This window comes from Papio anubis, chromosome 4, assembly GCF_008728515.1.
Source record: "Papio anubis isolate 15944 chromosome 4, Panubis1.0, whole genome shotgun sequence".
NCBI classification, from domain to species: domain Eukaryota; kingdom Metazoa; phylum Chordata; class Mammalia; order Primates; family Cercopithecidae; genus Papio; species Papio anubis.
In genome coordinates this window covers 179,220,453-179,364,023 of record NC_044979.1, presented here as the reverse complement: position 1 = coordinate 179,364,023, position 143,571 = coordinate 179,220,453, and the positions used below count along the sequence as shown (strand labels likewise).

General features: G+C 52.3%; 1 protein-coding gene, 2 long non-coding RNA genes and 2 other non-coding genes across 6 annotated transcripts; 3 read left to right on the top strand and 2 right to left on the bottom strand.

Moving 5' to 3' along the window:
- The first annotated feature begins 16,103 nt into the window (after positions 1-16,103).
- On the top strand, positions 16,104-16,208 carry LOC116274693. The gene has a single exon (XR_004183477.1). It is a non-coding gene; the product is annotated as a U6 spliceosomal RNA (small nuclear RNA).
- A 7,081-nt stretch (positions 16,209-23,289) lies between these two features.
- AGPAT3 (1-acylglycerol-3-phosphate O-acyltransferase 3) lies at positions 23,290-51,842 on the bottom strand. The gene is given in 9 exon segments (XM_031665786.1): positions 23,290-28,129; positions 29,232-29,430; positions 32,538-32,613; positions 39,356-39,458; positions 40,094-40,247; positions 41,577-41,762; positions 42,991-43,066; positions 43,068-43,140; positions 51,710-51,842. Coding segments are annotated over 8 exon segments (948 nt in total). The 5' UTR covers positions 43,133-43,140; positions 51,710-51,842; the 3' UTR covers positions 23,290-28,040.
- A 13,146-nt stretch (positions 51,843-64,988) lies between these two features.
- LOC103882555 lies at positions 64,989-66,539 on the top strand. The gene is made up of 3 exons (XR_644421.4): positions 64,989-65,028; positions 65,578-65,663; positions 66,153-66,539. It is a non-coding gene; the product is annotated as an uncharacterized LOC103882555 (long non-coding RNA).
- A 15,405-nt stretch (positions 66,540-81,944) lies between these two features.
- Positions 81,945-141,281, bottom strand: LOC103882557. 2 transcript variants are annotated; one of them, XR_004183393.1, is made up of 4 exons: positions 141,096-141,281; positions 108,050-108,112; positions 84,833-85,429; positions 81,945-82,403 (listed from the first exon to the last, which is right to left on the bottom strand). It is a non-coding gene; the product is annotated as an uncharacterized LOC103882557 (long non-coding RNA). The 2 variants fall into 2 exon arrangements; XR_004183392.1 differs by lacking the exon at positions 81,945-82,403 and having other exon boundaries at positions 83,841-85,429; positions 141,096-141,276.
- Positions 94,427-94,529, top strand: LOC116274734. Its single transcript, XR_004183515.1, has one exon. It is a non-coding gene; the product is annotated as a U6 spliceosomal RNA (small nuclear RNA).
- Positions 141,282-143,571: the final 2,290 nt, after the last annotated feature.

Sequence of the window (143,571 nt, the reverse complement as noted above, 5' to 3'; positions counted from 1 at the left end):
GGAAGCCAGGGGCACATCATGAGGCATTAGATTCTCATAAGGAGCGTGCAACCTAGATCCTCCAATGTGCAGTTCACGATGGGATTCACCCTCCTAGGAGAATCCAGTGCTGCTGCTGACCTGACAGGAGGCAGAGCTCAGGCGGTAATGCGAGCGATGGGGAGCGGCTGTTAATACAGATGAAGCTTTGCTCACTGGCCCGAGTCTCACCTCCTGCTTGTGTGGCCTGACCAGTAGCTGTCTGTGGCCCTAGGGGTTGGAGAACCCTAATTTACAGAACAAGAACAATGGGGAAGACAATTCCGCTCAAGAACAAGGAGGAAGAGCATGAAACTGTAATCGAAGAAGCAGAATTGCAAACTTGCTACTGACTCAGTCTCCAGGGCTTAACTTCACCCTTGGCATCATAAGTTTAGAGAGTCCTGAAGTTTTTTTTAACAAAATGTATATATGAGATAGTTTGAGTGTGAACACAGCTGCTAAATGCGTGAACATAGTGTAGTGTGGTGTGCTGTAATGGTGTGAGAGGCAAGAGACCAGACTTCCGGGCAGCTAAAGTGGCAGGCCAGCAAAGCAGGGCACTGGAGGGGAAGAAACAGCAGAAGTGGGGAGCCAGAAGTCAGTGTAGGGTTCCCTGAAAGTCCTTGGCCTAGGCTGGACTACACGTGTGGGACGACTCCATGGGGTTTACCAGGAAGCAGCTATTACAGAGTTGAGGACGGCACAAAGACTGGAAGTCCAGCAGTGCTGCAGGAAAGGCCTTTCTGTTTTGTTTTATTTTCAGTCTTGCTCTGTCACCCAGGCTGGGGTGCAGTGGTTTGATCATATCTCAGTGCAGCCTAGAATTCCTGGGCTCAAGTGATCCTCCCACCTCAGCCTCCCAAGTAGTTGAGACCACAGGTGAGTGCCACCACGCCCGGCTAATTTTTCCTTTTTTTGTAGAGAGAGGGACCCACTCTGTTGCTGGTAAGGTAAGGACAGGATGAAGGATGGGTGGAGAGAGGTCATCCACTGATAAGCTCTGCACACTGGTGAAGTGTGGAACTCCAGGTGTGAGGTGCAAGATGCGAAGGGTTATGTATGAAGAGGGAAGACTGAAGTGATACAATACTGACCCTACATTGAATTTGGTGTGTGAGGCATACATAGTCAGTGCCCTAGAGAAAAAGCACTAGGGAAAAAATGAACAAAAGAGGTTTGGCTAAGAAGCCAACAAAGAAAAGAGAATGAAATAATAGAAAATATCTGACTAATCCAAAAGAAGGCGGGGAAAGAACAACAGAAGAATCAAAGACAGAAAGCACCAGTTATGTCAGGAAAAGACACTCAGCGCTCATTAGACATCAGGGAAATGCAAGTTAAAATGAAAATGAGATGCCACTTCACGTGTACTCAAATCGCTAAAATTGAAGTTTATAATTAAAAACCCTGACGAGGCCAGGCGCGGTGGCTCATGCCTGTAATCCCAGTGCTTTGGGAAGCCGAGGTGGGCGGATCACGAGGTCAGGAGTTCGAGACCAGCCTGGCCAACATGGTAAAAACCCTGTCTCTACTAAAAACACAAAAAATTAGCCAGGCGTGGTGGTGTGCACCTGTAATCCCAGCTACTCGGGAGGCTGAAGCAGGAGAATCGCTTGAACCTGGAAGGCGGAGGTTGCAGTGAACCGAGATTGCCCCACTGCGCTCCAGCCTGGGGAACAGAGCAAGACTCTGTCTCAAAAAATAAAAAAATAAAAACCCGGACAATACCAAGTGTAGACTCCAAGCCAAGGAATACCTATGTCTTTGTTCTGTTCTCACAGAGAACTGGGTCCTGCTGCTCTGAGAAGACGGACACTAGCCCTTCCCCTTCCCGAAGACATGGACACGGTGTTGTGCGGCTGGACGGGCCCCCACATTAGGGAGTGTTCTTTCTGGAGGGAGGAAGGCAAAGGCAGAGTCCCCGCCTCCAACCCCACCGGCTCTGGTCCAGGCAGCCCTTGGTGCGTGGGCAGTAAGTGGACTGCTAGGCTGTTTTCCCTCTGAGCAGACCTATAAGAGATTTTTTTTTTTTTTTTCCACTTGGGAATTTAGAAAATGCTTGAATTCAGCACAAACACTGGTTTGGCACTTTCTTTTAATGAATCATGGTGAAATGATGCTATTCCTGTGAATCGATGTTCATTCTTTTTTTTTAGTAGCCTTTTTCATGAGACAGCATTTGGGGTGTTTTTTGTTTTGTTTCGTTATTTTTGAAAAGTTGCTGGAACTTGAACTCAAATGGTTTTTCCTGGTAACCCATTACATCGTCTCCAGGCTGCAAAGAGCCTGTTAAATTATGTATTGGGACATTGTGTCTGCCTTATCTAACCAGAGGGACTACTCGGGCCCTCTGCACAGAAGGCAAAAGGAAGGGCCAGTCAGTGAATGTTCACAGCAAGCTGCCCAGAACTGGACACAATCCAGACGTCCCTCAACCCCTGAATTGTCAAACAGTGTGGTCCATCCACACCCAGAATACTACTCAGCAGCGGAAAGGAACAAACGGTCCCCTCAAAGGCCTGGAGGAACCTCCAGAGAAAGGTGCTGAGTGAAAACCTTCCAGGCTAGGCGCGGGGGCTTATGCTTGGAATCCCAGCACTGTGGGAGGCTGAGGCAGGAGGGTCGCTTGAACCCGGAGTTCAAGAACAGCCTGAGCAACATAGGGAGATCCTCGTCTCTACAAAAAATACAAAAACTAGCTGGGCCTGGTGGCGTGTGCCTGTAGTCCCAACTACTTGGGAGGCTGAGGTGGGAGGATTGTTTGAGCCAGGTTGGCTGAGGTTGCAGTGAGCTGTGATTGGGCCACTGCACTCCAGCCTGGGCAACAGAGAGAGACCTTGTCTCAAAAACAAACAAAAGAAAAGCCCCTTCAATCCCAAAAGGTTACACGCCATGCAGTTGCATTTATACAACATTCTTGAAATAACAAAATTATAGAAATGGAGAACAGACAAGTGTTTGCCAGGGGACACCGGGGCGTGGGGTAAGGAGGGAGGGGGGTGTGGCTAGAAAAGAGCAACAGGCCGGGCGCAGTGGCTCACGCCTGTAATCCCAGCACTTTGGGAAGTGGAGGCCGGCAGATCACAAGGTCAGGAGATCGAGACCATCCTGGCTAACATGGTGAAACCCCGTCTCTACTAAAAATACAAAAAATTAGCCGGGCGTGGTGGCAGGCCCCTGTAGTCCCAGCTACTCGGGAGGCTGAGGCAGGGGAATGGCATGAACCCGGGAGGCGGAGCTTGCGGTGAGCCGAGATCGCGCCACTGCACTCCAGCCTGGGCGACAGAGCGAGACTCTATCTCAGAAAAAGAAAAGGACAACAGAACAGCTCCTGCGTAAACAGAATGTTCTGGATCTGGACTGTGTCCATGTCAATACCTGGCTGTGACACTGTGATCCAGTGTTACGAAACATCACCACTGGGGAAACTCAGTAAAGGTGCCCAGGACCTCCCTGGATTATTTCTTACACTGCATGTCAATCCATTATCATCTCAAAATTTTTCTTTTTTGAGACACAGTCTCTCGCCCTGCTGCCCAGGCTGGAGTGCAGTGGCATGATCTCGGCTCACTGCAACCTCCACCTCCTGGGTTCAAGCAATTCTCCTGCCTCACCCTCCTGAGTAGCTGGGATTACAGGTGCCCACCACCATGCCCGGATTTTTTGTATTTTTAGTAGAGATGGGGTTTCACCATGTTCGCTAGGCTAGTCTTGAACTCCTGACCTCAGGTGATCTGCCCGCCTCGGCCTCCCAAAGTGCAGAGATTACAGGCATGAGCCACTACGCCTAGCCTCACATTTTTAATAGAAAGCCAAGTGACTTCAAAGTAATCACATGTGAGTTTTCACATTGTGTGTGGCTTTCAGTGTTTCACAGAGCACTTCCTCCTCTTGCACTCACCACGTATTCTAGAAGCCGCTCCAGGTGCAGGGAGAGCCAGGCCTGAACCTGGTACAGTTTTTGGTTTTTGGTTTTTTTTTGAGACAGGGTCTCACTGTTGCCCAGGCTGAACTGCAGTGGCACGGTCTCAGCTCACTGCAACCTCTGCTTCCTGGGTTCAAGAGACTCTCCTACCTCATCCTCCTGAGTAGCTGGGATTACAGGCACAACAACCACACTCGGCTAATTTTTGTATTTTTTTGTAGAGATGGGGTATCACCATGTTGCCCAGGCTGGTCTTGAACTCCTGAGCTCAAGCAGTCCTCGCACCTCAGCCCAAAGTGCTAGGATGACAGGTGTGAGCCCAACACCTTGGTGCGGGTATTTTTTGATGTGCATTTTCATCCATCCATTTAACCAATCTCTCCATAAATAATATCCCGGGTGAGCAAATAGTCCGAAAAAGGGAAAATACTGCCTCTGGGGCTTGGTGGGAGATTCTCTAAGATGCCACCTTTGTTTGTTTGTTTGTTTTTGAGACGGAGTCTCCCTCTGTCGCCAGGCTGGACTGCAGTGGCATGATCTCTGCTCGCTGCACCCTCCGCCTCCCGGGTTGAAGCGATTCTCCTGCCTCAGCCTCCCAAGTAGCTGGGATTACAGGCACCCACCACCACACCTGGCTAATTTTTGTATTTTCAGTAGACAGGGATTCCCCATGTCGGCCAGGCTGGTCTCGAACTCCTGGTCTGAAGTGATCTGCCTGCCTCGGCCTTTCAGAGTGCTGGGATTACAGGCGTGAACCACTGCTCCCGGCCAGGCATCGGTTTTTTAAAAAGCAGTTCCAACCTTTCATCCTTTGAGCCAGCAGTTCTACATCTAGAGCTCTTTGAAGAAGCAGAATCTCTCCCAAACCTTTATGGATAAAAACACACGTTGCAGCATTGCAACAACTGGACACAACCTGCATGTCGACAACTGTTAGCTGGGACCACAGGCGCGGTCTGTGTCACATAAACCAGGCTTCGTCCATTTGATGAGCTGTCGTGTCACTGTCAACACGGTGTTTAGAACGGGCTTCTGAATGTTTTTAGAATTGCTTGTTGAGCACGATGTTCGCTACGTGGGTGACAGGTGCACTAGAAGCCCAGACCTCAGCACTACACAGTATATCCACGTAACAGAACTGCACTTGGACCCTCTCCATCTATAAACACTTTTTTTTTTTTTTTTTTTTTGAGACGGAGTCTCGCTCTGTCGCCCAGGCTGGAGTGCAGTGGCCGGATCTCAGCTCACTGCAAGCTCTGCCTCCCGGGTTTACGCCATTCTCCTGCCTCAGCCTCCCGAGTAGCTGGGACTACAGGCGCCCGCCACCTCGCCCAGCTAGTTTTTTTGTATTTTTTTCTTAGTAGAGATGGGGTTTCACCGTGTTAGCCAGGATGGTCTCAATCTCCTGACCTCGTGATCCGCCCGTCTCGGCCTCCCAAAGTGCTGGGATTACAGGCTTGAGCCACCGCACCCGGCCTATAAACACTTTTTAAAGGGGCTTACAATAATCTGGGAAATACTTAAAACGTGAATTAATAAAAATCTTGAAAGTGAAGGCCAGGCCTGGTAGCTCACACCTGTATTCCCAGCACTTTGGGAGGCCAAGGTGGGAGGATCACTTGAGCCCAGGAGTTTGAGACCAGCCTGGGCTACATAGCAAGACCCTGTCTCTACAAAAAATACAAAAATTAGCCGGGTGTGGTGGCTACAGCTGTGGTCCCAGCTACTCGGGAGGCTGAGGTGGGAGGATCCTGAGCCTGGAAGGTAGAGGCTGCAGTGAGCCTAGATTGTACCAATGAACTCCATCCTGGGCAACAGAGCAAGACCCTGTCTCAAAAAAAAAAAAAAGTGATGTGATATAATAACAGCTACATAAAAGCAAAAATCTCCACCCCATTATCATTACAAAAGAGACTGGAGGGAAATTCATCAAAACAGTGTCAGTGACAGTGTCTGGGTCACAGACTCAGCAGCTCCTTCCCCCTTTTACCACACATCTGCATTTTCCACTGTTTTTTGTTTTGTTTTGTTTTCGTTTTGTTTTGTTCTGTTTTTAGACAGAGTTGCTCTGTCACCGACTCTGGAGTGCAGTGGTGCATTCATAGCTCGCTGCAGCCTCCATCTCCTGGGCTCAAGTGATCCTCCCGCCTTGGCCTCCCACAGTGCTGGGATAACAGGCGCATGCCACCACACCCAGCCCACTCGGTCCATAAGGAGCTTACCTGTTTGCAAAAAGTGAGGCCGCACTGTGGTTACGCAGCAGATCCTGGCACAGGGCCGCATGGATTCTCAGTTACTCTTCATGTCTCCTGCGTCTGTTATCTCATCTGAAAGCAGGGATTATGATAGAATTCCCCCCCTTTAAAACATGTATTCTATGCAATCAACACACCTGGGTTTGTTTTTTTTTTTTGAGACAGAGTCTGGCTCTGTCGCCCAGGCTGGAGTGCAATGGTGCAATCTCAGCTCACTGCAACCTCTGCCTCCCGGGTCCAAGCAATTTCCATGCCTCAGCCTCCCAAGTAGCTGGGATTACAGGCGCCCGCCATCAATGCCTGGCTAATTTCTGTATTTTTAGTAGAGTTGGGGTTTCAGCATGTTGACCAGGCTGGTCTCGAACTCCTGATCTCAGGTGATCCTCCCGCCTCAGCCTCCCAAAATGCTGGGATTACAGGCGTGAGCCACCATCACCCAGCCTTGGATTATTTTAATGCCTACAAAAAGCCTGGGAGGAGGTATCCTAGCTCCATGTCACAGATGAGAGGAGAGACAGACAGAGGCCCAGGGCTTGCCTCATAGCTGTTTAGGGATCAGGCCCACTGGGGCTTGGCGACGCCCAGAACACAGTTGCCAGGACTGCAGCTATCAAGCCATTTTATACAAGAGGAAATGGCAGGTTCCCGGCACGGTGAGGGTGTGCCCAGCGTTCAGCCTAGCCCCTCTCCTCTTGCTGAGTCTCAGTCTTGTGTGTGGCACACTGTCAACTGCTGCCATCACTGTGTGGTGTCTTCAGAAAGAACCTGCTCCCACGTGAGCTTGTGCAGAAACAATACGCTCTTCCCAGGTTTTAGGCTGCATAGTGTGATGTAAATAAGTAGCGCTGATGGAATCAAGCCTGGCGCTGTGGACGGCTGCTCCAAACACTCTGCCTCGTGCTCCTGTTTTTAACTCAGTTGCATCTTTCTTGGCTTCCTGACAGCCTGGATTCTCATGCTCCCTCTCCAAGCAGAGGTCACTCCCCAAGAGGCCTGTGTGTGCCTTGGCCTCATGTCCCCCAATTGTGTGCCTACACGGTGGGGTTCGGGACTGGGGTAGGAGCAGCCACTCTGCTGGAGGCCCTCGTCTGTGCCCCACCTTTTCCTTGATGTTCTCAGGGATCAGGGAGCCGCCCTCTGCCCAGGTGGCAAAAGCCAATGCCTCTCATGCCAACCCCTGGCACACCTAACATCGAGTAACATGCACAGAAGAAGGTGGCAAGAGCTAGTTGAGGGCTGAGCTGCCAGTAAGCCAACCTCCAAAACATCACTCGAATAACTTGGAAGGTGGTGTCAGCTAGCCCAATGTCTACATCTCTTCCTACATAACTGGTACAATGGGAAATTGTCCAACCACAGTGGCCTGAGTGGTGACAAGAGAACTGCCCTCCCTGGTGCACTCAGATCCTAACAGATGCATCAGGTGCCCCAGGCTACATGCCTTCAGCTCACTCCGATTTCAGCTGCAGCTGGGTGGCACCAGACACTGTTAGGGTCCCTCCTCCGAGACTAGTTGGGGGCCCTACTTTTCTGCCCCAGGCCTAGAACCTCCGTGGGCTCAGAAACAGGCTCAGCCAGGAAGTGTTGGAAAATGGACACCAGCAGGCCCTCTCTCCACGATGGCCACCCTGGGGTAGGTGGGTGGTCATGCAAACCTCCCTCTGCTCAGAGGAGCTTCGTTCACAGCCCTGGCCAGGTCAAACCCGTGGCAGGAACCAGCTCAGTGACAGTCCCTGTCTCACCCCCTGTCCTCTCCACCCCACCATCCCCACTCCCTTCCCCCTCTCTCTAGGCCCAAATAAACCACCTGCACCCCAGTCCATGCACACTCTCTGCCTCGAAGGCAGACTGCTCTGTGATGGACGCGTCTCTCCTGCACCCCTGTCGTCCAGCCCCCAGCCCTTAGAGGGGTCCCGACCACTGCTGGAATTCTAGGAGAGATGCACCCACGGCCTGGTACTGAAATCAAGAGTTCATCTCATTACCTAAAGGTTACATGTTTAATACACTGGCTGGAAGCTTAGCTGGCTCAGAAAATTGCAAGTAATAAGTGTTCTGTTTTGAACATGAAGAGTACTTAATTGTTATTAATAGAAAACCAGCTCCTCCCTGCATCCTTTAAATAAATGTGGAAACAAGTCTGAGGACGAAGGGTCTGCAGGGGATCCCATGGCCTCAGCCCAGCTTTGTTGGGAACTAAAGGCCTCCCTCCAGGCAGTCTTCCAACTGTCCCTGGCAGGATGGGCTGTGAGCTACAGACCTAAGGTGGCTGACTGCTGTTGGGTGAGGCTAGCGTGGTGTCCGTGGGAGGCTTGCCAAGGCCCATCTGTCCTGTCCTGACCCAGGCTGGTGGAGGGACAGCAGTGGGTTTTCTGAGTAAAGGGACTTGCTTTTTTCCACATGGCTCTTGCCACTGCCTGGCCCCAAGGGAGGCTCCCCAGGGCCCAGCTCCCACCTCTGCCCCGGGCTCAGTCCCGGCCTCCCTGCCCTCCTCCCTTTGCAGAGATCACTACAGAGGTTTGCACAGACACATTCAACCAGAGGCCGTGGGGAGGGGCAATCTGCAGAAGGCAGGGGAGAGGAAGAGGTGCTGATCTCCTGGCAACTTCAGCCGGAGCGTTTCGGCCCTTTTCAGGCATGGGAGAAAGAGGTAGGTCTTTATTTAAGATGCATTCTCATGTCAGGAGAGGGAGAGGCCAACACCTGCTAGTAATAGGAGGTTTTTCCTTCTCTTAGTCCAACCCAGCATGAGCAGAAAAAGTAAACCCTTCAAGACGCCAACAGCATCAGCAATAAGGTAGATGAGGGACGCGCTCCTGACCCAGCAACGGCGGTGCAGCGCCACATGGCAGTGGAACATTTCTAAACACTGACATACACTAAGATGCCAAGGAAGCTTCCAGAGAGCCACTCAGCCAAGCATGTCCAGTTTTTGAAAAGAAAGAATAAGGCCAGGTGCAGTGGCTCACACCTGTAGTCTCAGCACTTTAGGAGGCCGAGGCAGAAGGATCATTTGAGGCCAGGAGTTTGAGACCAGCCTGGACAACATAGAGGGACCCCATGTCTACCAAAAAATAAGTTAACCAGTGTGGTGGCACACATCTGTGATCCCAGTCACTGGGGAGGCTGAGATGGGAGGACTGCTTGAGCCCAAGTTGAGGCTGCAGTGAGCAAAGGTTGACCACTGCACTTCAGCCTGGGCAACAGAGTAAGACCCTTTCTCAGAAAAAAAAAAACATTACTGGAAACATACACTAATACAAATATTTATCTACAAGCAGGGGTAAGACTTACAATACTTGCTGGCCAGTATAGCACAGCAATTGACCAACTGAGACAGACCGCCTGCCACTCAGAGTAGGCATCGTGGGCACTGCACCAGCCAAGCTACAGGGAGGAGGGGGTGGAGGACACAGGCAGACAGGGCTGGGGGAGACTGAGGCCTCTCCTTGTGCACTGGACTGGGTGGCTGCAATGTCTGAATGATGGGAGTGTGTTCACTACTCAGGAAAAGAACAGTATCTCTAACAGTTAGTGCCAGGGAACCTGGATATCCACATGCAGAATGAAATTGGACCCTTATCTCATACCATATACAAAATTCAACTCAAAATGGATTAAAGCCTCAACACAAGACCCGAACATGTGAAACCACTAGAAGAAAACACAGGGAAAGACTCCATGACAGTGTTCTGGACAATGATTTATTTTTGGATATGACCCAAAAGCATAGGAAACAAAAGCAAAAATAGACAAATGGGATTACATCAAACTAAAAGGCTTCTGCACAGCAAAGGAGACAATCGATAGAGTGAAGAGAAAACCTGCAAAATAGGAGAAAATATTTGCAAACCATGCATCCGATAAGGAGTTAATATCCAAAATATATAAGAGGCCGGGTACAGTGGCTCACGCCTATAGTCCCAGCACTTTGGGAGGCCAAGGCAGGTGGATCACCTGAGGTCAGGAGTTCAAGACCAGCCTGGCCAACATAGTGAAACCCTGTCTCTACCAAAAATACAAAAAAATTAGCCTGGCATGGTGACAGGCACCTGTAGTCCCAGCTACTTGGGAGTCTGAGGCAGGAGAATCGCTTGAACCCGGGAGGCGGAGGTTGCAGTGAGCCGAGATGGTGTTGCTGGCCTCCAGCCTGGGTGACAGAGTGAGGCTCTGTCTCAAAAATATATATATATATATTATTTATATATTCATATATATTATATGTGTATATGTGTATATATGTATAAATATGTTATATACATATATACATATATTTATTTATTTATATGGAACTAAAAGAACTCAACAGCAAGGAGCCAGGCACGGTGGCTCACACCTGTAATCCCAGCACTTTGGGAGGCCGAGGCAGGCAGATCACAAGGTCAGGAGATCAAGACCATCCTGGCTAACACGGTGAAACCCCATCTTTACTAAAAAAATTAGCCGGGCATGGTGGCCGGTGCCTGTAGTCCCAGCTACTCGGGAGGCTGAGGCAGGAGAATGATGTGAACCCAGGAGGCAGAGCTTATGGTGAGCCGAGATCGTGCCACTGCACTGCAGCCTGGGCGACAGAGTGAGAGTCCGTCTCACAAAAAAAAAAAAAAAAAAAGAACTCAACAGCAAGAAAACAACCCAATCTTACAAATGGGCAAAAGGAATAGCCATTTCTCAAAAGAAGACATGCAGATGACCAACAGGTATATAAAAAAACACTCAACACCAAGCATCACTAATTATTTGCATTGCAGGAAAATTCAAATTAAAACCACAGAGCATAATGTCATCAAGGTGGCTGACTAGAGACCCCTGGCACTTGTCCTCCACAAGGAAGGACCAAGACAACAAATAAATAGCTGAGATTTGACTGGAGTGTCAGAAGGAGAGTGCTGTAGTGCAGCAGGGAGAAGAGACACACCTTTGGTGATTGGAAGCCCATCAAATTGGAGGGCAGTGTTGAGGCACCTGGCCCTGCAGCCCCATCTCCTCCACCTAGATTGAATCTGCTGGGAGTCAGGAGGGCACCCCCTTGTGGGGCAAAGTTAAGCAGAAGATCCTCATCAGCCCCCATTGCCACCGCCAACACCTACAGTCCTTACAACAGGAGAATCCCACGGTCCTTGCAAGCCCCGAGCTCAGCTTGGAGAGCTGCCGGGAAGTCACACAGCAGCACTGCCCTGGTCTAGGAACACAAGGTGCACACTTCCCACCTCCCACCCACGCCCCCCCACACACACACCCCGTGAGCTAAACTGCTGCAGCTCAGAGCCATGTGAGACTGGAGCCGCCTCTGCAGTGCACCTGCTCTGTGTGCCAGAAGCCACTGCCCCTCTCCAGCCCTGGGGCTCCATCTCCATTCCACCATGCCTGCACCGGGGGCTGAATGTCACAATCCCAGCTCTGTGGAGCCCAGGCCAAGGCTCGGTGGTGACTCTGCTCCTACACAGAAGAGAAACCAGCTCCTGGCCGGGCGTGGTGGCTCACACCTGTAATCCCAGCACTTTGGGAGGCTGAGGCGGACAGATCACAAGGTCAGAAGATCGAGACCATCCTGGCTAACATGGTGAAACCCCGTCTCTACTAAAAATACAAAAAACTAGCCCGGCGAGGTGGCGGCACCTGTAGTCCCAGCTACTCGGGAGGCTGAGGCAGGAGAATGGCGGGAACCCGGGAGGCGGAGCTTGCAGTGAGCTGAGATCGCGCCCCTGCACTCCAGACTGGACGACAGAGCAAGACTCCGTCTCAAAAAAAAAAAAAAAGAGAAACCAGCTCCCATCGCCCTCTCTTCCAGCTGGAGGAACAATCTGGCAAACCCACCCAGGACGAACCCACCCTTGGGCCAGCCAGACTGCTGCATGCCCTCCCTCAAGCAGGAGAGGCCCCTGAGCTTCTGAGCAGCCTGACACACTCCTGGGCCAGTGGAGAGGCCATGTGCCCTGGCCCAAGTCCTGGGTGCCCCCGCCCCTACAGATAAGCCCCTGGCCTGCCCAACAGCTCTGTGCCCACAACAAGGGCCTGAGAAACAGCTGAGGGCCGCCCCTGGCAGACATATCCCCAGGTTGACTGAGGAGCTGCGCGCCCATATCCCAGGCCAAGAAACAGCCCCATGGGCTGCCCCCAGCAGACATGTCCCTAGACCAGCCAAATAGCGTTGTCCTCTCATCCCAGGCCTGAGAAGCAGCCGCGTGGGCCACCCCCAGAAGACACACACTAGTGCCAGCCAAGAAGCTCTGCAGTGACATCCTAGGCCTGAGAAACAGCCCCGTGAGTGGCCCCCAGAAGACACACACCTAGGCCAGGCCACTGAGAAGCTGTGTAACCACATCCTGGACCTAAGAACCAGCCCCATGGTTCCCCTCTGGCAAATGCACCCCCTCCCCCAGGCTGGCCAGACAGCTGTGTGCCTGAGTCCTGGGCCTGGGAAACAGCCCCACCAACCACTGCTGGCAGGCACGCCCCCAGGCCAGCTGAGCAACTGTGTGCACAGGCTCCCAGCCAGAGTAACAGTCCCGCAGCCCCTACCCCAGCCCCAAGTTGGTTGACGCCTGATGCACACACATACCCAAGACCTGAGAAATCGTCCAGCAATGGCAAAGCCATGACACTGCCTCCACCACGTCTCTTAGCCTAGGCCACTGAGACACTCACAAGTGTCATTAGCCTGGATTACAGCTGAAGAAACTACGTGGAGACTACATTGTGTCCACCTAGAACCAAGGCGAATGTACCCCTACCATAGTGACACCCCAAAACCCATTCATAGAAATTAGTCTTTCCCTATGAAACCTACTCCATAAAACCGGAAAAGGCAAGTTTTTCACCAGATGCGTAGAAATCAATGCAGGGACACATCAAACATGAAAAAGAAAGAAAAAATTAGCCCAGCTAATTTTTTTAGTAGAGACAGGGTTTCACCGTGTTAGCCAGGATGTTCTCGATATCCTGACCTTGTGATCCGCCTGCCTCAGCCTCCCAAAGTGCTGGGATTACAGGTGTGAGCCACCATGCCCGGCTCCTTGCTGTTGAGTTCTTTTAGTTCCATATAAATAAATATATAAATAAATATATATGTGTGTGTGTGTGTGTGTGTGTGTGTGTGTGTGTGTGTATATATATATATATATATATATATTTTTTTTTTTTTTTTTTTTTTGAGACATAGCCTCACTCTGTCACCCGGGCTGGAGGGCAGGAACACCCTCTCAGCTCACTGCAACCTCCGCCTCCCAGGTTCAAAGGAACACAGGTAATTCTCCAGTATCAGAGTCCAATCATAAAGAAATATTTGAAGTGCTGGAAAAAGAATTCAAAATAATAAGCTTAAGGAAACTCTGCAAGACACAAGAGAATACACATAGGCAATTCAATAAAATATGGAAAATAGTTCATGCTCTGAATGAGAAATGCAATGAAGATATAGATATCACAAAAAAGAACCAAACAGAAATCTTACAGCTGAAGAATTCAATGAATGATATTTGAAAAGCAATTGAGAGCTCTGACAATAGGCTAGAACAAGCAAAAGAAAGAATTTCTGATCTTGAAGATAGATCATTTGAAATAACACAGGCAGATAAAAAAACAAAATAAACCCTACGGAGTTTATGGGACACCATTAAATGAACAAATATTTGCATTATGGGCATTCTAAAAGGTGAAGAGAAGGGAAACTATTTAGAAAACATATTTAATGAAATAAAGTTGAAAACTCCCCAAGTCTTGGGAGAGAGATGGACATTCAGGTCCAAGAAGCTGGAAAAAAAAAAAAAAAATCCCAAATAGATTAAACTAAAACACATTCTTTCTGAGGCACATTACAGTGAGAGTGTCAAAAGTCAAAGACAAAGAATTTATAAGAGCAGCAAGAGAAAAGCAGCAAGTCACATATAAGGGGACTCCCCCTTAAACTAACAACACATTTCTTAGCAGAAACCTTACAGGCCAGGAAAGAATGGGATGATATGCTCAAAGTACTAAAAGAAAAAAAAAAAACTGTCAGCTAAGAAAATATACTCAGCAAAATAATTCTTCAGAAATGAAGGAGAAATCAACTATTTCACAGACAAGCACAAACTAAGAAAATTCATCACCACTAGACCAGCCTTACAAGAAATGCTCCAGATCTTACATCTGGAAGTGAAAAAAATGACAACTGTTGGGAAAACGTGAAACTATTAAAGTCACTGGTAGAAAGGATAAAGAAAAAGGAGTAGAAACTTATCTCTACAGAAAACCAGCCAATCACAAAGATAAACAAAAAGAGAGGAAGTAAAGAATAAAGGATGTAGAAAATAATCCAAAAATATCAAAAACATGATAGGAGTAAATCCTTACCTATCAATAACAACCCTAAATGTAAATGGATTAAATTCCCCCATTTGAAAGATATAGACTGGCTGAATATATTTATTCATTTATTCATTCATTCATTCCTTCATTCATTCAAGATAGGATCTCACTCTTTCACCCAGGCTGGAGTGCAATGGCATGATCACAGCTCACTGCACCCTCAACCTCCCAGGCCCAAGTGATGCTCCCTCTTCAGCCTCCCAATTAGCTGTGATCACAGGCGTGCACCACCACACCTAGCTAATTTCTTAAGTGTTTTTGTGGAGATGGGGTCTCCCTACGTTGTCCAGGCTGGTCTTGAACTCCTGAGCTCAAGCAATCATCCCTCCTCAGCCCCCCAAAGTGCTGGAATTATAGGCATGAACCACTGCACCTGGCATGAATGGATTTTTAAAAAGACCCAACTATACACTGCCTACAAGAAACTCACCTCGCATATAAAGAAACACAGAGGCTAAAAGTGAAGGGATGGAAAAAGTATTCCACAAAAACGGAAACCAAAAGTGAGCAGGAGTAACGGTACTTATATTAGACAAAACAGACTTCAAGTAAAAAGCTGTAAAAAGAGACAAAGACTCTGTATAATAATAAGGGGGTTAATTTGGCAAGGGAATATAACACTTATATATGCACCCAACACCAGGGTACCCAGATATATAAAGCAAATATTATTAATAGATCTAAAGGGAGAGATAGACCCCAATAGAATAATAGTTGGACTTTAACACCCCTCTTTCAGCATTAACAGAAGATTAACAAAGAAACACTGGAATGAAACTACACCGTAGACGAAATGGACCTGACAGACCTTTACAGAACATTTCACTCAGCTGAAAAATACATTCTTTTCATCAGCACATGGAACATTCTCCAGGATTGACAATATGTTAAGACACAAAACGTGTCTCTACAATGTTTTAAAAATCAAAATCATACCAGGTATCTTATCTGACCACAGTGCAACAAAACTAGAAAGTAATAACAAGAGGAACATTTGAAACTCTACAAATACATGGAAATTAACATGCTCCTAAATGACCAGTGGATGAAGGAAGAGATTAAGAATGAAAATTTAAAATTCCATACTCACTTTGGCAACACAGATGCTGTTGCAGGCCGAAAGAGTGAGGGTCGTGATCAACTCAGTATACCACTGGAGGCTATGTGAGTAGACAGCAAACTGTTTTCATAAAAGCAGAATGTTGGCAAACTGGTAAACTGACAAACTGCTTCTGCCACCCCCAAGGAATACTGAGGGGCGTCACGATCCAGGCACAAGTGTTTCTTGTGATTATCTACAGGACACATCTGAAGCCAGTTAGTAATAATATGAACCTGTGATCAATTAAGCAGCTGACCAATCGTTACTTCCTCCTCCCTGCTCATTCTACTCGATAACTAAGAAGGGCTGTGGAAGCTCGGGGGCTGCCCTTGCTCACCAGAAGCTGGGAGTGCTCATCTTCTTCCCCGGCCCCTTCCTTTCAAATAGTTACTTTTGTTTTAAGTTTTCATTTCTGCATGTTGGTCCCCTTCGTTCAGTCCAGTCCCTTAGTAACTGTGGCAAACAGCGGCAATATACTAAAGTTGAAATGATACAGAGAAGATTAGCATGACCCCTGCACAAGGGTGATGTGCAAACTCATGAAGTGATCCATATTTTTAAAAATGAAAAAAGTTTTAAAAATGTTAAATTCCTTGAAACAAATGAAAATAGAAACATAATGTGCCAAAACCTATGGGACACAGTAGAAGCATTAAGAGGTAAATTAGGGCTGGGTGCAGTGGCTCACGCCTGTAATCCCAGCACTTTGGGAGGTCAAGGTGGGCGGATCACAAGGTCAGGAGATTGAGACCATCCTGGTTAACATGGTGTAAACCCCGTCTCTACTAAAATTACAAAAAATTACCCGGGCATGGTGGCGGGTGCCTGTAATCCCAGCTACTCAGGAGGCTGAGGCAGGAGAATGGTGTGAACCCAGGAGCCGGAGCTTGCAGTGAGCCGAGATTGCACCACTGCACTCTAGCCTGGGTGACAAAGGGAGACTCCGTCTCAAAAAAAAAAAAAAAAAGGTAAGTTAATAAACGCCTACATTGGCCGGGCGCGGTGGCTGGCGCCTGTAGTCCCAGCTACTCGGGAGGCTGAGGCAGGAGAATGGTGGGAACCCGGGAGGCGGAGCTTGCAGTGAGCTGAGATCCGGCCACTGCACTCCAGCCTGGGCAACAGAGCGAGACTCCGTCTCAAAAAAAAAAAAAAAAAAAAAAAGAAAAGATAAACGCCTACATCAAAAAACTGGAAACCTGCTGAGTGTGGTGGCTCTCGCCTGTAATCCCAACATTTTAGAAGGCAGAGGCGAGTGGATCACTTGAGGTCAGGAGGGAGCACTTACAGGGTTCTGAGGATGGCACATGAGGGTGGCACGCCCAGCTCACTGTCTCCACACCTTAACTTGGGCTGGGGGCTGCTCCTTGCTGCCCAGGGGTCTCTACCCACGTGAATCCTGTGGCCTACGTGACAATCCCCTTTTACCCCAGGCACTCACATTCCTTCCATCCATCAAAGTCAAGATCAAGTTCTGAGCTCAGCCGCAAAGCCCTGTGAACGAACGGCAGTTCCCAAAGCACCCAGCTGTCCCACACCAGGATCTGGTGCCACTGGGATGTGGCTCTCTGTGCTCCCGCCCTGGTTATTTCCACTTGACTCTGAACTAGCTGGACGGCTTGTGCATGGTCAGTGTCGTGGGTCTGGTCCCCGGCTTCCTCATCGTGTAGCCTGTGGGCTGCTGTTGGGAGTTTCGAAGATCACTCACAGTTATGTACGTAGTCCTGGGACGCGGCAGTCAGAGAGCACCGTGTGGCTTTGTCTCTGTTCCTTTTTATCATTGTTGTTCTTATTTTAAGACAGAGTCTCACTCCATTGTCTGGGCTGGGGTGCAGTGGCACATTTGTGGCTCACTGCAGCCTTGAACTCCTGGGCTCAAGCAATCCTCCCACTTCATCCTCCCGAGTAGCTGGGACTACAGGTATGCACAACCATGCCAGGCTTTTTGTTGGTTTTTTTTTTTTGAGATGGAGTTTCGCTCTTGTTGCCCAGGCTGAAGTGCAGTGGTACGATCTTGGCTCACCGCAACCTCCGCCTCCCGGGTTGAAGCGATTCTTCTGCCTCAGCCTGCCGAGTAGCTGGAATTACAGGCATGTGCCACCATGCCCAGCTAATTTTGTATTTTTAGTAGAGACAGGGTTTCTCCATGTTGGTCAGGCTGGTCTTGAACTCCCAACCTCAGGTGATCCACCCGCCACGGCCTCCCAAAGTGCTGGGATTACAGGCATGAGACACCACGCCCAGCCAATTTTTAAATTTTTATTTATTTATTTTTTTAATTATTTTTTTTTGAGACGGGGTCTCGCTCTGTCGCCCAGGCTGGAGTGCAGTGGCTGGATCTCAGCTCACTGCAAGCTCCGCCTCCCAGGTTTACACCATTCTCCTGCCTCAGCCTCCCAAGTAGCTGGGACTACCGGCGCCCACCACCTCGCCCGGCTAGTTTTTTGTATTTTTTAGTACAGACGGAGTTTCACCATGTTAGCCAGGATGGTCTCGATCTCCTGACCTCGTGATCCACCCATCTCGGCCTCCCAAAGTGCTGGGATTACAGGCTTGAGCCACCGTGCCCGACCTAATTTTTTTATTTTTGTAGAGACAGGGTTTCACCATGTTGCCCAGGCTGGTCTTGAACTCCTGGCCTCAGGAGATCCTCCTGCCTCAGCCTCCAGAAGTGCTAGGATTACAGGTGTGAGCCACTGTGCCCAGTCCCTCTGCTCCTTTCTTAGTGGTTGCTGCAGAAAGGGAGGGACAAGCTCCCGTCCAAGGTCTCCTCGTGAACCGCTGCCCAGGCCTTCGTTCCCCGGGCCCCCACTGCAGGCTTCCGGCCCAGGTACCCTGGAGACCCCCAGGGCAAGGCAGTGGCTTTTCCCCACACCCCAGGTTGTGCTTATGGCCCAGTGAGCTGTCGGATGGGAGCCCGGCTCCTTTCCCTCAGCCTCCTGGGGAGCTCTTAGTTTGCGTTTCATTTTCTGATGAGGAGGCTGAGAAATGACTTCGGAGTCAGGACTTTCCCCCAGGTCTGACTCTGCAGCCTGCAGGTCCCATCTGCACGGGTGGGAGAGATGGAAGAGCCACCTCAGGGGGGTGTGGACGGGCCCACCCTGAAGAGGGAAAAGGCCTTGGACCAGAAGATGGAGTGAGATTGCTTCCTTCCCCCACTGAGGCAAAGCCTCTGATGGATATCCCTTCCTGCTCCTTTTGTGTGCTGGTGGGCAGGGGAGGCGCCACGGCAAGGCTCTGTGGCCTGACAGGTGCTGGGCACACAGGACCAGAAACCGCTGGTCACCTCCCCACGCCCCCCTTCCCACAGCCCCAGGGAGCCCAGCTGTCTTGGAGGGGATGGGAGGCCTGACTCTGCCAGCTGTGACCGTTCTCTGAAGAAGGCGCTGCCTTTGACCTCAGACCAGTCTCCAGCGCCGGCTGGGTCTGGGAGGGGACATGCAGGAGGAATGACCCAGGCGGCTCACAGCAGGTTCCCTCCTTCCTCTCAGGAATCTCCTGGGGGGACCTTCAGGACGACCTATTTCTACATGATTGCGCCCTGAGGACAGAGTCCTCTCATGCCAAGGACAAGGGAAGGGTTATTTCAGGGCAAGTTGCCCCAAATTCTAAGCAGAAACAGAGTTTAGGATAATAACAGTGAGTTTCTGTCACTGAGGGCAGGGAATGTGAAGGGCCACCCCCCAACCCTACCCTGGGTCGTGCTCACTGGGGTGCAGCTTCACCGTCAGCAGACCTTAGAGGCACCAGGAATCCACACTGTGGGGCCAGGAAGGCACGCTTCTTCTCCATGCATGGTCACCGCTGAGACCCCATGCAAACCTGCCCGGGAACACCTCAGGCTTTGTTCTCCGACCGGTCACTGCCCAGGCCTCTGCGGCCATCTGCTGACCTAGCATCACTGTGGCCACTTCTGCTCCGGGGAGCATTCCTCCCTTGCTCCGAGGACGCTGGAGATGTTCACGGGTGTCCTGGAGAAAGCGGCCAGCGGGGGCGAGGCAGGTACAGACCCCACACACTCAGAGGCAGGGCGTGGCAGGGCCGCTGGTGACACAGCAGGGACAATGAAGTCCAAAGGGGGTGGCATGCCCCAGAGAGATGGGCACCAGCATCATCATGCCCGCCCCCCTGGCCCCCAGAGACCCCACGCCTCCCCTCCAGATCTTTCACTGGCAAAGGAGGGGTGCAGGCTGTCTCCACCCTTATTTTCTGGTTGGGAGCAGCAGAAAAGGGTTTGAGCAGGAGACATGGCGTAGACCGTTCACAGCTGCCCTGTTCTCTTCAGCCACCCAAGGCTGCATCCTGCGATTGCACAAGTTCTGCCGTGAAGCCACTGGAGGTGTCAGCCACCTCCCTGTTTGTTCTGGGGAGAGGGCAGATCCAATGGCTTTGGGCCAGCCTGAGGGGGTCAGGTTTCTTACAAAGTCCTGGGCAGGTGGAACTGACCATGTAATCACAGCTGTGTGAGTTGGAATTTTTGGGGGCGGAAAGTGATGCATTTAAAAGCTGCTTGAGCCAGGCATGGTGACCACGCCTGTAATCCCAACACTTTGGGAGGCCAAGGCAGGTGGATCACCTGAGGGGTCAGGAGTTCGAGACCAGCCTGGCCAACATGGTGAAACCCTGTCTCCACTAAAAATAAAAAAACTACCTGGGCATGGTGGTGAGTGCCTGTAATCTAGCCACTTGGGAGGCTGAAGCAGAAGAATCGCTTGAACCCAAGAGGTGGAGGTTGCAGGGAGCCGAGATCATGGCACTGCACTCCAGCCTGGGAGACAGAGTGAGACTCTGTCTCCAAAAAACAAACAACTGCTTGAGGGGAAATTATGCTCTAGAATTCCTTCTGGTCCTGATGGGCGACTGAGAATTGCAGAGAAGCTGAAGGGAAGCCATGGGGACAGGTGTATAGCCCCTTCCCAGATACACTGTGGGCAAGGCCCACCCAGCTCTGCAGGCACCCAGGACAGACAAGATGTGGGTCCTTCTAGGTCCTCTGACCTCTGATATCGGTCAGGGCTTCAAGTCCCTCCATGACAAGTGGCTCATGGGAGCCGAACCCCACGCTCATAATGCCTGTCCCCTGGATGTCCTTAGATCTTGCAGGGGTTTTGCAAACAGGCTGGACATGCCTGTCTAGAGCCGACTCTCCCCTGCCCTATCTCCAATCCCAGTTTCAGATCATTTAGCATTTGCTTGTCTCCAAGGGCCTCCCTTGCCGCAGCGCACACTCCCTGGCTCCAAGCGCCCGGGAAGCTCCACCAGCCCTCGCTCTGCACGCCACAAGCCGAGCCTGGCCAGGGCCTGTGGGCGTCCCAGGCATCCCAGGTGCAGAATCTACTGCCTGCTGCGTGGGCAGGGGAGCACAAGCTGGCACAGCCCTGGGGCTTGCTCCCCTGGCACAGAGCAGCTCGTCTGCTTACGCACCCTGCCCTGCATGACGATCCTTCCGGAAGGCAGCTCGAGGTCTTTGTGGGCCCCACACATGAAAACCAGGCTGGGTCCCGGGTCCCTCCCACCACACGCGGACTCTCCTGGGGAGAGCTCTGCAGCTGCCATGTTCCCAGCCTCCTGCCTCTCCAGCCAGCTCTGAACACCTTGGACTTGTCCGCCTTTGCTCATCTGCTTTTCCGGCAACACGGTCCCATCCCACTTCCTGGAGACACGTGCTGCTCCTGTGGGTCTAATGACCTCCCACTGGTCTGAGGAGCTGCAGCCAGAGGCTTTGGGTGTGTTGCTCTGGTGGGCACAGTCCTGCTGAGGTCAGTCAGGAGCCCACCCTCCTTGTGTGCCCTGACAGAGGGGGATGACGTCGATTCACATGCCCTGTGCTATCAACTTTGCACAAAAGCAGCATTATCACAGCAGTGTGGAGGGACACGGGGGCGGCGTACGCACCTCAGAGGTGCTAAGGGATGAACTGCACCACACCTGCAAGGGAGGCCCAGTCCAGCAAGAACGAGTGTTTTTGTGTTTTTTTGAGAGAGAATTTCACTGTGTTGCCCAGGCTGGAGTGCAGTGGCACAATCATGGCTCACTGCAGCCTCAGCCTTCTGGGCTCAAGTGATCCTCCCATCTCAGCCTCTCAAGTAGATGGGACTACAGGTGCACGCCACCACACCTGGCTGATTTTTTGTTTTTGAGACAGGATCTTGCTCTGTCACCCAGGTTGAAGTGCAGTGGCACAATCTTGGCTCACTGCAAATTCCGCCCCCTGGGTTCAAGTAATCCTCCCACCTCAGTCTCCCAAGTAGCTGGGACCATAAGCGTGCACCATTATGCCCGGCTATTTTATATATATATAATATTTAATTTTAATTTTTTTATTTTTGAGATGGTGTATCATTCTGAGGTCCAGGCTGGAGTGCAGTAGCACAATCTCAACTCACTGCAACCTCCACCTCCCAGGTTCAAGTGATTCTCCTGCCTCAGCCTCCCAAAGTAGCTGGAATTACAGGCTCCCGCCACCATGCCTGGCTAATTTTTGTACTTTGAGTAGAGATGGGGGTCTCACCATGTTGCCCGAGTTGGTCTCGAACTCCTGAGCTCGAGTGATCCTCCCACCAACCGCCTCCCAAAATGCTAGGATTACAGGCGTGAGCCACTGTGCCCCACCAAAATATATATATTTTTTTAATTGGCTGGGCACCATGGCTCATGCCTGTAATCCCAGCACTTTGGGAGGCCGAGGTGGGCAGATCACGGGGTCAGGAGATCGAGACCATCCTGGCTAACACGGTGAAACCCCGTCTCTACTAAAAACACAAAAAACTAGCCAGGTGTGGTGGCGGGCGCCTGTAGTCCCAGCTACTCGGAGGCTGAGGCAGGAGAATGGCGTGAACCTGGGAGGCGGAGCTTGCAGTGAGCCGAGATCGCGCCACTGCACTCCAGCCTGGGTGACACAGCGTGAGACTCCGTCTCAAAAAAAAAAAAAATAAAAAATAAAAAATAAAAAAATAAATGGCATCTGGACGCGGGACTTTGAGCCAGGCCTTCCCAGCTTCTCAGGAACTGGGCTAAGCACTAGCACGGACCGGTCACCCTCACCGATGCCATCGGGGAAGGAGGCAGCCCCGGAGAAGACAGCATGTCACCAAGGTTGCCAGGGCCGTTCCCAGGAGCACGTGGACACCCAGACTCTTCAGCTTAGCTTATTTTTAGAAGACACGAAACGAGAACCTGGAATATCTTTTGGTTCTAACGAGAGGTTTTGTTTTGCTTTTTAATAAAGAAGAGAAAGAGGTTCCTTGGTTTTCTCCACAGACGAATCTGTTTTTACAAAAAAAAAAAAAAAAAAAGGTTGTTTTGGATGTGTGTGCCACTTAGGAAAACCTTTTGTCCTTGATGGCTTCTAAAGCCCTTTTTTGGACATCATCGGATCATTTCGCGTGTGGACTGCCTGACTTTCCCCTGTGTTTTTGCCAGGTGACCTCTCTCCTTTTCAATTTTCCCTTCCAGAAAGCAACTCGTAGGGAATGGAGGGCCTTGAAAAGTGCCATCGGCAGGATGGCCTCCAAGGAAACAGAGCCCGTGGGAATGGGCTGTGCAGGTGGGTGGGCCCATGGGACGGGAGTGCCTGGTGGTCCTGGTTTCCCCTTGGAGACATCTATGCAGACTGGAAACAAAGAAACAGAAGGAGGCACGGAGTCGCTTTCTCTTATATTGTGGTTTTTTATCCCTCTCTTTCACAGCAGCAAATTTAATAAACAGATGCCTGCAGCATTTCACCAGTACACAAGAGCTACTCGCGCTTGGGCAGGCGCACACCTGCCTGTGTACACAGATCCTCGCACAGCACGGCAAACGCAGCCAGGCCTTCGGGACACAGGCCTTCGAAGAGTAAGTTAGCAGCCCTCACCCCAACAAGCTTCTAAAGACCAAAAATACCTCTATCCTCCACTACATAAAGCTTGTGAGTAGCAAAACTTGTAAAAATGAAGCGTACAAAAGGAAACATCCATATAGTACATTTGCACCCTGTATACAATGGGTCCCTTTGAAACTGGCCAACAGTCAGCGATGGCAGATTTTCAATTATAGAAAAAGAAGCCAGTGGCTGTCATGTGCACTCAGGTCAATGGTTTGTGTGAGTTTTCCAGAGAGATTTTCATTTACAGTTACAGTACTTGCTGGCGATCTTGGTGATTAAGAAGCCAGTTGAATTTCCTGGCATTTAGGCAAGTAACATTTGATTGTCACAACGTACAATTCTGAGACAATAAATACAAGTAGATCAGATGCATTTCTTCATTGTATCAAGTAACTCCAGTTTAATTTAATACAATTTAGTGCATTTCAGTATCTCATTCACAGTTCGACTTCTGTCCAAATACTTGTGCAACAAAAAGTTAAGAAATGGAAAAGAACTCCAGCTGACATTGTCATTACACAGCTTCAAATTCTAAGACAACTCAATGATCTTTGAAAAGCGTATGCTGTTGTTGCCTAGGCCGACTGACACCAGTGTCTCTGGTAACTTCCTGGGCTCCCTAAAAGCGTTCCTGTCATTCTATTTCCCGAGCACTTTGTAAGAATGCCACCATTATCCCTGAATTAACAAGCAGCGAGTGTTCATGATAAAACTTAATTCATGTGTCCACCCCACTCGAGCAGATCAGTGTGACATCTTTTACGCAAAAATTGTTTTTGCATCCTGGCCCCGAAAGGCAGGAATACGGAGCTGGATGTCTGCATCCCCCGGGTCGGCCCCACGGCAGGGGTATGGGGCAGAGCCAGGACGGAGTCAGGGGTGTGGCCGGCCCCATCCCCCCAGGCCCGAGAGGGCTTGCCTTTGGTTTGGGGACTAGTTCAGTAGAGAAAGGGGCAGGCACACGGCCGGGACGTGCTGTTTCCAGAAAGAAGGCAGGTAGGCGTTTCGGGCTGGCCGTTGGAACCCTGAGCCTAGGTGCAGTGCAGAAGGGCTAGAAGCACATCGCGCTGTGGGGCACTAGTGTTGTACGCCAGGGGCTACATGCAGTGAGCCTCAGGCCAGAGGCCTGCAGCGGGAGTCTACGCGTGGGGTTAACAAGTCAGGTGAAAATCTGCAGGGCTGGAGAGATTATACTCAGCTTGTTGTATAAGTGTCTCAGAGAGAGACAAAGCATGCAGAAAGTTACTTATTCTTCACCCCAAATCTGACCCCAATCGGTAGTCACAACAGGCGTGGACAGCCCGGCAACGGCTACTGAATCGCACGTGAGTGCCACACACGGCTGGGTCCAACCACTGCTTTTCCTTGAGGTCAGTGTCAATGCTCAGCAATACCTTAACAGCGTGAGGAAAGATTCTCATGCCGTGGTGCACGAAAGGGAGTCAGGGGACAGACGAGGCAGAGAGACTCAAAATTGATCGACAGGACCTTTTTTTTTTTTTTTTTTTTTAAATAAGAAAGTGCTGCTTACATTGTTGTTTTGTGTATTTAGTGATTTATTCAGCACTCATCTCTTCCACCGGACTCTGCGCTTCCTGAGGACAGGGACCTGAAAGCACCTCACATAGGGTGTGCGTCTGGCACGCTGTCACCAAGTACCGGACAACCAGTGTCTCACACGGGGGAAGATGATGAAGACAGCAATGGCATCCTTGGGAAGACGGGCAGGAGACCCCCTGACACCTGGGCCTAAGCTGAGAGTCAGGCCAGCGGCGTCCCCAGGAGACCACGGCCCGGGCTGGGAGCTTGGCCTGCCAGACGCCCATGGGTGGGCCTGGGTCCTCTCGGCTGGGAGCCTCCAGTGGGGAGCCTGGCTCCGGGTGGGCAACAGGAGCTACAGGCCAGCAACGCCCTTCCTGTCCTCAGCCTGACTCGAGGACCAGGTGTGGAGGGCATCAGCGACGCCAGGCCCAGCAGCTGCCTCACCCCGACAGCGGCCAGCACGGACTGTGGGCTACAGAGTTGCTTCAGCCTGAACATTCAGCCTGAATTTGGACATAACATTAACTGAATTCAGCTCAGAAGTAGAGTGTAAAGGAAAAAGAAAAAAAAAGACTACTCTGGGATTTATGAATTTAATTTAAAAATGTAAAGGAGCTCTCCTCCCCTTTTCCTTCTGAAGTGGATGAAAAGCAAAATCCACCCTCCTCCAAAAAAAAAAAAAAAAAACCCCAAACATTCACGGTGTAGTTTTTATTGCTCTTAAAGGCTTGGTGTTGAGAAGCACAAGCTAAGCTGTGAGATGGGAAGGAAACCAGATGAGGTGTGACCCCTGGGCCTGGGCCTCCATCTCCACTCTAACCGAGGGGCTGCCCCGCTCCGCCACGACTCAGTGCAGAATTTATACATTATATATTACTTTCAAAGGGAGGGAACTTCTATGGGAAACAATAACTATTAATTAAATCATAAAAGATCTAAATTTGCATTTTCCAGGTCACATATGTGCATGGTCGTGCCCTTCAGCTTTCCTCCTTTAAGATTCTGCGGGTGTTAGTGAGTCAGTGAATGGCGTGGATCTAAACACACACGGAGACGGATGAGCAGTGTGCAGCGTGAGGAAGGTGCAGGAGAATCTCCGGGGTGCTCAGCCAGGGGAGTGCACGCCCTGCTCACAGCACAGCTGCCCGAGTGGGCAGGTGGATGGATGAGATTTCAGATGGAGGGAAGCACATTTCCAAAACAACAGTGTCTGCAAGCGTGTCTCGTCTGGTTTCCTTGGTCTCGTCTGGTTTCGTTGGTCTGCCCCTTCACCCCCGTGAGGAGCCGTGCTCTGAGCAGGTGTGCGCAGCTGGCATCCCGCACACGCCCCGAGAGCACAGCCCCCACAGACCCGGGGCCCGGCAGTGCCTCTGTCATGCAGAACGCTGCCATCCCCATCCAATCTCCCCAGGACACTTAGGCCTGATGCCTAATTATGTTCTCGGTTTACTTTTCTTCATGCCTCTTTTCTCCATTTGTTTTCCCCTACAAAACTCAACCTACCTCTGTTCAGAATGCTGGTTACAATATATCAGAGATAACACCCATTTTTGTTTCTTCCCTTGCTAAAAAGATGAGGGGGGTGTGACTTAGAACAAGCAAGATGAAAGCCAAATGCAGGTGGGCTGATGGTACCGCAACCGAGTTGAGCTTTCTACCACTGCCACTGCTCCAGGGGCTCCACCCGGCCGCGCTGGGGGAGTGGACATGCTGTAGGGAGAAGCATCCCTCGCTTGGCGTGGGCCAGGGGCTCGCTGCGAGGCCGAGGGAGCCAGCATGTCCAGCCGAGCGCTGCCCTCAGCTCTGCCTGGACTCTCAGAGGCGTCCAGGAGGCAGGGAGCTGGGCGCTCAGGGGTGGCCGGGCCACAGTGACACCAGCCAGGATGGGGGCAGGTCCTCCCCAAGGACACAGTGTGAGGCTGGGGGGTGGGGGCCCCACCTCTAGTTTCCAGCAGTAAGTTAAAAACTACCAAGAGATCAACCAGTAAAAATAAAATCTCTAGAAGCCAATGAGCTCAGTGTTAACAGTCTCCAACTACCTTTAAAAAACAGAGGGTTGACGGTGCCCTCGCTTCTTCTGAAGCACCCTAGAGTCCCACAGGCCGCCCCGTCCTCCCTCCTTGGCTCCTGATCTGTGGGATGGGCGGGCGCGCAGTAGCCCCCAGGGTCCTCCCTCCCCAGCACCCAGTGTGGAGGGACCAGGGTCTGACAGCCATGAGAGGGACAGAGGAGCTTTAGGTGCATGGAGAACTCTGCATTTCACTGAGTTCTCAGGGGTCCCTCCACTTTAAAAACAGATGTACGTATTTACACACAGGGTCAAATAGGAGCTAGGGCAGACAGGGCTCTGGAAAGTAAGGTGGGGCGTTCGCCCTCAGCCAGCCCCAGGACAGGGCAGAGTGAGGGCTCCGACTTGGAGGAATCGACCTGATGTTCGTGCCGGTGTGCTTATCGCTACGGGCGCTCTCCACGGGGCCCCCACTGGGAGCCAAGGTGCTGAGCCAGGTGAGCTCCCCGGGGGACGGGATCCGGCCGTCCGCTCCCAGGAGGACAGCAGAAATTCATTATGAGACAGTTTCTGGGGGGGCGGGAGGTGCAGAAGAGGTGAAGGGCCAGGTTAAGTTCCCAAAATAACTGATTAAAAAACAAAACATTTGATCTAAGTTTAAGGAGAGAAAGCAGCCAAAGGCTCCCTCTTGGAAGCGGAGTTCTGGAGAGAGGCGTCCGGAGGCCTCTCCGCCGGGACCCACCTCCCACGGGTGCGCTCGGAGACGCCGGGACCCTGCGCTGCGGGAGGCTGAAGACTTCATCTGGCAGGCCTTCTGAATTCTTGACTCTTGGCTCAAGTTTTGTTAATATTAGTCACCAGTTAATAAGAAAAATAGTTTCTAACTGTCTTTTCCTCCACTCTGTGTGTTGCTCTGGGTTTAATTGAGTTAACTGGATACCACCGTCAGGCCACATGTGTTCAGTCACAGCCATTAATTATTCCTTTTTCTTAAACTCTTGGTTTCCGTAGCTGGAGCCTTTTTCTATCTCAGTTACTCCTATCAGTCTGCGAACTCCAAAGGAAGCTTTCGAGACAGGAGAGAGAGAGAAGAGGTGAGTCAGATGACTTTGCCTTTTTGCTGTAAAACGTGTTACGGGGGCTTCCTTCCTCTGCCCCAGACCCTCTCCCTCTGCCCCACACCCGGTGGCGTCTGCTGTCAGAGAGTAGGTGTGGCCTGCGGGGAGAGAGCCCTCAGGCCATGGCCTGCTCAGGCAGGGGTGACGGGCACATCTTCTGACCGGCTGGGTCCGAGGCAGGTGGACACGTGGACCTCACCCTGCCTGCCCCTCTGGGTCTTTGGCTGGTGGGAGTAGAAGGGTTTCAGGGCATTCTAACAGCTCGGCCTTGCAAACCCAACAGGTGGCAGAAGTGGACGAGCAGGACCCTCAGATGTAACCAGGTCACATCCTGTCCTCTGTGGGTGACCTCAAGTCATCATGTAGTCCAATGGGAGAGGCTGATGGCAGTCACTAACTCTGGGGATCCCTCCCCCCAAGGCCCCTGGCAGGGGGCAAAGGCAGGAGCAGGGGAGGAGCTGACCCGGGGCCGGGCCTGGGGAGTCGGCTCACGGGGCGATGCACACGGACTGCGTCTCCGTGGACAGAGACCCCTCGATTACAGGGAGTGGGTGGGCTCCCGAGTTCACTACAGAGACAGGCTGGGTGTGTGTTCGGCCCCAGGCCAGCTGACAGGTTGTGGTGGGCGCAGCATCATGCTTGGGGTGGGCACGCAGTGGGGAAGTCGCTGGGGTCAACGGGGAGGAGCTGAATGCTGATGTCCTGCTTAAACCTCCTGAATGGCCGTCCCAGCCTGACCCCCTAAGAGCCCAAAAGCAGACAGGGGGACTGGGGACCCTCTCGTCAGCATCCTCAAGGGCACCAGCCAGTGGGGCTGCAGTGGGGATGGTGCCAGGGTGGCGGCCGTTTGGCTCTCTGAGGCGACCCCCAGCTCGGTGCAAGAATTCAGGCTCTGAGGCCTGCAGGCTGTGGGGGATCCTGGGTCCAGGGTCCATAACAGCCAGGCCCCCGCCTCCCATGGCCACTGTGATGAGTCACCGGGTCCCGGACCCCGTGGCCAATACTGTGAGGCCCGCCAGAGTGTGAGCCGTTAGCGACAGTGTCCATTACCTGCTCCCACAAACCCTAAGAACGTCAGGATGAGGAGAGGTGATCCGCTGGCAAAGACACCCAAGACGAAACTGAAGAGGGGAGACAGGAGAATGGTGGCCCAGGACAGGAAGTTCAGGAGGGTCCACGGCCTCCGGGCAGGCTTGAACTGCTCCCCTGGAAACACACCCTTCTGATTGTACATCTCCTGGAGCGCGTCCTGGAAGAGCCAACAGAGAAAAAGGAGGCGTGAGGCTTCTTTACAAGCTATTATTTCAGTGCAGGAGAAAATTATTGGCAACGAAAAACGACTCCACCTAAAAAAAGTGCCACATCAATTAAGAGGACAAATCACAGAAGCTGCGGGTGGGAGGCGAAGCTGGCTTTACGTTTTTGGAGAATCTGATAGCGTGCATCAAGAGCTCGCAAGTGTATCAACCCTTTGATTGAGGAAGTCTCCCAGGAGAATAGTCGGTCAAGAAAGCAACGTTGTGAATAGCAGGGGCTGCCTGCCCGGCACAGCCCAGGCCACCCACCACATCCCACACCTCGCATGAGGCAGAGTCCGTGGGGATGGCAGGTGTGGCCTGTGTGTCCTGCGGCCTGGACGCAAATCCCTGCATCCCGCAATCTCAGCTGCACGGCCCACAGAAAGTTCCTTAACCTCCCGTAACTCGGTTTCCTGGCCTGGCGAAGGAGGCTAATGAAGAGCTGGGAGGAGAGAGGAGCCTGGCCAGGGCCACCTGCAGAAGGTTCTGGCCCTGGTGGAAATCACCACGCCTGATAGAGCAGACACTGCAGCCACTGCCATGGGCGGGGCAGCCTGTGGGATTCTAGGATGCTTGGGAAGTAGGGAAGGGGACCATCGACCCTCTCTTTTTTCTTTTTTTTTGAGACGGAGTCTCACTCTGTTGCCCAGGCTGGAGTGTAGTGGTGTGATCTCGGCTCCCTGCAACCTCTGCCTCCCAGGTTCAAGTGATTCTCCTGCCTCAGCCTCCTGAGTAGCTGGGATTACAGGTGCCCACTACCACGCCCGGCTAATTTTTGTATTTTTAGTGGAGACAGGGTTTCACCATGTTGGCCAGGCTTGTCTCAAACTCCTGACCTCGTGATCCACCCACTTCGGCCTCCCAAAGTGCTGGGATTACAGGCTTGAGCCACCGCACCTGGCCGACCCTCTCTCTTTTAAAGGTGGTTGGAGACTGTTTAACGCTGAGCTCACTGGCTTCAAGAGATTTTATTTTTACTAGTTGATCTCTTCATGGTTCTCAGCTTCCTGCTGGAAACTGGGGTTGGGGTGCCCCCTGGCAGCCACACACTGTGTCTGTGCGGAGGCAGGTGTCATCGTGTCCTGGCCACCCCTGAGCACCCAGCTCCCTGCCTCTGGAATGTGTCCGAGTGTCCTGGCACACACATTCTGGCTGTGTGCTTCCTGAACTATGTTGTTTGTATAAATTCAAACCTCAAGCCTGCTGGAGGGCAGGCCTGTAATTATGAATTCTCAGGGCAGACTTTCTTGAGCCCAAGAGGAGAAAGGCAAGTTTCAAGGCCACTTCTCTGTGCTGGGAGGTAATTTTCCTTTTCAGTTTAACCTTTCTGAGGGCCTGATTCTCAGAGCGTCCCAGCATAATGTGGGGTTTTCGGTTCTAACGTCCTGCCTTGAACGAGGGGAAATCTTTATCTTCTGTTTCCATGTAGGCATCACAGCTCGAGACTTCAGGGGATGGGGCAGGCAGAAAGCACTAGCCGGACATGGCGCTGCTGGCCCCCAGGCCCAGGGCCCTGTTTCAGCCCCACATCCCTTTTCAGTCCCAGGAGATTTCCCTTATTTTCTTTTTCCTTTTTTTTTGAGACAGAGTCTCGCACTGTTGACTAGGCTGGAGTGCAATGGGGCGATCCTGCCTCCTGCAACCTCCGCCTCCCAGGTTCAAGCGATTCTCCTGTCTCAGCCTCTCAAGTAACTGGGATTAGAGGCACGTGCCTCCATGCCTGGCTAATTTGGTGTTTTTAGTGGAGACGGGGTTTCACCATGTTGGTCAGACTGGTCTTGAACTCCTGACCTCAGGTGATCTGCCTGCCTCGGCCTCCCAAAGTGCTGTGATTACAGGCGTGAGCTATAGCGCCCGGCTGATTTCCCTTACTTTGAGAGCCCATCAATGCATTTACAGTATTTTTTACATCCTGGGAGGATTTCCTGGTTATCTCCTCTCCCACAGGGCCAACAGTGGAAAGCGAATGCCCCACGCATTTGTGTGTATAAAACAAAGGGAAAGTTGGGCTGAGAAGCCGTGGGGGAAAGAAATAAGGACTGAGTGTGGTTTTCAAAATAATCTTCTAACATCCCTAATTTGTTTCTATTACACAAGGAGTCTAGTGACCATCTATGTTTGTTACATACCTGTAATTTCTTTTATATAAGAAAATGAGGCCGGGCGCGGTGGCTCAAGCCTGTAATCCCAGCACTTTGGGAGGCCGAGACGGGCGGATCACGAGGTCAGGAGATCGAGACCATCCTGGCTAACCCGGTGAAACCCCGTCTCTACTAAAAAAATACAAAAAACTAGCCGGGCGAGGTGGTGGGCGCCTGTAGTCCCAGCTACTCAGGAGGCTGAGGCAGGAGAATGGCGTGAACCCGGGAGGCGGAGCTTGCAGTGAGCTGAGATCCAGCCACTGCACTCCAGCCCGGGCGACAGAGCGAGACTCCGTCTCAAAAAAAAAAAAAAAAAGAAAATGAAACAAATGTGACCAAATGTCACCAGCCCTAGTTATACAGGCATCATGTTACCCTTCATACTTGTCTGTAGTTTGTTAATTTCTCAAACATTAAGAAAAGGGGCCCAGGTGTGGTGGCTCATGCCTGTAACCCAGTACTTTGGGAGGCTGAGGCGGAAAGATTGCTTGAGCCCAGGAGTTCGGTACCAACCTGGAAACATAGCGGGACCTCATTTCTACAAAAAGAAATTGTTTGAATCATTCGCTGAACATGGTGGCTCGCACCTGTAGCTCCAGCTACCCAGGAGGCTGAGGCAAGAGAATTGCTTGAGCCCAGGAGGTCTAGGCAGCAGTGAGCCAGGATCACACCACTGCACTCCAGCCTGGGTGACAAAGTGAGACCCTGTCTCAGGAAAAAAAACAAAAACAAAACAAAACAAAACAAAAAAAAAACCAGAAAGAAGAAGAAATGAAAGAAGGATCAGGAGTATTTGGGACCTGGGTGTCACTCCTGTCTCCCAAGGAGTTCCCACGTATCACCTGCCTGCTCGCCAGCGCCCCTTCCACAGCCTCTTCAGGAGACCAGGACGCTGAGCGGGAGCAGAGCCTGCTTACCTTCTCCTGGTACAGTTTATGAAGCCACTGAGCTGCCTCCTTTTCATCCAGCGGGATCTCTTCCAGAGGAAATCTCCTGTTTTATGAAGAAGATTCAAGGTAGGGTGAATCATCACGAGTTCACACTAAAAAGAGGGCACAGGGGAACATGGCGTGCGCCAGGGTGGCCTGTGGGCCCCACTCGTTCTATCACATCTCACTCTCAATTTCTTTCTTTTTTTTTTTTTTTTGATGAAGTCTCACTCTGTCGCCAGGCTGGAGTGCAGTGGCGCTCTCTGCTCACTGCAACCTCTGCCTCCCGGGTTCAAGTGACTCTCCTGCCTCAGCCTCCCGAGCAGCTGGGACTACAGGCGCGTGCCACCATGCCCAGCTAATTTTTTTTTTTAATATATATTTTTTAGTAGAGACGGGGTTTCACCATGTTGACCAGGATGGTCTCGATCTCTTGACCTCGTGATCCGCCCACCTCGGCCTTCCAAAGTGTTGGGATTACAGGCGTGAGCCACCGCGCCCGCCCTCACATTCTCAATTTCCAAAAACAGACATCAAATGAGCCTCTCTTCAGGCATTCGCCCTGAGTACACGGTCGGCCTGGCATGGCGGCGAGGCGCCACAAAGTGGCCTTCTGTGCAGGGATGGTGGCAGCGTTAACCCCAGGGTGCCTATGAGTGATTTAACCGGGCAGGCCCCGCCTCTGGTCCCATGAGAAGGGCGGTCATGTGTGAGCTTCTGAGAGTTCTGGTCCTTCGTAGCATGTTCAGTCTTTGGAGTCAGTCATGACTCAGAGTGTCTTTCATAAGGCAAAGAAGATTATTTCACAAATGAAATCCACTTGCTTCAAATATGAAAAGTATTAAAAATGTAGACATTTTAATCTCAATAAAGAAAGAGCTGATTTCAGTTTGGACGCTAATTTATTTACCTACCTAATCTACCAAGTGGATTAGCAGCCCACAAGTTGACATGTCTACTTGGTAAGATAAGCAGGGTCATTACCTGACAAATCTAATTGGAAAATTTTAAATAAGTAACATGTCACGGCTCTTATTTTGAAAGTCAGTTGGAATTTGAGTAAGTAGATGGGGTAAGCCACTCACATATGATATATTAAAATCTTTTAAAATTGAATAAGAACACCAAGTTCGCCAGCTAGGATTACAGCAGTGATTCTTTTTTTTTTTTTTTTTTGAGACGGAGTCTCGCTCTGTTGCCCAGGCTGGAGTGCAGTGGCCAGATCTCAGCTCACTGCAAGCTCCGCCTCCCAGGTTCACGCCATTCTCCTGCCTCAGCCTCCCGAGTAGCTGGGACTACAGGCACCCGCCACCTCGCCCAGCTAGTTTTTTGTATTTTTTAGTAGAGACGGGGTTTCACCGTGTTAGCCAGGATGGTCTCGATCTCCTGACCTCATTATACGCCCGTCTTGGCCTCCCAAAGTGCTGGGATTACAGGCGTGAGCCACTGCGCCGGCCTACAGCAGTGATGCTAAGGAAACAGCAATACTGTATGTATGGGAGCCGGGACTCAGGGGCTGCCACGTCCACGGCACCCGTCACTGAGCCACACAGCAAGACTTTAGGTAGGCGTGACCTGTTTTCACTGGTGCCCAGTTCTCCCTTCCCTCTGAGCAGTTAAGAAAAACACACATCCGAACAAGTTGGCTACCATTCAAAACAGGCTATTCAGGCTATTAATTTATATAAACAGGCTGTTTATATAAATTAAGCAATAAAATTTAAGACACACTGATATGAGAACACAATTTGGCTCACGTGTCTGAAGAGTCGAGTTTTCTTAGAACATGAATGTACTCTTTCATTCAAAACAATTATGAAAGTTATAAGAAATTCAGAAAATCTTGCCTTATAGTCAAACTGATTAAAATTAAATTCATTTTCGGCCGGGCGCGGTGGCTCACTCCTGTAATCCCAGCACTTTGGGAGGCCGAGGCAGGCAGATAACAAGGTCAGGAATTCGAGACCAGCCTGACCAACATGGTGAAACCCCATCTCTACTAAGACTACAAAAAGTAGTCAGAGGTGGTGGAATGCGCCTGTAATCCCAGCTCCTTGAGCAGCTGAGGCAGGAGAATTGCTTGGACCAGGAGGCGGAGGTTGCAGTAGACAAAATTGTACCACTGCACTCCAGCCTGGGTGACAGAGCAAGACTCCATCTCAAAAAAAAAAAAAAAAAAATCATTTTCTATATAAAATTTTATTGAAAATTAACTTTAACATTAACAAAAATAAAATGTGGTTTTCTCTTAAAAAAAAAAAAAAAAAGGAAAAGAAAAACACATATCCCTGCTCCCACAAGTCGCTTGCGTAAGGGAGCATCTTAGCGGGTGCCCAACGCTGCCTCTTCCCTGCGGCGGCTGCCAGAGTCACCTTGTTAAGCAAGGGCGGCCCGACGCCACCACGCAGGGACAGCAGGGCTGCCCTGAGCACGATCTGGGCTTATCGTGGACCTTTATGAGGGAGAAGCAAATCGCTGCGTTGTAAGCCAAATAAATAAATAAATAAAAATAAATAAAAATAAAAAGACAAACAGGCAGGAACCTGCCGTCCACAGGCAACCGCAGTGCCTCCCAGCGCCCAGGAGGGGGCGACGGCGCGCCTCAGAACGGCAAAGACGCGGCTCCAGCTGCGGGGCCCACCCGCGAGGGTTCCACAGCCAGGCAGGTCTCCACGCTCGAGGGTCACGCGCCTCACACTTCAGTCTAGAAACCGAGGAACCCGAAGCTTCGGTGTCTGGGGATTCCACCTATGGATCCTCAGCCCATCAGAAGTGAAAGCTGAGTCTCGTTACAACACAAGCACACGCCAGCACCCGCCACACGCCAGCACCCGCCACACGCCAGCACCCGCCACACACTACCCCTCAACACACACCACCCCTCAACACACACCACCTGCCAGCACACACTACACACCAGTGCACACACTGGCACACACCGGCACATGCCAGCACATACCCCACATGCCACATGCGAGCACACACCACACACCACCCCTCAACACACACCACCTGCCAGCACACACTACACACCGGTGCACACACCGGCACATGCCAGCACATGCCAGCACATACCACACACACCACATGCGAGCACACACCACACGCATCAGCAAACGCCAGTATACAACAGCACACACTACACACCGGTGCACACACCAGCACATGCCAGCACATACCCCACACACCGTATGCGAGCACACACCACACGCATCAGCAAACGCCAGTATACAACAGCACACAGCACACACCAGCACACATGCAGGGTTCACAAGGCTCGGCTGCCCACTGGTGAGCAGATGGCCGTGAAGACAACATCACGTCCCGGTGAACCAAAACAGCTTAACGTTGGCCCCACGTTCAACTGGCGTGGGGAGGATTTGCCACAGATGCCATTTCAGGAACAACCGAGGCGCAGAGGCTCCTCTGTCTACAGTGAGGGGAGGGGCCTGCCCAGAGGCCCACGCTGGCTGACTGGTCCCTGACACACACAGTCCCACGTCATACACACCACACCACACACATCAAACGTATCTAATTTATACACACCACACCACACACACACACACCACCCCCCACATATGATTCATATACACACACCACACACACACGCACATTTGTAATTTATGCACACCACCCCCACATATATGATTCATATACACGTACCACACACCACACATCTTTACATACATGATTTATATACACACACCACACATATATACTTTATACACACATATAATTTATACATGTGTATAAATGACACATTATACCACATACCCCACACCAAACCCACATTTTGCACACACATGCATTTATAATTTATACACACATACCACACACATAGTTCAACACACACACCACACACACATAATTTACACACACCATACCCCACACACCACACACATTTATGCACACCACACACATCACACACTATGCCATACACATATGTAATTTATACACACACCACGCTATACACACACTCCCACACACACTACCCCACATGAATATACAAATTTTTACACACATACTACACACATATAATTTATACACACTTATATTATATACACACTATACTGCACGTACCACACCCACACACAACACACACAACACATAATTTACACATAATGCACACACATACACCACACATGCACACATAACACACCATGTGCACATCACATGTACCACATACATAATACACACCACACATACACACCCCACATGAACACACACACACATACCCCACATACGGGTTTTATTATATGTCTGTTATATACATTATGAAATATATAAACATAAGAATTAAAAATGATAAGATAAAAAGTAAAGATAAATAAAAATTCTACTTTTTTCTGCACCCCAGGGTGTCACCCTGAGCATCTGCCTCCTGGAGCTGACTCAAGTCACTTGAAGGCCCTCAGCCCAGAGGCCAGCCCTGGGGACAGAAGAGCCCTGCAGCCATCCTGCACACACTGGCCCTGCTTCCCTGCGGCCCCAGGCATCACCACCCATGCAGGAGGAAGGAGGACCAGCCCCATGCGGTGCAGAGCCTGGCGTTATGATGGCATGGCCACAGGGGCGCGCGGGGACACTGCTGCTCCTCCAACAGCGAAGCGGTCAGTGACCTGAATAGCTGAAGCCTTAGAAGTTCAAAGCGAGTATTTATTAAACTACGATTGGGCAAAATAAAGGCAGCGGCAGGGAGGGTGGCTGATGGGAAATCTCTCTGTGGGGAGCTGCATGGCACCCGAGGCGGAGGCACCGTGCGGCTTGGCAGGCGGCCCGGCTCCTCCACGGCCAGTGCTGACCTTGGGCAGCTACTCTGACTGCCCAGTCTTGGACCACCACTAACCACCCAAGGATGAGAGCGAGATGTGCCTCAAGGGCTCCTCTCGTGAAGATGACTGAGGCCAGCTGTGGCCAGGATCCAGCACAAGGCCACCGGCTGCTATTATCCCACCTCATGTCCTGTCCCAGCCTGCCATCTGGACCGTCCAGGGCCCCGGTCAGTCACCGCAGTCTCCACGGTCCACAGTGGCTCAGAGCTCCCTCCCAGGGGTTTTAGGCACATAAGGGAGAGAACTCTCCACTCATGGTCTCACTCACGCCAGGTCAGGAGAAGAGCGCCTCCGCCTCTAATTAGCCAGTCCTTGAACTTCAGAAGGGAGTGTGACCTAGCTTGTGTTTATGTTCACAAACCCTTTCCGGAAACCTTCTAGAGTGTGGCCAGAAGAACTGAGTGGTGGTGTGTTTTGCTTTGTTTAATTTGTACGTGCTCAGGTTCTCGCTATTAGAATGTAGAGGGCCTGTAGCCACCATGGGCAGGCTAGGCTGACCAGGACACACGCCCAGTAGGCTGTGGTTGGACTGCAAATATGGAAACGCATATAGTGACAGCTCTGTGCAGCTTTACCAGGCAAGGAGGGCCTTGCCTTTCTGCACACACTTGAATGAAACCAGAGACTGACAAGCTCAACAAGGGCCATCCAGCACAGTTTCTTCGTGCCTCAAAAGTCTGCCTGAAATGATGATTTATGCTGGAATTAAGGTCACAACCTCAACCTGGGCTTTAAGTCAATAGGATTTCTGGGTGGATTTTCTCTTCTGTGTAAGCCAGAGAAGCCTGGAGAGTCCAAGGGCAGCAATGGCTCAGTGGCGGCACCCACAGCCCTGACTGTGGGGAAAGAGACATGCTGCCCGGGGGAAAGCCGCTAGTACCCTTCAGAGCAAGCCCCAGGCTCCTCCTGGGGTCTGGACACACCACTCCTGTTTTATTTCATTGGGACAGGACTGGCGCCCCATAGCACGGAAGCCCCAACTCTCAAGACGGGGTTTAAAAAAGCCTCTTTGGCCCAACGTGGTGGCTCACGCCTGTAATCCCAGCACTTTGGGAGGCCGAGGTGGGCAGATCACCGGAGGTCAGGAGTTCAAGTCCAGCCTGGACAATATGGTAAAACCCCGTCTCTACCAAAAAAATACGAAATTAGCCAGGCGTGGTGGCGGGCACCTGTAACCCCAGCTACTCAGGAGGCTGAGGCAGGAGAATCGCTTGAACCGGGGAGGCGGAGGTTGCAGTGAGCCAAGATTGAGCCACTGCACTCCAGCCTGGCTGACAGGATGAAACTCCGTCTCCAAGGGAAAAAAAAAAAAAATCAAACAGGTTCTTCCTCTCCCTTCACCACTGTCTCCTTCAGACACTATGGTCCCTCGCGTGCTGGGGCTGCCATTGCCAGGGCCAGCAGAAAGCCACTCCCATCACCAGTGCTGCTTCAGGCCAGAGGCTCTGCAGGGGGTCCCGTCCTGCCCACCAAGAGACCTGCCCGGGTTTCACCCCTGGGTGAGAAGTCAGCACCGCATGCCCCCCAGGTCGTGTGACTGCGGGACCCAGGAGACTTATGGAGCCCAGTGGGGTTTGAGACCAGGCCCGGGAAGGGACAGAGCGTCTTACAGAGGGAACTGCAGGGGCTTCCCAAGAAGGCAGAAGGAGAGGACGGAGGTGGCTCCCAATGCCAGGTCAACGATGTCCCCAAAGGAACAAAACACACTGTGGGCAACGGTGAGTCTCCCCACGCATCCCCCGTGTCTCCGTGTCCTCTCTGTGGCCTGCATCCCGAGCCCCGGACGAGTCCTGCAGGGCCTCTCCCGTGTCTGTTTAGTGGGGCAGGGCTGCAGACGGGCCTTCTGTGTGGGTTCCACCCCGTGGGACTGTGGGACATGGCGCCTGGACCCAGCCGCCCTCCTGGCCTCTGCCCAGTGCAAACTCAGGAAGGTATGGGGGGCGGCCCAAGAGTCGCAGGGTCTGGCCTCACCTCACGCACATGTCCGCCTCGTACTTCTTCCCGTAGAGGATCCCCAGCAGGGACGGGTTCTTGTTTCCTCTGAAGTTCAGGGTTACGTCATAGACAGCTGCGACTGTGGGAGGAGACGGGAGGGTAGGTGACCCAGCCCGGGCGGCTGCACGGTCACTGCCAGAGGGAAATGCAGGTTCCACCTGGGACCCGGCCCATCCTGGAGAGAATATGCCAGGGGCCTGGCCCCGTCCTGGGGAGAACACGCCGGGACCTCTTCTCCGAGTTTTCTTTCCCTCTTTTTGCCTCGTTCTCCTCTGCTGGGGAGGGCACTTAGTGGCTGACGTTTCCCACGGGTACTGACGCTGTGAGCGGGACCCTGCTGTCTGGCCTCTGCTGTCTGGCCTCTGCTGTCTGACCTCTGCTATCTGACCCCTGCTGTCTGGCTGTTTTCTGTTCTTTGTCCCTTTCTTTTATTTCGACTCCTTTTGGATTAATAGGATATAATAATGATTATTTCCCCTTCATAAGGTTTTACATTATGTATTTTTTATTATTTTAATTGTTTCTCGTGAATTAGCATTTTATCACCTCAAAACCTGACGCGGGACCTTGTGGCGCCGACCCCCTCACTTGATTCCTTTCTCACTTTCGCTCTCCTGTGTTTCACATGGAATGCACTATTCTTTTTTTTTTTTAAGAAATCACTATTTTCCGTGAGCACAGCGGTGGCCCCGGCTCGGGCAGTCTGGGGCCTACCTGTCCCCCGGAGGCACTTGACCGCGGTGGTGAAGCCCTTCGTCCGCGGCAGCAGGTGGTACTTGAGGACGGGAAGCCCCTTAGCAGCCGCCACCTCCATGCTGACACGGTGCTTGGTCTCTGTGAAGCGCGTCCCCTCGCAGTACAGGAGAAACTAGGATCGACACGGAGACAGAGGGTCACCCTGCAGAGCAGCTGGGGCAGGCGCATGTCCAGGCCACACCTGCCTCTCTGACAGGTAGCAAAGGTTGTGGCTGAATTTGTGGAAATCTTGCTTTAGCGAGCAGCATGGGTTAGGACTGAAAGGTTCTTTTATTCTAGGGCCAGAGTCTGCACTCCAATCACACATGTTCACTCACACAGGAGAGATCTCCAGAAAGAACTTTCCAGAAAGAAGTGAGACATGAAGGTGTGTCGGGGCAGCAGCCTCTGATCAGTGTGAAAACAGAGAGGGTTTCATCCACTTGCCACAGCGTGAGTTAGAAATGTTAACAGCAGGCCAGGCATGGTGGCTCAACCCTATAATCCCAGCACTTTGGGAGGCCAAGGCGGGTGGATCATGAGGTCAGGCGTTCGAGACCAGCCTGGCCAACATGGTGAAACCCCATCTCTACTAAAATACAAAAATTAGCTGGTCGTGGTGGTGTGCGCCTGTAATCCCGGTGCGGGGGCTGAGGGAGGAGAACTACTGGAACCCGTGAGGCAGAGGTTGTGGTGAGCTGAGATCACGCCACTGCACTCTAGCCTGGACGACAGAGTAAGACTCCATATCAAAATTAAAAAAAGAAATGCTAACAGCAGGCTGGCAAGGTGGCTCATGCCTATAATCCCAGCACTTTGGGAGGCCGAGGCAGGTGGATTACCTGAGGTCAGGAGTTTGAGACCAGCCTGGCCAACATGGTGAAACCCCATCTCTAGTAAAAATACAAAAAATTAGCCAGGTGTGGTGGTGTGCACCTGTAATCTTAGCTATTTGGAAGGCTGAGACAGGAGAATTGCTTGAACCTGGGAGGTGGAGGTTGCAGTGACCCGAGATTGCGCCATAGAATTCCAACCTGGGTGACAGAGCAAGACTCCATCTTAAAACAAAACAAACCAAAAAACCAAAAAAAAACAAAACCCAGAAATGCTAACAGCACAGGCAGCCCATTTTCCAATACAGACCAGGAAGAAGGGACAGAAAAAGGGATGGGGACGCATACTGAGCAGGGCAGGCACAGCCAGGGCTCGCTGGGGGCACCCTGGCCTGCCCCTCCCCCGCCAGGTCCCCTTAGGATGGCCTGGTCAGAGCTGGGATTTCGGTGAACAGCAGGGAGGTGGCTCAAGAGAAGCCTCCACACCTGCAGCTCAGATGGGGAGCTCTGGCCCCATGGAAACAGTGCCCCGTGTGCAGAGGCTCTCCTGGGGTTTCCAGCCTGGGACGCGGGCAGTGGTCGTGGCCGCCTCCCAGCACGCAGGGTGTCAGGCCGCTCTGCGCACTCACCCACATGTACTCAGGGTAGTCGGACAGGCGCTTCAGCCCTTCGATGACTGTGTCCCGGTCCTCCTCCCACTTCCGCTTGCAGAACACGATCTCCAGAAAGTACCACGTCCAGCCGATGAGGGGCACGTAGAGCAGCTCCTTCTTAGCGAGGACCTTGGAGCTCTGGAGGGAGGAGAAGGAGGGGCACTGGGCACTTCAGCATCAGACAGAGGCCAGGGGCTTGGCCAGGCTCCCGGCGCACCCAGCTCCTGCGTGGTGTTGCTCTGGGAGTCACGGTTTTGTGGCTCAGGGTGTCTGTTGTGAATGAGGACTTGGCTTCTGAGAGTGAGTGGGCTGCCCCAGAAATGAGGAAACTGAGGCTCAGGCTTGGCTGGGGGGCCTCAGGGAGGGTGGGTGAGCCCGATGCAGAGGGTACCAGGCTTCCTGGGGGTGGCCTGGGGGTGCTGCCTCACACAGGGGCTCTGACTGCAACGAAATTCCTCTGCCAGCATCGGGGAGTAGTTTAGGTTTTATCCGAGGCAGCTTGGCTAATGGAAGTGGTTCTGCGGGGATGCAGGTGGGGTCATCTCAAAGGCAAAGGCCATGATGAGAAAGGAGGGCACAGCTCGGGGACAGCTGAGGCCATGCGGGCCAGGGCCCCTCAAGTAGCCAGGCACCACTGCCCAGCTCAAAGAGACGCCCCAGGAGGAACACTCAGGGACTCGGACCCCAGGGGCCTCTCCATCACCACGCCAGGGACTCCCCTGCTCCCCCAGCCCTTTCCCTGGGAACCCCAAGTCTCCCCCAGCCTGGGATGGGACCCCCACTGCCCCCACCCACTCTGCAGGGCCCTCCTGCTCACCCCTGGCACCCCCTACTCCCCTAGCTCCTCCCTGGGACCCCTGCCACTCTCAGCAACTTCGACTCGGGAGTGGTTTTACCTTTTTGCTGACCATACCTTTGCTTATCTTTATTATCTCGACTTTGACGATTTTACTCTTTAGCTCTTTCGGTTCTTTACGATTTCCGGATTTTCTTGATTAACCTTTGTCTTCCTTTGACCTTTGTTTCACTTTAGTTTCCTTTTGACTTTACATTTTACCTTTGTCTTTTACTTTGATTCATATTTCCGACTTATTAGTTTTGTTTTTCCTTTGTCTCTTGTTTACTTTTATTTTCCGATTCCTTTATCGATTTTACTTTTGTCTTTCTCGAATCCTTTGACGACTCCCAGCCCTCCCAGGACCCCCCTCGCCTCACCCTTTTTAGCCCTACTCCCGACCACCCCACCCCACTCAGCCCAGCCCTCCCGGACTCCCTGCCTCACCCCCAGCCTTCCAGGGACTCCCTCCCCGCCACCACACCCCTCAGCCCTCCCCAGGCCCCTCACACCCCGGCCCTCCCCGGCCCCGCCACCCTGTGCACCAAGCCACACATGGTCCACTCCACAGAGGGAAGTTTTCTCTGATCTGAAGTTGTGGTTGAGGATGATGACCGCATGCTCCTTCCCCTGAAGCCCACTGTGGCCTGTCCCAGGAACATGTGCACTCCGTGCAGGACCACCACTCCAGCAGCATGACCAGCTCTGTGGACAGAGGGAGGGCGTCGGCACTGGTGGGACCCCTCCTCCTGGGATGGTCGGGGAGCACCCGCAGGAGACACCTACGCTATTTTCATCCAGAGCGGAAGTCTCTGCTAAACATGAGTTTTGATGACTTACATTGAGCATGTTTTATGAAATTACAATGACCTCTAAGCAACTGTTGGGAGGAGATAGACAGAAGGTAGCAGCAGAAAAGGGGAGAACTGCCACTCTGCAAGGAGACACTGATCTTTACGCCCAATTACGATGCTCACGTGCGCCTTGGTGTGGCCGAGTACTGCACAGCCACACCCCCGAGATGCGCAGGAAGATGAAAAATGTTGCCAGATGATTAGGAAGCAGAATACAACCACTCATGTCCGCAGAACAGACAGTGGGAGAAAATGCAAAGCGCTGGGTGGAATGGAATTATAGATGATCGAGTAATAGGAATTACACTTTCTCTTAAAACTTGCTTTGGGGTTACACTGGTTTTCCATATTTTAAAAAAGGTCATGTGAGGTCTAGCCCACCCCCAGGAAGGCTGACTGGGAGTGCCCTACGGGGCTTGCTGCTGGGCAGGCGGCCAGAGGCCTGCAGGGCCCCCAGAGACAGCAGGGCGCACCTGACCCCGTGGGTGCTGGCATGTGAGGGGTGCCAGTCCCTGCTTTGGGTGCTTGTCCCCCGCCCACTCACGGGGTCTTGGAGCCTCCTCCCTCGGTCCCTTCCCCTGGCTCAGGCCCCGTGGGCTGAAGACGCGCTTCCCAGGAGTGCGGGGGGGCCCGTGGCTGGGAACTCTGTTTGCAGGCAGGAGACCTGCGCGCCTGTGGGGACTCTGGGGACGCTGGGAACACGGCATTGTCTGTCTCCTGATGGGGACTCCGGGACGCCCGCATTCACCTTCAGGAGAACTGCAGGGCTGAAGAGTTCCATGGTGAGAACCACACATCTTTGTCACACGCAGGCCTCAGAGGGAGAGAGTCCCGTTCAGAGGGCCGTGTAGGGAAGGACAAGAGGGAGGCCAAGCAGGTGGGCGTGTTGTCGGCCGCCGGAGTCTCGTGCCCCCCAGCCAGTCGTCCGGGAAGGACGGCCTCACAGAACCAGGATGCGGCTTCCAGCTCAGGACGGCCGCAGGTTTCTTGGGCTGGACACCAGCCCAGCTCTGAAGTGTAGGCTCTCTGCAAGGCCATCGCCCTGGGCTTCTTTTATACCAGTTATTTATAAAGGACACTAGAGACCAATTCCAAAGACATCCTGTACGGGTGAACAAGGGGCCGCTACCCGAGATCACGCAGCTCAGCCCAGGATGGCCAGAGACGCCTGCAGACAGTGTGCAGATGCAGGGAAGTGTCTTCCCAGGGGTCACGACGCTGTGTACACACGCAGGCAAGCAGAAAGGACGCAGAAAGGAGAGAGGGAACTCAGGGTTTGTGGGGGCACCAAGGTACCCCAATTCCTTTAAAAGAGAAAGGTCGCCTGTGGGCAGAGGCAGTGGGTGGGAGGAAGTCCTGCATGTGGGGAGAAGACCTGCTAACCAAGCCCCACAGCAGGCCTGGCCTGGCAGGGGCGCCCCCACCACTGGCTTGCCCCTGGCAAGTGCTCGAGACCTCTGCCTTTAGGGTCAAGCCCGGTGAGGGCTGGAGAGGAGGAAAGAACTGAACGAGAGCCCACACAGCCAGCCAGACACAGGCACACTCCCCATGAGTGTTCTGGAGGGACAAGCTGTGCTGTCTGGACAATGGTCCCATCCAAAGGTCACCTGTGGCAAGCCCAGGGGCAGGTTGCCCTTTTCCCTTGCCGTTGGCATGCGAGGGCAGCCTTCAGCAGATCTCAGGACCCCTCAGCCGACGCTGGCTAACTGCAGACAGCTGTCAGAGTGGGCATCTGTAAACTGTCTTGCAGGGTGGGCGTCTCCTGGGCCCGACATGAAATTCCTTTCATCATTTCCTTCACTCAAATATATGCTTCCCTAAAGCACAATGAGTAAGCCAGCCGTAGCCTATTTTTCAACCACTGATATTAAAAAATCTAAAATTCTGGCCAGGTGCAGTGGCTCAAACCTGTAATCCCAGCACTTTGGAAGGCCAAGACAGGAGGATCACTTGAGGCCAGGAATTTAAGACCAGCTGTGGCAGCATGGCAAAAGCCCATCTCTACTTACAAATACAAAAATGAGCTGGGTGTGGTGGCAGGCACCTGTAATCCCAGCTCCTCGGGGGACTGGGGCATGAGAATCACCGGAACCTCAGAAGATGGAGGTTGAAGTGAGCTAAGATCACACCACTGCACTCCAGCCAGGGCAACAGAGAGACTCTGTCTAAAAAAAAAAACCCAAAAAACAAAAAACAGACAACAACAAACAAACAAACAAACAAAAAAACTAAAATTCACCCAATAATACTAACAATTTATCACGCATTGCTGTGCACCTGCTGTGCGTGCTGATTTAGGCTTCATAATACAGCTCAAAGGCAGGTGGTTTTGTCTGTGCTCAGCAGATGAGAAAGTTGAGGTTTAGACACTGAAGCCCTGACCGAGGTCCGCAGGGAGGGAGGAGCCTGGGCCAGGCTCTTTAAATGGCTCCAAACCTGCACCCTTCGCCCCAGCACCTACAGCTCTGCAGGTCAGATGACAGCAGAGACACTGGCAGTGAGTTCAAAACGGGCAGCAAGAAGGTACCCGGCATTAAGAACGAGAATAGGAATGAAGAAAATAAAACAGTGGTTCAGAGTCATTAAAAACCACTGTGGCTGGTGCGGTGGCTCACGCCTGTAATCCCAGCAGCCCAGCAGGCTGAGGCAGGAGGATCACAGGAGCCTAGGAGGTCGAGACCAGCCTCGGCAACATGGCAAAACCCTGTCTCTACAAAAAGTACAAAATTAGCTGGGCATGGTGGTGCACACCTGTGGTCTCAGCGACTCAGGAGGCTGAGGTGGGAGGACTGCTTGAGCCCAGGAGGTGGAGGTTGCAGGGAGCCAAGATCACACCACTGCACGCCAGCCTGAGCAACAGAGCAAGACCCTGTCTCAAAAACAAACAGCGACAAAGCCACTGTGATGTCTGCTCTCACCATACGTCACTGAACTGGAAAAAGCTTCCACATAGCTCTGACTGGAGAAGGGCTCCCACAAACGTATTCATGGAAATACATCTAAGTGAAGAAAATCCCAAATCCAACGAGTCATAGAGGGAATTCACACACCCACGCAAGCCCAGCAGATGGAGAGGCCGATTACTTTTGTTTTTACTGAGGTGCTTTTCTTGTGTATTTGTGGTCATTCCAAATATCTGGGAATTTTGTATTGATCTTCTTAATGTATACCTCAATATTCCTTATTTTAATGCTTTTTTCTAGTTTCTATTTTCTTGAATTAAAAAAAAGAGATTTGCCTTTTCTTTCATCTTTTTCTAATACTTTGGAAGTTATGTTTGATCTCTCTTTTTTCCTATCCTATACTTAACAAAGTTACCATTAAAATCTGAACCTGGGCTGGGCGCTCACGCCTGTAATCCCAGCACTTTGGGAGGCCGAGGCGGGTGGATCACCCAAGGTCAGGAGTTTGAGACCAGCCTGGGCAACATGGTGAAACACCATCTCTAATAAAAATAAAAATAAAAATAAATTAGCTAAGTGTGGTAGCGGGCACCTGTAATATCAGCTACTCGGGAGGCTGAGGCAAGCGAATTTCTAGAACTTGGGAAGTGGAGGTTGCAGTGAGCTGAGATTGCACCACTGCATTCCAGCCTGGGCAACAGATCAAGATTCCACCTCACAAAAAAAAAAAAAAAAAATCTGAATGCGCTTCCTGACAAACACAGAGTACCCCACCTTGGATACTCTGGTCCTGATACCTGGGCTATGCTGCCCACCATTTCAGACCTGCCTTTCTCCAACCTCACAATTTGGGCATCGTTGTTTATTTATTTATTTATTTATTTTCTTTTTTTTGAGACAGAGTCTCGCTCTGCCACCCAAGGTGGAGTGCAGTGGTGCAATCTCAGCTCACTGCAGCCTCCACCTCCCAGGTTCAAGTGATTCTCCTGCCTCTGCCTCCCGAGTAGCTGGGATCATAGGTGCCCCCCACCATGCCAGGCTAATTTTCATATTTTTAATAGAGATGGGGTTTCACCGTGTTGACCAGGCTGGTCTTGAACTCCTGACCTCAGGTGATCCACCTGCCTCAGCCTCCCAAAGTACTGGGATTAGAGGCGTGAGCCACCACACCCCGCCAGGCATAGTTTTTAGTTTACATAGGGTTTAGATTCATCCACCTCCTAATTTCTTTGGCTACTATTCTTTCTTGAAAATTAAACCCCACTTTAATAATTTTTGTTCTTACTGAAACACATCTTTAAAAAATATTTAAGTGAAGATCTACGGGCAGTAAAAGCTCTCATTTTTTTGGAGTGCACCACTTTTTATTTCATTTGCACTCTTGAACGACACAGAGTGCTAGGTTGGCCATTTTCCAGCACATTGAGGACCTTCCACCGTCTCCCACCACTGCTGCCTGCCATGAGAAATCTGCTGTCGGCCTCACTGCTGACCATCTAGCGTGGTTCTCCAGCTTTCCTCTCTGGGGATTTGAGGACCTCCTCATCTTTTTTTGAGACAGAGTCTCACTGTCACCCAGGCTGGAGTGCAGTGATGCAATCTTGGCTCACTGCAACCTCCACCACCCATGTTCAAACGATTCTCCTGCCTCAACTGCCCAAGTAGCCGGGATTAGACACGTGCCACCAGGCTCAGCTAATTTTTGTATTTTTAGTAGAGACAGGTTTTCACCATGTTGGCCAGGCTGGTCTCAAACTCCTGACCTCAAGTGATCCTCCTGCCTCAGCTTCCCAGAGTGCTGGGATTAGAGGCGTGAGCCACTATGCCGGGCTCCTCCTTGTCTCTGATGGTCTGTGATGCCCCAGGGCCTGCCTAGGTGTGGATTTCTGTGCATTTGCCCTGCTTGGTGTACATGGGCTCCCTGTAACTGCAGAATCGTACCTTCCTCAGTTCAGGAGGTCCTCAGGCATCCTCTCTTCCTACGTGGCTTCTCCTGTTCTCTCCTTTGGGGGTGGGGGCCAAAGCCCTATTTTATGAAGCTTCTCATTCTGTCCTTACATCTTTTCAGTCCTATTTCACATTTTTCATCTCCTTTGTGGTCAATGGATGATTTCTTCACATTGATGTCTGGTGTACCCATTCTCTCATTAACTGTGTCTAATCTGATACAAAATCCATCCGTGAGTTTTTGCTTTAAAATATCAACAGTTTTCATTGATAGCAGTTCTACTTGGTTCTTTTCCAAGTCGGGGCACTTTGGGTGGTCTTTGGTCTACATCTGCTGTTTACATTGTCATTCTTGATTATGAACTCCTATTTAACTTTTCTTAATCTGTGGGATTCTTCAGGCCTAAATAAGAGACTTTCCCCAGAGTGTACTTTCGTTTGCCTCTGCTGAGACCCACGGTGTTAACCTAGCTTGTCTCATGGCCTCGCTCAAGAGTCCTGGTTTAGCTTCAGCTCCCTCTGTTACAGCTGCCCAAGGGTTAGGCTCCTCAAAGGCAGTGCTGACGTTCCATTTTCGCACACACACCCTGTTTTTTGCTAAAGGGATTGGTGGAAGGGTGGAGCTGAGAGGTTTTTCTTTCCTTACTGTGAGCCCAGAAATGCATTAAAAAGCCAGTTTCATCCAGGATTTAGCTGTTTTTTAGTATTTTAGCTTCAGAATATTGCTAGAAAGTAAGAGTCTGTAATTTAGTTTTCATTAGTTAATATTTGCCCTTTTTGTATGTATTCATCTTATCCAGTTATACTTATGAATAACTCATTTGTATATTTTATATTATAGCATTTCCAATTCTTCCTTCCCACAAAAAAAGCAGCCTTTTATTTAAAAAAACAAACAACAAAAAAATCAGGAACTGAAGCTATAACACATTTGTTTTTATTTTTATTTTTTATTATTTCTTTTTTTGAGATGGGGTCTCACTCCGTTGCCCAGGCTGGAGTGCAGTGGTGCAATCTCGGCTCACTGCAAGCTCCTCCTCCTGGGTTCACGCCATTCTCCTGCCTCAACCTCCCGAGTAGCTGGGACCACAGGCACCTGCTACCATGCCTGGCTAGTTTTTTGTATTTTTAGTAGAGACAGGGTTTCACCATGTTAGCCAGGATGGTCTCGATCTCCTGAACTCATGATCCACCCACCTCGGCCTCCCAGAGTGCTGGGATTACAGGCTTGAGCCACCGCGCCCGGCCGGTATAACACACGTGACAAGCTGGTCTAAGGGCTGAGTCACTAGTCTTTCTGCAGACAGTGGAGTGTCCTAGGCATAGAAAGTTAGCTGGCATAGGCCGGGCACGGTGGCTCATGCCTGTAATCCCAGCACTTTGGGAGGCCGAGGTGGGTGGATCACGAGGTCAGAAGATCGAGACCATCCTGGCTAACATGGTGAAACCCCGTCTCTACTAAAAATACAAAAAAAATTAGCTGGGCGTGGTGGCAGGTGCCTGTAGTCCCACCTACTCAGGAGGCTGAGGCAGGAGAATGGCGTGAACCCAGGAGGCAGAGCTTATAGTGAGCTGAGATCGCACCACTGCACTTCAGCCTGGGTGACAGAGCGAGACTCTCTCAAAAAAAAAAAAAGTTAGCTGACATAAACAGCCTTTTCAGCAGTGCTACCAGCTCCAGAATTGGAAGGAGATCGTGGAGACAAGGTTACAGGCCCACCATTTCCCATATGAGACAAAGTGTGTATGTGCTCACTGTTTCCCATAGAAACAAAGTGTATCTGGGACCCAAGGTTTCCCATATGAGACAAAGTGTTTACAGCTGGGCTCACCGTTTCCCATATGAAACAAAGTGTACAGGCACTCATGCAAAAACATGGAAACAGCATGAGAGTGTGAAATAAAACGTAAGAATCCCCTCCTTTCCCCACTCCCTGGATATCAGCACCACGCAGTTTTCTCGGGCATCCTTCTGAGATTTTTCTTTTTCTTTTTTTTTAAGACAGAGTCCTGCTCTGTTGCCCAGGCTGGTGTGATCTCGGCTCACTGCAACTTCCACCTCCCAGGTTCAAGCAGTTCTCCTGCCTCAGCTTCTCGAGTCGCTGGGATTACAGGCGTACGCCACCATGCTCAGCTAATTTTTAGAAATTAATTAATTAATTAATTATTATTATTTTTTGAGACAGAGTCTCGCTCTGTCGCCCAGGCTGGAGTGCAGTGGCATGATCTCGGCTCACTGCAAGCGCCGCTTCCCGGGTTCACGCCATTCTTCTGCCTCAGCTTCCCGAGTAGCTGGGACTACAGGCACCCACCACCGCGCCTGACTCATTTTTTTTTGTATTTTTAGTACAGATGGGGTTTCACCATGTTAGCCAGGATGGTCTCGAGCTCCTGACCTTGTGATCCACCATCTCAGCCTCTCAAAGTGCTGGGATTAATTTTTTGTATTTTTAGTAGAGATGGGGTTTCACCATGTTGCCCAGGCTGGTCTTGAACTCCTGACCTCAGGAGATCCACCTGCCTCGGCCTCTCAAAGTGCTGGGATTACAGGCATGAGCCACCGTGCCCAGCCCCTTCTGGGATTTTTCTACACATGTACACACCACACACACAGTGTCCTTTCTTAAGAAACAAAATGAATCATAGCATACTATGGACTTTGTTGTATACTTTCTTTTTCACTTAAGACTGTACGTGTAAGATGAAGGCTCTCCATGATGGCCGCAGAGGGTCCCTGTATGGGTGCGGCATAATTAGTCTCCAGTGACAGGTGCTTAGGTTGCTGCCAGTTTTGTACTAATATAAAAATAATACAATAATGAGGATACCTGTGATAAAATGAGAACACCTGTCCCGTTGCACACTTTTGCACATGTCTCTGTAGGTTGCATGTCTGTGGAATTGCTGAGTTGAAGATTGCAACCACTTAAACTGTTGACAGCCACTGCCAAACCACCCTCCAGAGATGTGGCTGTTCACATCCCCACCACACCTGGCGTGAGCAGTTACCCGTCCATGGTGGGTGTTGTCACCAAGCCTCTGAGTCTCTGTCCACGTGACAGGTAAAGACTGGTTTCTCTATGTATAAATACACACACACCCACAGAAGCACATACGGACAGACACACAGCTACACATGTGTTTGATGTGCAGGGAGGTAGGACGCCTTTTCTTTCAGGGATGCATGCTGAAATACACTTCAGCATGCTCCGGTGTTGGTGCAGTGTGAGCGGGACACACGAGGGGCCGTGTAGGGAGCTGTTGGAGCTTGGTAACGGGTGAACAGAACTCAACTCTCTCTTTACTTTTGTTTGTTTAAAGATTCCCATATGCTCTGGTAAACCGTGGGAAGCTGCCATTGCTGTGGGTCAGAATGGTCAGACTGGCACATCACACAGCTCAAGCTAAGGAAAAGAGGTGGCCTTTCTACAGCCTGCCAGCCAGATGGCCTCAAGCGCCTCCCGCACAGCCCTCACTTCCGGCCTGAGAACCCACGACTGCCCCGTCCATGGTCCCGCACCGCCCCTACGGGAGCCCCAGGTGGCGGGGACTGGCCCAGCAGACACTCACGGCTCCAGAGCGAGTAGGCGAGGCGGCAGTTGAGGCGGCGGTAGAGCTGCTTGCTGACCGGCCAGAGCGCCAGCGTGCACAGCTGGACGGAGTTGATGACCAGACCGGGCCACCACTCTAAGACGGCTTCTACCAGCAGGTGCAGCACCTAACTGGGCTCAGGAGGCCAGCAGGGCTCCATGGCGCTGCTTCAGAGCCGGGTGCACGGGCCTCACTGAGGACAGCCGTCCTGCAAAGACAGGGACAGGGACAGCGTCAGGGTGGCCACGCCTACACCCCCACAGGAACACCGGGGTACTGCTCACTGCACACCCTTCACATGCCTCACGCTCAAACACACATGCTGCACAGCACACTGCAAAACCCACACACCACACAACACAGCATACCGCAAACCACACACATACCCATACACTACAGTGCACCGTGAAACGCACACACCACCACAATTGGCTCAGTGCACGCAACCACACACAATTACACACCACAGCGCACCGCAAACCACACGCACCACACACAGCGCACCGCAAACCACACACACACCACAGCGCACCGTAAACCACACACACCGCACTGCAAACCTCACACACCACACCGCGAACCCCACACACACCACACACCACAGTGCACTGCAAACCACACACACACACACCACATACCACAGCGCACCCAAACCCCACACACACCACACAACACAGGACACCGCAAACCCCACACACACCACACACCACAGCGTGACCCTGCAAACCCACCACACATACCCACAGCGCACCTGCAACCACCACCACATCGCACCTCGCAAACTCCCACACACCACACCGCAAACCACACAGACCCCACACACCACAGTGCACCGCAAACCACACACACACACACCACAGCGCACCGCAAACCACACACACACCACACACCACAGCGCACCAGAAACCCCACACACACCACACACCACACTGCAAACCACACACACCACACACCACACTGCAAACCCCACATACAACACACACACCGCAAACCCCACACACCACACCGCAAACCACACACCCACTGCAAACCACACACACACCACACACCACAGCGCCCACAAACCACACACACACCACACACAGCGCACCGCAAACCACACATGCCACACACCACAGCGCACCAGAAACCCCACACACCACACACCACAGCGCACTGCAAACCACACACACACCACACACCACACTGCAAACCCCACACACACCGCAAACCACACACCCACTGCAAACCACACACCCCACACACCACAGCGCACCAGAACCCCACACACACCACACACCACAGCGCACCGCAAACCACACACACCACACACACTGCAGCAAAACCCACACACAACACACACACCTCAAACCCCACACACCACACTGCCAACCACACACCTACTGCAATCCACACACAAACCACACACAAAAACGCACCGCAAACCACACACACACACCACATACCACAGCGCACCCAAACCCCACACACACCACACAACACAAGCAATACGTAACTGAACGAAGTAATACTGAGCCCCAGATACCGCCTGGAATTACCGGATCGCAAAGGCCTTGATTTATAGATACCGCACGGTATATGGGTCACGCAAATGCACCGCCACGCCAGATACCGCTGAATATGCCACGCCACGCGCTAATACCGCCATATAGATACATACGCACGCCACGTACGCCTGAATACGCACGCGCCTGGGCCTGTTGCCAGACCACTTGCAATGCCACTTGCTTTGTGCCACCGCACCACGCATATGACACGTCCCCACCCTGAAGCGCATCGTAATGCGCCTGGATCTCACCTGTGCACCACGAATATAGGCAATGCCGCGACTCCGCCTGCCTTCGTGCAAACCAGAAAGAAAAACGAAAAGACTAGAAGAAACACACCCAAATATTGAGAGTGATTAACTCAAGGTGAAGGCACCATAATTTTTATTTGAATTAGTATCTCATTTAAAAGATCCAAATTGCACAATAAATCTCTGCAAACAAAGCCAGGAGGCCTCATGAACCCCTCGGTGTGGGAATCAATGCTTTTCACTCCCACGCTCGTGTGCGTATTTTAAGCTTGAAAGATTTCTGTTCTGGTTTCCCCGCACAAAAGAAGCGACTCCCCAAGGGCTCCACGGGCTCCCCTTTCCTTCTACGCACGTCTCAGTTTCAGCGGGGAAGCTGGCAGACCCCCACTCTCAGCAGCCTGCTACTGAGCAGCCCTGTGACCCCCATGTGGAAGAGGAAACTCGCGACCCCCGCATGGAGGGGGAACCCGTGGCCCCCGGGTGGAAGGGGAAACCCGCGGCGCCCCCATGGAGGGGGAAACCCGCGGCCCCCGCGTGGAGGGGGGAACCTGTAGCCCCCGGGTGGAGGGGAAACCCTGGCAGTCAGGCTGGCGGCGCTGCCAGCCCCTGACTTGGCCCTCTGGAAGGGCACCGAGTGCACTCCCATGGCCGGCACAGGGGCAGGCTCTGGAGTGGTGCCAGCTGGCCCTCCACATTCCCAGGGCGGCCCCTGTTCCACACCGCCGGCTGCCCCCACTGCGGCCATTCTTACACTCAGAGCAAGGCTCTCCATGGACGCCCACCCCAACCTCCTGGGAAACCCACTGTCCCGACTCCATGGAGCGCCCTCCGCCTCTCGGGGATTTGCAGGCGCTGCCTGAACAGCACTCAGGGGCCACCAATGCCAGTGTCGCTCCCACCACCCTTGGACGTTCTCAATCTGGAGCATTAAAAGTCACCTCTCCCGGACACTGGGCCCTTGGCTTCTCAGACACCGTGGGGACAAGAGCTCTGGTTGTGGTTTAGAAATGGGCCCGAAATGGTTCCGCCCCTCCCCACAAAAGGTGGAGGGGTCGTCCTTCCCTTTCTGACTGTGGCCTGGACTTGGTCGCTGCATCTGAGGAACAGCCTTGCAGAAATGTGCTATGTGATTGTCAAGGCTGGGTCACAGAAAGGGCGGCTTCTGCCTGGCTCTGCTCCCAGGATGGCCACATCACAAGGACGTGTGAGCGGCAGGTCCTGCCTGTGTGGAAGGGGCTGACCGCATGCCCCTGAGGGGGCCGCCCGGGAGGCAGGCCCTCTGGCCCTGGTCAAACCTTCAGATGAGCCCAGCCCTGGCATCAGCTCACCTGCAACCCCAGGGCAGCCAGCTAAGTCGCTTCTGAATTGCTGACTCCACGAACTGTGGGGTGGAGGAGTTCTACTGTTTTATGCCACCACACTGTGGGCTCGTTCATCAAAGCAGTAACAGGAAATTATTACCCCACAGACAAAGGACAGAAAAGATAAGGGAGCAACAAAAACACTTTTTAGGGGCTTAACTTGTTCCACGGTCTGCGTCGAACACCTCTCACGCATTCCCAGACTCAGACAACCCCAGCGGGACGCCATCACTGCCCCAGTTGACAGGTGAGCAAACAGAAGCACAGAGAGGCTTAGTGCATCATATGAGGCCACACAGGGAGTCAGCAGTAGAGCCAGTGCCAGTCCAGGCAGCGAGGCTCAGAAGTCAGTGCTCACCCAGACACACTGCAGCCCCCCAGGGTGGGCAGGGGCCCCTTAGAGTAGAGCCTCAGACACGTGGGGCGGACCAGGCTTGCTGTCTCAGAAAGCCTTTCTTGACCTAGAGATGATGTATTCAACCAGACCTTGGGTTTCACAGGGTGGGGGCCGCCCTGCAGTCCATCACCTGGCCCCCACCTGGCACAGAGCAGAGGCCCAGGAGACCAGGTGGTCCTCACCCAGGAGCACACATCACTCCACACTGGCCCAGAAGAACTGGGGTCCCGAGAAGCCCGCTTGAGGGCCGGCACATCAGCTGTGATGCTCTAAGAAGCAGATGCCCGGGCTCCACGGCAGACCTGCGCTGATTCCATTGCTAGGGCGCAAAGTAGAAGAATCTGACTTTTCTTTTTTTTTTTTTTTTGAGACAGATTCTCACAATGTTGTCCAGGTTAGAGTGCTGTGGCGCCATCTCGGCTCACTGCTGCCTCCTGGGTTCAGGCAATTCTCGTGCCTCAGCCTCCCGAGTGGCTGGGACCACAGGTATGCACCGCCATGTCCAGCAAATCTTTGTATATTTAGTAGAGACGAGGTTTTGCCATGTTGGCCAGGCTGGTCTCAAACTCCTGACCTGAGGTGATGCGCCCAACTCGACCTCCCAAAGTCCTGGGATTACAGGCGTGAGCCACCGCACCCAGTCACGAAGTTTATTTTTAAAAATCAGATTCTCAGCCGGGTGCGGTGGCTCACACCTGTAATCCCAGCACTTTGGGAGGCTGAGGCAGGCGGATCACTCGAGGTTAGGAGTTGGAGACCAGCATGGCCAACACGGTGAAACCCCCTCTCTACTAAACATACAAAAATTCGCCAGGTGTGATGGTGGGTGCCTGTAATCCCACCTACTCAGGAGTCCGAGGCAGGAAAATCGCTTGGACCTGGGAGGTGGAGGTTGCAGTGAGCTGAGATTACACCACTGCACTCCAGCCTGGGTGACAAGAGTGAAACTCCGTCTCAAAAAAAGAGAACTTCGCCCAGGGATAATTCACACACGACTCAGATGGGCTTGCTACTCCGCGCACAGCGTGATGGGTGTTGACAAGCTGAGCCACCTGTGACCCCACCACACTGCAACAGGGAACATTTCCATCCACGTCCTTCCCCACCCAGCACTACAACGCAGATCAGCTTTCCACCTCTATCGGTTAATTTACCTTTTCTAGAGGTTCACAAACACAGAATCCCACGGCATCTGGCCCAGCCGGTCCAGCGCAGTGCTTCTGAGATGGCCCGGGACAGCACCCAGGGGCGCATCCGTGGCTGCCGAGTGACCTCCAAGGCATGGACGTGCCACGGTGATATGCTCCCTGCTGACAGGCAGCCAGCACCCAGCCTTTGGGGGCCAGACAGAGCCATGACACACATGCATGTCCCAGCCTCTGCGTGGATGCAGCTTCCCCTCGAGAATCCACTTTATCAACCATCCTCGGTGTCACAAAGCAGCCAGTCCCTGGTCCATCACCTGAACCTCTGGGCTAGAAAGTCTACACAGACTCCCTGGAGAGCCCACGCCTGCCCTCTGGCACACGTTTCTCCTGGCCCAGGTGCCACACAGCACTCACTGCCCCCGGAACTCTGGCGTCTCGGGTCCAGCTCCACTCACAGAAGTCTCTGCATCAGGAAGTCTCAAAAAGGGTGAATGGAGCCGGCCAAGGCCACATCAGAGGGGCTGGCTTCAGCCCAGGAGCCCAATTCTAGCAGCAAGTCCACCACCCTGCTCTGTGGCCCATGGTCACATCTGGGACAGTGTCCCCCAGCGGTCTGCATGGCCCACAGCCTTCTGACGTGCTCCCTTGCTGACGGCCACCTGGCTGGATCATCAACCTCTACCTCCTGGAGGTCCTAGATACGGAGTCAAAACACATGTCTTCATCACTTACTGTGGACCAGGCTCCATTCCAAGAAACACCTGCTGTTCACCTGCTTAATTCCAGCCAGCAGAACTCAGGGGGCTCTCCCGCCTGCCTGCCCCAGCAAGAATGCCCAGCACAGTTTCCCTGGGCCATCACCCCATGTCTGTCCAGCTAGCAATGTAGTTGCACTCACAGACCTCGCAGGTACCCTATTCCGCCTCCCCGCACGCAGCCCACCTGGACCTCCTTGATAAACGTGACTGTGCAAACCTCCAATGGCAGTGGGCAGAGGCCGCCTCCCCCCCTGCAGAAGGGTGATGGTGAGGAAGGTGCCCTGCTCGGCCACACGGGTCCCCGTCTCCAGCTTCAAAGTCCTTCGGGCTGGCAGAGCAGGAGAGCATTGGGAGGGGCCTGGACGCAGTGGCCCCCAAAAGCTCGTGAGCCCATTAAGGTGATTTTTAGAAAATTATATATCCCCAGGCAATGTGAAGTTGACATCTAGATTTTTTAAATTTATTTATTTATAGAGACAGGATATCGCTCCGTCACCTAGGCTGTAGTGAGGGCAGCGATGCCATCATGGCTCATGCAGCCTTGATCTCCTAGGTTCAAGTGATCCTCCAGCCTCAGCCTCCCAGAGCACTGGGATTACAGGCATGAGCCACTGCACCTGGACAACTTCTACTTTTTTTTTTTTTTTTTTTTTTTTGAGACGGAGTCTCGCTCTGTCGCCCAGGCTGGAGTACAGTGGCCAGATCTCAGCTCACTGCAAGCTCTGCCTCCCGGGTTCCCGCCATTCTCCTGCCTCAGCCTCCGGAGTAGCTGGGACTACAGGTGCCGCCACCTCGCCCGGCTAGTTTTTTGTATTTTTAGTAGAGACGGGGTTTCACCGTGTCAGCCAGGATGGTCTCGATCTCCTGACCTCGTGATCCGCCCGTCTCGGCCTCCCAAAGTGCTAGGATTACAGGCGTGAGCCACCGCGCCCGGCCAACTTCTACATTTTTAAGCCCAAGTTTAAATATGCAAGGGGTGTAAAGTCTGGCATATTGTAGATTTTGACTTTGTAAAGCGTAGCTTTTTTCTTTCTCTCCAATGTAGCTAGTAGAACCTAAACACCATCATGATTTCACAGCCACCACTGGCACCGATTTTCAAACCCCACAAAAAAAGCTCTTCTGAATAGCTGGCTTCATTCCATTTGCTCCTGGAATCTGCATTCCCACTGCCCTTCTTCCACGGGGTTTTATCATTGTGGAATATATTAAAAGTCTCTTTTGCTTGACATTAGGGTTGAAAGTCTTTTATCGATCACCCTAAACTAATATTCTGCAATGAAATATGTATGAACATCTAAATTCACTTGCATATTTCTTACGCACAGGCTTTAAGCTAAAAAGGTCTCCCGGGCTACGTCACGACACTCCCTCCCATGTCCGTCCACATCTCCTACGAATCAGGACAGCCTGCTCACTAGGACACCATCAGCACACCCAAGAAACGAACGCCGACAGAACACTGCCAAACATCCCATCCCTGTTCCCATTTCACCAACTGTCCCCAGACGACCTTCCTAGCTTTGGGGACGCAGGGCCCCGCGGGGACACACATACATTTGGATGGCGTGTCTCTCTGCCCCCTTTCCCCGAGACACTCCCCGCCTATTCTGGCCTGACGGTGTTGAAGAGGCTGAGGCAGCTCTCTGCAGCGTGCCCCACACCCTGCATTTGTCCGTTTCCTCACAATTAACTCGGATTCAACATTTCTGGTCAAGAATGCACGGCAGAGCCCCTGGGTGCTTCCTGCCACATCCCATCGGAGGCACATAAAGCTACTTGGCAAGCGACACGGAACCTCCTCTCACTTGGTGATGGTGGCACCACTGACACCCTGACTGCAGCAGGCAGCCCGGGCAGGCCCCCAGCACCCCAGGGCCCTTGGAGAACGCCTGGGAGAGAAGAGCCACACAGGGTGGGACCTCCAGGGGCCCGTGGACCTCTGGGGCTCCATCTGATTTCTGGGGTTGGATGCCTTAGCCGGGAGGTGGGACAGTGGGCCTCTCCAGTCCCCATGGCACTTTCCACGGCTGCTCAGACACCACCAAGATGCCGAGGACACTGAGCTGCTTCTGAGTCCCTTCATTAAACAACAGGTTTGGGTCGCCCGGAAGCCTGGCGTCAGCACATCTCAGTCCTGGGGTGTGATGGCTGCTTCTTGGGTTTCGTCATGGCCCCCGCACAAGCTACCAGGGTCTGCACCTTCTTAGATCAGGGGAGCAAAGGTGAGGGACGAGGCCGCCTCTGTCTGGGCAGGGGCAGAACACTGCTTGCAAATCAGAGCCCAGCCCCACACGCCCACACCCAACTCTGTCACCTTTTGTTAGGGTGAACTGGGTTCCTTCCACAAAGGTAACACCCAGGTCCTCGAGATGTGACCTTATTTGGAGAAAGGGCTCTTAAAATGGTAATTAAGTTAAATGATATCATTAGGATGGGCCCTGATTCCACGTGACCAGTATCCTTATGAAAAGGGGAGACTGTGTGCAGTCAGAGCCCAGGTGAGAAGCCTCGGAAGGAATCCTTGACCTCTGGACGTGCAGCCTCCAGGACCACAGGACGACAAAGGCCTGCAGCTGCAGCCCAGCCTCTGGTGCCGTCACACAGCCCAAGCGCACTCACAGGCTGCCTCATCCCAGATCCATAGCTGGAGAGGTACTGGCCCATCTCCGTGTTCCGCCATCCAGCCCACCCCACCCCCTGTCCCAGGTCCTTCGCCGCAGCATGTGACCCTCATCCCATCTCTGGTCCCTGCGACCCTCTTCCTCCAGAACCGGCTAGGCAGAGGCTCTCATCCACACGCAGTATCCCCAGGGATCCCCCTTCTTTGCCAAAAACCCCAACCTTTCCGATGACGCCTTTTTATGGAATGGAAACCACAGTTCCAAGCCCACCACCTCCACGCCGCTGCCAGGCCCCCCAGGCCCCGCCATTTCTTCCTTCTGAACAGAGGAGTCCCTGGTTTTCTCTGCACACATGGGATGCTGACTTCGTTTCTATGAGGGGTCAACACCAGTTCCTCTATCCGTGAGCCTTTCATGCCTCTGCCACCAGCACCGAAATCCCCCAGAGGAGATGGCACTGCCTCCGAAATACAGCACCATCTTCCCAAAATGCCACAGAATGCCCACCCCAACCGGCGTCCTGCTCTGTGCAGGGGCAGGAGCTGGGCAGAGCTGGGGTGGGACCTGCTAGCCTTGGGTCCTGGGGTCCAGGAAGAAGGTGTCGCTACTAACAACTATTCTGGGATCAGCAGACGCTCCCAAACCCTGGAAGCCTCCCTTTGCCCTGCCCGAGCCGCCCTTCTGAAAGAAAGGCTAGCTCTCAGCAGACAGCAGTTGGTGGAGGAGAAAGACATTTCAGGATGCCAAAAGTACATCATTTCTGATGCTCTAGACGGGAGTTTTGAATTGTGGGATAAAGATAACTTTTTAGTTCCATATGGATTTCAGTGATCCAAATCCAAGTCCATAATGGCAAACTGAGAAACGGCTGTCAGCTCCCTCCTTCCCCCCTTCTCCTTCTCTGTCCCACCCACCCCGCACCCAAGTGCTCTGGTGTAGTGGGCCGAGCAGACCTGACCCCTGGGAGGTGGTGGCATGGGAGGGCCTTGTGTGCCGGCTGCACAGGGGGGGACCGCGGTGAGCCCTGGCTCTCGGCGTGCTGGGGAAAGCTCCGCTGTATTGTCAGGAGACACTGAAGGAGAAAGTCCACCATCAGGAACAGTAGAGACACGGCGATATCTCAAAGGGTCTTCATTTAGGTGGCAATGCTTACTATTCAGAACACCGTCAAGAACCCGGAAATAAACCAGACACACTTTCTGAGCAGCCAGCCTAGGTGTCCCATAAGGAAAGAGACTTCACTCACGGTGGACTTTTCGGGCCCCGCATTGGGTCCTCCTTCCTCCCACTTTAAATGCAGCGTGGACAAGTGTGACAGGCTGGTTTCCTGGCCCACGGCTCATTGGAAGTGTGGGCTGAGGAATGGGGATGAGGGGCTTGCAGAAGGCAGTCATGCTGCTAACAGGCCCCTTGGAAGCCACTGAGCACCGGGGGCATGGTTGTAGGCTCTCAACGACATCACGTGTGAGGGCACAATGCAGCCACCGTGGCCCGCACTGACCTCGCCGGAATGCTGAGAGAGGGCGGTGTCATAGTCACCACATTATCTGAGAAGTCTGGTGAGCAACAAAGGTACTACTAAGCATTCAAGTAAAATTTTTAGATGAAACAAACACAATCCTATTTTGAGGTTTAAAGGGCAAACTTCAGTTCTTGGGTAAATTCACTTAGAGAGACCACCTTATCTTTTCATAAGCCTGAAAAATATGAAGTCGTTGCCAGCCCAACCTTATCAGCATTTGGAATTAGCAGGAGCCTAAAAGTCTGGTAGGAAAAGGTGAAACTGTCAGTCTGTGCAGACAATTGTGTGGCCTCAATATCCAGGAGAATCCAAATCCACTGCAACAGGAACAAGAGTTGATAGTGATGCTGATGGGAATAACGTACAACATGCAGACTGCAGTGGCCTCTAAATCAGTCAGAAGAGACCAAGATGATCACAGAGTTTATCTCTTGCTCCCTTAATGGCTCCAGGTCACTGGTGGCTCTGTCCCACGTGGTCATCTGGGCCCAGGCTCTGGGGGCTCCACCACCTTCATTCAACACACGGCTTCTGAGACTGCCTGGCTGGTGCCTTTCAGGCAGGCGGGAGAGGAGGGAACTGGAAGTTTAGGGGCAGGGCTGCCTTCTACAGCAAGTGGGATGCAAGTTCGCAGCCCAGTGCAAGTGCTTACAGCTTGGGAGGACACGGATATATCATCTCCTTGTGTGTTCAGGAGCCAAGGAGAGGGACCCGGCAGACCACACCTCCACAGGAACACACAAAAGCAGGAGGTATCTTGAAGGAGAGTGCAGATCGCAAAAACAAAGAAAAAATACCTAAACACAAGCTTCAGAGGAAATAAAGCCTCTATGAGGAACACAGAACATCTTGAAAGATACAAAAGCAGAGCTGAACAAATGGAAAAACCCCGTGTGACCAGGCTGCAACCATCCCTTCCCTGCACACATGCCCTTGGCAACGTGCAGCTCTTCCTGTCAAGACACAGAGTCTACTCCCCACCCTTCTGAACCCAGGCTGGCTTCAGAGCTCACCCCATCAATAGAATGTGGTACGAGTGGTGTCACAGGATTTCCAAGCCAGTCTTTAGAGCCTTGCCACTCTCTTAGACCCTTGTGGCCATCAGAGGTGATGGCTTAGGCCAGCCTGCCAGAAGGTGGGCCCACATGGAGCAGAAATGAACCAGAAATTGACCATTCCACCTGAGGTTCTCCAGGCAGCATTAGCTGATGGCAGCCACTCCAGTGACCCCAGGGGTAACCAGCAGAAGAACCACGTTGCTGAGCCCAACCCAAATTGCTGACCCACAGAATTGAGGGCCCCCCACATGGCGGTTGTTTCAAATTGATACATTTTGAGGTGGTTTGTTAGATAGTAATACATAAATGATAAATTTAAATATATAATTGAATCCTAATTAAAATAGCAAAAGCTTCCTCTCAGCCCCAGAACTAGACATGCTGATTCTGTAGTTCATATGGAAAACTAAACAGGAAAGAAAAGCCAGGAAAATCATGAAAAAGAACAAGAAAATAGCCTTAAAATGTATTACAACATCTAGAAAGCCTCAATAATTAAAATAGCACAGTACTGGCTTATCAGCAGACATGCAGACCAACAATTGAGACTAAAGAGTCGATGCTCCACTGACTAGGAGCAGCTGTCTAGAGCACCTCGGCACCTGGAGCAGGGTGTGGATCTGCAGCCACTGTTTGGGGACTTGGATCCCATGTGCACTAAGCACTGACTACAGGTTAGTCAACAACACACATCTCACATGATCCATTCCATTTCTATTGTATTTATATTTCTACTGTATTTAGATACTGATAAAATAAATAAAATACAAAATTAACTTAAAACCACTGCTAGGTTCATAAGAATCTTTTAGCATTGCCTATTTTCTCAACCAATGGATTTAAAGACACAATTGTATGACATACCTACTCCTCCAATTCTGGATAACAGAACCCTGCCTTTTGCAACATGCAAGTCACTGTGGGTTACCTACCTGCCACCACCCCCTTTACTGGTAACAGAGCCTCCTGCTATTATGGCAGCGCACACACTTGAATATGGGAGGGAAGGCCAGCCCCAGATCTAAGCCATAAAGGTAATCCCATCCCCTCTTTGAGCAAGTGATCCAGGGATGGGATGGGGATGGGCATGTGCCCTGGGTCCAGCCAGGGAGAAGTCTGCAGGGGCTTTAAGGGAGGCTTTTGCTTTCCTAAGACAAGAAACAAATACCTCTGGTCATCCCCTTTGTTGTTCTTCCCTCTCTCAGTGAGGAGGTGGCGTCTGAAGGTACAGGAGCCACTATGGGAGTGTAAAGCCCATAGGCGTGAGGACAGAAGACCAACGCTGTTGGTAGAAGGTGGAAGGTCCCAGGTCCCCTTAGGGTCTGGGGAGCAGCTGAGGTCACACCAGCAGCTGCCCTCTTCAAGAGGTGGGGAAGACAAGAGGTAACAGTGTTTAAATCACTATCTCTGTTACCTTTGGCCAAAAACACACCTTACATCATCGACAACTATGACTCTTACTCACGTGGGCCTGGCATAGAACAAAGATGCTTGATCAATGCTTTCTAAGCGAATGGCTCATATTCAACATACATACATTTGCGAGAAACAGCCAGCACAGGCCGGGCACAGTGGCTGACGCCTGTAATCCCAGCACTTTGGGAGGCCAAGGTGGGCAGATCACTCGAGGTCGGGAGCTTGAGACCAGCCTGGCCAATGTGGTGAAATCCCATCTCTACTAAAAACACAAAAAATTAGCCGGGTGTGGTAGCAGGCGCCTATAATCCCAGCCACGTGGGAGGCTGAGGCAAGAGAATTGCTTGAACCCGGGAGGTGGTTTTTGTTGAAACTCCGTCTCAAAAAAAAAAACACAAAGCAACAGCAGCATATGGCTTCTTAGTCCACACGCGTTACGTGCCACCTCCGTTTAAAGTTCCTGGGAGAACAACAGCACCCCTGAAAGACAGTCCATGCAGCACTTCAGCAAACAGTCTCGTCTCGGAATCAAGGCCCCGACAGACGCTGGATGGGCCCGAGGTGGACGTGACTCTGGACTCAGTGAAGAGGAAACTGCGATGTTTCCAGCAGGCAGAGGCCAAACAGAAGCTCCGCCTGGCAGCCCTGGTAGGTCTCTCTTATGAGACCCACACAGTCGCATGTTCTCCTGGCTGCAGCTCTGGGCTGGATCAGCAGCCCTAGACCCCCAGGCCACTTCCGAAGAGGGCGAGAAGCTCCCCGCCAGGTACTGTCTCACCGGGAATGGGAACTAAAGACCAGGGTCCTAGAGTTATTTCCCCGAGTCGTGCTTGCCACTGCATCACTGCCAGTGTAAACTGCAAACCCTGGCAGGAAGAGGGCAGGGAGGAGGGTGGAGCTGGGCAGGACAAGGGGAGGATGGGGGTGCCGGTGGCCCGGGGTGGGAAGGCTGCTGGCTAAGGACCTCCAGCCTCCCACCCTGCCATCACTTACCCCAGCTCTCTGAGCCCCAGAAGTTGTCTCCTCTGGGGTGCTGTGACGGTCTCACTGGCCTCAGAGTGGTGATGTTGGTGGGAGGTGGAGGGATGTGGAAAGCTCCCAGGGCCTGATGACTACACAATAGACTTGTGACAAGTCTGCGGGCCTGCAGGGCACAGCAGGCACTTCCCACATCAGGGTACGGCCATGCGCCAGGGCAGAAGAGCATTTTCCAAGGGTAGGGGCAGATTTGTGGGGACCACACTCCAAAACACACACACACCCATGTACACACACACATGCACATGCACGCACACATAAAACAGTCACAACTAAGTTGACCTGGACATAATTTTCTTACAATGAACTATGCATTATAATAACAACTTTTACTCTGCAGAAACAGATGGACATTTGCTGCATGCTTGCTCATTAAACTGGTCATCAATGTCTCATGCACTTTTTTTTTTAAGACTGAGTCTTGCTCTGTCCCCAGGCTGGAGTGCAGTGGCGTGATCTCAGCTCACTGCAACCTCTGCCTCCTGGATTCAAGTGATTCTCCTGCCTCAGCCTCCCGAGTAGCTGAGATTACAGGCGCAGGCTACCACTCCTGGCTAACTTTTGTATCTTTAGTAGAGAAGGGTTTTTGCCATGTTGGCCAGGCTGGTCTCAAACTCCTGACCTCAGGTGACCCACCCACCTCGGCCTCCCAAAGTGCTGGGATTATAGGTGTGAGCCACCGCGCCCGGCCTCATGCACTTTTCATTATATTTTGTAATTTACCAAGCTTTGTAGGAGGTGGAATTCTGGTTTCTGCTGGGGATGTAGTGAGCTTGTCACTCCCACTCTCACAAGAATAAAGCCAGACAAACCGTAAGTTCTCGACTTTGCTTTATCCCATCAGAGACCTGAGGTTGCAGGACAGCCAACTGGAAGCTGGGGAGGAGAGACGGGGCCTGCAGGCAGATGGGACTGAGCTGGGGAGAGACGGGGCCTGCAGGCAGATGGGACTGAGCTGGGGAGAGACGGGGCCTGCAGGGGGATGGGATGGAGCCTTTCTGTCCCTGAGGCAGTCACGGGGCACGGTTGGTAAGAGAAGCTCGGCTGGAACCCCTGAGTCCCGGTGGAGGCTGAGTGTGTCTGGGGAGAGCGGGGAGTCCTGCGGGGACGAGGTGGAGGGCCCACCCTCCTGCTGGCTTCTCCTCGTGACCCCCGTCCAGCCCCTACCAGGTGCCCACAGGGATGCCTGGGGATGAGCCCTGACAAAGCCTTGCTTCTGTGCAAACCTGAGATGATGTAGGCATTCCACAAGGTTTTAAACAAAGAGTGTATGGACCTTAAAGGTGTACTCGTTATTTACAGATTCAAATGCCACATTGGTCATTCAACAGGCACCCTGAGCCACAGATTTGAAAAAATGCATTGATTCAAGATGGAATAAACTGAGTATGTTTCAGAACAGCCACCTTGGCCTGCACAGCGGAAGAGCTGCGGAGCGTCACCTCACAGGGCCAGCGGCGACCCGAGACACGGGTGCCTGGAAGGGGGCTCTCTTCGGGTACGGGGCTCAGAAAGGCCAGACCTGTCCTGAGCCACAGAACCAGGGTTCCCTGCACCTCGGCCGTCGTCTATCATTACAGCGCCCTGTCCGGATATAAACTCAGAAAATCTCAGCGGCACAAACATTTTGAAGTAAAAGATAGTTTCTAAACCATTACTCAGACCAATAAAACGTGAAGTGAAATGAAATGTGTAATGAAGACAGTCTCCAGTGCACAGAGTTCAGCCGAATTTTCTTTAGGGTGACGGCTGTCAGGTGTGCGATGGGCTGTGGGTCTCCCCTGGAATCGTACACAGAACCCCCAAGCCCGGTAGCTGAGGTGCGACCCCAGGGACGACCCCAGCACCCCGTAGGCCAAACTGCAGGCTTTTTACTTCCTGTCACCATAGTCCCCAGACTGGAAAACAGAGCTGGCTGGACGTGCACATACGCAAACCGCCACCCGCAGGGCCACCCATGCTGCCCCACCTTATCACAGGTGCTGTTAAAACTTGCGCTAGCCCAGCAGATGCCTCCAAACTGTGGCTGCGGCTCTGCCTGCCCTCTGGGCTTCCGAGAAAGGGCCTGATTTGGCGTCAATCCCAGTGGTGGACCCTGAGAGACTCTTGCCTGCTGGAGCTGAGTCAGTGACTATGCCTCCAGGCGGGCTGGGGAGGGGAGCCCTTGAGGGCATGTGGACGCACCTGGACGCCTCCTGCATTCACTGTTCTAGAGGTAAGAGGTGATTCATGGAAAAGCGCTGACACTGCACATCTGAGCTTTTCCTCATTTCCTGGCATGGTGTACTGACCTCCTCCTGGGCTTCCTCTTTTCTTCTGCTTTCCCCAAATCCCCAGAAAGCTTAGATGAAACCCAAGTTTTGTTCTGGAATTTGTCACTAATAATCCCACTGCACAGAGGCCGAGCGCAGCCGTCCCCCTGCCTGCCTCCTGGCACATCCGTCTCCTGTCTGAGGAACAAGCCTGGTTTTCTGTGCTTTTCTGGGGAACAAGCCTCCATCTTTCTCGCCTGTCAATCAGTGCCACTAGGAGGAGGGACGGCCTTGCCGGCTGCCTGGATCTGCCCGCGCCTACTCCCGCGGCCTCCTCTCCAGGAAAGAGGGCCCAGGAGTCCACAGGCAGCGCCCGGGGACAGCAAGGCCAGTGCCCGCAGGCAGGAATGTACAGGCCATGCTGTTACCTTCCCTCTCTCTCTCTGCTCCAGATTCCAGGCAACTGGGGCCCAGGGGGAGGGACGTGTGGCCCCTGCCCAGCCGCAATGCAGGGCCAGCCCGGGAACCACTCTGCAGCCTCCTGGAGCCTGAAATAGCCATCGCTCCAGAGCGGCAAGGGCCGGGGCCTCCACTCAGCCTGTATTTCCGAGGCGGGAGGCTGTGACATTCGGAGCAGATTCTGCCACGTGGGTGAAATGCTGGGGCCCTGGCACACGTGATGCTGCGGCTCGTTTTCATACTTGACCCGAGAGGGAGGTGTGGCTCCTTAGAGAGGCAGCGCCTGAAGTGGATGCTGCTGTCCTCAGGGCGCCCAGGAGAACGCCCGGCTCCGCCAGGACCCCTGCTTCCTGAGGCAGCCTCACAGAACCCTCCTGAAGCTGCCACCACTGGGCCCAGGCACTCGCCCCTCCACTCCAGGTGAAAGACGCACGTGGCGGGAAAGTGGTTCAGGCAGTGGAACGCTCCCTCCCTGTCTCCCTCTCACCCTGATCTTAAACACGGCGCAGGCTTCTGGCCTTGCTGTAAACGCGCCGGCCTCTCCTGATGTGGCAATAAGCTGCCTCTACTGCTATCGCCCATCCTGCACCAACAGCACGAGGCCTGCCCCACCCCGACTCCAACCTCCTGGGGTGCAGCTGCAGCCCCCTTCCTCTAGGATGCAGGCGGTGGCAGCTGAGGCCTGGCAGGACGGGCGCAGGGAACCAAGGCGCCCCAGCAGACTCTCAGCGTGGCCTGGTGGCAGGAATGGCTGAAAGCCGAAGCCGAACGTGAAACTTGCTGACACCTGAGGACTGGCTTTCTCTTGAGGGTTCTGGGAAATTGGGCCCCAGGAGGGTGGGGACTGCCTGCTCACCACTGTGTGTGCAGGGCTTAGCCAATGCCTGGTATACAGTAGGCGATCAATAAAATCCTATGGGAGGGCAGGAGGGAGGAAGGAGGTTTCTGGTTTACAAGTAGAAAATGATGTCCCGGCCGGGTGCAGTGGCTCACGCCTGTAATCCCAGCACTTCAGGAGGCTGAGGTGGGCGAATCACGAGGTCAGGAGATCGAGACTATCCTGGCCAACACAGTGAAACCCTGTTTCTATTAAAAATAATGTTGTCTATTAAAAATACAAAAAATTAGCCGGGTGTGGTGGTGGGTGCCTGTAGTCCCAGTTACTCAGGAGGCTGAGGCAGGAGAATGGCCTGAACCCAGGAGGCAGAGCTTGCAGTGAGCTGAGATCGTGCCACTGCACTCCAGCCTGGGCGACAGAGCGAGACTCCATCCCAAAAAGAAAGAAAAAAAGAAAATGATGTCCCAGGGTGACCACGCACCCTGGCCACCTGGCCCTGGGGAGCGGGCCTCCCTCCCTCCACTGTGGAAATGCCAGATGAACGGGGCCCCGCGGCCTGTCTTCCTCCATCTCCAACAGGCAAGGGGCTCTGAGGGCTGCCAGGACGGCTATTTCTCTTTATAAAACGCAGGTGATGGGAGACAGAACAGAGGTCCTGCCAGGTCTCCCTGAGCCCAGATGAGGCAATGGCACCGTCCCGCCACCCTTCTCCTGCCAAGTGAGCTGCCGAAGGGGGCTAGAGAGAAGACCCCACCTGACCCCAGCAGCCCAGGGTGACTGCTGCACCCTGGGGCGACTGCTGGCAGCCGTGGCTATAGGGCCGGGCACCCAGCCGCCGCCTGTGGGGTTTTCTCAGCATTCAGAGCCCCTGCTGCCCATTAAGAGTAGGTCTCAGAGGATGAACGAGAAGCCGTTCTTCTCACTGTGCACCGAGCACAGAGGTTCCTGGTCCAGAACCCCATGCTCAGAGAGTCACACACTGGACACCAATGGCCACCGCGGGGGCAGGCGTCTCCAGGAAGAGCTGGCATCACGGGCTCCCTGCTGTCCGTCGCCTGGTGCCTGGGCACGTGTGGCGAATGTAGGGTGGGCAGCCAGACTCCCAGGCTCCTGGCGAGTGGAGACCACGTGGTGGCCAGCCCTCCTTCCTGCTCTGGGAGGGCCTGGCGAGTGGAGACCACGCGGTGGCCAGCCCTCCTTCCTGCTCTGGGAGGGCCTGGCGAGGCCTCCCCAGACCCGTGGTGCCACCTATGCAGAATCGCCCCTATTATAGGCCCAGCACCCACTGCGAGGTGCAACATCTCTATCCCCACAAAAAAGCCAAGCCACCTCTGTGGCCCTCCAGGTCAAACGGGATCAACAGGGACCTCACAAGCCCACAGGTTCCGGAAGCTCCCAGGTCGCACTGCAAGTGCAACTAAATGGCACCTGTGGGTACGCTGCCACGGCGCAGGCCACCACGCCTCGAATTCCACAGGTGACTTACTGAAGACCTGACGGCAAATGAGAAATGTGCGTCCTTGGAAACGCCGTGGGCGAGGAGGTGGCCCAGCCAGTCCCCTGCCACCTGGTCAGCAGGCTGAAGCTGAGAGGCTTGGCATAAGCCAATTACTAGCAGCTGCTCAGGCGCAAGGCCGCACTTTTCCCAGACAGAGGCGCTCTTTTCCCCAGCACGTAACAGGTCTTCCATCATTTTGAGCATTTGCAAAACTGCACAGCTCAGACATGAATCCCAAGAAAGGACTTGATACCATGCCTCTGCCCGGGTGCCGGGAACAGCCCGTGGAAGCCGTCAGAGTCACCTGCTCACCGGGGCCAGCCTGCCCTGTGTACATGGCCCCCGTCACACTCGCGGTGGCCCCAGGTTGAGGATAAGTGAGTGGTTGCTCCTGGGGCTTGGGAACCCTCACCAATGACCGCCCCCTCGCTCAGACTCTCAGAGGCCCCAGTTCCTGGGCTAATCCGTCTCCTAAATTCCACCCTTAGGTTCTGTTTGTTTTTTAGAGATGGGGTCTCGCTCTGTTGCCCAGGCTGGAGTGCAGTGGTGCAATCACAGCTCACTGTGGCCTCGACCTCCTGAGCTCAAGGGATCCTCCTGCTTCAGCCTTAGGATTTTGTCTTTTGGCTCTGGGTAAACCTCTTTGTAAATAGTATCAATCGTTTTCACATAAACTGAGTAGTGGGGAAGACTGGGCAGCCTCCTGCCTGCGCCACCTGCAGTGACCCTCCCCGCCGTCAGCAATGGAAGTGCATTAATCGGATCTATAGAAGAGAAAGCTTCCAGATGAGAGAGAAGCAGCTCCTGGCCAAGTGTGCACCAAGAAAAACAAACGCAGTCTAGAGTGGAACCTCCAGGGGAGCTGTGGTCTCTTCCTAGGAAATCACCCCTGTTCTCCGGCTCTGGAAAATAAAGTCGGCACCCAGACTCGGGGTTTTGGGTCCCTCCAGCTGCCCCCTGCACCACATGGTACCATCATCACACATCCCACGGACAGAGACTGACATGCATCCTGTGCCCTTTGACCCTCTGCAGAAACAGGGCAGGTGGCATCAGTGTCCTGTTTGACCAATGAGCACTGGAGGCCCGGAGCACAAACACCCCATCTAATCCCAGCCTGGAGACACAGCGGGGCTGGGACCGAGGCTCTGAAACCCTAGGCCAGCGTGATCTGTGATCTGTGACGCCTGCTGATTCTTAGCTTCTGCAGTTAGAGCCGGGAGGGACTCTGGTCAAGGGCAGCCAGGAAATCGCCCGCGATCACCATAAACCAGCCCATCAGGCGATGGGTGTGACACAGCAGTGCCACTTTGATGGGAACGACGCATTTTCTGCTCAGGGTGCAGATCACCATGTAAATCAGCCACCGCTACAGCACCTGCCTCGGGAGGCAACGGGAGTCAGTGCCCATGCATCAGGCACTCGTCCTTCCCAGGCATCTACGAACACCGCCCAGACGGTATGAAACCTCTGAGCTCCTTCAGGAATGTTCCAAACAAAAAACCCTTTGCAGAAGGATGGGAGAGCCGCCCAAGGACCCCAGGTGGGATCAGAATGAGCTCCTGCCATCCCCTGCTTCCCTACCTCCCAGGAGTTCCCCTGCAAAGGGCTAGGCAGGGTTTGTTGACATGTGGAGAATGGTCCAGAGCTGGAAGAGGAGGGGAGCACACAGTAAAAGCCCTCAGGACGGTCCAGGCCCCCAGGCCCCAGTCTCGCTCACCAGTAGAAGTAATAGGCCAAAGCCACCGCCAGCAGGGCCACACAGATCCCTGAGAAGAGGCAGGCCGGGTAGCTGCTCAGCATCTTCAGCCCTTGGTCCTGTGCTGCCTGAGGCCGGCGAGAAGGGCCTGTGGGGAGCAGGTGTCAGCCTGGCCAAAGGGTGAGGAGCCGAGTTCAAGCGGAGGGATTAGGAGCTGGCCTGAGCTGCCCAGGCTTGGCAGGGGCCGTGGCCACCCAAAGCATCTGCTCAGCAGGAAGTGGGTGCCGGGCACTCCCGGGTGCCCCCTGCGTGGTGAGCACTGTCCTTCCAGCCACAGGGACCAACTCAAGGGACCCCAGGAGCACGCGGAAGCGGGACATACACACGGGTCCCTCCTCCTGTGCACGGCCGCGGGCTCTGCCGTTGGGGCACCGGCTAATCCAATAAGCAGCTTTCAGCCCGGAGCTGCTCGCTGTAAACAGGCAGAGTCAGGGGCCAGCCAGGATGCAGGTCAGTGAGCCCCGCCCAGCACGGAGCCCTGGGACCGGGGACCTGAGAACGCCCACATCTTCCTCCCCACAACACCAGTGTGCCCAAGAGCCAGGTTGGGGGCGAGTCGGTGAGGCTGACCCTGTGCTCAGCCGTGGGCTAGAAAGATCCCGAAAAGGTCTCCAAGACAGAGGCAAACGCCCTGCATGTGGGGCTTAACAGGGAACAGCCACCCAGCCTGCCGCACAGGCGAGGCGCCCGCGAAACTCGCTCCAAACTGCAGCAAGGTTTGCTACACGGTGGTGCTCCGGGTCCCACCCATGGCGGTGCTCCGGGTGTTCGGGGCCCCCATGCTGGAAGAGCTGTGGGGCGGGCCGGTCTCACCCTCCAGGAAGTCAGGCACGTCCCTCCACATCTCTCCAGCCTGAAACCCACCCATCTGAAATGAAGGAGTTCAAAGGCGAAACTAGGCAGATGAGATCAAAGGACCCCGGGACAAGCAGCACGTCGCCCTGGGAAACCTCCGGGGGGCAGGAGACCCCGACAGCACACGTCGCCCTGGGAAACCTCCGGGGGGCAGGAGGCCCCCGACAGCACACGGGGACAGGGATGGGGTGTTACTAAGGGAGAGCCCCTGGGGACCCTCGACAGCACACGGGAACTGGGGTGGGGTGTTACTAAGGGGGGGCCCCTGGAGACCCTCGACAACACACGGGGACAGGGATGGGGTGTTACTAAGGGAGAGCCCCTGGGGACCCTCGACAGCACATGGGGACTGGGGTGGGGTGTTACTAAGGGGGGGCCCCTGGGGACCCTCGACAGCACATGGGGATGGGGGTGGGGTGTTACTAAGGTGGGCCCCTGGAGACCCTCGACAGCACACGGGGACGGGGATGGGGTGTTACTAAGGGAGAGCCCCTGGGGACCCTCGACAGCACATGGGGACTGGGGTGGGGTGTTACTAAGGGGGGGCCCCTGGAGACCCTCGACAGCACATGGGGATGGCGGTGGGGTGTTACTAAGGGGGGGCCCCTGGAGACCCTCGACAGCACATGGGGATGGGGATGGGGTGTTACTAAGGGAGAGCCCCAGGAGTCCTGACCAATGCACTCTCGCTCAGGGTCACGAGGCCTCAGTGGGATAAAGTGAAAGTCACTGCTCATGCGTCTCCCATGGTACCAGAGGCAAAGAACCTGTCACCAGCAGAGTTTGCCCAGGATGCTCCCCCAGCCTGGTCGCAGCCCTGTCCCAGACCTGGTGCAGCCCCTTCGTGCTCTGTGGGAAGCTGTGGACTGAGAGGCGGGAATCATTCGCCCAGCTCAGTCCTGACATGCTCAGCCTTTACTTCTGTGAACCTGGTGGAGGAGAGAGCGCAATGGGGCAGCCACACCCTTCCCAGGCCTGGGGGAGCCCCTCCTTCCCCCTCACAAGGCTTCAGGTGACTGCACCCCCGGCCAATACATTGACCCCATGTGACTCCATGTGACACCCAGAATCGCCCGTTAAGCCACTCCTGGATTCCTGACCCTCAGCAGCTGTGTGACATAATAGATGTCTGTTGTTTTCACTGCTAAGTTTGTGGGTAACTCATTACACAGCAACGTAACAAACACGGTAAGGCAACCAGGCAGATCAATATGAGACGCACCATTTACTGGAAATATTGGAAATATTGGATGACTATTTATAGGACTGGAGTTAGTGTCTAAACAAAATAGAAGATTTGCAGGCTGGGTGCGGGGGCTCATGCCTGCAGTCCCAGCAGTTTGGGAGGCTGAGGCGGGTGGATCACCTGAGGTCAGGTGTTAGAGACCAGCCTGGCCAACATGGTGAAACTCCGTCTCTATTAAACATACAAAAAAATTAGCATGCCTGTAATCTCAGCTACTCAGGAGGCTGAGGCAGGAGAATCGCTTGAACCGGGGAGACCGAGGTTACAGTGAGCACTCCAGCCTGGGCAACAAGAGCAAGACTCTGTCTCAAAAAAAAAAAAAAAGATTTGCAGATTCAAGAATTCTGACTTCTAACCCTCAGTACGTTCCTTAGTACGTTCCTTCTATCCCAGTGAGCAATGTTAACCAACTTAGCTCTCTAGTGTGAATGCACACCATGGAACCAAGACATTCATTTAATCCTGTTAGCAGGCCAAGAAACCCAAAAGAACGTGTGTGTGTGTGTGTGTGTGTGTGTGTGTGAGAGAGAGACAGAGAGAGACAGAAAGTTGGGGAGGGAGGAGAATCGCAGCCCTCCCACCAGGCAACAGCAAAAGGAGAGCTGCTTCCTCCTCCCTCTGCAGTGACGACCCACACAACTTCCTTAGTCCAGCACTGTCTGCACAGTCACCCCAAAATATGCAAAAACGATCGGCTGCCCACACAATCTCTGCCTGGCACTTTGTTGCAGGAAGTCAGGGACCCTGAACAGAGGGACCGGCTGAAGCCGCGGCAGAAGAACATAAATTGTGAAGATTTCATGGACATTTATTAGTTCCCCAAATTAATACTTTTATGATTTCTTACGCCTGTCTTTACTGCAATCTCTGAACATAAATTGTGAAGATTTCACGGACATTTATCACTTCCCCAATCAATACTCTTGTGATTTCCTATGCCTGTCTTTACTTTAATCTCTTAATCCCGTCATCTTCATAAGCTGGGGAGGATGAATGTCGCCTCAGGACCCCGTGATGATTGCGTTAACTGCACAAATTGTTTGTAGAGCATGTGTGTTTGAACAATATGAAATCTAGGCACCTTAAGAACAGGATAACAGCGATTTTCAGGGAACAAGGGAGATAACTTTAAAGCCTGACTGTCTGTGGGCCAGGCGGAACAGAGTCATATTTCTCTTATTACCGAAAACGGGTAAGATAAATATCCCTGAATTCTTTCCCCAGTAAGGAATATTAATAATTAACAGCCCTGGGAAAAGAATGCATTCCCAGGGGAGGCCTCTGAGTGGCTGCTCGGGGAGTATCTGCCTTTATGCAGATGTAGATAGGGATGAAACTCGCCCCAGTCTCCTGCAGCGCCCCCCAGGCTTGCTAGGATTAGGAAATTCCAGCCTGGCAAATCCTAGTCAGCCCGGTTCTCTGCTCTTGAACCTGTTTATCAATGACAGTGCGTGCACAGCTGGACGTGGAAGTTAACTAGCGATTCTACTTTCGCCCTGACCTTGTGATCTCCTGACCTCCCGCCTTGTGATCTTTTGTCGCCCTTGAAGCATGTGATCTCTGTGACCCACACCCTATCTGTACACTCCCTCCCTTTTGAAAATTGCTAATAAAAACTTGCTGGTTTTATGGCTCAGGGGGCATCACGGAACCTGAGGACATGTGATGTCTCCCCCGGATGCTCAGCTTTAAAATTTCTCTCTTTTGTACTCTTTCCCTTTATTTCTCTGACCAGCCGACACATGGGGAAACAGAAGAGAACCCATGTTAAATATCAGGGGTGGGTTTCCCTGATAGCACCTCTTCTGACAAGACCCTGCCTGAGGCACAGAAGGCAATGGCTATGCAAAAGTCATCTGGTTTCATGGGATGCATCCCAGTGACTGCCTTAGAGGTAGTTAATGAGACAGAGAGGAGTCTTTCGGAGCTTCAGAAAGGTTTCAGTCCCTGACAAAAGGCTGCAAAAAGAAATTTCCCTTTTCCTGTCCAGGCATGGTGGCTCACGCCTGTCATCTCAACACTTTCGGAGGCAGGAGGATCACTTGAACACAGGAGTTCAAGGCTGCAGTAAGCCACAATTGCACCACTGCACTTAAGCCTTCGTGACAGAGGGAGACCTTGTCTCCAGAAAAACAAAACAAAACAGCCGGGCGCGGTGGCTCACGCCTGTAATCCCAGCACTTTGGGAGGCCGAGATGGGCGGATCACGAGGTCAGGAGATCGAGACCATCCTGGCTAACACGGTGAAACCCCGTCTCTACTAAAAAATACAAAAAATTAGCCGGGCGTGGTGGCGGCACCTGTAGTCCCAGCTACTCGGAGGCTGAGGCAGGAGAATGGCGGGAACCCGGGAGGTGGAGCTTGCAGTGAGCCAAGATTGCACCACTGCACTCCAGCCTGGGTGACAGAGCGAGATTCCGTCTCAAAAACAAAACAAAACAAAACAAAACAAAACAAAAAAACTCCCTTTTCCTGACATCAGACTTCACTGTATCAAGATGTGATGGCTGGTGCAGAGGCAGCCACGATGTCACCTCAAGGAGACAGGCCTACAGTGGAAAGCAACCTGGAGGGTGGCCCAGAGGAGGAACGGAGATAGCCGGGGCCTCGCGTGCCTCCGCCAAGCCAAGTAAAGGCCAGCACGGAGGAGGTGACCTCTGGGGCTTCCCGCCTAGGTCAGCTCAAGGCAGATTCTGCTCCTTTCAGCTCATCCATCGGCGCCCCATCGAGTGGGCCTTTGGGACTCACACATATCTAGGGGCCAACTTCTTATCTACATGCTTTGCATTTCCCCAAATCCGAAAGTCACCCATGGGTACCCCTGTGATAACAGCAAGCCTCAGTTTTCTCCAGGGCCATGGGAAGCCACAGGGTCAACGTTCCCCACCCAGGAGGGCCAGCCCCACTCAGGTTTGCAGGTGGGGGTGTTCTTTTATCTTAAAGCAGACATGGCTACCATTCAGAACAGTACGTGAATGGAGAATTCCTTTTAAAAACAAAACCAAAGATTTCTATTGGAGAAAAATGCTTGGGGGAACCAGCATCCCAGGGACCCACAGCCTATTCTAAATATGTCATTTTTTTTTTTTTTTTTTTTTTAGAAAGAGGAAAAAAGCGTGTTCACATCATGAAGATTTTAGCTCATTTTAGGGCAAGGAAACAGGCCGTGCAGTTGCAGATACACACGGAAGCCCTTTTTGCTGAGGCACAGAGGCCTGAGAGCCACTCCAGGTGGAGCTGACGCTGGACAGCCAGGCTGGCGCCAGGCATGGCTCCACTCAGAAGCACTAGGCCTCCGCACCTCCATCCAAGAGCTGCGGTCAAGAAAAGGAAAAGATGTCTTGTTTTTGCCAAGGTATCTGAAGTCTCTGTGGGCAGCAGTCGGGTGAGCTTTTCAGCTGTGATAGAACAGAACTGTTATAGGGGCAGAGCTCATTCACAAGCAGGTCTTTGAACACAGACATTACCAGCATGCCACCTGATTCTCTCACTGCGTCTTCCTCTGCTGGAGAAAATCCTTGTACACAAGGAGACAACTCAAACTCACAGCTCTGATTCCCAGGCCATTCTTCTGGAGGGAGGCACTGCGGCCGTGTGGCAGGAGGGCAGAGGCACTGGCCCCACGGAGGACAGGATTCCACTCTCAGACAGATGAACACTGCAGGTGTGCCCACAGAAAAGTCCACAGCCCTCGGTAGACAATGCCATGCTTGCCACTGCTAGGGGAGGCTCAGGAGCCCTGCTGGGGTTGGAGGCCTGGTGCCAGGCGGCACGACGTCAGGCACAATGGGCTGGGGCCGCACTGTCCTCCCCTCTCTCTGCTTTTGCTTCAGTCCTGGCCTCTTTGGGCTGCAGAGCTGGGGTCCCAGCAGGTCACCTGACCTCCCTGGCCTTGGCTCCCCCTCTTTGAAGTGAGCGGATTGACCCCACCGGCTGTCCCAGGGGCGCCCGAGCTGCAGGTGTGGGAGCCAGGGCCAGGGCCGCAGCATGTGAGCATTCCATGTGACCCCGCAGTGGGACCTAGACCTGGCTTAGGAACAGCTGGGCGGGCTCTGCTACCGTTCAACACCCTGGCTTCCAACTCGAGCCGCCATCAGGGAAAAAGCCCGGCATGATCCGTGTGCTTAACGCACTTGGAGAGCCGGGGCATTGCCCCAAGACCCGAGCCCTGGCTGAGGCTTCTCCACTCCTTAATTTCCAGAGTAGCAGAGGTGCTGTGGGCCCGAGGCCGAGCTCCTCCGTGGCCGCCTGCGACGATGAAGCCAGGTTGTCGGAGCCTGAGAAGCAAGGCTGTCCTTCCTGCCCCACGCCTGGGTCACTGTCTTTCTCATGATAAAGAAAAAAAAATGCCTTCCTGGGAGAGTCATTCCCTTTCCATGTCTGAATAACAGATTCCCCAGATGTCAGGCGGACCCAGCCTGAGGCCCCAGAACGCCCCTACCGAGCGGTGAGCATCTGTGGGCCCGGCCTCAGGTCTCTCCAAGCTCCACGGAGGCGCCAGTGCCCAGTACTGAGCGCAGAGGCCGCCCTGCAGGCCGCTCCGGGATGTCAATTGACCTCTAAGGCCACTTCTCACTGTAAAAACTGCAGGGTCATTGTGGGCTATGCTGGCCCTGCCCTCCTCCTGAACGGCTTCATGCCTGCCAGGGCCAGGCGCTTGGGGGCACTCCCAGCTGGGGACCCTGGCTCAGCCTCCCTGGGGCTGGAGGGAGGCAGGATCTGGGTGCTGCTACTGGGGGGCACTGCCCCTGGGGATCCCAGCTCTTACACTTGCTTTTGTGGTATGTCCCGAGCCTGCCTCCTGCTCCCTCGCCACTCAAGGCCACCACATGGCCCAGTGTGTGACATTAACCAGTGCCCACACAGCAAAGCGTGCTAGCATAGCACGGCACTTTCGTGACTTTGCTGAGCTCTCCAGAATTGGCAGGTGCTCCCCACTGCTTCCTCATGCTCTCAGCTGAGAAGTCCCTCTGTCCAGCCTCCACACTGGTTCTGTGCATGGCATGTGACTGGCGTGTGAGTGGCGTGGGTGGCGTGTGAGTGGCGTGGGTGGCGTGTGAGTGGCATGTGTGGCATGAGTGGCGGGGTGGTGTGGGTGGCATGTGAGTAGCGTGGGTGGCATGTGAATGGCATGTGAATGGCATGTGAGTGGTGTGGGTGATGCGTGAGTGGCATGTGAGTGGTGTGGGTGGCGTGTGAGTGGCGTGGGTGGTGTGTGAGTGGCTTGGGTGGTGTGTGGCTGGTGTGGGTGGCATGTGAGTGGCATGGGTGGCGTGTGGATGGCGTGTGGGTGGCGTGTGAGTGGCGTGGGTGGCGTGTGAGTGGCATGTGGTATGATATGGCAGCACGTGGGTGGCACGGTGTGGCTTGCTCTGTGCTATGGCTCCTCCACCACAGGCATGTGGCCTCCTCATGCTCCCAACTACCTGAATGTCATCCTGCTCACGACCAGGGCTTGACCCTGCCCATCCGCAGGTTTCCGCTGTCCCCTCGTCCGCCCCACCACTGCCGAACACCTCCTAGTCTTACCTTCTGGTTACCCTGCAGGGTCTAAAGGAAACAGTTCTTTTCTTCCAGGTCCTTTCCTCTCTCTGACACCTAAGCCATGCTGACTGTATAACCTCCTAGTGGAGGCCCAGCCTCCTGACTCTACCAATGAGGTTGCGATGCCACGCAGGCCAGGGCCAGGCAGCCGACGGCCTGGGGACTTGTGGAGTCTCTATGGCCTCTTATGAAGTCACCATCCCTGAGCATGGGCACAGCAAAGGCAGGCAAGGCCTGGAGGCCCCTCCTTCCGCCCTTGGGAGGTGGGCACAGGCACACTGCAGCGAGAGGGCTGGCATGTGGGAGCTGGTGCTTGGGGGGCTGGCACGCTTGAGGAGCTGGTTCTCAGGGGGCTGGCATATGGGAGCTGGTGCTCAGTGGGAGCGGCTGGTGCTCGGGGTGGGGGAGGAGCTGGTGCTCAGGGGAGCTGGTGCTCAGAGTTGGGGGAGCTGGTGCTCAGGGCGGCTGGTGCTCGGCAGGGGAGCTGGTGCTCAGGGCCTGGTGCTGGGGTGGGGAGCTGGTGCTCGGGGGGCTGGCGTGCCGTGCGCCTATGTGTGCCTGTTCTCCAGCATCCAGGTCTCAAAACCTCATCACCCAAACCACCAAGGATGAGCAATGTGGGGCAGACACCTGCTCCATTGCCCCTGCCCCGGTACAGCAGCCGGTCACGACTGAGAAAGGAAGCAGCACACCAGGCGCGGCCGGCCCACACCAGGCCAGCACATGGGGCCCCCAGGCTGTTCCAGACCAAGGGCCTCCTGCCTTGCACCCACAGACCCTACCCAGCTACTTAGTTCTAACCCTCTGGCGTTTCAATGCCACCATCCACTCTCCACGTGAGGCTTGCGGCAGGCGTGGGAGCGCCGTCCTCTGGCTCTTGCAGCTGGTGCTTGGGCCTGTGCTTGGATGGAGGCCGCCGGGGCCTCTGGGTATCTGGTATGTGGCGTCCTTCTCTCCTGACTCTCCCCTCACCCTTCCCACGTGCTGCCCCTCCCGCACTCGCTGCTACATGCCGAGACTACTGGAGTCTAACACCAGTGCCCACCTGCTTCCAAGTTGTGCCTCAGTTTCCTCAACCATAAAGAATAACAACACACGGACGCCAGCAGGCTGTGGAGAGCCAAAGACCCCAGGGTGCACTGAGAACAATGCTGGGCATGGAAAATGCCAAGAAGCAGCCAGGAGTGTGATGACATCATCGATACTCCCAACCCTTTCCCCATGGAAAAAACAGACGGCAGAGCTTTAAAAAAATACATGACGAAAGCAAACACAGACCACTGGGATTGCGGCAGACTAAATAGCTTCTGCATGACAAAGGGAGCGACACAGGGTAAAGAGACGACCCTCCAGCGAGAGAAGACCCTGCAGACCACATGCCCGATGAAGGCCCAGCATCCACGGATAAAGGGGCTCAGACTCACTAGCAAGGAAGCAAACGACAAAGGACCCAAACGGCTGTGCCTTGGAAGGAGCCATGCCGACGGCCAGCAGGTTAACGAAGAGCTGTTGGGCATCGCTAACCATCAGGGAGAAGCAAATCAAAGCCACAGGGAGGGGTCGTCTCATGCCGTTCAGATGGCTATTATCAAAAAGACGAATGTAACAGGTGTTGATGAGAACGGAGAGAAAGGGGACCTGGCACACTGTGGGGGAGAGAGAGGGTCCATCAGTGGGCCACTACACAAACTGTCTGGAGGGACCTCCAAAAGTCAAAAATGGAACTACCGGCCAGGCGTGGTGGCTCACGTCTGTAATCCCAGCACTTTGGGAGGCCGAGGTGGGCGGGATCACTTGAGGTCAGGAGTTCGAGACCAGCCTGGCCAACATGGTGAAACCCCATATCTACTAAAAATACAAAATTAGCCAGACATGGTGGCGGGCAAATGTAATCCCAGCTACTCGGGAGGCTGAAGCAAGAGAATCGCTTGAACCCAAGAGGCGGAGGTTGCAGTGAGCCAAGATTGCGCCATTGCACTCCAGCCTGGGCGACAGAGCGAGACTCTGTCTCAGAAAACAAAAGGAACTAGCATAAGGTCCAGCAATTCCCCTTCTGGGTATGTATCTAAAGGAACCGAATCCAGTGTGTCGAAGAGACACCTGCACGCCCTCGTTCACTGCAGCACCCGCGACAGCCGCACGATGGAGGCAGCCCAGGTGCCCACCAACAGACGAATGGATAGCGAGCTTGTGGTGGTAACAGTGTTATTATTCGGCCATAAGGAAGAAGGAAGTCCTGTCACTGGCAACATCACAGACAAATCTGGCAGACTTGACACTAAGTGGGTCATCAGCCAGCCACAGAGCGACAAACCCTGCATGGCCTCACTCACACGAGGAGTCGGAAACAGAGATCTCGCTGGAACTGAGAGGAGCACGGTGGTTACCAGGGGCTGGGGGCTTGTGCAAGGATGGGCAAGGGAGGTGCTGATCAAAGGGAACAGTTTCAGTTAGACCGGAGGGACGTGTTCGTGATCAGCCGTGCTGTGTGGCGACCAGTTAACAATAACGTATCGTATTTCAAAATCGGGAAAAGAATAGATTTTTAACATCCACACCACAAAGAACGATGTTGGTGAGCTGATCGACACGTTAATTAGCTTAATTAATCTTTCTACGATGTACACATAGATCACACGGTACTCCATAAATATATGCAATTATATTTTGTCAATTATAGATAGATGACAGGTAGGTAGGTAGGTAGACGGACAGACAGACAGACAGACACACACACACACACACACACACACACACACGAGATCCTCTTCAGGTAAAAAGCAGAACCTGTATGGAACACTGAGATAGTTGGAGCTTTTCACCATGCTCTTTACAGCAAACCTAGAATGTTTAGAATTATGGTTTTACTTATTTTGAAATAACGGATTTCGGTATAAGACCTTTGCCAAAATCCCCTTCCAGTGGTGTTCCTGATGAATGGGAGCTGCCCCGTCTGACTCCTGACGACCATGCCGGTGGCTGCGGACGCTCAACGTCAATCAAAGCCGAAGCACGTGGCAGTTCTCTGCCTGGGAGTCCCGCTAACGTGGCCGATGTGGTGTCCTACTTCCATGTGGCTCTTCAGTTTTTACCTCCACGTCTCTTTTTTAAGGTTAAGAAGAATAAAGCTCATTTGAACATATTACCCAAGCAAATGTTACAGGAATACAAAATCTCCAGATTATTTCCCTGGACCTGAAAACTGAATGATTTATACAAAACTATTACAAGAGAAGAACTGAGTGTCTGTTGATGCAATTTCCTGGAGGCCTCCTCAGAGCCGCAAGATAAAATAGCATGTTTTTAGGATGTCAATGAAATCTTTCTTCAGATAAACCCCATGAAGATTCCTCATTCCCTTTCTCACACAAGTGACTGAACGAAACTCCAGGTGTGATTAACCTCCCCTCACCCCAGCAGTGGGAGGTCACTAGCACCAGACGCGGGGAACATGGAGGACCAGCACGCAGGTGTCACTGACACCATTTCTAAAAGGTCTCTGCTTCCCTCGCTGACACTCCGCCTCATCCAGCGTCCGCCCCGACCCCGGGTCTGGATGGAAAACCGACCTGCAGAGCAGCTGGGCTGTCCAGTCATGGGGCCGTCGAGAAAAGGCAACAGCAAATCCACCCAGGGCCCCACGCTGAGTCCCTGACGAGCCTCAGACGTGCGTTCACCCCAACTCTAGAGCCCCCACAGCCCCTGCCCCAGGATCTCACGTAGGGGGTCCATAAAAACAACCTGTAATGCGGAACAGGAACATGCAGGAAGGAGGTGGCATCCACCCGAGGGGACAGGGCAGCAGGCCCCTTGCATTTGTCACCAGCAGCTTGAGGACGCACGCCAGCCTGCCGTGGGCCACCGCGGCCGCCATGAGGAGACGCCTCCTGCCGCCCCAGGGTGGGGAAGCTGGACCCTGGAGCGGCCCCCTGGGAATGTACCAGCAAGCCCTGCTTCCCTCTGCCCCCTCAGCCCAGGTGTGCACCCCCACCTCATCCCCGCCTTCCCCTCATCCCAGCAGAAACACCCACCCACCCTCACCCCTCCAGGCCTGCCCACTGTGGACACCCACAATCAGGGGCTGCAGCCTCTGAGTTCACCACAGCCAGGTGCCCCCAAGGTCTGAGAGAGGCCCAGAGAACAGGGACAGTAAGCAGGTGCACGATGCCGGGCCGGCGCGGGTGCCTCAAGCCTGTAATCCCAGCACTTTTGGGAGGCCGAGACGGGCTTTGGATCACGAGGTCAGGAGATCGAGACCCCATCCTGGCTAACACAGTGAAACCCCCGCCTCTACTAAAAATACAAAAAATCCTTTAGCTGGCGAGGTATGGCTGCAGTCCCAGCCATCGGAGGCTGAGGAGGAATGGAAGGGAACTCCGGGAGGCGGAGCTCGGTGAGCTGAGATCCTGCCACTCACTCAGCCTGGGCTATTGGTATAAGACTCACCAAAAAAAAAAAAAAAAAAAGAAAGATGATGCTGCTGAGACACCACTGCAAGGTCCTATGGCCACGCTTTGAGGTCGCGACGCAAGGAACCCTTGGAGGTCACACTTGTGTGGCAGATGCTTTACACAAATGATCCCTCAGCACTCAGCACAGCTCTGTCCCACTAGCTCCGCTGCCTCTGAAAATAATCCTGCCCAGGACCACAAAGTCACTGGCAGGCCCAGGACGGGGAACCGGGCTGCACTGGTGTTGGTACCTGAGCCTCCCACCCCACTGCACGGCGGCTCTGCCCCAAGACCTCCCATGACTGCGTCCCCAGGGGCAGGGTACCCTGGAAGGGGAACCTGACTTCTCTCTGCCTCAGACTCTCTGTGGAGTGATGATTGACAACTATTCCCTACTTTCTTCAAACACACTGTGATTTGTGACTTCCTGAACCTGAAAACATGGCTGGACGACGCACACAGAACCACCAGGACAAGGCACCCTGGGTTCCAGGAGGACAGACACTCAAGCCCTCTCTCTCCAGCACGCCTGGGCTGTCGCCTGGGCTGTCAGTGCTCCAGAGAACGCGTCTGTCACCTGCAGCCCAGACAGCGTCCGTTGCATTTATGAGGTTAATGAGACGCTGGGAGCTTGCTGGGAGCGCCATCTCACCAACCCGTTTATCTGGATTTAGCTCACGCTCAGCCAGGCGGGAGCCGTCTCCAGGCCAGTGACAGGGGCGGGACCTCAACACGGAGAGTCAAGGCCCAGCATTCGCGGGCCCCACAGCCCCTGCTGCCCATCCTGCCCACCCTCTCACCTGAGGAATGCAGGCCGCACCTTCTCCCTCCATCCCAGGGAGGAGCAGCGTCCACAGGCCAAGCCCTTGCGAGTGTCCCCTGTCCTGCCACACACACTGGCTCTGGCAGGCCACGTCCAGTTCCGCAGGGACCAGGCCTTGCCCAGGACAGTGGCGCCCGGGGAGAGGCGGCTTTGCCGTGGCCAGCAGGCAGCACCGTCTTGTTCTGTGTGCCAACCCCACTTGCCCTTCACATCTTTCAATAAACAAATAAGGACACAAATAAAAATAGAAGTCCCACCGTGGGAAGGCTCCTGGCTTTGACTCGCTCTGGGGTCAGCGCGGGCCGTGGTGGCAGAGGCTCCAGGAGTGTGTGGTGACGGCAGGGAGTGGCTGACAGGGTGTCCTTCCAATCCACACAGGGACAGGGCGCGGGTTACTATGCAAACCAAACAAAGCACACACAGCCCGCGTGTGACCCGGAGCCAGGCCCGTCTCCTGTGCTCTGGAGCCTGTCGGAACCGTCTCATGCTGCTACTGCCGCACGGTACACGCCTGTACAGGGTGGTACACTGTACACGCCCTGCTTCCGTGAACGGTGGGCACACAAAGCCCCCCGCCCGCACGAGGCACCCGCTACAGGAGCAGCGGCCTCCTTCTGAGGGTCACAGGGGACTGGCCATCGGGGCTCTGCCACTCAGGCACCTCACACTGAAATAATGAGAACGCACGTACTTTTCAAAATGTGGTATGTCTGGCCAGGGTGGCACACTCTGCTTCCTGAATTGTGTGGCCTCCTAAAGACAGTCACAGTCACGTGCAGACAAGGTGGGGGTGGTGCGTACACACAGCTGAGGAACCTGCCGGAGCCACCCAGGGCGGGACCAAGGCACAAGCTCTGTAGGGCAAAAAAGAGGATTGGCGTGGGGATACAGTTCCGCTCATTGTGAAACAAAATTAGACAGCGCCGTATCTGTAGTATCCGTAGGTGGCCAAACACACGCAAACACACCCTCCTCAGTCAATCTGATGACGTTTCCAGTAACGAGTGCCCCAGCCTGAAACGCATCCCAGAAGGAAAACTCCTACATGGAAAGTGATCTCTAAACAAGATGTCGTTTCAGACATGAAACCTGTTGGAACAATTATCACAATTCTTAAAATGCACATGTATCAGCTTGCTCTGAGTAAAAACACTTAAAACCTAAGTCAAACCTTAAGACAGAGCAGTGAACTGCACGGATCACTGCAGCCTACAGGTCGGGAGAAGCAGAGGCCTCTGTCCCCAGGCGGGAGGCACTGACCCCTCCAGAGTGCTGCCCACGCTGGTTTGCAGAATCTCTTGAAGAACCTTACCCTATTTCACTCCCTCCCTCGGGGTGAGGGGAGTGGGGAAACAGAACTCGGCTGCTCCCCTGAAATGACGGGGCTTGCCACCTTGCCTGTGTGTATATTCCTTAACGCTGTGTCAGCGTTTCTCAGCAGGCATTTTCAAAACAGTGACCATGTCAAACTCAGGGCAGGGGTATGCCTGGAGGCCCCGGAGAAGAGGGCCCCTGTGGCTGGAGTTGAAAGCATCATGCCCTTGGCCTGCCCCAAATCGTTCCTTCTTATTGTGCAGAGGAGCCTTCCGCATCCGGCAAGGATCACAGCTTCCGGTGGGCCGAGTGGTTATTCCATTTCTGCTGCGTCCGGGAGCCGCGTCCAGCTGGTTCAGCTTCCCAGGGCACCGGGCAGCAGGCGCCACATCAGCCCTGCCAGGACGCAACAGGCCCAGCTCCTTGGAGAGGGAGCGTGCAAGACCAACAGGAAGAGTTCCAGAATGTGGGGCAAGGCGTTCTAACTTGAGCTGGGGTGCCTGCTCCCAGGGACGTCGGTCGCCCTCACCAGGCCCCTCTGCAGGCCAGGCCCAACCTGGCAGCTCTGTGGCCCCGCACATTCACTCCTCACGTCAGCTTACAGATGAGGAGACCGAGGCACAGAGAGGTTCAGCAACTTGCCCAAAGCCACACAGCAAATCCGTAGCAGAATCAGGACTCAAACCCAGGCCATCTCACCATGAAGTCACTGCTCCTATAGATAGGAGCCAAGGATCACAACCCAACCAAAGTGCTTATCTCGCATCTTCACTGGAAAGGTTTCCCATCAGCTGAGAGCACTTGAGCCTCTAGCTGGAAAGAAGCCTACAGCAATTTAAGACAGGAAAAGCAGAGAGGCGCCGGGCACGTGACACACGTGAGGCGGAGCTTCCTTTCGCTAACTTCTAAAATCAGATCTCAATGGATTGGGAAGAAACAAAAACTCAGTCCTCCAATCCACCTGGAGCCCCAGCCCCGACAGCCTCACGGCCGGGGAAGACAGACCCACCTACCCCTTCAGCTGCAGTAAAACATTTCAAGCAAAGAAACACTCCAAACTTTTGAATTCTGTGGGTTTTTTTAAAAAAGATTTTGTAAATTTAGAAATATATATACCTACTATGTACATACCACAAAAATTAAAAATACAAGATTTTGTAAATTAATGGTATTTTATAAAACAGAGTAATACACCTTGCTGTAGAAATTTTAAACCAAGACGAGGTACATGGTCAGAAGGGAACGCTCAGCCCTCACCCCATCTCCATCCCCAGGACTGACCACTGTTAAAATCTGGTATTGGCTGGTGGCTCATGCCTATAATCCCGGCACTTTGGGAGGCTGAGGCAGGCAGATCAGGAGTTTGAGATTAGCCTGGGCAACATGGCAAAACCTGTCTTTTTTTTTTTTTTTTTTTTTGAGACACAGTCTTCCTCTGTCACCTAGACTGGAGTGCAATGGTGCGATCTCAGCTCACGGCAACCTCCACCTCCTGGGTTCAAGCGATTCTCCTGCCTCAGCCTCCCACGTAGCTGGGATCACAGGTATGCGCCACCACGCCCAGCTAATTTTTTTGTATTTTTAGTAGAGACGGGGTTTTGCCAGGTTGGCCAGGCTGGTCTTCTTGAACTCCTGACCTCGTGATCCGCCCACCTCGGCCTCCCAAAGTGTTGGGATTAATGGCATGAGCCACTGTGCCTGGCCCTCATTTTTATTTAAAAAAATAAATAAATAAATAAAGCCTGCGTAGCTCACAGAAGCTACCCCAGCAGTATGACACAGAGCTCTTTTCTTAAATGCTGCAGCATCAAAACCTAGGAATGCGCAGTGGGGGCCGGGGCTCCTCTCGTGCACACGTGGCCCCTGAAGCTGCCTGTTCTCTGGGAGAATGAAACACCCGAGCCAACCCTGGGCCACCCCAGGGGATCCCAGATAAAATCACCCCCAGTCCTGCCACACAGACGCGCACACAACCTCCCTGCTGGACCGCCCCTGCTGTCCTACACGTTACCTGACGTGGTCCCCAGAGAAACAGCTTGTGCAGCCAAGGACAGGGGAGTGAAGGCTCAGTACCCCCTTGCCGCCAGTGCGTTACTCAAGAATGCTCCAGACTTCACTGCTGCCGGAGGACAGGGCTGCAGGGCTGGAGTCCATGTCCCAAGCAGGCATCTGTGTCTCAGGCAAAAGGCTACAGATGACCTCTACCATGGTGCTGACCCAGCAGCGGAAGGCAAAGCCGCAGCCACCGTGCCACTGAATGTTCCAGTGGCCACAGTAAAACACAGAGAAAGGTGGAATTAACTTTAATGATGTGTTTTACCTAACCCAACATATCCAAAATATCACGGCCTTCTCCATTGGACACTGAAATCCAGTACATATTTCCAGTTCTCAGGGCCTCACACGTGGGCCTGGCCACTTCTCCCGGGCAGGCAGCTACATGGAGCCAGCGGCCACCACACCAGAGAGGCCAGCTCTGGGTTTGTTACTCCCAGGACATTTGCAGCGGACAAGGCTTGGCCTGCCCTGACGGAGGAGGCGGAGAGGACTCTGGAGTCCTGCTGTGGCACGCCCTGACAGAGCTCTGTGTGGGAACGTGGGCGCTGGAGACAGGCGCAGGTCAGATGCACGAATGTCGGAGGTGCTCAAGTTGACCCAGGGTTACGGGGTGCAGGGGCAACAAGCCACAGGGCTACAAGGGTCAATGCCCCCTGAGGGGACAGAGTGGAGCTGGAGGCGCTGGTGCTGGGGCTGAGGAAGAGTCCAGCCCAGAGGGCACGGACTTGGAGACAATATGGGGTCTGAGACCAGGACCCCAAGCTCCCGTTCTCCCTCCCCCTGTTGTCTACCCACAATGACTCGGGTGCCTCAAAGTCAACCGGAGAAGACAGAGTTCTGCTCAGAGGCAGCCCCGCTGGCCTTACCTTGTTGGACCCAGGGGGCAGGTCGCTGGCTGGAGTGTATGAACGGCACAAGGTGGCAGAAGTATGGGGCCCTGGTTTTTATCTGCCTGCCCAGGCTGGGAGGGGCAGGGCAGGGTGGGGAGGAAGGAATCTTGCTGGATCATCTGTTGCCCAAGGAGCGGGGAGGACTCTGCCCTCCTCCCCGCATGACCCAGAGTCTCTGCAAGCCAGGACGGCAGAAGCAGCCAGCAGTGTGGCTGGGAGCAACCACAGGAGGGCCCAGGACTGTGCCTACAGCCGCCCACAGCAGCTGGACTAGCGCCAGCAAGGGGAGAGGGTCCTGCCAGGGTGGGCGCCGTGGCCGTCTTCCCATTCTCATCATCACAGAGAGACTGACCACGAGGACATGATCAGGCCCCACACCTACAAAAGAGGCCGAGTCAGAAGTCGAACGACCACTTGTCGGCTCCCTGGCTGAAGTGCGGTGAGGAAAGACTCACAAAGAAACAAGAAAATGCCTCTTCTTACGCAGCTCAGGTAAAGGGTCAAAGACACACAGGACTTGAAATCCTGACCACTCTGCCAAGTCGCAGGAGACTCTGGCTGCCATCCCAAAACGCACCCTCCCACACACCTCTCCAACATGTCAGCCCTGGACTCAGCCCACAGGGTGACAGCCCAGGCCCCCTGCAGTGGGGTGGGGCTCAGGGAGAGTCTTCAAAAGGAAAAGCCCAGGTATGCCCTTCTCGACTTTCCTGCCTGGAATGCAGATGAAACAGCCGGGGCAAGGCAGCCATCTTGAGACCGGCGAGCAGCAGCTAGGACAGAAGCCGGGGCCTGAGCACGCAGTCGGAGGAGGCCAGGGTCTCTGGGACATGGCGGGGCGGCGGCCCCCACCCTGACAGCCTGACTGTTAGCAGGAGGAAGACAGATCTGCTACTCGTGAAAGTGCTTGCAAAGGCAGTACCTGCTCCTCATGGGTGCGGGCCTGGGGAGCTGTGTGAGAAGAAGCAGGTATTTGTTGGTCTTAGTCCCTGGTTCCTGACACAAAGCTTATAAATTCCTTGTCATTTCCCGAGTGGGAAGGGTGACAGGAGCATCTTTTGTTCTATTTGGTTCTTGTACAAAGTTCTTAAAACCTTACATTTCCTACGGGATGGGAGCGTCTACTGTTACTCCTAACAAGCCCTTCCAATCCCACCTGAGTGACAGGTGACTTGCAGGGCCCTCGACAGCACTCGCTGTCTCCCTGCCATCCTCCAGGAAGGACAGGGGCTGGAGACCAGGCTCCCTCAAAACTCTTGTACAGTGGGCTTCAGGGTTGGTGAACTCACCCACATGCTGGGAGACCTGTGGACCCCAGCTCCCCAGGGACAGAAGCCCTGGCACCCAGGATCCCCCAGGCCTCACTTGGCACCCGTTTCCCCTTGGCTGTCCATTGGATCTTTCGTAACACCCTCTACAAGAAACCAGCAGACACAGCCAGTGTTTCCCTGAGTTCTGCAAGCCATCCTGGTAAGTGATCAAACTCGAGGGCATCATGGGAACCCCAGCCTCCAGCCATGGGTCATGGGTCACAACCTGGGATTGGCATCTGACAGTGGGGCAGTCTCGTGGGACTGAGCCCTGGCCCTGGGGGATCTGACGCATCGGAACTCAGTGGAACTGGGGGCGCCCAGCCGGGTGCCCTGGAGAACTGCTTGGGGGGGGGGGAAACACCCACGCATCTCACTGAGGAAGTGTTCTGTGTTGAGCACGAGAGTGGAGTAGGGAGAAAATCTTTTTGTCCTTTTCACAGGGGACAAACTAACGAGTATTAAACTATGGATCCTGACATCCGCGCAGGCTGCTTCCTGAGATGTTACCCCGTCCCCGAGTGCATGGATCTGGAGGTATATGGAGTGCCCCGCCGAGAGCGGCTCCCCTACCCCCTATTTCATGCCAGTGTACCCTCCTGCAGCACAAGGAGCTCTGCACTGGTGGTGTGATGGTGGGCACAGGTCCCCGAGGCTGCGAGCCTCAAGGTGCGCCTGGCCTGGATTCCATCCCCTCTGGGAATGAACGCAGTGCTGTCTGCGTTTGTTCCGCTTGTGCCAGCGCAGACACCTGCAGCTGGTTTTCTTTGGGAAGCACACTCTTCACAAAGTCTAAAACCCCTGTGTGAGTGTGGGGAGAAAGAAACAGGGACCCCGACACAGAACAGACGCTCACACTCCAGAGCCTGCCCCGCTGGGGACAGGCGCCCCATGCCCAGACCCCACGCCAGCTCTGCCACCACCACTGGGCAGCCGGTCACATCACACAGGGAACATCACACGGGGCAGCCAGTCCTCACGGCAGCCCCGACGCTGACAGAGTGCCCTGCCTGGCACATGGCTCCAGAGCCGCAGCCCCTGAGCTGGGAGACCCCACACCGACAGAGTGCCCTGCCTGGCACATGGCTCCAGAGCTGCAGCCCCTGAGCTGGGAGACCCCATTGAAGCCCAGGGCACACTGTTGTTCCCCTCAGAGCAGGTAGCTCCAGCCCAGCCTTCAGCCTTTGGTCACGGGTCACAGCCTATGCCAGGGGGGAACCTATGCCCAGCATCTCTGTGCCCCCTGCCATGCAGGTCTCTCTTCCAGGGACACTCTCCTCTATGCACTGCCTGCCTTGAGGGTGGGGTTAAGGAGGATCCCAGGCCAGCAGCCTCCTTCGAGGAACGAAGCAGGTCCCCGCCTGGCTCGGCCCAGGGTCTTGGGTGCCGCACTCCTTCGCACGCTTCCCCTCGTGCTTCCTGTTTACTGATGTGTTCACCACCCTCGCCTTGCCACCCCCACAAGAACAGGGGCCTCCTCCATCACATCCACTCATTGTCCCCAGGCTGAGAAGGGCCCTGATAAATGTATCACACATGTGCTCTGTGCGACTCCCCCACGAGCCTGGGCCTCCACACGCACCAAGGCCCTCGGGTGACTCATCCCGTCCCCAAGTGCAGGATGGGGGTCCAGCCTGTGACAGGCCCTGGATGGTGTGTGCAGCTCATTAAACCCCCCTCTGTGACCCCACCACGGCAGAGGCTAGCGCTGCCCGCCCTATGCCACTGGGCCTGGCTGCGGGAGCAGAGCAGAGGAGAGGAGGAGCCCCTTCCTGGAGGAGCCCTGAGGAGTCTCCAGCATCCAGCTCCAGAGACTCACACCACAGAGGAGGGCAGCACCAAGTCCAGGCCCAGAGACCCAGCGGGCCGCAGGAGGCCACGGAAACCCCGGCCCAGAAACCCAGCGGGCCGCAGGAGGCCACGGAAACCCCGGCCCAGAGACCCAGCGGGCCGCAGGAGGCCACGGAAACCCCGGCCCAGAGACCCAGAGACCCAGCGGGTCACAGGAGGCCACGGAAACCCCGGCCCAAACACCCAGCGGGCCGCAAGCGGCCACAGAAACCCCGGCCCAAGCACATCTGTACTCAAGAGAATTTTCTTTCTCGAAGCACAAAATGGCAGAGTTCCTTGCAAGCAACCTGACTTTTGAAAAAAGCCAAGACACTGCTATTTTGGCGTTTTCTTGCATGGACAACAGTGAGTGGCTGCCCCAGAGCAGACGCAGCCCCGCTCCTCCCACGAGCATCTCCTGTCCACACATCTGACTGGCACCAGCCTCAAACCCTCCTCCTTATACCAGCCTCATCTCTTTCCACCTCGGTGATGCGATCAAGGATTTCAACTTCCAAAAAAGGAAACCTTTTCCATTATAAAAAATCTCCCCCAAATAAGGAAGCCTGCATTCTCACAATAATCTATCGAGTATTTGCTAAACCTTCACAAAGGTTTAGCATCAAGAGACAGAGAAATCAGGAAAAGAATGTCCCAACACTCACACTGACGGTGACCCCCGGGGAGCTGTGGAACGTCCTCTCCACACTCACCCCACGCCTTGGTGGGGGAGACAGGCCCGCCCTCCCCAGACACCCAGCTTGGGGTGGAAGGCTGTCAGGAGGTTAGAATCTTGTTAACAAAGTAATTAATGCTTTATCCCCAGAAAAAAAAAAAAAAAAAAAAAGAGAGCTCATAGAATCAGCAACGTGGAGCTCATTACTGATTAACAAAAGAACCACCACGAACCCCGGCTTTTTATCGCAGACCGAGGGAAGTAACTGGGAAGTGACCGTCAAAGGCACTGACCGCACAACTAACAGGCGCTCCAGAGTGCTCATTACCTGGTGCAGCCCAGAGTCTCACCCGCGGGAAACAAACTCTTCTTTCCTTCTGTCCCCACATCCAACACTCAACACAGAACGCTCTGCTCTCCTCAACAGGTAGGGATTTCAGCATCATTAAATCCCACGGTGCCGGGGCTCGCCCTCGAGACTGCCCCACTTGTGACCTGTGCTCCTGACCACCCGGCCGGAAGCTGGGGTTCCCATGGTGCCCTCCTTGAGTCTGACCATTTGCTAGGACGGCTCACAGAACTCTGGGAAACTGTCTGCTGGTTTATTATGAAGGGTGTGATGAAGGATACGGATGGACAGCCGGGCGGAGAGGGGCACAGGGCGAGGCCTGGGGTGACCAGAGCACAGGGGCATCCAGTGCTTCTGACCGACCAGCTACAGGGTGGGTTTCCAATGACCCCTCCTCGGGTTCAATTAATTTGCCAGAGCAGCTCACAGGACTCAGGGAGACACATTTACTGGTTTATTATAAAGGATGTTACAAAGATACACACAGATGAAGAAATGCACAGGGCGAGGTATGGGGCAGGGAGCTCGGAGCAGGTGTGCCCTCCCCAGGACTCCACCCTCCAGGAACCTCCCCGTGCTCAGCAGCCTGCAAGCCCCCCACACCCTGTCCTTTAGGGAGTCTGTAGAGGCCTCATTACACAGGCACAATTGAGCAGATCACCGGCCACTGGTGATCCACTCCACCTCTGCGGGCTCCCTCCCCTCCCCAGAGGTCCACCGTGGAGTTCCAAACTCTAATCATGTGGTCGGTTGCCCTGGCAACCCGTCCCCCATGAGGCGGTCCCGGAGCCTCAGCTGCAGTCACCTCAGTAGCAAACAAAAAGACACTCAGCAGTAAAGGCTGTAGGAGCTTCGTGCCCGGAGCCAGGGCCAGAGACCAAACGTATGTTTCTGATTACATCACATTATCACACTCACCACATTCATCACACTGCCACATTGCATGCTCTCTACACACAGCCCTCACACACACACACAATCTCTCTCACACACTCTCACGCTGACACATTCACGCTCTACACACACACACACTCCCACATTCTCACACTGCCACATTCATGCTTTACACACACCCTCACACATAAACACACACAATCTCACACACACACACTCAGGGCTGGAGACAAGATGAATGCCCCAGCATGCAGTGGGGGAAGAAATGGACTAAAAAGACGCAGCCGCGCGCTCTGGGAGGGATGCAGATGTGGTCACACCCCTGCCTGCAGCGCACTCCTGTCCCTTCTCCAAGTTTCAGGTGACAACCGGGATCCTGTCTGGAGACCCCCCGGGGACTCCGAGCACGGAGATGCAGATGCCCGCACAGCACCCACGCACCAGGAAAGCCAGTTTGAAAACACCACGGAACCAAAGTCCGGGCTCCAAGATCTTTACGCTATTTGGGAAGAAAACAGAGACGCCCATGCTTGCGTCAGCCGTACATGCACTAAAACCGGAGCGAGGCAGAGGAGATGAGTGTGGCCCCTGCAGAAGGGCGACAAGCAAATTCGTGAAGCGTTCCATATTTTTTGTTGGCATGGATGTGGGGAACAGGGAACGCCTCTACAACTGTAAATTAGTACAGCCACTACGGAAACAGCGTGGAGGTTCCTTAAAGAACTAAAAGTAGATCCACCATTCGATCCAGCAATCCCACTCCTGGGTATCTACCCAGAGGAAAAGAAGCCATGAGAGGAAGAAGACACAGGCATGTTTGTAGCAAGACGATTTGCAATTGCAAGGATACAGAACCAACCTGAGTGGCCATGGACTGAAGAGTGAATAAAGAACACGTGGTCCATACACACCACGGAATACTACTCAGCCATCAAAAGGGACAAAATAATGTCTTGCAGCAACTTGGATGGAGCTGGAGGCCATTATTCTAAGTGAAGTAACTCAGGAACGGAAAACCAAAAACTCTGTTCTCACTTATAAGTGGGGGCTAAAACATAATGGGCAGGGAAATTGGGAAGGGGGTGAGGGATAAAGACTCTATATTGGGTCTAGTGTACACTGCTCGGGTGACAGGTGCACTAAAATCTCAGAACTCACCACTAAAGAACTCGTCCGCATAACCAAAATTCACCTGTACCCCATACACTATTGAAATTTTTTAAAAAAGAAAATAGAGACACCGGTGAACTTTTGTGACATCAAGCATGCATCCTAACATTTAAGGACAATGCTCCAAGAATGTAAATGATGGACAGATGTGTGACTTCTGCAATAGGAGGAACAGGAAATAAAAACAAACTTCACCCAGTCCCACAGCAGGCAGGAAAATGAAGGAAAAGAATGCTAAATAATAATGATGGTGATGGTAAAGTAGAAAGTTAACTCAAGACAAAACAAAAACCCAGAAAGGCCAAGAGCAGAAACCACACACGGGACGATGCAGGCATCTGTGATGTGTGTGCGCGAATGTGCATGTATTTTATCTGCAACTCCCTAAAATACACAAAATGACCATAGCCCTGGTCCAAACACCAATCACACCTACCGATACAAAAAGACTCCAATCACCTACTAAAAGGACAACATTCGCACTAGTTTAAAACAAACCCCAACTCTGCAGATAGAAGAGAAAGACTTAAAACAGAGAAATTCAGCAGAGTTAAAAATACATGAAATAAATATATACTGGAAAAATGAAAAAAAAAAGGGTCCGATATCATGATATTAGACAATATCAGGCCAAAGAAATAAATGAGACAAATCAGGAATATAACGCTAAAACTAAAATGCTGAGAGCAGATACAGTCATTCGATATATTCATACCAAAGAACCCGACACACTTCATTAAGCAGAAATTCAGGGGATGCCACAGAAACCCATCTCAGCACGTGAAGGCAGGAGACATGCATGTCCCTTCCAACTCGAGAAAGAACACGCGGGCAAGAAATAAGCACACGAGGCTATCAGACACATAAACAACAAAATTAAAGCAGCAGCGCATAAGGAGAAAGAGGCAATTCTGTACTTGATAACAGAGAACACACTTTTCTGTTTTCAATATCCCATGGAAACATTCATAAACAGCACCCATATATGAAGCAGCAAAGAAATTCTCAACCAATACCAAGTAATAATTAAAATACAAACAACATTCCCCAGAAATTAGTAACAAAATCAGAAAACAGGCTTTTCTATATTGAAATTTAAGGCCGGGCACAGTGGCTCACGCCTGTAATCCCAGCACTTTGGGAGGCCGAGGTGGGCGGATCACGAGGTCAGGAGATCGAGACCATCCTGGCTAACACGGTGAAACCTTATCTCTACTAAAAATACAAAAAAAATTAGCCGGGCGTGGTGGCGGGCACCTGTAGTCCCAGCTACTCGGGAGGCTGAGGCAGGAGAATGGCATGAACGCAGGAGGCGGAGTTTGCAGTAAGCGAGATCACACCACTGCACTCTAGCCTGGGCGACAGAGCAAGACTTCGTCTCAAAAAAAAAAAAGAAATTTAAACATTAGGCCGGGCGCGGTGGCTCAAGCCTGTAATCCCAGCACTTTGGGAGGCCGAGGCGGGTGGATCACGAGGTCAGGAGATCGAGACTATCCTGGCTAACATGGTGAAACCCCGTCTCTACTAAACATACATAAAAAAAAAAAAAAAAAAACTAGCTGGGCGTGGTGGCGGGCGCCTGTAGTCCCAGCTACTTGGGAGGCTGAGGCGGGAGAATGGCGTGAACCCGGGAGGCGGAGCTTGCAGTGAGCCGAGATCACGCCACTGCACTCCAGCCTGGGAGACACAGCGAGACTCCATCTCAAAAAAAAAAAAAAAAAAAGAAATTTAAACATTATCTTCTTAGATGTTCCTCTTAAAGGGAAAATAGAAGTAAAAACTGAAGAATTGGCCAGGCACGGTGGCTCACGCCTGTAATACCAGCACTCTGGGAGGCCGAGGTGGGCAGATCACGAGGTCAGGAGATCGAGACGATCCTGGCTAACACAGTGAAATCCCGTCTCTACTAAAAATAAAATACCAAAAATTAGCCGGGCGTAGTGGCAGGCGCCTGTAGTCCCAGCTACTAGGGAGGCTGAGCCAGGAGAATGGCGTGAACCCGGGAGGTGGAGCTTGCAGTGAGCGGAGATCGCACCACTGTACTCTAGCCTGGGTGACAGAAGGAGACTCCGTCTCAAAAAGAAAAGAAAAACTGAAGAATTTTCAGAAACCATACTAATAAAACTAAAGCAGTGCTTTAGAGGAAAATTTAACCCATCAATTACTTTAAATCTTTAGAAATGAAAGCAAGACAATAAGAGAATGAAGCCTCCAACTTAAAAAGCTGAAAATTACAAAGTAACTGAAGGAATTAATAAATATAAAAGGAAAAAAATTTTTTTTAATCTTAATAGCTAAATTGAAATTTTTTTTTTTTTTTTTTTTTTTTGAGATGGAGTCTCACTCTGTCACCCAGGCTGGAGTGCAATGGTGCGATCTTGGCTCACTGCAAGCTCTGCCTCCCGGGTTCACACCATTCTCTTGCCTCAGCCTCCCGAGTAGCTGGGACTACAGGCACCCGCCACCACGCCCGGCTAATTGTTTTGTATTTTTAGCAGAGACAGGGTTTCACTGTGTTAGCCAGGATGGTCTTGATCTCCTGACCTCGTGATCCACCTGCTTCAGCCTCCCAAAGTGCTAGGATTATAGGCGTGAGCCACCACACCCAGCTGATCTATTTTTACAGAATTAAAATATCTGAGTACTGGGCATGGTGGCTCAGGCCTGTGATACCAGTGCTTTGGGAGGCCGAGCTGTGAGGATCACTTGAGACCAGGAGTTTGAAACCAACCTGGGCAACACAGAAAGACCCTCACCCCTACAAAAAATTTACAAATTAGCTGGGCGTGGTGGGGCACACCAGCCACTTGGGAGGCTGAGGCGAGAGGATTGCTTGAGCCCAAGAGTTCGAGGCTGCAGTGAGCTAAGATCACACCACTGTACTCCAGCCTGGGCAAGAAAGTGAGACTTCATCTCTAAAAAAACAAAACAAAACAAAACAAACAAACAAAAAAAACCAAAAACAAAAAAAAACCACCTCTACGTGGAATCTTGTATTTTTTAAAAATTGTAAAATAAAAATAATTAAAATATCTATTAAACAGTTTTATAAAATTTACCTCTAACAAAAATACCAAAGGCAGATGATTTCACAAGTGAATTCTACAAATCCTATAAGAATAGACTATTTTAACATTAATTAAACTTTCCCAGAACGTAAAGAAGGAAGACGTCCCAATCCCTTTAATGAAGCAACAGTGACATAAAATTCACAAGGAGAAAGGGTGCAGAGGGAAGGGAAGAAAGAAATGTGTCTGAATCACCGTCTCAAATTGTGGCGTGAGGAACCCGGGGGGGCCCAGACCTCGCAGGCAGGGGGTTTCTGAGAGCCTTCTTCACGAGCTCAGAGCCTTGTGCAGCATAATTTTCTTTATGAGCCTCAGCCACGACACAGCACAACGGGCTGCCTGCAGAGGCAGAGAGATGTCGGCTGTGGCCGCTGAGGTCAGACATCAAAGAGACATAAAAATAGAAAACAGGGCCACTGTCCTTACTAATTTTGGAAACTATGGGTTTTCCTTACAAAAGCTGGTTTATCCCAGGACACAGGAAAAAAATATATATTTTTTGTACGCATTGGGCTTTGAAATGAATTATTAAATATTTTTAAATGTTCTTACTGTTAATTTCTTAACTAGCGTCTACCAACACCATATTAGAGGTCTCTTGACCTCAGTACTCCTGGCATTTTGGATGGGATAACTCTGCTGTGGGGCCGGCTGTGCCCTGCGGGATTCAGCAGTCTCCCTGGTCTTTGTGCATTTGATGCAGGAGTGACTGTCTCCCGGCAGCTGCCAACCAAAAACATCTCCTGCCATCGCCAAATGTCCGCCAGAGGACAAGGGGAGTCACCCCAGTTAAGGACCACAATAGTTGCAACTCAAAAGCAAAATCTCTTTGGGGTCCTCAATAATTTTTTTTTTTTTTTGAGACAGGGTCTTGCTCTGTCACCCAGGCTGGGGTGCAGTGGGGTGATCTCAGCTCACTGCAACCTCCACCCCTGGGGCTCAGGTGATCCTCCCATCTCAGCCTCCCAAGTAGCTGGTACTAGAGGCATGTGCCACCATGCCTGGCTAATTTTTGTATTTTTTATAGAGACGGGGTTTTACCATGTTGCCCAGGCTGGTCTCAAACTTCTGAGCTCAAGTGACCCACCCACCTCGGCCTCCCAAAGTGCTGGGATTATAGGCCTGAGCCACCACACCAGGCCCTCAGTAATTTTTTAAGAGTGTAAAGAGCCCATAGGTTTGAGAATCACTGCTCTTCATACGACTACGAATGCAAAAATGTCTTTAAAATTTAGCAAACAGGGCTAACAGCGCATTAAAAAGTCAACACACACATGATGACCATGTGGATCTGTTTCATGAATGCAAGGATGGTTTGCTATGAGGAAACTGACTAACAAAGTTCATCTGATTCCTTAACAAGAAGGCTTGACAGGCAACACAACAAAATTCAACCCTGGCTTCCCAGTGAAAACACTCAGCAAAGCAGTGGCCAGTACAAAATATTACACGAATTCAATGTCTGCCTCCCCTAGGAGAAGACACTCACTGAACTTCCAGTGAGGTGCTCATTCACAGGCCAGTCAGCATTTCACTCGCTGGGCAAACACCAAAGGCACCGCAGCCAACACCAGGGACAAGGCAGAGCGCCCTGTAGTTAAAGGCCAGCCTCATGCATGCCCAGCGATGGAATACCCACAGTAAATATACGTTTGCAAACTGACTCCAGCCAGGACTTCACCAAAATATCATGACCACATTTGGTTTATCCTAGGACACAGGAACGGTTTACTACAGAAAACCAATTAACAGGACTATTGACACTAAGTGATAAAAGGAGAAAAGCAACAGGATGATTTGCATTTAGACTCAGGAAAAGCAGATGCTAAAGTCCATGGCCACGTACCACCGACTAAGAAAGAAGCAGGCACGAGGCCCCGTTCCTCAGGGCACTTCCTGCAGCCAGTGGCATAGGACAAGTAAAGGAGAGAGATAAAGATTGGAAAGAACAAAGCAAGCTTTCATCATTTGTACATGACACGATCATCTGCACGGAAAATCCACAAGTTCCCGGCCACGGCCAGAGCACCCCTGGCGTCCACGGGGGCTGCCTGCCTTCCTCGCCAGGTCTGCGCCATGGCCAGTGCCTTCCTCAGGAGAAATTCATCTTCACTTGGGAGGGAAGAGGAAGGGAGACAAGGCCACAATAAAAAGGAGATGTGACTCACATGTGCCCCACCTTTTGCTTGTGTGCCAGGCTTGCCCTGTGGCCCCGGCATCATCCTCTGTCACTCTGGCAGGCTGGACTGAAGGCACACAGTGGTCCCATCCAGTTCAGGCCCACGTGTTGCCATGGACATGCCTCCTGATTCCAATCCACATGGAAGTGACGAGAAGAACACTTACAGCAACACCCAAGTCAAGCCTGTGAGGACAACTAAGATACCTCTAGGCTCCCAGCGCCATCACGACCATGAGTCTGTAGAGTTCCACCAGGACCCCCTGACCTAAAGCCAAACCAGCACAGCAAGACATGCTGGGGCCCGGCCTGGCAGTTCCAGGGGCAGCCTTTGCTTTGAATTACATTCACCAAGAGGTAAGGGCGTGCCAGGCAGGCAGCGTCTGAGAGAAGACGCACCCACAGACACACAGCAGCCTTGTGACCAGGCATGGTCAGATGAACGTCACCGCCCCTGTGTCTGCTGCCCTGCACTTCAGATGACTTCAGGGGAGCTGCTAGCTAACGAACACAGGTGACCCGGTCAATAAAACACGCAGAAATATGCATGCATAGAGCCCTTTACCTGTGTTCCAACAGGAGGAACCCCGTGCAGGACGTTTCAGAGCACAGCGGCTCCACAGTGGAAAAGGAGTCTGCAGCCCAGGCCACGGAGCACCTAGGGCCTCCTTGCCACCTTGATGAACTTATGAACGCACCAGATAGACAGACAGAAACAGCAGGCAGGAGGCAAAGTCCGCCTTCCAGCGAGGCGGCATCTGGGCCAGGCGGGGTCACCCAGAAACCGGGGAGCTGTGAGGGCCAGTGTTGAAATCTTCCTGGACAGGCCTCACTGCGTTGGCCTGGACAGGCTGCTTCTGACCCTGCCCAGTCCCTCAATATAAGAGCGCAGTTCTAGGACACTTTCCAAATCGCACACACACGGTTCAAGTCTTTAAGGCACACTCTGGTTCTGGGAGACTGATGATCAGGTAACTGCTCCGAAACCATCACACAGACATAATGCATACGTGTGTGTGTCTATAGGTACCTCTTTAGAACATGCATAAAAAAGGAAGTGTTTCTTTAAATGAAGTAGATCTATGTGTAGTGAAAGTTTCCCAAGACAAGTTAAAATCAGGTTTTGCCGAGAGATGTCATGACACGTAGCTGCATTTTTGGAAACCCTGTGTGTGTATGTATGTTCTTACATGTACTTTGTATAAACTCTAGAATGATAAACCACAAACCACTTATAGTGGTTCCCTCCAGGAAAAAGAGTGGCATTTGGGATGGAGTGAAGAATGCAACTTTAATTATTTATTAGATTTGCCTCTGTGTTTAAATTTCATAAACATGTATTGCTTTTATAATGAAAATGTAAATATCAAATGGAAAATTAACTTGTGTGCACATTAACCTCCAAACCTCTGTCTCTGCAGTGGTTGGAACAGTACAGCCTTGTCCTGAACACTGATTTGTTTCTTAAGAAAGAAGCTTCCCTTGCAGAATACCTGACTTCACGAGACATAGCTTGGCAGATCAAAGTCTGAGCCCTTTGCTCTCGCCTCATATATATCACACTTTAGAGCACAAAGATAATTCCTCCTCCAACGCACAGCAAAGGTGTAAGAACTGCACAGTGACCTGGAACACCCACCACCTCCAGTCCCCCGTGGGCATGTAGCACGCTTGCTTCCAGAGGGAAGGCCGGCCCTCCTCGGCCCTCCCCTCCACCTGTCCTTCACTCACTGTGTTAGGACCCTAGACTGCTGCTGGCAACACGTGCGGCCACAGCCACTGGGAGACACCTGTGGCTCCACTCCCCTCCTCCAGGGCATCTGCCACCAATCTCTGCAGCCCAGCACCCTCTCATGGGCGCAGGACCAGACTGGCACAAACCTTTGGCTGCCGTCAGGGCTGAACACGAATTCCCCAGAAAGAGGCCGGAAGCACAGAGGGAGGCCGTCTCCATCCGCCTCTGTCCTCCGTGTTCCTGAGACGGGTGTGAGTCACACCCTTCAGGCTCCCCTCGCTTGAGAACTCACGAACAGGGGGATCCCAGCCACAGGTCATGCTGTGGGTTTTAACCCGGAAAGAACGAGACACCACATACCTGCCTCACTTCCCCAGGATGCGTCCTAGGTCTCCTAAACTCCCAGCCCAGGGTGCCCTGGGGGCTGCAATGTGCCACCTGGGGGCTTACTCCTCACCCCCACCCTCTCCACGATGAGGCCTGGGCCCCCCTCCCCACCAGGCTAGCGTTCAGATAGACCCTGCAGGACGGTGGACTAACGCTCAGGACGGGGGCCCGGTGCTCCCTTACAGCTTCCCCCTGCAGCAGAGAACAAAGTCCCACCCAGTGGCTTCTCAGAGATCCACGGTCGGCCTGCAGGCCTGGGAGCCAGGCTCTCCTACAACGAGGGCAGAGTGAGGAGAGATGAGACCTGAGACAAATACGATGGAACGGCACCGTCCAGATACCTTTCGTTATCCAAGAAAGACTCAAGAACACTTTAAAATCCTCTTAAAATGTGTATGAAAAACGAGTGGCCCACCGCCGGCCAGTCCACTGCCTGCCGTGACGGGGCCGTGGACCGAGGGGCCTGCAGCTTCCGAGGAAGCCACCCCAAGTGATGTCACCGGATCGGCCCAATGGGGCCCTTGCAGCACCCAGACCCACGAGGAACCTTTCTTGAAGTTGGAAGAGTGAAGTCCCTTATCAGACAATGTTTGTTGCACAAAGAAAAAAAAATAGTAAGTAAAAATTAGAATCAACGAATGAAGTCCATTGAGCTGAGGCCCGGCCGCTCTCAGGGTTTTTCCCAGTGGCCTCCCTCTCAGGGCAGGGGTGGCTGTGACGGGGGCACGTGAGGACCCGGGAGCAGAAGACGCAGGCCAACCTCGGAGCACAGACGGGCATCCGGGGGCCGTGTGAGCTGAGCCTGAGCCTGTATCCTCATCTGAAAAACGCAAACAACAGGGTTCGCTCCACAGGGATGGAAGGAAATGAAATGACGAGGGACTTTTGCAGCCTGGAGCTGGCAGGCCACCACGCTGACGCAGCACGGGCTTTGGTCCTCGCCCTCGTCAGCAAGTGTCCTCTGCAATTAGCCTTTTCTTAAAGAACCCAAAGGTTTTAGGAGCTGCTGGCGTTTCAGTCCTGAACCTGGAGCTGGAGGCCATAGGTCCCTTCTCATCCTTCTAGTGCTGCCCCCACGAGCCCTGGCTCCACTCCCCCCACCCCATGCCCTCACCTGCTATCTATGCAAGAGCTGGGCTCCTGTGCCCACTTCCCAGACGGGTCACCAAGGCCCAGGAAAGCAAATGCCTTGCTGTGAATCATGCAGCAAGTCACACACTGGGCTCCACAAGCTCCCAGCCCGTGTGCTCCCCCCAATCGGGACTCTTCCTCTCTGATGGAGAAGGGCCGGGGCTCAACGCACGGGTCAGGCTAGCAGGTGGCCGTGTGTGAACACGGCTGTTCCACTCATGACAGGCATTCCTTCCCCGCAGTCCTCAGCGCTGGGGGGTGACTAGCCCCAATAAGGCTACCAGCTCTGGATGTCACCAAATTCACCCCAAGCCCTGGTACTTTGTGCTTTAGGGCACAAATGAAGCTTGCCAAGTGCCTCATACATGCCTTGGAAATCTCACTCCAGCTTTGGGACACACACACATTTTTCCCACGTAATTTAGGCTCTGAAGTGCTCAGGTCTTCCCGCACATGGAATGTCAAAGTGTCCCTGGGGAGCCTGGGCCAGCGGCCTCCTCCGAAGGCTGTCATCCCTTTGCTCTGCTGTTACAGGAACGTGCTTCCATGCGGGTGGGCACTGCTCTGTCCTCCGGGGTCTCCAGCACACCGAGCCGTGCGACGGCGACGGAGAGGCCGTGCAAACACCCGGCAGGCAAATCGACAGACGTGTGGCTTTAACATGGTACCGGTCGGCTGGGTTTGAGGGTTTGGTTGTTGTTGCTTTTTGAGTCTGCTGTTTTGTAGAAGCTCGTATTTTTCACAGAGGGAATCAGATGAAACTGAAAACGCAAGCTCTAACGAAGCTTATGTGGCACGGTTTTTTTTTTTTTTGTCATTTTCTGAGATGGAGTCTCGCTCTGTCACCCAGGCTGGAGTGCAATCTTGGCTCACTGCAAGCTCTGCCTCCCGGGTTTACGCCATTCTCTTGCCTCAGCCTCCTGAGTAGCTGGGACTACAGGTGCCCGCCGCCACACCCAGCTAATTATTTGTATTTTTAGTAGAGAGGGGGTTTCACTGTGTTAGCCAGGATGGTCTCGATCTTCTGACCTCGTGATCCGCCCGCCTTGGCCTCCCAAAGTGCTGGGATTACAGGCGTGAGTCACCACGCCAGGTATGGCACGGTTTTATAGGAAACTTTCTGTTAAAGTGTAACAGATACAGAGAAGTACATAAATCTTCAGCGTGCGGCTGGATGAAATTCCAGAGAGGATCCACTCTGACCAGCAGCACCCAGATCAAGAAACGAATCCCAACTACTTTGGGAGGCCAAGGCAAGCAGATCGCTTGAGCCCAGGAGTTCAAGACCAGCCTGGGCAACATGGCAAAACCCGGTCTCTACAAAAAATAAAAAAGTTAGCCGGGTGTGCTGGCACATGCCCGTGGTCCCAGCTACCAGGAGGCTGAGGCGGGAGGATCCCTTCAGCCCAGGAGAACTCAAAGCTGAAGTGAGCTGAGCTCGCACCACTGCACTCCAGCCTGGGAGGCAGAGTGAGACCTCGGCCTCAAACAAAACAAAACAAACAACAAAAACGGGAAGTGAAGGGAGGGGAGGGGAGGGGAGGGAGGGGAGGAGGGGAGGGAGGGGAGGGGGAGGGAAGGGACAGCAACAGACCCTCGCCAGCCCTTGAAGCCCCCCAGGCCTCCTTTGCCTCCTGCCAGGGCAGCTGCGCCTCCTGCTTCCCCTGCTAGGTCTGGTTACTGCGCTGCACGCTTTGCACATGCTGACCCACTGCGCCCACTCCAGCATGTGCCTGTCGGCTCGTCCAGGCGGAGCGGGGCTGTCTCCACGCACCTCATTCCATGCTGCTCCCCTGGGCATGTACACAGCAGTGTATTCACCCAGTCCACCTCCGCAGGGCACACGGGTCTGATGAACACAGAGCCGGTGATGCCCTTGGGCCTGGCTGTGGGTTCATGTCCCAGAGCAGAGCAGCTGGGTCACAAGCCATGGGTTTGCTCCGCTTTGGAAGATACCGCCAAAGTTTTCCAAAAAGAGGTCAAGTCACAGCCACCATGAGGAACGAGCATCCCATCGCACCCCATCCCACCTCCTCACCAACTCTGGCCTTATCTGACTCGTTGGTTTTAGCCAATCCACTGACTGTGGAGTGATACAACATTTCTGGTTTTAAATGTTCATTTCTCTGATAACCAATGAAGTTGCCTTTTCAGATGTTTGTTAGATATTTGGGCACCTTTCGAGAGGTACTGGTGCAAGTCATGGGCAAATGTTTTGCTACAGATTTCAATGTTAACACTCACCAGCTTGGGCGGGGGGCTGCAGTGCGGCACCGTCTGTTTAGTTCTGCCATCTCTCCTCCCTCCCAAAAGTGATACATGCGGCGCTACCACTGACAGTCATCCAGTTTTGTGAATGTCAGGTTACTCATCCTGGAAGCTTGGTTGTAAATCTGATTCGGGTTGCTCTGCAGCCATTACTAGCCCCCAAAGACACACTGTTTCCAACCTGTCCTTCTTCCCGTTCTTTCCCCCAGACCTCGGCTGTTACAGAACCGTGATTCCCTGTCCCCAGAAAAGGGACCAAGGAGGTCAAACTGATTTCCACCTTCATCTTCTCGAAATGTCCTCTTTCTGGGAGAGGTCTGCTGATGCCTGGTGCACCTTGGCCAGTTTCTCCCCTAGAAGCAAAACCTCGTCCACAGCACAAGCCCACGTGCGCCACGTCCTGCACCTGACAGATTGGAAGCCCCCTGGCCCCCCAGCCCTTGCTGGTGGCCTTCCCACAGCCCTGTGGCCACGGCGGAAGCCCCATGCCCTCCTCTCAGCCCTGAGTACAGTCCCACAATAGCCAAAGCACACACAGAAGAGTGGGAACGCGGGGAATGCCGTGAGAGCCGAACTGGGGGGTGCAAGACAGTGCAAGTTTCTTTTGCACAGAATAGCAATTTGCAACAATTTAACAGTTTAAACCACAGGCAAAGTATTAAATCAACAATGAGCAAACCCAGCAAGTAAGCGTTTGTGAATTCAGAATGTTAGAGGAGAGCTCGGAGTGCCACAGCTGGGAGCTGCCACTGTGTCTTTACAGTATCGTTAGTAACTTTATAGTATCTGCTATCAAATAAGCGATCTTAATAAAACAATCCTGAAGAGACACTAGGCTGGGCACGGTGACTCAAGCCTGTAATCCCAGCACTTTGGGAGGCCAAGGCGGGCGGATCACGAGGTCAAGCAATAGAGACCATCCCGGCCGACATGGTGAAACCCTGTCTCTACTAAAAATACAAAAATTAGCTGGGCGTGGTGGCGGGCGCCTGTAGACCCAGCTACTCGGGGGGCTGAGGCAGGAGAATCATTTGAACCCAGGAAGCGGAGGTTGCAGTGAGCCGAGATCGTTCCACTGCACTCCAGCCTGGGCGACAGAGTCAGACTGTCTCAAAATAAATAAATAATAAAAAATAAAAAGAGACACTAAATGCAGTCATTTTAATTTAAAAACTAAGGAGGCATTCAGCACCCGGCTCAGACGGTCAGCAGCGCTGTTCGAGGTCAGCCATGACTGCCTCTCTGAAAGCCCGAGCTTGGCGCTGGCCACGTCAATCCTGCTCATGTTTGTTTTCATCAAATGGCAGCTGTCAACACACCCTGGGTTGTGACTGGGAGGCAGGAGGCTAAATCACCTGCCTACCCAGAACTGAGCCTGTGAGTTACACCTGGAAGCCTCAGCACATCAGGGATGGGGTTTGATCTCTGCCGACAGTATTTGGAGGAGAGACGCCTCCCAGGTCGAAAGCAGCCACGGCGGGAGAAGGACACGGGGTCCAGGCCCACCTGGAAGGGACCTGCAGCCTCATCAGCCGCAGCAGCGGGCCTGGGAATGGGGGCGGAACACACGGGAGCAGTGGGCAGGGGCCCTATGAGGACGGGCCGCAGGAGCACAGGAGGAGCTACCCATCCCCGGGCCCACCCAGTGACTCAATGGCCAGGCAATTCCCTGCTCTCGGCCAAACCCAGGGCTTCCTGAGGAGAGCAGCCCCCAGGAGCAGGGCACCGACCCCCAGGAGCAGGGCACCCTCCAGCAATAGCCAGCTGGGCTCCCCACGGGGATCGTGTAGCTGTCCCCAGGCCACAGGTCTGCCCCATCCCACAGATGGCTCCCAGTCGGTCTCCAGGAGAGAGATGGACTTCCTGGGCTGCTAACAGAGCCAGGGCAGCCCTATGAAGTGACCCCCATGTCAGCTGTGCCTGGGCAGGTGCCTCAGCCCAGCGGCATTTGTAGCTCAGCCCCTTTGAGCTCAGCTTACCCCTCGCAGGAAGAGAACAAAGTTACCTGAACTTTACCATCTGGGTTTTGGACAAATTAGAAGAGACCATAATAAATATTCTGTTGGTCACAAGCAAAGGTTAAAATATATACCCTTTAAGAAAAATTAATCAACAAGGTATCAAGGTCCAACACTGACCCCAACACTGGACACACACACACACACACACACACACACACGGCGCCTTGTGTCAGGCGGCCTCACTGCCCACTTACCAAGGCACAAGGTCAGCAGAGCCAGTGGGAACAGCTGTCCTCAGGGCTTCCGGCTGGACAAGCCTGAAAGTGAAAGGCACACATGTCAACGTGCTTGCGTAGGACTGGAGAGACGCCGTGTGACCAAATACGTGTGGCCACTTCAAAACCCGAAAGGCTGCATGCCAGGGAGACTGACAAGCACGCATTAACATCCTCTCCTGATCCAACACTCCGTAACTTAAACATCAGGGTCAAGGCCATTCAGGGCATTGCTGTCGCACTGCTTCCCACTGCCTGGCCAGGAGGCCCAACAGATGGCTCATAAATGAACAGTCCCGGAGCCACCAGAGGTCACGCCCCAGGACGGACACGGGGAAGCCACCTGCAGGCTCCTGGAAAGGTGGGGCCACCGCGGATGCCACGGCTCCTGCGACAGGTACACCAGCCTTACATGCACTCCCGCTGCTCCCCAAAGCCCTGCCAGCCGCAGCCCTGGGCCGCTCCAAAGTCCAGCCCAGCCGCCCCAGCAGACCATTAGCCTGCCTGCCCGCAATCGGGAAAAAGCCCGTGTTTGCTCATTTGTGTTACACTGTGGTAAAATATACATCACATAAAATTTACCATTTTTAGGTGCGTGGTTCAGGGGCTTTACGTCCATTCCCACTGCTATGCAACCATCACCCCTGTCCATTTCCAGAACTTTCTCATCTTCCCAAGCAGAAACACTGTCCCCATTAAACACCGACCTCATTAAACACCATCCCCCCAGCCCCTGGCACCCACCATCCCACTTTCTGTCTCTGAGTTAACCACTCTAGGGACCTCATATAAGTGGAATCACACACATTTGTCCTTATGTGACTGGTTTATTTCACTTAACATAATGTCCTCAAGGCTCACCCACTTGGTGGCAGGTGTCAGAATGTCATTCACATTTAAGGCTGGATAATATTCCACTACAGACACTATGGACTGAATGTTTGTATCCCCTAGCCACAAATTCATATGTTTTTTTGAGACAGGATCTCGCTCTGTCACTCAGGCTGGAGTCACCGTGGCACAATCACGACTCACAGCAGCCTCAGTCTTCTGGGCTCAAGTGATTCTCCCACCTCAGCCTCCCAAGTAGCTGGGACTACAGGTGTGTGCCACTATGCCCAGATAATTTTTTTTTTAATTTTTTGTAGAGACAGCATTTCACTATGTTGCCTAGGCTGGTCCTGAACTCTTGAACTCAAGTGATCCGGCCGCCTTGCCCTCCCAAAGTGCTGGAATTACAGGTATGAGTCACCATGCCTGGTCCAAATTCATACGTTGAAATCCTCCCTGCTAATGTGATGAAAATTTGGAGACAGGGCCATTGGCAGGGGATTAGGCCAAGAGGGAGGAGCCTCAAAAATGGGATTGGTGCCATTATGCCAAAAGACACAAGCCAGCTGCTTCCTGTCTCTCTGCCATATGAGGGCACAACCAAGGAGAGGCCCTCACCAGGCACCAAACCTACAGGCACCTTGACCTCGGACTTCCAGCCCCTAGAACTGTGAGAAATAAATGTCGGTTACTTAAGCCAGCCAGTCGGTGTTAATTTTTTTTATAGCAGCCCAAACTGACAAAGACAGTGTATATATCACATATTTTCTTGTATTAATCTTACAGTTCTAGCTTTCACGTTTAGGTCTATGATCCATTTTGAGATAATTTTTTTTTTTTTTTTTTTTTTTTTTTTTGAGACGGAGTCTCGCTGTGTCGCCCAGGCTGGAGTGCAGTGGCGCGATCTCGGCTCACTGCAAGCTCCGCCTCCCGGGTTCACGCCATTCTCCCGCCTCAGCCTCCGAGTAGCTGGGACTACAGGCGCCCGCCACCACGCCCGGCTAGTTTTTTGTATTTTTAGTAGAGACGGGGTTTCACCATGTTAGCCAGGATGGTCTCGATCTCCTGACCTCGTGATCCACCCGCCTCGGCCTCCCAAAGTGCTGGGATTACAGGCTTGAGCCACCGCGCCCGGCCTTTGAGATAATTTTTAAATATAGCATAAAGTAGGGTAAAGGGCCATTGTTTTTGCAGATAGGTGTCCAATATTGTCTTTGGGTGTTTGAAAGGCATTCCTCCACTGTCTTCAAATCGTATAGTTTCTGATCAGAAGCCAGTTCTCACTTTTGTCTTTGTTCCTCTGTACGTGACAGCGTTTGCCTCTGTCTACTTTTAGGATTCTCGGCAATTGGATGATGGTGTGTGTGTACTGGGGTGAACGTCTTCATGTTTCTTCTGTCTGAGATTTGTTGAGCTTCTTCGGAATGAGTGTTCATCAGATCCAGCCATTATCGTCCTCAAGTATTTTCTACCACGTGAGCCTCTTTTCTGGAAACCAGCTGTGTACGTTACTCTGCTCGATATGGTCCCACTGATGCTCTGTTCATTTTTTGGTCTTTCTTTGTGTTTCATTTTACAAAGTGTTGTGTCTTCAAGTACACTGATCTTTTCTTCTGCAATGTCTAATCCACCATTAATCCCATTCAGCATATTTTTCATTTTTAGAAGATTTATTTGGGTCTTTTTTCTTTGGATCTTTTTTCTTTTTGAGACAGTCCCACGCTGTCACCCAGGCTGGAGTGCAATGGTATGATCATGGCTCACTGCAGCCTCAACCTTGCTGGGCTCAAGCCATCCCCCTACCTCAGCTTCCTAAGAGCTGAGACCACAGGTGTGCACCACCACGCCCAGTTAATTTTTGTACTTTTCTGTACAGATGGGGTTGTCTAGGGTGGTCTTGATCTCCTGAGCTTAAACAATCCTCACACCTCAGCCTCCCAAAGTGCTGGGATTACAGGCGTGAGCCATGACGTCTGGCCCTGGGTCGTTTTTTCATATCTTCCATTTTTTCTTTATTTTTATCATATATTCCCTGACATTGAACACATGGAACATATGCCATCTTAACATCCTTGTCTGCTAGCTCCATCCTCTGGATAGATATAGTTCCCTTCCCTTCGCTTTTCTCTTCTTTTTTTTAACAGAGTTTCACTCTGTTGCCTAGGCTAGAGGGCAGTGGCATAATCATAGCTCACTGCAGCCTCAAACTCCAGGCTCAAGGGATCCTCCTGCCTCTGCCTTTGAGTAGCTGGAACTACAAGTGCACACCACTATACTCAGCTAATTATTTTTTTAAACAAACAAAAGAACACATATCTTTTGCCGGGCGCGGTGGCTCAAGCCTGTAATCCCAGCACTTTGGGAGGCCGAGACGGGCGGATCACGAGGTCAGGAGATCGAGACCATCCTGGCTAACACAGTGAAACCCCGTCTCTACTAAAAAATACAAAAAACTAGCCGGGCGAGGCGGCGGGCGCCTGTAGTCCCAGCTACTCGGGAGGCTGAGGCAGGAGAATGGCGTGAACCCGGGAGGCGGAGCTTGCAGTGAGCTGAGATCCGGCCACTGCACTCCAGCCTGGGCGACACAGTGAGACTCCGTCTCAAAAAAAAAAAAAAATATTAAAAAAAAGAACACATATCTTTTTAGAGACAGGGTCTTGCTATGTGGCCCAGGCTGGTCTTGAACTCCTGGGCTCAAGTGATCCTCCTGCCTCAGCCTCCCAAAGTGCTGGGATTGCAGGTGGGAGCTACAGTGTCTAGCCTGGATGTTTCTAACCGTTGATTTTCCTCTTCTTCTGGGTTTTCCGTATGGCAGTCACTTTTGCTTGGCTGCTGGGCACTGTGAGCTTGGTGCCTATGAACTTGGCGCCGGACGCTGGGTTTGCTACTGTCCTGCATCTCTGGGCTTTGTTCCAGGAGCAGTCAACCTAGAACCAGTCTGATCCTTTCGAATCTCGCTCGTAAGCTCTGTTTGGTGAGTCCCGAGCAGACCTTTGTAGGACAAACTTGGGTGGTGAGTCTCTCCCTCTGACCACTGAGCACACAGACCCCACCCTGTGAACTCGGGGACTGTGCCACCCCTGCTCTCCCATGCCCCTTTCCCTCACCCAGGCAGCATCCACACGCCACCTGTGGTCAGCTCTCAAAGACTGGAAGGCCCCTCCTCAGCTCTCCAAAGCTGTTTCTTTATGCAACTCCCTCTTCTCCCATATTTTTCTTTGTACATTCCAGCCTTCCTGGAGCCCCTTAACTCCACACTGTCTCCACCAGGTCCTGGTTCCCCTCCCTGCCCTGTGGCTGGAGACTCTGCAGGTGACAAGCTGGGCTATCAAGGCCTCACTCCCCTTATGCCCCTCTCCGGTCACCGTCCACACAGCCTGCCACCAGTGTCTGAGGCCTGTGGCTTCATGCACTTTTGTTTGATCTTCTGGTTGATTAAGGTAGGCTGTGAAATTTGCCCTGTATCTTCCATCATGGCTAGAAGTACAAGCTGGAATCTTGCGTTTTTAAATCCAAGTTCTTGCTCATCCAGAATGGGCTTCTCCAATGGACTTAGCAGGTGTTCCCTCTCCAAGACACACTGACCTAGGTCTAAAGTGGAACCTCAGCTGCAGAGCGCCTGACTTGCAGAGCCAGCCTGACAGCCAACTCTTGAAGAGAACAAAAGCATTTGCCTTTTCTTTCTATCTCCAGATCATTTACTCTCAATGAAGGCAGCTCATTCAAAGTACATTTTCTGTGTCAAAATGCAATAGCAGGACTATCTGCCTGCTCACATTAAACTAGAAGGCAAGCCTGCAGTTAATCAGCAGAAAGAAGGCATGGCTCCAAAGGCAGACCGTGTGCTGACAGCACCTGAGACACTCCTCCTCTGTTCATGGCCTCTTCCCAGTTTCTTCTTGACCTAGGTAGGTCAACAGCATCACCAGCACCGGGTTGCCAATCTCCACCACTCCCAGCCACAGGTTCTCCCAGGATCCTCTCAATACCCGAGAGAACTGGGGCCAAGGCAGCCACTGTGCACACAAGGAAGCCTTCCCGGGGGACCAGTAATTCTCAGTCACAGGGAGCAGATGGGGAGGGGTGCTCTGCACAGGGCAGGAAGGCGAGAGCCAGAACCACAGTGTTGCTGCTGCTCACTGCGGCCAGCCCAAGCAGCAGGGCTCCCTTCTCCCCGTCTGCCAGCCCTTCCCAACGCACTCAGTAAGGGCAAGGGGGTCCCGAGGGTTCGGTCACGAGTCACTCAGGCTTCTAAGAGACCTTTAGAGGCTCTGGATGCACGTCCCCAGCCAGATCTGTGATTTACAAACATCTTCCTCCTTCCTGTGGTCGTCCTTTCACTTTCTTGATGGTGTCCTTTGAAGCACAAAAGTTTTAAATTTTGATCTTAGAAGCAACCTGAGAAAAAAGGGAGATTACCTTCAAAGGAGAGACATCCTGACAAGGATTTCTTCACACAAAAAGATGCTGAGGCCAAGCAGAGGCTGACATCAAAGTTCTGAAAGAACACCACTGCCAACCGAGAGTTCTGCAACCAGCAAGCACGTCCCCCAAGGAGCAGGGAAAACCAGCATTTCCGGACAAACACAAAAGGGGTGGGTTCACCACCAGCACACTCTGACTAGAGGAATTTCTCACGTACGTGCACTTCAAGGAGAAAAAGTGATCCCAGATGGGAAGTCTGAGATGCCAAACATAAAAGCAAAGAAAGCGGCAAGTGTGTGCAAATCTAACACAAAATGTAATCAGGCCGGGCACAGTGGCTCACGCCTGTAATCCGAGCACTTTGGGATGCCAAGGCACAAGGATCACTTGAGTTCAGGAGTTCGAGACCAGCATAGACAACATGGCAAAACCCTGTTATCCACAGAAAAAGAAAAAAAAAAAAGTAATAATCCAGCAATGTTTTGTGATATTCAAAAGTAAAAAAGAATTTGAATACACAGGCCGGGCATGGTGGCTCACGCCTGTAATCCCAGCGCTTTGGGATGTCAAGGTGGGCTATCACCTGAGGTCAGGAGTTCAAGACCAGCCTGGCCAACACAGAGAAGACCCATCTCTACTAAAAATACAAAAATTAGCTAGGCATAATGGCGGGTGCCTGTAATCCCAGCTACTCGGGAGACTGAGGCAAGAGAACTGCTTGAACCCAGGAGGCAGAGGCTGTAGTGAGCCAAGATTGCGCCACTGCACTCCAGCCTGGGCGACAGAGCAAGACTCCGTCTTGGGGGGAAAAAAAGAGAATTTAAATATACAGCCTACTAGTTGTAAAGGGCATTAATGAAGGTAAGGATGCTCGCAGGTCCTTGGATATTCCCAAGTGTAAAAGGTACAGGTTAATTGCAGATTTGTTTAGTAAGAATGTTGTGCTTGTGGGGAAACCAATAAAAGAACAGAGTTGGCCGGGTGCGGTGGCTCACACCTGTAATCCCAGCACTTTGGGAGGCCGAGGTGGGCAGATCACGAGGTCAGGAGATTGAGACCATCCTGGTTAACACGGTGAAACCCCGTCTCTACTAAAAATACAAAAAACTAGCCAGACATGGTGGCGGGCACCTGTAGTCCCAGCTACTCAGGAGGCTGAGGCAGGAGAATGGCATGAACCCGGGAGGCCGAGCTTGCAGTGAGCCAAGATCAATCGCACCACTGCACTGCAGCATGGGCAACACAACAAGACTCCATCTCAAAAAAAAAAAAAAAAAGAATAGAGTCTATAACATCCAGACTGGTGGAGGGCAGAAAATGAAAGAATCAATAGTTGACTCAAAAAAGAGCGAGAAAGGAGAAGGAAAGGAAAAAAATCAGCACAGACCAAGAAATCAGCAAAATATAAGATGGTATATTTAAACGCAAATATCTGTAGCTACCTTTAAGGTAAACCCAATAAATGATCCAGTTACATTTTTTTAGTTATCAGACTTAAAAAAAGGACTGTCACACTTCAATTAAAAAAAAATCCTCCAATCCATACACTGTCTATAAGAGACACATTTAAGACTTAAGGCCGGGCGCGGTGGCTCAAACCTGTAATCCCAGCACTTTGGGAGGCCGAGACGGGCGGATCACGAGGTCAGGAGATCGAGACCATCCTGGCTAACACAGTGAAACCCCGTCTCTACTAAAAAATACAAAAAACTAGCCGGGCGAGGTGGCGGGCGCCTGTAGTCCCAGCTACTTGGGAGGCTGAGGCAGGAGAATGGCGTAAACTCGGGAGGCGGAGCTTGCAGTGAGCTGAGATCCGGCCACTGCATTCCAGCCTGGGCGACAGAGCGAGACTCCGTCTAGGGGAGAAAAAAAAAAAAAAAAGACTTAAAGACACAGAAAAATTAAAAATAAAAAAATAAGAGACATGCAAAGCAAACAGTAAACAAAAGGCAGCTGGTGCCGCTATATTAATCCCAGACCAAGTCTGAAAGGCAGAAAGCATTAAAAAGTTAAGAAGATCATTTCACAGTCATAGTCACTTCATCCATAAGGAAGATATAAAATATTAAGTCTTTATCACCTAATAACATAGCTGTCAAGTATATAAAGCAAAACTTGATACAATTGCAAGAAAAAATAGGCAAATCCACAATGCAAAAACAGCTGTAGACAAGACATAAACAAATGGGTATGACTGTGATCCAATAAAACTTTATAGGCCGGGCGCGGTGGCTCAAGCCTGTAATCCCAGCACTTTGGGAGGCTGAGACGGGAGGATCACAAGGTCAGGAGATCGAGACCATCCTGGCTAACACGATGAAACCCCGTCTCTACTAAAAAATACAAAAAAATAGCCGGGCGAGGTGGCGGGCGCCTATAGTCCCAGCTACTCGGGAGGCTGAGGCAGGAGAATGGCGTAAACCCGGGAGGTGGAGCTTGCAGTGAGCTGAGATTCGGCCACTGCACTCCAGCCTGGGCGACAGAGCGAGACTCCGTCTCAAAAAAAAAAAAAAAAAAAAAAACTTTATAAAAGCAGGTAGCTAGCCAGGCTAAGCCTATGGGCTATGGTTTGCTGACCCTTGGTATAGAAGATTTGAACAACACGATGAATAAACTTGATTCAATGAAACTACACACAACGCTGCCCCTACCACTGCAGAACTAGAATCTGTTCAAAGACACAGAACATTTTAAAATCTGACCATGTGCTGAGCCATAAGGCAAGCCCTAACAAGTTTCAGAAGACAGAGATCAAGCAGAGCAGATTCCTTCACCCCAAAGACACTTAAACTAGGGAAAAAAAGTAACAAAAAGTTATCTGCAAAAATCCTAGTCTGTTCAGAAGTTAAAAACAGTTATCATGGCCGGGCGTGGTGGCTCACGCCTGTAATCCCAACACTTTGGGAAGCCAAGGCGGTGGATCACTTGAGCTCAGGAGTTCGAGACCAGCCTGGCCAGCATGGTGAAACCCCATCTCTACTAAAAATACAAAAATTAGGCCAGGCGCAGTGGCTCATGCCTATAATCTCAGCACTTTGGGAGGCTAATGTGGGTGGATCACCTGAGGTCAGGAGTTCGAGACCAGCCTGACCAATATAGTGAAACTCTGTCTCTACTAAAAATACAAAAAATTAGCTAGGCATGGTAGCAGGTGCCTGTAATCCCAGCTACTTGGGAGGCTGAGGCAGAAGAACCACTCAAACCAGGGAGGTGGAAGTTGCAGTGAGCCAAGATTGTGCCACTGCACTCCAGCCTAGGCAACAAAGCGAGACTCTGTGTCAAAAAAAAAAAAAAAAAAAATTAACCAGGCGTGATGGCGGGCGCTTGTAATCCCAGCTACTTGGGAAGCTGAGGCAGGAGAATCACTTGAACCTGAGAGGTTTATGTTGCAGTGAGCCAAGATCACACCACTGCACTCCAGCCTGGCTGACAGAGACTCTGACTCAAAAAAAAATTTTTTTTAAAGTGATCAACTGTCAAAAAATTCAAAACAGGAATTCAAAAATATGTTGAACAAAACAGTAAAAAAAAGAAATTCATGTCACAACATATAAGCTGCATGATGCAGCCTAAATAGTTCCTAAGGGGAACAGCAACCTTAAGTGTGGACTGCATTAGAACATTTTAAAATGCTAATAACAGGCCGGGTGCAGTGGCTCACACTTGTAATCCTAGCACTTTGGGAGGCCAAGGCGGGCGGACTGCCTGAGCCTAGGAGTTGGAGACCAGCCTGGGCAACATGGCGAAACTCTGTCTCTACTAAAAAAATACAAAAAATTAGCTGGGCTTGGTGGCATGCACTTGTAGTCCCAGCTACATCAGAGGCTGAGGCAGGAGAATCGCTTGAACCCCGGAGGTGGAGGTTGCAGTAAGCCGAGACTGCAGCACTGCACTCCAGACTGGGGGACAGAGCAAGACTCTGTCTCAAAAAATAAATAAATAAATAAAATGCTGAAAACAAATGACACAAGATGTATCTCAAAAAATTAGGAAAACAAATTTAGAAGAAGGAACAAAACAATCTAAAACTCAGAAATTAATAAGATAGAAAACATACAAAAAGCCACAAAGTTGGTTCTCTGAAAAGATCAATAAAATCAAGAGTTTTATCAAGAGAGTTGATGATAAAAAGAGAGGAGGCGCGAATCAGGTCAGGAAAGAAAGGGGAACAGGGCCCAGTGCTTCAGGTCTTTTAAAATCAGAGGCTACTGATGCCTCTTTATAGCAATGAACTTAAAAATGTAAACTTAAATGGACAAATTCCTAAGAACGATAACAGACAAAAATATCCTCAAGAATAAATCAGAGGCGGAGAGGAAGAGAGGCTGATTAGTGGGTACAGATAAACACTGGATAAAAGAAGCAAGACTTAGAAATAAGACCCAGTGTTGGCCGGGCGCGGTGGCTCAAGCCTGTAATCCCAGCACTTTGGGAGGCCGAGACGGGCGGATCACGAGGTCAGGAGATCGAGACCATCCTGGCGAACACAGTGAAACCCCGTCTCTACTAAAAAATACAAAAAACTAGCCAGGCGAGGTGGCGGGCGCCTGTAGTCCCAGCTACTCGGGAGGCTGAGGCAGGAGAATGGCGTAAACCCGGGAGGCGGAGCTTGCAGTGAGCCGAGATCGGGCCACTGCACTCCAGCCTGGGCGACAGAGCAAGACTCCGCCTCAAAAAAAAAAAAAAATAATAAGACCCAGTGTTTACAGATCAGTATGGTGACTACAGTTTACAATAATCTATTGCATATTTCAAAATAGATAATGGAGAAGAACTTGAATGTTTTAAGCTTAAAGATAAGACAAATACTTAAGGTGACAGATGTGCCAATTTATACCAAATTGACCTTTACAAATTATGTGAATATATTAAACTATCACACTTATCCCCTCGAAATGGGTGAGTCATATAGTGGGTGAACTATATCTCCACAAAGCTGTTACCAAAAAAAGAAAAAAGAAAACCCAAAGAATACCATAATCGTTACAAAACTGAAACAGAAGTCGAACATCTACCACCAAAAAAATGATCACGCTAAGTTCAGAATGGTTTCACCAGTGAGATCCTACACTCTTGGTGTAGGGATTCCAATTGTCCATAAACTCTTTTAGAGAAGTAAAAAAAAAAAACAAAAAAAAGAAAAAAGAAAGAAATACCTGGCCATGCTCAGTGCATCTTGAAGCTAATATAATCTTTTTGCCAAAACCTGACAAAAACAGGACGCGAAGGATAATTACAGAGCAGTCTCACTCACGAGCATGAATGCCAGAAGCCGGAAGGAAGCTTGTTCACTGTGCCTGGCCTCAGTGCACTTCCAGACACTGAGTTTCTGCAGCGTGAAGGTTCGTGGCAGCCCTGACTCCAGCAAGTCTATCGGCCGCGTCTTTCTAACAGCCAGGGCTCACTTCCGGCATCTGTGGCACATTTTGGTAACTTTTGCAATCGTTCAAACTTTTTCAGGATTATTATACCTGTCATGGTGATCTGTGGTCAGTGATCTTTGATGTTCCTACCGTAATTTTTTCAGTGCTGTGAACCGGGCCGCTATCAGAGGAGGAACTGAGTGGATAAAGGTCGTGCATGCTCTGAACTGCTCCGCCGACCGCCTATTCCCATCTCTCTCCCTCTGCCCCAGCTTCCCTATTCCCTGTTACACAGCAGTGTTGAAATGAGGCCACTTAATAACCCTCTGATGGCCCGTAAGTGTCCAAGTAAAAGGATGAGTCGCACGGTTCTCACTTTACATCAAAAGCTGGAAGTGACTAAGCCTGCTGAGGAAGGTGTGTTGAAAGCCGAGACAGGCCAAAAACTGGGCCTCTTGTGCCAAACAGTTGGCCAAGTGATGAAGGCAAAGAAAAAGTTCTTGGAGGAAATTAAAAGTGCTACTCAAGTAAACACACGAATGATAAGAAAATGAGGCCAGGTGCGGTGGCTCACGCCTGTAATCCCAGCACTTTGGGAGGCCGAGACGGGCGGATCACGAGGTCAGGAGATCGAGACCATCCTGGCTAACACGGTGAAACCCCGTCTCTACTAAAATACAAAAGCAATTAGCCGGGCGAGGTGGCGGGCGCCTGTAGTCCCAGCTACTCGGGAGGCTGAGGCAGGAGAATGGCGTGAACCCGGGAGGCGGAGCTTGCAGTGAGCCGGTATCACGCCACTGCACTCCAGCCTGGGTGACTGATCGAGACTCTGTCTCAAAGAAAAAAAAGAAAGAAAATGTGGTTCTCATACACAATGGAGTACTATTCCGCCATAAAAAAGAATGAAATTCTGTCATTTGCAACAACATGGATGGAACTGCAGCTCATTATATTAAGTGAAATAAGCCAGGCACAGAAAGATAAGTATAACATGTTCCCACTTATTTGTGGGATCTAAAAATCAAAACAACTGAACTCATGAAGATAGAGAAGAGAAGGCTGGGAAGGATATGGGGGTAGAGGGAGGTTAATGGGTACAAAAATTAGTTAGAAAGAATGAATAAAACCTAGTATTTGGCCAGGTGTGATGGCTCATGCCTGTAATCCTAGTACTTTTGGAGGCCGAGGCAGGTGGATCACTTGAGGTCAGGAATTTGAGACCAGTCTGGCCAACATGGTGAAACTCCATCTCTACTAATAATACAAAAACATAGCCAGGTGTGATAGCATACAGCTGGAATCCCAGCTATTCAGGAGACTGATGCATGAGAATCACTTGAACCCGGGAGGCAGAGGCTGCAGTGAGCCGAGATCGTGCCACTGCACTCCAGTCTGGGCAACAGAGCAAGATTCCATCTTAAAAAAAAATTTTTTTTAATAAAAAAAGACCTGGTATAAAGACCAAATATTTGACAGCACAGCAGGGGGACTGCCAGGAGGTGATACTGGCTCCTCCCTCCCTAACCATCAGCTCCAAGCCCTGCCAGTCTCCTCACCAGGCACCTCCATGCTTAGCCACCAGTCTCTGGCCACAGGTGCTGCATCCACCCAGCTGTGCCCTTTGCAGGCTTTGGCTTCCTATGGCATCGCGATTGCCATGTCACTGCCCCGGCTTTGCAAAAACCCCTACCTGTATTTGGAGCCCCTGACCTGGCAACCTTCCCTCCTGTCAGCTGCTGCCAAGGAATCCCCTTGCCAGCACTGGCCCGCTCCTCAGTGCTCCTGAAAATACTGCTCACACGTCCCTGAGCCATGGTGCCCTCGCCCACAGGAGCCCTGCGCACCTGCACACCTTCACCTGTGGCTCTCCTCGCCTGTGCAACAAACTCCAGCTGTACACTCCAGGCTGGGCCTGAGGCCACAGAGTCATCAAACAACAGGCCCTTTTCTTCCTCCAAATGAGCTTATATAAGAAACTGGCGCTGGGCGCGGTGGCTCACGCCTATAATCTCTGCGCTTTAGGAGGCCAAGGCGGGTGGATCACTTGAGGTCAGGAGTTCAAGACCAGCCTGACCAACATGGTGAAACCCCATCTCTACTAAAAATACAAAAATTAGCTGGGCGTGGTGGCACATCCCAGCTACTTGGGAAGCTGAGACAGGAGAACTGCTTGAACCCGGGAGGTGGGGGTTGCAATGAGCTGAGACCACGCCACTGCACTCTAGCATGAGCAACACAGTGCAACTCTGTCTCAAAAAAACAAAAAACAAACAAACAAACAAAAATCTGGCAATCATAAATAGAGAAAAAAATTGCAATTGAAAGTTATTTGTTCAAGAACTGGAGACCGGCCGGGCGCGGTGGCTCAAGCCTGTAATCCCAGCACTTTGGGAGGCCGAGGCGGGTGGATCACGAGGTCAGGAGATCGAGACCATCCGGGCTAACATGGTGAAACCCCGTCTCTACTAAAAATACAAAAAACTAGCCGGGCGTGGTGGCGGGCGCCTGTAGTCCCAGCTACTCGGAGGCTGAGGCAGGAGAATGGCGTGAACCTGGGAGGCGGAGCTTGCAGTGAGCCGAGATCGCGCCACTGCACTCCAGCCTGGGTGACACAGCGCGAGACTCCGTCTCAAAAAAAAAAAAAAAAACTGGAGACCAACTAGGAACACAGGAAGCAGAGAAGTGAGTCTCTGCGTCTGCATCAATGACACAAAAGCAGCTGTGCAGGGAACCCATCCGGCCCAGGCCCAGGCCTCCTGCACCCAGCCTCTGCGAGTTCCACACTACCAGAGGGGTCACAGTTGGCTGAGGGAGGTGGGGACACCATTTGAGGTCTAGCTGCAGGGTCACGGGAGCACGGCCGGCCAGCATAGACAGGTCAGGCGCCAGTTCCCTGCCTTGCTCAGCACCGCGCGTCACTGTACTGAAGCACATCTTCAGTAAAACCAGCGCTTCCCTTAAAGAGAATGCCACAGGGCATGAGTATGATGCTTTTGACAAAAAACAAAGGCATCACTGTTAACTCCGAGCTATCCCAGGTGAGGGGAGAAGGGAGACAGCAGAGACAAGGGGACAATTACACAAGCAGGAGACAATTACACAAGCAGCAGCCCAACGTGTGCTTTGAAAAGCTGACCCGGCTCGCCCCACACCCAAGCACCAGGCCACCCACAGCACCCAGCACCAGGCCACCCAGCACTCAACACCAGGCCACCCAGCACCCAGCACCAGGCCACCCCAGCACCCAGCACCAGGCCACCCCAGCATCCAGCACCTGGGCACACAGCATCCAGCACCAGGCCACCCCAGCACCCAGCACCAGGCCACCCCAGCATCCAGTGCCTAGGCACACAGCATCCAGCACCAGCGCACCCAGCACTGGGCCACCCAGCATCCAGTACCAGGACACCCCGGCTCCGCCTGCCCCAGGCCTCTGAAGGAGCAGGAGGCTGGGCCCCACATCCCGCAACAGCACAGCCAGCTGGGCGAGACCAGAGGCAGCACAGGAAGGGACTGTGTGGCTCCTTCGGATTAGGAAAGGGCCGAGCTCCGCACAGCAGAAAACAGGGACAAGGCTGAAGAGGCAGCACAGAAAGCCCAGAGTCACTCCCCACCGGCCATCGGAAACCAGTAAGCTCATTAGAAACCACTTATCTATGAGGCCAAATGCCCTCGGCAAGAGAGGAGGAGGAGGTGGAAGGAGGAGGGAGGAGGAGGGGGAAGGAGGAGGGAGGAGGAGGAGGGAGGAGGAGGAGGGGGAAGGAGCAGGGGAAGGAGGGGAAGGGGAGAGGAGAATGACGTCAAAGGGAGTGGCGGGGCTACACCTGTGACAGGCCCCCAGCCCTGGGGACTATCTGGGGAAGTCCAGGAAGCCCTGCAAGCTGAGACAGGGTGACTCATCTCTGGTGACAGAGGTAACCACCTGGCCAGATGCACCTCTTTAAAGAGAGAGATTCCTACACCCATCACAAACAGACCAAAACACTGGCTGGGCACGGTGGCTCACGCCTGTAATCCCAGCACTTTGGGAGGCCGAGGCAAGCGGATTACCTGAGCTCAGGAGTTCAAGACCAGCCTGACCAACATGGAGAAACCCGGTCTCTCTACTAAAAATACAAAATTAGCCGGGCACAGTGGCTTACACCTGTAATCCCAGCACTTTGGGAGGCCGAGGCAGGTGGACTCTCTGAGGTCAGAAGTTCGAGACCAGCCTGGCCAACATGGCAAAACTCTGTCTCTATTAAAAATACAAAAATTAGCCAGGTGTGGCAGTGTGCACCTGCAATCCCAGCTACTCGGGAGGCTGAGGCAGGAGAATCGCTTGAACCCAGGAGGCAAAGGCTGCAGTGAGCCGAGATCGTGCCACTGCACTCCAGCTTGGGCAACAGAGTGAAACTGCATGTCTCAAAAAAACAAACAAACAAACAAACAACCAGAATACTGACCAGAAGAAAATACCCGGGCTCACTATTCCTTATTGAGGACACTCGGGAAAAACTCAAGGACTGGCTGGGCTGAGTGACAAGGAACAGAAACGGCTCCCAGGGGCCCAGGGCCCAAGCTATGTCATCTGCAGGGGTTTTCCCCCAACTCATTTATGCAAGGAGTTCCTGCTTGTAAACAGGAGAGAAAATGTTATCCAAGAGGCTCAGAACCGGCCTCGGAGGCTCAGCGAGGACAGGCCCTCACCCTGGGGTCCCAGAGTGGGCAGGAGGCCGCACCACCATGGACTCCGGGCTCCTCCGGCTGATCACGGAGGTCCAGGCCATGAGGCCCTTGAGGCTCAAGGAGGAGGGTGTCTGAGGCAGGTCAGCCTCACGGTGGCCGTGGAGCACACGCAGCGGAGTGACCCGGGCAGGAGGCGCCGCAGGCCAGCGTCCCAGCCAGGAAGGGAAGAGCAACTCTGTATCACAGCTTCACAGTCTCCAGCAATTTAGTATCTGCCCTCTTAAGTTTCTAGGTGCTGATAATTCACAACTAAAGGAGGAGAAAGGTTGCTCTCTCCTGCCTTCCAGGCCTGTGTGGAGGTGTGGACCTGGTGTTGGGGCTAACTAGGAATCCTGCATCTCACGGGTGGCCCCACAGGACAAGCGAGGGGCTGTGACACTGGACACTACTCGGTGGCCAGCAGTTGCCCCCAGGCCCTTGAGGATGGAGGCAACAGGCAGAGCTGGGCAGCTACCTCCTTAAGCCCACCCAGAGGTACCACCCTAAGAGGTCAGCACCACCCCCCAAGACCAGGGCACCCGTGGCTGGAGGAGACCCAAGGGCTCTCTGACACATCCGGTGAGACTCGTGGAGGGGTGTTTGCTGTCGCAGTGATGGAAGGCATTGCTGGTTCTAAGAGAGGGGGCTGAAATGCACCCTTCACGGGTCTTACCAGACACCTGACCCCCAGGCTGAGAGCTGACTCCAACTCTGATGCAAATGCATGTACCTTGGTTTCACAGACACTGGATTTTCCAGGAATGAAACCTCCCATAACACACACCTCAGGGAGGAAGAGGAAGCCTGCCTTGGCCAACCCCAGCGAGGGACTGAGTCTACCCCCACCACCCTCTCACTGCAGCTTGAGCCAACAGGGACCACTTTATCTCCCAGTGCAGACGCGTGCAAGAGTTTCCAGATGGAAATACATGTCAATCTGAAATCCTGGGTGCAATCTATGAAATCTATTTCCATACTGAAAAAGAGACATCACAATGCTTTATTAATAACATGAAGCATTAATAACACATTCGCCAGACCCTGCTCTAAGCATTTTCCTGCATTACCTCCATTATGCAAAGGAGACTTGGGGCCCAGCAGGGCAGAGAATGACAGGCTGAGACTGACCACTCCCTCAGCCTGGGGCACAGGGCCCCCACATGAGGGACTCACCCAAGGCACGAGGCTCTGCCCCTGCAGTGGCTTAGACCCTGGACCACGCCAGCATGGCAAACACACGTGAGCTGCAAATGCCAGCCTGTGTGCAACTTCACATGGCTAGAGGCCACATTCAAAAGTAAAAAGAAATTGGCAAAAAAATATTTTTAATAGGCCCGGCATGGTGGCTCACGCCTATAATCCCAGCACTTTGGGAGGCTGAGGCAGGTAGATCACCTGAGGTTAGGAGTTCGAGACCAGCCTGACCAATATGATGAAACCCTGTCTCTATTAAAAATACAAAAAATTAGCTGGGTGTGGTGGCGGGTGCCTGTAATCCCAGGTACTCAGGAGGCTAAGACAGGAGAATCACTTGAACCCAGGAGGCAGATGTTGCAGTGGGCCGAGATCGTGCCATTGCACTCCAGCCTGGGTGACACAGCAAAACTCCGTCTAAAAAAAAAACTAATAATACATTTTATTTAACTCAGTATATCCAAAATATTATCATTTCTACATGTAACAATATAGAAAAATATGAATGAGATCACTTACATTCTCTTTCATATTAAGCCTCTGAGATTGGCGTGCATTTCACGCCAGGAGAATATCTCAGTTCCCACCAGCCATGTTTCCAGCATGCCTCTGTGGGCTGCGTGGCTCATGCTGTCTGCCCCAGACAGCACAGGCTGAGATACGACAGGTTCTCTGAGGGCGACATCCTTCCCACATCCCTTTTCTGTTTGCATGTTAAGAATTTTAGAAGTTTTTAGCTTCACCAACCCTTTGCCTTCTAAAGTATTTATAGTGGTTAATTTCTCCACTTGAGGCAGGTGCAGGGGCTCAATACTTTATGTATGTGTTTTCATATAAAGTATTTCTTAATTTAAGAAAAAGTTGACCCACTCCCCAAAAGACAATGTAATCACAAGGCACAAAATAGAAATTATGACAAAGTTATTAAATACTTCCAGTTTTCTTCCTCTTGCACAAAATTTGGAAGGAGAAAAAACTGATCCTTTGCTGGAAATAAATACATAAGTGACAAAGTAAAAACTATTAGCAATTACTATCACTTCCTTCTCAATTTTCTTTTCTTCCAAAAAAAGTTCTTACATTTATTCTCATTCATTCTCTCTCTCTCATTTTCTCTCTCTTCCCCCTCCCCGGCATTAAGAATGACCAACTTGTAATCAAACCACCAGCCTCAAACCAAATCTTCCTTGCTACGAACAGTTAACATACTGCCACCTGTCATGTGTTCAATTCATCACCATGTCAAACACAGTTGACTGGAAACATCCAGGGACCAACACCCAGCAATAAGCCACCTGCCCACTTAATGCCAGTGAGCAGGAGATGTCCAGCACCTGTCTCTAGGTGTGTCCTTGTTTCCACTTTGGGGAGATATATGTGAGTGGAAATAACAAGGGTAATTGGCAAAATCATTGTGAAATGAATCTGTCCTACCATCAATGTGATCGCAAATTCTGAAGTTGATCTGCAAAAGGCCACAGACATAGCTGTGACCCATCCCCACACTCAGTGGCAATACCACGGGGAAATGGGCAGCTACCGTCTCTGAGTCGTCAGAATCCCGGCCAGGGAAGCTGGACGGCCCCCGGCACTCAAGATCAAAGCTGAGCTCCTGGCAGTAGAGACCTGCAGAGGCCCTTTCCCATCTTCCTGCCAGTGACTCACAAAGGCAGCCCTCGCATACCTGAGAAAGTGGCACCAGAACAAGACAAGAACAGGCTGACCAGGAGCCCCACCCCGCCCCTGCAGATGCCTCTCCGGTGTGCTCCGCAGGAACGGCAGCCGCCCCTGCCACTCCCAGATCTCGGGCTCTAGGGGGTAACAGATGCTGCCCTCAGCTGTGCTGAGCCATGAAGTGATTCAGCAGCAGGGGAATCGGATGCTGGTCCAGGAACACAGCGCCAGCCTGGGAGGCCACAGACACACACCAGTCTCGTGGGTGCAGAGGGCCGGTGCCAACTGATGTCAAAGCTCAAGTCCACAGCCTGAGTTTCCACAGCGCTCCCGAGATGCCCGGGGAAACAAGAGATGCAGGGCTGTGTCCTCAGCTCTGGGGTCGTGCTACCCTGTTCTTCAAGAATAAACAGTGAGAGAGATGGGCAGAACCCACGTCTTCTCAGCTCCACCCCAGGAGCGTAGGGAGAAGCCCACACGCCAGGATGCGGGGACATGGGAGCTCACGGGAACCAAGAGCACCAGGTGCCCGGAGGTCCTCAGGCCAGCTCAGGACAAAGGCACAGAGCTCAGGCTGTTGCTTCTAGATTGCTCTGCTTTTCAACGGGGGGCTCACTGATTGCAGTCACTCTTCCCTAAGTGCCATCCTCCCCGGGCAGCCCAGCCAGGACTCAGAATGCACGCAGCCACACACAACACGGCTGCCCCGACACACACATGGCACAGCAGTTCCACGTGCCACTGTGCCATCGACAATGCATTTTCACACGTGCAGCCTCACAAACTGCTGAGGAAGAACAGACAAGGAGACAAATGGGAGGGCGAGCAGTGCAACGGGAACTGAGGCGGGCAGGCCACAGAGACAGAGCCGCAGCGTGACTCTGTTGTGTGTTAAGAGTGTGTGTATCTAACTCACACTCGGGATAGGAGCAGGCCACCTCGGCAAAGTGACATCCAGGTCGAAGTCACCAGGCAAAAGGAGAAAGAGTGTTCCAGGCAGGCTAAGGTCCCAGGCAGAGTGTGGCCAGTGGGGCAGCTTGAAGACGGGGTGTGGGGGTGCATCAGCAGGCGTCGTCACGGGGGGCTGAGCAGGCAGTGGCGGGGAACGTGCGGGGCTACCGAAACACTGCCTGTTGTGCTGCAGGGAACGAGTGTGATGGGAGCTGAACTGAAGTGACCCTCACGCAAGGTCACGGGCAGACCTGGTCGAAGGTGAGGCTGGCAGTGGGGCGGGGGTGGGCAGGAGGAATCATGAGGGTCAAGGAGCCATAGATGGGGAAGGGGGTGAAGGAGATGGAGGAAGGGGGTCATTTATAGGGCCCAGGTTTCTCTCCTGGACACCAAGGGAGACAGAAGACAGAGCAGACAAGATGGTGGTACCAGAAGAACGGATGGGAGTGGGCCTGCTGGGAAGATATCCTCAGCCAGATCTCAAGAATAGCACCCTTTTCAGCCAGGCGCAGTGGCTCAGGCCTGTAATCCCAGCACTTTCGGAGGCCAAGGCAGGCGGATCACCTGAGGTCGGGAGTTCAAGGCCAGCCTGACCAACATGGAGAAATTCTGTCTCTATTAAAAATACAAAAAATTAGCAGGGCATGGTGGCACATGCCTGTAATCTCGGCTACTCAGGAGGCTGAGGCAGAAGAATCGCTTGAACCTGGGAGGCAGAGGTTGTGGTGAGCTGAGATGGTGCCATTGCACTCCAGACTGCGCAACAAGAGCGAATCTCAAAAAAAAAAAAAAAGAATAGCACCATTTCAGGTGCTTCCTAGTCTTTTTCTTCACATTTATTTTCTACTTTTGAAACCTGACATGCCCTTTAACTATTACTGGCATATGCCATGTATATGTACAGCGGTTCTTCAGTTACCAAATAAAAGTCATCTGAAGAAAGCCAATTGAAAGGGCAACCTAGGCCAGGCGCAGTGGTTCACACCTGTAATCCCAGCACGGTGGGAGGCCGACGTAGGCGGATCACGAGGTAAGGAGATTGAGACCATCCTGGCTAACACAGTGAAACCCCGTCTCTACTAAAAATACAAAAAAAATTAGCCAGGAGTGATGGCAGGTGCCTGTAGTCCCAGTTACTTGGGAGGCTGAGGCAGGAGAATGACATGAACTCAGGAGGCAGAGCTTGCAGTTAGCCGAGATCGGGCCATTGCACTCCAGCCTGGGCAACAGAGCCAGACTCTGTCTCAAAAAAAAAAAAAAGAAAAAGAAAAAGAAAGAAAAAAGAAATGGCAACCTAGTCTGCCTATCTTAAAGTAGCAGAAAGCATCTCAGGTGGGATGGGTGACAGGGAAGTTGACAAAAAGTTAAGTTTATAAGGACAAAATCTGAGTCACATTTTGCGATTGTTAAAACTGGTGGGCTGGGCATGGTGGCTCATGCCTGTAATCCCAGCTACTCAGGAGACTGAGGCACAAGAATCACTTGAGCCCTGGAGGCAGAGTTTGCAGTGAGCTGAGATCCTGCCACTGCACTCCAGCTTGGGCTACAGAATGAGACTTTGTCTCAAAACACAACACCACTACCAACACCACCACCAAAACTGGTGAAAAGCATTTGATAATGATGTACTCAGCGGGGAGGCTTCCCAACCTTAAACACCCTGGAAATTACACGTTGTCCTCCATCAGGCAGTTTTAGAGTTAGATAAAATTTCCCCCCAGACAGTCGGGTCATTTTGGTATATCTAATCTGTGACATTCTTTCTCCTGTCATTACGGTTTCATTCATCAGGATTGATGTAGTTCCACCTACACCATCAGCAAGTTCTTCAATCTCAGATTTCTGCTATATGATCACTTTCCATCTAAGTCAATTACATCTTTAGACATCCCTTTTGTGAGCCCAGGAAATGAGCCTAAAGTAATTCGAGATCAGTCCCATTCCTGGACTCCTGGCAGGAGCAGGGTTTCTCCAGGGAGGTTTTGCTCCCTTCAAGTCTTGCAGGAATCTACAGACAAAGCCCACGTGAAATGAGCCCACAATCCAAAATCACAAAGCGTGTGACAGGCAAACATCAGTGAGCAAGAGGCAGCAGAACAAGTAGCAGAGTCCAACCCTCAAAAAATTCAAATTTTAGTATTTGTTAATATTATTATCCTTTGGTATTATCAGTTACAGTATAGAAAATAAGTATGTTTAGACATAAAGAGAAAATAAAAATAAGTGTAAGGAAAAGAATACCAAACAAGAGGAGAGGCAAACTTGGAAAGAAACAAAGAGAACTTTCAGGAATGAAAAACATAACCATTAAAAAAATGAAAATTAAAAGAACAGGTTAGGCTGGGCATGGTGCCTGTAATCCCAGCACTTGGGAGGCTGAGGTGAGAGGATCATTTGACCCTGGGAGTTCAAGACCAGCCCTAGCAACATAGCAAGACCCCATCTCTATCAAAAAAAAAAAAAGAGAAGAAAAAGAAGAGGAAGAAGAACGGGTTAAATATTAATAGTACAGAGGCCAGATCTCAAGAATAGCACCATTTCAGCCAGGCGCAGTGGCTCACGCCTGTAATCCCAGCACTTTGCGAGGCCAAGCCGGGTGGATCACCTGAGGTCAGGAGTTTGAGACCAGCCTGGTCAAATGGGTGAAACCCATCTCTACTAAAAATACAAAAATTAGCCAGGCATGGTGGTGGGCACCTATAATCCCAGCTATTCATGAAGCTGAGGCAGGAGAATCACTTGAATCCAGGAGGCAGGGGTTACAGTGAGCCGAGATCGCACCACTGCACTCCAGCCTGGGTGACAAAGTAAGACTCTATCTCAAAAATAATAATTTTATATATATATAAAATTATTATAATATATAAAAAATATATATATATGGCACAGTAGATGGAGATGAAGATAGAGTTGTTAAACTGGAAAACAGAGCTGAAGAAATAACCTGGAATGAAGCATAAAAAGACTGAAAGGTAAAAACATGAACGAGAGTTTAAGTGGCTGGGAGGATGGTACGAGAAAGCCAAGCATAAGGCAGATGCTATATGGTTGACCCTTCATATCTAGGGGTTCCATATTTGCGGATTTGACCACGGATCAAAGATATCTGGGAGGAAAAATTCCAAAAAGCAAAACTCAAATTTTCTACTCTCTACTATGTTAAATCCACATTAATGAAGTTATATATAGGCATTGTATTAGATATTATAAGTAATTTAAAGATGATTTAAAAATACATGGGAGGGAGGCCGAGGTGGGCAGATCACGAAGTCAGAGTTCAAGACCAGCCTGGCCAACATGGTGAAACCCCGTCTCTACTAAAAACACAAAAATTAGCCGGGCGTGGTGGTAGGTGCCTGTAATTCCAGCTACTTGGGAGGCTGAGGCTTGAGAATTGCTTGAACCCGGAAGGCGGAGGTTACAGTGAGCTAAGATTGTGCCACTGCACTCCAGCTTGGACAACTGAGCGAGGCTCCATCTCAAAAAAAAAAAAAAAAAAAGAAAAAAAATATATATATGAGAGGATGTGCACAGGTTATATACAAATACACCATTTTACATCAGGAAATTAAGCATCCACTGATTTTGGTAACCGTGTTGGGTTATGGAACCAATCCCTAGTGGACACTGCAGAATAACTATATTCAACAAAATAATGGCTGAAATTTTTCCAGAATTGCTGAAAGACATGATACTTTATCTTCAGGAAGTACAATGAATCCAAAACAGGATAAATAAAAAGAAATCCATGCTAGAAAGACCACAGTGAAGTTGAAAAACACCAGAAATAAAGAGACTATAAAAGCAGCCAGACAAACAGCTTACTACTGACACAGGAAGGACAATCGAAATGACAGCTGACTTCCTAACAGCAACTTTATAAGCCAGAAGATACACAATAGAATTCAATCCTTAAAGAAATGCCAGAGACTCAGTGCTATACAGACTATATCCTCTGCCCGTGAGCCTTTTCAGCTGATACCATAATAAAAACATAACCTGAAATCCTCAATGGCTTTGGACATAAAAGCATTCATGGGTCATGGAAGAATAATAAAATTGTAAAATGCTGAACAATGAAAATATTATATATCAAAATAAACAAGATGACAGTACAGCACAACTAAGTAGGAAAGCTATAAAGCCTTAAATGCTTATGACAGGGCCGGGCGCAGTGGCTCATGCCTGTAATCCCAGCACTTTGGGAGGCTAAGGCGGAGTTCAAGACCAGCCTGGCCAACATGGTGAAACCCCGCCTGAGGTCAGTAGTTCAAGACCAGCCTGGCCAACATGGTGAAACCCTGTCTCTACTAAAAATACAAAAGTTAGCCAGGCATGGTGGCACATGCCTGTAATCCCAGCTACTCAGGAGGCTGAGGCAGGAGAACCACCTGAATCTGAAAGGCGGAGGTTGCAGTGAGCCGAGATCACGCCACTGTACTCCAGCCTGGGTGACAGAGGGAGACTCTGTCTCAAAAAAAAATAGCGAAATACTTATGACAGAAAGTTGAAAATTAAGAACCTAAGCTTAGAGAAAATAAAAAATTTAATGTTTCAATTCAGTAACCTAGAAAGAGAATGCCAGAATAAACCCAAAGAGTGTAGAAGGAAATCCTGACAATGAAAGCAGAAATTAGTGATGCAGAAACAAAGACACAGTAGAGAAAATCAGCAAGACTAATAGCTGGTTCTTTGTGAACACGAGTAAAACAGATGAGCCTCTGTGAGATGAATCTAGAAAAGAAAGGTAAAACCATTTTAGGAATGAAAAGGGTGATTTACTGTCAGATATAGTAGAGATCTAAAAATCAAGAAAATATTCTGACCTTTGTTTAAGAAACTGACAACTTGGGCCGGACACAGTGGCTCATGCCTGTAATTCCAGCATTTTAGGAGGCCGAGGTGGGAGGATCACCTGAGGTCAGGAGTTTGAGACCAGCCTGGCCAACATGGTAAAACCCCGTCTCTATTGAAAATGCAAAAATTAGGCCAGGCGCGGTGGCTCAAGCCTGTAATCCCAGCACTTTGGGAGGCCGAGACGGGCGGATCACGAGGTCAGGAGATCGAGCCCATCCTGGCTAACACGGTGAAACCCCGTCTCTACTAAAAAATACAAAAATCTAGCCGGGCGAGGTGGCGGGCGCCTGTAGTCCCAGCTACTCGGGAGGCTGAGGCAGGAGAATGGCATGAACCTGGGAGGCGGAGCTTGCAGTGAGCCGAGATTGCACCACTGCACTCCAGCCTGGGCGACAGAGCGAGACTCCGTCTCAAAAAAAAAAAAAAAAAAAAAAAGAAAATGCAAAAATTAGCCAGGTGTGGTGGTGCGCGCCTGTAATCCCAGCTACTCGGGAGGCTGAAGGAGGATCGCGTGAACACGGGAGGCGGAAGATGCAGAAGCACCCTGTGTTCTCCTTCCAAGCACTAGAGCCTGAGTCCTCATGGCACGTGGGTTTTGCTGGTGCACGTGCTTTATCTTGATGGAGTCTAGTGCTGTGCACACTTCTGCGGCTCACTCCTTCCTCCCAGCATTATCCTCCAGAGGCGCACACATGTTGCTGCCTGGAGGAGCTACTTCCTTCCCCTTTCCATGGTGAATGTAGCACAAGGTTATTTTTCATTTTATTTGGAGACAGACATTGAGAGAGCTCCCAGAGTCTGACTCTAACACATATGCCGCTATGAACATCTTAGCACGTCCCCTGGGAAGCAGATGGCAGGTGCACCCCACACTCGATGCCATCTCCCTGCAGCTCCTGCCATTCTCTAGAGCAGCCACACTGGCACCAGTGCTCCATCTGCCCCTACATCTTCTCCATCACTTGTCCCCACGGTCTTTTAAGTTTCGCCATCCCAGCAAGGGGAGGCCACGGCTCTCTGTGGTTTTGTTTCTGTGTCTCCCTGGTGACCCATGACAGTGGACCTTCCATATCTCCAGCTCCTTGCTTTTGGGTCACTTCGTTTGTATTTCTCACACCAGGCCTCCTCTGCTTCGAGGAGGCAGAGTGGGACGATTCAGAACTAAGTGGCCACTGTTTGTACCCACACCAGAAGGCAACATGGCAGAAGCGTTTCCCTAAAATCAGGAACGGGACAAGGAGGGCCTGTCACGCTTCCATCCAGCCCTGCTCAGGGCCTGGCCCAGGCAGCAAAACAGGAAGGAAAAATATGAAAGATATAAGGAAGAAACAATATTCACCATTCCCACATGACATGAATGTCTACTGAGAAAATCCCCAAAATCTACAAATTTTAAGCAATGGCAAGGTGATCAGCTATTGAATCAATACCCAAAAGCCAACTGCTTTTCTGCAGAACAGCAGCAAAGAATTAGAAATCAATAAAAATAAAAAACATCACTTACAGCCGGGCATGGTGGCTCATGCCTGTAATTCCAACACTTTGGGAGGCCGAGGTGGGCAGATCACTTGAGGTCAGGAGTTGGAGACCAGCCTGGCCAACATGGTGAAACCCTGTCTCTACTAAAAATACAAAAATTAGCCAGGCATGGTGGCACATGCCTGTAATCCCAGCTACTCGGGAGGCTGAAGCAGGAAAATCACTTGAACCCAGGAGGCAGAGTTGCAGTGAATTGAGATTCTGCCACTGCACTCCAGCCTGGGCAACAGAGCAAGATTCTGTCTCAAAAACAAACAAACAAACACCATTTACAAAAGTGAGAACAATAATAAGAGCACCTGGGAATAAACGTGAGCACAGAGTGTCCGGCGGAATGTGGAATACCACAGTGCTTTATCAAGACACCGAGGAAGACCTGCACAGCCAACTCCAGAGGGATAAAGGGCTTAAGCAGAGAAAGCAAACTTTACACCTTTTACAAAAAAATACAGAATACAGGCCAGGCATGGTGGCTTACGCCTGTAATCCCAGCACTTTGGGAGGCCGAGGTGGGCGGATCAGGAGGTCAGGAGATCGAGACCATCCTGGCTAACATGGTGAAACCCCATCTCTACTAAAAAATACAAAAAATTAGCCGGGCGTAGTGGTGGGTGCCTGTAGTCCCAGCTACTGGGGAGGCTGAGGCAGGAGCATGGCGTGAACCTGGGAGGCGGAGCTTGCAGTGAGCCGAGATCGTGCCACTGCATTCCAGCCTGGGCAACAGAGAAAGACACCATCTCAAAATACTACTACTACTACTATTACTACTACTACTACTAATAATAATAATACAGAATACATTTGTGACCCAAGAATTGGGAAGAACTTAAAGTAACATGCAAAAGGCACTACCTAGAAAAGAAGGATGGATAAAATTATACATTACATTAAACTATCTTTTCACCAAAACAAAAAAAGTGCAAAGATAAAACTCAACTGGGAAAAGTATATAATGCACACATTACAACCAAAGATGAACATCCTGAATCTATAAGGAAATACATAATATGGAAACTATATACAAGGAACAGGTGAGAAAAAGATATAACCCAAAAGAAAAATGGATGAAGCACATGAACAGGTATTTCACAGGGAAGGACACCCATGACCCACAAATACACAGGATGCTCAATTTCATCCAGCAGGGAGGCATAAAGCAAGACCACAATTGCACAACAGTTTGCATGGACTATCTTTACAAAAATCAACAGCAATGCCGAGTGCTAACGAGTATGTGGATCAACCTCACACATTGCTGGTAGCTGTGTGACTTGATGTCATTCTGGGACACAGCCTACTCAGAGGTAAGCATGCAGGACATTAGAGGGCTACACACGTGTGCCCAGAGACACGGACACAGAACATTCCATATAAACAGGTCAAGATTAGAAGTGCTTCTGGTAAATGTATGGATGAATTCTGAAAACATTAATTTTTTGCAGGCTTCATCTTTGCATAGATCTTATGGGAGGGTCTCCTGTAGGCACTTAAAGACACGTGGAGTTACTTTGTTTTCCAATTGATGTTTATTCTCTTAGTACCCACTTCTCCTTTCCTCTAAGCATCATCAGAGAATGCTGTTTCCAGCAGCCATCCCTGAGACAGCGGCAATGGTTCTTTTGGTTTCATCTGCACATAAATTCTTGGGATTTTTCCCCTCTCTTCCTGCGTTTTGGAAGTGCCCGTTTTGTCCTCATTTAATTAGTTCAGTTACTTTGTTTCAAGAAATAAACAAATACTGTAGCCCAGAGGCTGTAAAAATAGTAGCCCCGGCTGAATTCAGGTGGCAACATTTGTAATTTGGCATGTGCAGTTTGTTAAAAATAAATACATTGCATATAAAACTCCAGATACCTGGCTTCTCTCGAAAACTAAAGATGGAGTCACTCTGGTCCTATACCCACCTAGCCCTGCTCAGCTGGGGGTCAGTGGCGGGTGGCCAGGTGAACCAGACCCCATGGAAGAGGCCTCAGTTTCTCACTCATATTCACCACCGCCACCCCCCCCTTCCTAGGCCTCATGTCTGCATTCTCACTTACCTTTCTGGTTGGACCCTGTCAGAATCTGTGTTTACGATTTTCCTGTATAGCTTTATTTATATATTTATTCATTTATTGAGATGAAGTCTGGCTCTGTCGCCCAGGCTAGAGTGCAGTGGCACGATCTCAGCTCACTGCAAAGTCCGCCTCCCAGGTTCAAGGGATTCTCCTTCCTCAGCGTCCTGAGTAGCTGGGACCTATGCATGCACCACCACACCCGGCTAATTTTTTTTTTTTTTTTTTTTTGAGTAGAGACAGGGTTTCATCATGTTGGCCAGGCTGGTCTCGAACCCCTGACCTCAAGTGATCCACCCGCCTCGGCCTCCCAAAGTGCTGGCATTACAGGTGTGAACCACCACACAGGGCCCCAATAATTCACTAACATTTAAAGAAAAGAAATAAAAGTTACAAAGGCTTTGGGGCTCCAGGAAAATGCAATGCTAGCCTGGAGCTGGAACTGAACTGCACGACAAACATATTTTCTAACCAATGTTCTAGAACTTTAGTCGTAGTAATAAGCTCCTGATTTAGAAAACTGAAAATAACCTGTGTGCACTGAAACACGTGTGTTCTGATCGCTGGAGTGCATTTGAAAATTCCCAGAACACCAGCACTTCGCCTCCCTGCGCCAGCTCACTGCCAGCCACGGCAGGGAGTCCAAGGAGGACGGCGGTGGTTCGCTTTCTAAAACTAATCCAAAAGCCCGCCCGCCCATGCGGCATAGTGAGTCACAGTTGGGACTGTCTTTACTGTTCCTTTTGTTTTTGTGGATTATCAAAAGTCACTAAACTTAGTCAGGCGTGGTGGCAGCACCTATAGTCCCAGACACTTGGGAGGCCAAGGTGGGAGGATCGCTTGAGCCCAGGAGTTTGAGTTCACCCTGGGCAACACAGCAAGGCCCCATCTCTAAAACAAATGCATAAAATTTTAAGTCCCTAAACTTTGTCTCTGAGGCTGCCATGGAGCTCTGCCAGAGAGAGTAGCTTCAAGGTGACAGGTGAGGAGGCAGGTGAGCCACAGCCTCCTTGCTGAGACACCTTTGGGACTCCTTCAGGGGTAATGACCAAAGGGGGTACTCATGCAGGGCCACCCTGGGGGTCCACTTGGCACTGGGCTGGCTGTGCCTAACTCAGGGCTGAGTCTGAGGCTCCTCCTCTCCAGCCCTGCTCCCTCCCGCCTCCTCTCACGGGGGTCAGATCTGCCTGGAGGTCTGCGTGCTCCCCCACCATCCTCTGCAGGGTTTCTCCCTGCACTCCACATCTCATCTTGGCACCTGCTTCCCAAACTGATAACCGCGCAACCCAAACTGACGTGGTCTTCCTCTAACAATCTGACTTGTCTATTTGGGCAAAAATCAATGCTATTACACCATATTTTACAAAGTCTAACAACTGATTAATTTCTCAACGCAAAGATTATGTGTAGCTCCCTAATAAAATGCACATTTGTTCACTCAATCAATCACTCCAATTAGACTAGGACAAGGGCCTAAATCAGAAATCAATCAATGAAAAGCTTAACCCAATCATCAGCACATTCTTCACACGAGGAGTCAATAAACAGCTCTTCATTCTACTCCCACCAAGTGTACCATAAAAAGCTCAGCGTAGATGAATTTACGTCAATTGAATTAATTTTCTTCTTGATTCCATACCATATCTAGCATGTATCTGTGTCTATCAATTCAGATGGAGATTTCAGAGCCCCCAGTCCAGCAAGTATGGCCCTTCTACAAGTGAAAAGTGTTTAAATGTATAATATGTACATGTGAAGCCAATGACTTAGTCTCTGTTTCAGAAATGTAGATTTTCATCTATTGGATCTTACGAGCATCAAGGTGGTTTGGTGGAAAGAATCACAGCTTTGGATTCTATCAGACCTTTGTTTAAATCTAGATTTGCACAAGCTGAGATGCTGGCCAGGCTTCCCCATTCAGTTTCCCCTGTCAGTGTCTCTGTAGTTTCTGTGTGATGGGGTAATACCACTCTCTTTACAGGGATATAGAGGAGCTTATAAAATAATAAGGTAAGCATGTCATAAAGCAGGTGACAGATTTAATGTCAGGTCAGCAACTAGGATAGGAAGAAGAGAATAAGAACCACCACGGCTGCAGCACTGGTACTCAGCTCCCGGCACCTGGCTGAGAACCAGGAGGGCAGACAGTCAGGGGTGAATAATCGATCTCAGGACAGGTATTTCCTTGTACAGCTTGTTACTACGGCTCATTTTACAATTCATCATTATTGTTATTTATTATGCATTTCATTCCCTACCCGCTTTCGGAAAGGAATCGAGACCATCTCCGTCAATGATGCATGGCCTTCCCAGTCACAGGGGACAGGTCTCTGGGCTGCAGGCACAATGTCCCACCAAGAGCACCCAGCTCCACTTTGAGTCCTAAGTGACAGGGCACGCCAGCCAGGAGGGAGATTTCTGCCTGTCACGCACTGAAGGGTACTTGTGTTGCTTTCGATTCACCACCAGTAACATTTAAAACATATCCCATCTGCAATCCTTCTACTTAGGCTTGGGAAAAGATGTGGCCAATTTAACCCCAGCATCCATGTAGCCTAATGGCCAGGTAGACTTTGGCCCTGCAGAGAGAACTAATGCCAACTTTCACCATTGACTTGGCCTTCCCGCCTCCAAAACTAAACACAGACACTGTCCCAAGGTTATTAGAGTGACGTCTCCTGCACTTTGCTTGACAAAGATAATCAAAACATGGCCACTTCGAAATGACTAAATGAAAGCCTGTCAGAAGGTGAACCACTAATGCATTTGCCTGAAATGCAGCACTTTGAAACTGGTAGCTTAGAACTCATCTTGAAATTATTATGAAGTGGTTTTAGGAAGGACAGACGGCTCATTGTCATGTTACTTTACCACTTGAAACGACCCTTTTAAAACCCCAAACACTCTTCGGTTAACCAAAAGTAAATTCCCATGGAATTTCTGAGCAACCGTCTTTAGAAAACTCAGTCCAACTTTACTGTAACAAAAATCTTGCAATGAGATGGAGTAGCTAAAGATCTCACATTAAACAAGTCATTAAAAAGGAAGCAGTCAAATGTAGCCAATCACGTCCCATGCTGTGCTCTAGAACTACCAGTCTACCAGCGATAGCTTGTAACAGGGAAATCACAAGAGTTTTTGACAAGGCCAGAGAGGGAGGGAAAACGTGGAAGCAGAAGCCATTTACCAGAGGTGGGTTTTGATGGTGACAAGGGGCCTGCACTGGCTCTTCAGTGCCAAGCATTAGGGGTTTCAGCGTGGGGTCCACACTGTGAGAGCCTAAGCGGGGCGAAAGGTCGATGAAGAGGGTAAATGTGACTGGGCGAGTTAAGGACACCCCTCTCCCAAAGGAATCCAGGAAATCAGGCTCTTCTCAAACACACATTCTGATCTTCCCCTTCCCTGTTTAGGAGAATTTCAACATTTCCCACCTACCTCTGATTTGACCAGGGATAGCATTCACCGACTTTCAGCACCGGGACGGGTCAGTGGAGGTGGGAGTTCCAAGGATGTAAGCCTCAAGTCGGCCCTGCCGTTTGGTGACATAACCTCCGGCAAGTAACTCAAGCCCTGTTTTGTCAGACCATTTGTTTAGGAGGTCAAAGTGCGGAGGGGATGGGAGGCATGTGTATCAGTCACGTGTCTACCGCCCGGAACAGATTACTTTGATGAATGTTCTTTTTCTAATTTCCAAAACAAAACCATTACTTTCAGTTTGCTTCCCCAGCCCTGGCACACAGATGCGCGTGCAGGCGCAGGGTGTAGCTCCCCGGCGCGGAGTCTGCACCGGGGCCCGGCCTGGGGCGGGGCAGCACCCCCCCTCCAGGAAGGCCTTTTGTAGAATCCACACCCCTGGGGACTTTCCCACCCGGCCACACTGCCTTTAACCCAGCAGTCTTCAGGCTGCTGCAGCGCGTTCCCCTGGCAGATCCGCCAGGACAGGGCCACACACAGGTAGGGTGACCACAGAGGGCGGCCACTCCATGAAGTCAGCTTCAGAACATTTAAGGCCCCTAACCTTCCAAGGCCAAGGGGCCCTGTTCGGTCTGAATGTCAATGGCATGTAGCTGCTTTTTAGACAATGTCCTCAAGAAGATACCTAAGAGTAACCAGAAATGGATACAAGAAGAGAGTTGTAACAGGGACAGGCTAACTCCAAACTCTGTGGAGGAGGGGGGACTAGTTGGAAAGGGGGAGGGGGAGCAGCAAAGAAGCAACCAAATTAAGAGAGTGCCCAGCACCCCCGGGAGACCCCTCTGAAGCTTTTACACTGAGAAGGCGAAGATCAGCAATTCCTAAGCGAGTCGGAGCAGCCGCGCCTGCAATTTAAAAGCTGCAGGATCCTGGGTCCCTCTAGCAGCCTGGGCCCGCCCCACCTCCCAGCCCCCAGCAGGAGCCGTGCACTCTGTTCTCGGCGTTGGCTTTCATTTTTAATGGGAGCCGCACGCTCATCACCCTCTGTCTGGAGGCCAACAGCCCACATCTTTCCTTCTAAGATCATGTTTCCCAAGAAAAAGAACCCAACTGCTCAAGTATTCTCTTAGACAAGGTTTTTAAAATTGTGCTTAAAAAAAAAAAAAAAGGTCTGGGAAACCATTTATAAAAGCATTTTCCCCATGTCACTAAACTTCTCTCAAAGTTAAAAAAAAAAAAAAAAAACTGCACCATTTTCAACTAGCTTCAAATACTAATAACCCTCCTTTGATAAGTACTTGGGACCCACTGTTCCAAGAGTCCTGCGGTGGCGGGGTGGGTTTTCGCCCCCAGGGCTCTGGTTCCCGGACTGACCCCATCCTGTGACCCGCCCGGTGCAAACGCGCCGCCGGTCTCCGGGCCGAACGCACAGTCAACCCTGGGCCCCGCAGCCCTCCCCGCGCGGAGCGGCAAAAAGTGAAACTGCCCCCACGGTCTGGGCGCGCAAGGGGGAGGCCCCTGGGGGGGTCCCGGGTCCGCCGCGCCCCGAAACCAGGCGGCGGGCGCGTCCTGTCCACCGGAGAGCCGGGCGGGGCCTGGAGCAGAGTCCAGGACGGAGGGAGGGGACGTCCCCGCGGGAACCCACTCGCCCTCCCTCAGCCCCAGCCCGGGCCCCTCCCGGGCGCCCCGAACCCCCGGGCCTCCGGCCGGGCCCAGCGCCACCGAGGCTGCTGCGGGAAGTGGCCGGGGCCTCGCGCGGGACCAGGCCGCCCGGAAGGCCCGGGTTGCGGGGGATGCACAGGACCCGGGCCCAGACCCCTCCCGGCCCCGCGCCTTCCCAGGCCCCGCGCCCCGCGGAGCGCGGCCGGCCCATTGCGGCGCGGGGCCCCGGGCGGCCCGAGGTCGGGCGGCGGGGACAGGGGCGACCTCCGGCGGCGGGGGGGCGACCTCGGGCGGCGGCGGGCGGTGGGGGATGTGGGGGGCGGCCCGACCTCGGGCGGGGGCCTCGGCACTCACCTGCAGCCGCCGCCACCTGCTCGTCGCGCGGGCGTCCCCGGCGTCACCTCCGCGGCCCCGCTCCGGCCGCTGCGCTCCTCGGCCCTGGGCCCGGCCCGGCCCTGCGTCGGGGCCTCAGCGAGTGCGGCGCCCGCCGCCCCCGGCCCCCATCCCGCCGCCCTCCGCCCTCGGCCGCGCCGCCGCCGCCACTTCCTGTGCGCGGCGATCCCACAGTTCCGCCGGCGCGCGCGGGGCGGCCGAGGGACACGCGGGGGGGACGCGCGGGGGGACACGGGGGGAGGACGCGGGGGGGGACGCGGGGGGAGGACGCGGGGGGGGACGGGGGGGGGGAAGCCGGGGGGACGCGGGGGGACACGCGCGCGGAGAGAGGCGTGGGCCGGGTGCGCCGGCGGGGCCGGGTGCGGAGCCTGGGTGGGATCCGCTAACGGACGGGGCTGGGGACCGGGTTGGGGGAGGGGTGCGGACGGGCCGGGGCCGCGGGAGGCGCGGGGATCAGGGAGGTCGGGACTGAACGGGGGGAGCTGGCGAAGGACCAGGCTGGGGTCCCGCGAGGGCTCCCACGGACGGGGTCGGGGGCAGAGGAGGCAGAGGGGGCCGGGGCGCGGGCTGGGGCCGGGAGGGGCCTCCGAGCTCGGCCTGGGCCCCGGCATCTCCCCGGCCAGGGTCTCCTGCGGGCGCCGGGAAGTTTCGGGCGCGAGCTCCTCCCCCCGTCGGCCGGGGCTTAGGGTCGCCGTCAGGGGTCGCCGCGCGGCGGGCTCGGTGAGGACGGCCCTGCGAGCAGCGGCTCCGCGGAAGGATCGCGTTTCGGCCCACGTGCTGCGCCCTTGGACTTATTCGTAGTTGGCACCCGGCTGGCAACATCGTATCGACACTTGACCCTGGCGGGGGTGGGGGTCGCCCTGGAGCTGCCTTGAGAACCCACGCGGGTGCTGACGCCGTCCCCCCGGACCGTGGAGCCGCTCAGCCCCAGGACAGCGGCTCCGGTGCCCCCCTCCCCTGCACCTGGTCAGCGGCAGGTCCCAGAACCAGCCCCGGGAGGCCGCGCAGGTGCCGCTGTCAGGGCAGGGGGCGCTGCGGCCTCCGTCTCCTGCACCCGGTACCTCGTGTGACCCGGCGCCTGCTCAGGTCCTCAGGCCCAGGCTGGACTTGCTGAGCTTGGGTGGGCTTCATTTGAAAACCATTTTAAATACCAAGTACTGGTACTGTCTACTGTGCCCCTTTTTTTCCTTTTATTTTTATTATTGAGACAGGGTCTTGCTCTGTCGCCCAGCCTGGAGTGCAGTGGTACAATCATAGCTCACTGAAGCCTTGAACTCCAGGGCTCAAGCGATCCTCCCACCTCAGCCTGCCAAGTAGCTGGGACCACAGGCACACACCACCATGTCTGCCTACTTTAAAAAAATTTTTTTTTGTAGAAATGGGGTCTCACGGTGTTGCCCAGGCTGATCTCGAACTCCTGAGCTCAAGTGATTCTCCCACCTCCTCCTCCCAAAGTGCTGAGATTACAAGCATGAGCCCCCGCACGCAGCCTGCACCTCCCTTTAAGCCTCCTCAAATTATTTCGGAAAATACTTAGATACTTAGACTAAAATAAAATGAAAGTACCGTGCACCTGTCCTACTCACAGTTCCCTTATTCTTGAAAAAGGAGTTAAGCTTTGCAAAGCTCGTGGAATTCACCATTTGTAAAACCTCTTACCCTTCATGTCACTTTGGGTAATCTGTGCCGCAGATAAATTCCCACAGGCACCTGCGGGATGTGTGGATACAGGGATGTGCTGACTTACATCTCCACCTATAATCACAGGAAGCCTGAAAACAACCAGACACTTGGTTAAATAAACTCTAGAACATTCATTTGGCATTTTTAATTTAAAACATTTTTCTAAAGTTTTAATGTGATAATATGTGCATGCTGATAGGATATAGTCTCCAAGATCTGTTAAATTAAAAAATAAAAATAGTGCAGAGCAATGAATATACAATGATGTGCTTTATTTAAAACAAAGAAAAACATGACCGGGCGCAGTGGCTCACACCTGTCTGTAATCCCAGCACTTTGGGTGGCCGAGGCGGGTGGATCATGAGGTCAGGAGTTCAAGACTAGACTGGCCAAGATGGTGAAACCCCGTATCTACTAAAAATACAAAAAAAAAAATTAGCCTGGCGTGATGACAGGCGCCTGTAATCCCAACTACTCGGGAGGCTGAGGCAGAGAATTGCTTGAACCCAGGAGGCAGAGGTTGCAGTGAGCCAGGATTTTGCCACTGCACTCCAACCTGGGCGACAGAGTGAGACTCCATCTCAAAAAAACAAAAAAGGCCGGATGCTGTGGCTCACACCTGTAATCCCAGCACTTTGGGAGGCCAAGGTGGGCGGATCACTTGAGGTCAGGGGTTCCAGACCAGCCTGACCAGCATGGTGAAACTCTACCTCTGCTAAAACAAGATACAAAAATTAGCTGGGCGTGGTGGTGC